Source organism: Melopsittacus undulatus, chromosome 6, assembly GCF_012275295.1.
Source record: "Melopsittacus undulatus isolate bMelUnd1 chromosome 6, bMelUnd1.mat.Z, whole genome shotgun sequence".
Taxonomy (NCBI): domain Eukaryota; kingdom Metazoa; phylum Chordata; class Aves; order Psittaciformes; family Psittaculidae; genus Melopsittacus; species Melopsittacus undulatus.
The window spans coordinates 48,854,365-48,969,819 of NC_047532.1; the positions used below are offsets into that span (position 1 = coordinate 48,854,365).

General features: G+C 43.7%; 1 protein-coding gene across 2 annotated transcripts; it reads left to right on the top strand.

Annotated features, from left to right (window-relative positions):
• The first annotated feature begins 34,760 nt into the window (after window positions 1–34,760).
• Window positions 34,761–86,967, top strand: IL1RAP (interleukin 1 receptor accessory protein). Of its 2 annotated transcripts, none has more exons than XM_031046737.2 (11): window positions 34,761–34,953; window positions 50,478–50,545; window positions 62,681–62,966; window positions 63,726–63,915; window positions 65,721–65,886; window positions 66,864–66,935; window positions 68,066–68,195; window positions 73,238–73,386; window positions 75,665–75,814; window positions 76,758–76,901; window positions 86,243–86,967. In XM_031046737.2, exons 2-11 carry the CDS (start codon window positions 50,479–50,481, stop codon window positions 86,965–86,967), a joined length of 2,079 nt encoding a protein of 692 aa, XP_030902597.1. In that variant the 5' UTR covers window positions 34,761–34,953; window position 50,478. The 2 variants fall into 2 exon arrangements, with proteins under 2 accessions (XP_030902597.1, XP_030902599.1); XM_031046739.2 differs by lacking the exon at window positions 86,243–86,967 and adding an exon at window positions 79,584–83,275.
• The last annotated feature ends 28,488 nt before the right edge of the window (window positions 86,968–115,455 follow it).

Sequence of the window (115,455 nt, forward strand, 5' to 3'; positions counted from 1 at the left end):
GTGCCAAATGTTACAGATGCTCTAGACTCACAGATATGGAAATTGCTAGCTTCCTTATGCTTAGTAAAAATTTTGCCTGGACAAAGTAAGTGAAGATCCAAGATCTGATGTTGTGCATGACAGTATGTCTATACCAGCTAGAAACTAGGATAAATTATACTGAAACCTACTGTTTCTATCAACAGATATTTAAATCTAGTTCAGGACTGCTGTCCCCTCCCACAGTCCGAGCTCCCATAGGCTGGATGAGGCTAGAGTGTCAGCCATGTCTCCACTAGCATGGGTGAAAAAACCACGTTCCATAAGGATGGATACAAAAATTCTTCTACACCTTTCATGGACACTGAGACACAATTTTCTTAGGGTTGGTAGGAACTGTCCAATTCCAGTCTTTCCTACCGTGAGCACCACGTTATATATTCATAGGGACCAGGGGTTGGGAAGGCTCTCAGCATAGAGATATAGCTGCCTGGGGTCAGTGGAGAAACAACAGCGGAGTCTCAGGAGGGTGTGCACAGCCACAGGTACTGAGGCACAGCCAGAGGTAGGCTTCCTCCACTAACTGCTTGGTGGGGAGACTGGATGGAGAAACTTCCATTCTTTCCCCCAGGCAAATTGAAGTGAAGCCTTATGTTATGAGTGCAGAAGGAGATGGGATGGCTGTGGATGGAGTGGGCTATGTCTCAGACAGCACCTCTGATAGCCCCTACAGTGGAAGATGAGGGGTTGAGTCCTCTCACAGGTTATCCTGGAAGCAACATCTTGTGCAGCAGCACAGAACTGACCAGCAACGTTAAAGCATAACCCAATTCTGACATGACTCCTAATCAAATAACATTCAGGCCCTGGGACAGACAGGACAACATCAGGTCCATATGGCTTTGCTATGGGCTCAAGCATCTCCACAAGGCTCAGACTATTATGAGCCCATCTCAGCAAGACCTCTCATGGCAGCAGTGCTGTCCAGGCAAGGGAGGCTTCACGCCTGTAGAGCTCATGCTGCTTCGGTTGGCAGACATTTATGTTAGCCAAACTGAAAGCAACTTTTTGCCAGCAGATGAGCCATATTGAACAGATGTAAACACAATAGGAGAAGTGGCAAATGCTTTTTTAAAATGTCTTGAGAGACAAAGAGTACAGGAGTTATGAATGGTGTAATGAATCCATGGATTATACCAAGAACTCTCAAAGAGTTCTGTAGGTGATAGAAATTTCTTCCTGTTATTGCAGGAAACTGCATCCAAAGCTTTTTTTCTCTTTTAACTTTTTCAGTGACATTAGATCCATGTATTTGCTGTCAGGCTTTTGAGGCAGAAGAGCTGGTGCTGGTATGGCTGTGCCAAGGCAGGGAAGCTCTATGGATGTTTTTGAGTCTGATTCCTGGGCTGTGGCCCTGCTTCCCTGCTCCTTCAGGGATACGCTAGGAAGGAGAGGGAGGGTGAACCCACTGCAGAGGCAGAGCTGTAGTTAGCATCTGCTCCAGTGCCCACTTGCAGTGTTCCTTCCCAGAGAAGCAAATGTTCTCTTAAGCTCCTCAAGGCAGGAGAGAAGCAGCAATGCCAGGAACTGCCCCAGCTCAACTCACCCAGTGCAGAGATGCTCTTCAGGAGGAGGTACTAAGCAAAGACATCATCACTTGGACCAAGATCCTGGATCAAATCCTTCCCAGACTATGCAGCCAGCACATTAATCCTCCCCGCTAATATTCAGGGACAGTCTCTTGGTTTCTGTTTTCTATAGCTTTTTTCAGGGGCAAGAAGATTATCTCTTGCTGGAAAGATTTATTTCTTGTTTAGCAAGTGAAAAGTAGTCTAGGATCACCTGCTAATCATAGAATCATAGAATGATAGAATGGTTTACATTGTAAGGGACCTTGAAGATCATCTAGTTATGTGAACGTAATGAAGATCTCAGATCACTGATTTATCCTGTTCTTTTCCTCCCTTATGCTGTAGTTGAGGAGTCTTTTGAAGGCCTTTGTCCTAAAGGTCTTCAGTTTGTTTTAAGGTGCTGGGGACTGTTTTGTGACTTGCAACACTTGGATCACACCAAACACTTGCTCAATGGGCACTTTGCGATTGGGGTGAATATAAAGGACTGGTTTCATTAATCCCTCCAGCTCTGTGCTCCTCCTGGGGCTACACAGATATGGCACATACATACCCCAAATACTAGCTTAACTCAGGGTCCATCATCCTCAAATACGCTTTGCGTATGAAGAATGTACATACAAATATTCTTTGCATACAAAGAACATTGAATAAACATTTGTGATTGTTTCTCTTCTACAGAATCTATGTAGAATAAGGGTTAATTCTTTAACCATACTCCTGCTTTAGCCACACTCTATGCTAGCTTTTGAGGATCTGTCTCCTGCACAAGAGGACTAGGAAAAGGTCACAGCAACCCTTAGGTTTTCCAGGTTAATGTTTCGTAACAGCCAGTCCAATGATGCATTGCTTCATTATTCACATCCTGCTGACAGTCTATCTGATGTTTTGATCAGTTGTTAATATTTAATTGTTAATCCACTGATTTAGTTCTGACTCTGATTTCATGACTGCAGTATTTACTCCTCATTAGCTCATTACCATGCCATAATGCAGATCTATTTTAGTTTGGTTGTTTATTCATTAACAAGAAACATCTCAGAAAGTACACAAGACTTACTTTTTCTTTCAAAATCACAAACTAAAGATGCTGCAGGTGAACTCAGATATTAAGGTATTTCCTTAGTACCTACTTAAGAAGAAGCAGTTCAGAAGCAGTTCACTTGGAATTAGAATAGACTGACTTTGCCTTCTGATAGCCACTGATGACTTACCAAAGCTCTTTCCATCTGAGGCCCAGCATTTAATTCTTCAGTGCCAGCACCTTTTAGGCTTCTCCAGATTTTCACTAACGTCCAAGGAGTATTTTTGTACATTTGGGCACCTCGTTGCTTCATTTCCCAGGGTATAGGCAGGGTCAGGTATAAGCACTCAGGGTCAGGTATAAGTACTCTCAGCTAAGGCTGAGAGCTGGGATTCTCAGGTTTCCTCCCTGCTGTATCTGCCTTGTGGTGACTCCTTGAACTTGGGGCTCCTCATTGCCCTCACCACTGACAGCACACAGATTGGTGCAGTCTGCCAGAGATCTGCCTGGTTGCACATTATGGAAAAGAGCAAGGTCTTGTAGGTAAGCTCTTTGTTAAGTTGATTTCATTTTGTACAGATAGGTATTGATTTCCCATTTTGATACATGCAAGTGAGAGAGACAATAAAACAGTATCTGAAACAGCTGCCCTTTTCTGCATGCAGTATTTTGTCCTCTCACTACCTTAATCAGCCTTACTCATAGGGGCTCTTAATAAGCCTGTAATTAGAACTCACTCTGACCTTGTGAACTAGGCTATCTCCTAGTGCAGCTGCATGAATACTTCCCAAAATACAGATTTCTCACCTTTTCACACATGTTGAAATATGAAATATGATTTAGTTCTGAATTCAGTAGATCTGAACAATTATTTTAGTAGATAAGAATGCTACTGAAGAATTCTGTTTTCCTTCCATATTGTAGCATTAGTGAGATGTAATAAATGTGGCTGCCTTTGAACGTCTTGTTTCTCTGACCTATATCCAGGTTTCCTCCAGAAAGTGGTTTGCCAGGTGACCTGCTCTGACTTCTGCGGGGGAAATCACTGCTCTCCTGCAAGGACACACAAAAAGCAATAGCACAAACAGGACCCGCCATTGGGACGGTGGGGTGGGATTTTGGAGGCTGCCCAAAACTTTGGTGGTAGCTACAGACCTCAAGCCCCACTGTACACCTGCAGCAATGGTCCTTTGACAGCTGTAGCCTTTATCCCCAGTTTAAACACATCTACTTATAGTCATTTTATCACCTTTCCAAGTGAGAAAAGTAAAATTCCAGCAATAAAGTGAGTTTTTCTCTCTCTGCTGGGGCTGGACCTCCCCCTGCCCTGCCCCATCCCCAGTTTGCTCTTCTGTATCTGTTAAATATTGTGGGCAAGCAAATAACGACTAAATTACTCTGTCCAAGCACTGTTACTGGCAGCAGAGAACAATTTTTTTCCAGTAGCTCTTGGGTCCCCACTGTAAGATGCCTTTAAGCAAGAAAAGCAAGAGCCAGAATTGTGCCATCCTATGAAGGAGAGGATCTGTCATTAGCCCTTCCCAGCACAAAAGGGTTTAGGCCATAATCCAGAGTCTTCAGATTGCAATAAAAAACAGATTAATGAGCATTTCTAGTATTTTCCCACCTTTCATGTGCAACCCTCTTGGCAGCTCTGACCGATTCCCTTTTATGATTCAGCTGCCTATGGTTTTGCTCTGTTTTGCCTGAGAGCCAGTTTATGACTTTATTTTTCAGTTCTTGATGTGCGGAGGTGAAAGTCCAACTGTGCACCTCAGCACGTTCCCTTTGTCTTTTGCTTTCAGATGGTTACTGAGCAATTAGCTCCTCTGCACTGCTCCTGTTTCCCCCTCTCAAGGCTTACTGACAAGTTCCCATCCCCAAATACATCAGCCTTCTAGTGTTTTCTGGGGTTTCCTAAAGCAGTTTGCCACTTCTTCTCAAAGTCAGCAGGAAGCATAAGTCAGAGGAGGAGTGGCAGCCAGAAGGTCACAGCAGAACAAGTGTTTTTCCAAAGTGCACCCTATTCCTAAGATAACGAATTATAAAGAAATGGTTCATCTTTACTTATAACTCAGGAAACATCAGCCAAACTGCATTAACTGCCTTCATTAAGGGCTGAGTGCTTAGAAAAACATACCAGGCAAAATCTCTGCTTTTGTAAGAATGGGAACTGAGGTTTGTGTATCCTGGTTCATTCTGCTGGAGCACCTGGGAGAAGGTGGCAGGGTTTTGTGGGCAACAGTAGACTGGCGAGGCTATCCCAAACACATTTGTAGAATGAAGGAAGAAATCCATCCTTTTGTCCATTTCAGTGATGAGGAAGCCAAGGTCCAGGGCAGTGCCCATTGGGCTCCCTCTCAGGGTACTCTCCTTCTCTACCCCAAGGCAGCAGCAAGGTCAGGTTATCCCCCCTAAGCAACCCTACACAAACTTTGGGTTTTTTTTTTTTTAGATGGCTTCAGGTCTTCAGCAGGGTTTGGTAGCACCCATGGCTCCCGTCCTGTTGCACAAATACCACAGTACACAGCTTCTCCCATGCTGGTGATTCTGTCTGGAGCCTAATTTTGTGACACCCACCAGCTTGCTTTACTGTAAGCCACTTGATTCAGTTTTGAAGGAATAACTGTATTCCTTTTGTGAATAATTAAAGCACCCAAGCCATGAAGCTGAATGCGCTTGAATGAACACTTGTAGCAGCGGAAACAAGAACCTGTTTCCACGAACGCCTGTGCAAGAGCCGAAGCCTCCTGGGTGCGTTGCTGAAAGCCTCGCTTGCCCTCTGCTGGGCAAGGATTTATTGCCTCGGCAATGAGTGCCACTTCCTGGAGCTTGTAAAAAGAGGGATGAAGAGCGATGGAGGCACTGAAACCAGAGCAGTCGTTGCTTGCTAGCCTTTCCAGCCATTTGATTAGAAGGTGACATTCAATGAAATTACAGGCAGCAATTTATTTAGAACCAAGCAATTAATAAGAGGGAGACGGTAATGTTTTATGCAGCATATAATGTAGACAACCTGTGGAGTTAACTTCCACCGAGGGGGTCACTGAAGCAAATGCTATAGGAGGGAAGGAAGCAATGGCTGATTTAATGCCCAGTAGGCAGGCTATGCAAGCTGAAGTGACAAACATAATCAAATCTCATGCTTCAGGACATAAATTGAAGGGGTTGAGTAGTGGAAGCACTTATGTATATAAAAGGTCTGATCCTGAGAGGTGCTGATTACCTGCAATTCCTAGTAAGCTCAGCCAGCAAAAGGACACTCAAGAGTTGTTTGGCTTCTCTGCTGGCTGAGTCTGTACTTGCTAATTTTCCTTATTAATATATCCTGTAATATTTTAGCCTCCTGGCACAAACATTCATTTTGCTACAGTAACGTTTATTTCTTTTCACACAACAGTCAAACAGTGAAGCTGTCTCTAAAATAAGATTTTATGGAGATAATTTGCGGTGGTGCTGGCAGAGGATTTCTCTCTCAAAATATGCCTTAATTCCTCATTTAGTGACGGTACTTATATAGCCTCATTATGAAAATATGTGAGCACTTCATAACCTTTAGCGGATTTATCTTCCCAGTTTCCTTCCTGAGCAGGGATACCGGTACTAACCACACTCCACAGGTGAGGAGCTGCTCCACAAGGCAGGCTGTGGGCTTCCATTAATTTTCTGTGGTACCCAGCTGCCCACTTTGTTGAGCATAGCTCTACAGGCATGCAGTGCACGGTACTGGGTGTGACATTTACCTTCTGTACCAAGAGGGATCTGATTGCAGCCTCCAGCCCTTGCCATTGAGAGATCAAATCAGAGGTGGAGAGGTCAGGCAGGCTGAATCCAGCCTTCAGTGACCTGTCCATGACAAAGGAAATCTTTGCTTTCATCTGGAATCCACCTCAGGGGGAAATTCAGCATCTTTCCCCAGTAATTTGAGAACTAAGCAGGCTAATACCTCATAGGAATGGCTTATGCAGTGCTGATCCTTCTTGAGTATAAGGCAGTCTGGATGGTTTCTTGAAATCATTTTCCATCCATCCTGCAGTGGTTATCTCAAAGAAAATTACATTCTTTATCCCAGTAAATTTCTGTAGCTAAGCACCAAATACCTAACTCCCTAATTCATGTCTGTGCGGAACTGCCATGTGGGTACTGGGCAATTTAAACCCTGCAGGTCTGCAGTGCTAGAGCAAGAGTAGCTGGAGACAGTCACTATGAAGTTAAGAACAGTTCAAATGAGCAAACTTACTTTTTTTCTGAGCTCTGTAATCACCTCTTGCTTCTGATGATCCCTCTGTAATCCCCATCTCTTTTTTTCCCTTCCCTGGCTATAAATTTGCTGCTTTTCACACTAGGCAAATCTGATATGTTGTGCTAAATATTTTAAATGTGGCAAATGATCCTTCATCACAGAGTGGCATGATTGCATTACAATGTATTAGAACAACATGACTTTGCCAGAGGGTGTTTGTTGGCACCCTGTCAAATGAAAGAGGCAGCCCAAGTTTGAGGAGGAACTATCAAGTCATTTATCAACATTCAGTCCTAAACTGCACAGGTTTGCACCAGCTCAAGCAACCTTACAGAGATAAATCAGGAGGCTGAGACAGAAACCCTGAGTGCAAACTTTTGAGGGAGCTTCTTGAAACTCAGAGCCCTATCAAAATGTCAGGTTGAGCTCCTTTGACAAATTCAATACATGCTTCTGACATTTATTCTGTTGCATTTAGCCTTCCCTTTTACGTTTAGATGAAGCATGTGCTGCCTTTCAGTCTCTTGGCCAGCCTGTGGAAAGGGCTGATTTGATCTCATGCTACTATAGCAAAACGGAAGATCTCTGATGAAAAAAGTGGAATCACAGAAAGCAAACATGTGGTGTCTAGAGCTTGTTTTCCTTCATAATATCCTCATAGGATGGAGGCAACTCAGTTTCTCCAAGGCTGAACTGTGGGGCAGGAGAAGAGGACATCTCCGTGGTCATGCAGGGGCTCAGAGATCCAGAGAATGGGCACTGAGGTGCTTCACTCACTGGGGAAAAAGCAAAGCAATAACCGTACAGCAGACAGGCATGAAGTGTGGGATGAGAGGGGTGAGCCTGGGAGGAGCTGCCCAACTGCTTGGAACAAGAAAGGCACAGACGTAATTTTTTAAGTATGGCATCACAAAGCTGCTCACCACAAACTCCAGATACAAGAAGTGAGGAATAGAGGAATTTGGGTGGGTTTGGGGTGGGTCCTCCCTGTGGAGACGTTATTCATGACCACCCAGAAAGTATGCAATACCTTCTCTGGGAAACAATCTAATGACTGGATTAGCTTTGTTCTTCTTGGAGGGACTGTCTGGCCCAGTCTGCTGATGTGCTGGCAATACTCCAGGTCAGTACTGGGTGCTACACATAGTCATTATAGCCCAGTTTTCAAAAGTCTGGATGCTCTGGGGCAATGCTGAAGGTGCCTACCACAATGAGCAGTGCTCACCAACACAACTCTTTGACAGACCCTGGTGGGTGGTGCTGCTGGTGGCTCAAGTAGGCTGGTGCAGTCTTGCCCGAATGAGAAATGGAGGTCATGTGTTGGAAAGGGCTGTCTGCCCCCAGGCAGTGCCTGTGGCTGTGTATGTTTTGGCTGTTAAACACTGAGGAGAAGATCCCACAGGCTTCAAGAGTTAGCATGGCCAAGCCCTGACTAGCACCTTTGAGACACACAGGGACAGCACTGAGTTCAGTAACATACAGTTTGGGCAAAGTGGATGTACCTGGCTTAAACCTGAGCTGGGCATCCCACTGCTCACAAGAAACTCAGCACCTAGCTGCAGCCCAGCTCCCACTCAAGCCTGGCTGCCTCTCACTGGGCTATGGATGGGCCAGGGGAGCCCCAGTGGGGCCAGTGGGGGACTCTGCAGCAGGTAGTGACAGGACTAACCGCAAAAGGCATCTGAGCTGCTGAGTGCGAAGACAGCCAGGGTGCGCTGGTGAGGGAGGCAGCTCCGCCGTTTCAGCCAGCACTGCAGGCAGCAGCAAATCCCGCAGGACAGGAGCAAGGCCAGGAAAAACAGCATCAGGAACCTGAGGCAGAGGCAGGAGGGAGGAACAGTACCATCACCATCTGCAGGCAGCACGGACAGATGGCTGCATGTCTTCAAATTAACATATTCATTAACTTCTTTTGCAAATAGCTGTTAAACGCTGCAGTTTCCCCACCAGCGTACTGGACAAGATCAAAGTCCCTGGAAACCAGTGTCTCAGTGCTGAGTGCACAGCACGGAGTGCTGGCCGGAAATTCAAACGTTTCTCCCTAAAATCTTTCATTGGTTTTGTGCAGCTCAGTTGTCAGCATACAGTGAGGAGGATATGGATAAATGATTTCCATTAGTCAGTAAAGACAGAACACAGGGACAGCCCAGGAGCGATGCTCTCTAGCTATCAGTCTCTCTTAATGCCTTTCTCTTTCTATATCCATCAAAGAATATTATTTGCCAGTTTTCCTTTCCAGAACAGATCTGAAACTTACCACACATACCAGCTGCTAAAGTTTTCATCACTTTGCCTGATGCACCTAACAAGGGAAAAAATAAAAGGAACTTTCAGTCCAGTGTGAAGGGACTGTAATGGCTCCAGTGCATGTCTACAGACACAAAGAAAAGCATCATTGGTAAGCAGAGGGTTGAGAAGTTTCCCTCCATCAAGGGAATGCTATTAAAAGTTTCTTCATGTAGATGGAAGCAGATGCACATGAAGTAGGAAGCAGCCTGAAACTGGTTTGCCTTTCAACATTACCACCCACCACCGACCTTTTTAATGAAGCCCAAAGGGTTGCCAGCCTCCTTTTCCTCTTTTGGAAGACAAGGTAAATGGCCCTTTCCTGGAAGCCCTCATTTCTCTACCATGCCAGTGTACCAGGCATAGCATCCCTGAATGAGCTCAGTTTGGGAGCAGCTGAGAGTGAGAAAACAGAGAGCCAGACTCACCTCTCGCCAAGCTCACAGTCCAATGCAGAGTCTGCTAACTGAAAACACACATGTAAATCAGAAAGAGCACGTATTTGTCGGGTTCTTTATATTTAAACAGTATAATTACTGATCTTAGAGTGGGAAGTTGGAGAGGAAAAGCCATAGAGGTGCCTCTGTGCATCTCTGGTCTGACAGCCTGCATCAAAAGCAGTGGATAACCTCATAGAGAGCTTGATAAATTCAATAGTTTGCAGATGAAAGCTAGGACAAGGGGAAAGCATTTCTTTTGACATGAAAGAGGGGAGGACAAGAACAGGGACACTCAAGCAGGTGTCAGAGACCTGTTTACAGAACTGGGCTTTGTTATTCAGAAATGTCTCTTCAAAAGGTCCTATCACCAAATTCTTGGCTTGTGGCTCATTTTTCAGTAGCTAATTGTACATGTAGCTGTAAACCGAAGCTGTTTTGACCAGACTTGTGCTCTACCCAGCATTTTCTTTTTTTCAGATAGTAGTGGTGCATCATTCCCAGAGTCAGGTTTCAGGTATTACAAATATGTGAACGTGAAGCTTGTTTTTCAGGTATATTTTCTACTCTGCACTCAAGCAAGCTTATTTTTGCAAGCTTTCTTGATCTTTGCCTCAGTTTCAGGTTATCTGGGGAAAAAGTAACCGGAGTGGTTCATCACTATGATTCAATCAAATCCAATGCAATTTTTGGCTGACTCACATTATTTGTGTTATAACACCTGCCCAACTTTGCTACAGAAAAACTTCTGATCAGATCTACAATTGCAATAACACTGGCAAGCAGAATGAGCAAGATGGAAATTTTTAGTTTTATTTATTGGAATAAACTCTAGAATGTAATTTGTAAATCATTACTTTACTTTGGATTTGCTTCTGCTTATATCCAAAGCACATAGAGATTTCTGACTTACTTTAAGCCAAACTGAAAAGCTATGTTCTATGTTAGAAATTTGTATCAAATACGTATAATTGAGAGATATCATGTTACATCTCTAATCAACAGGACTTCTTTGTAAGGATTTTGTTCTTCAAAGCTTGTGTCACTGTAAGCAGGAAGAAATCACCACACGAATCTCTATAACGTGTCAGATCCTGTGCAGACACTGCCTTTCTGTCCCTAGTTTCACCAGCGGTCTTTAGGTATAGTAAATCTTTCATATAAAACATTATCTATGAAATTTCATGAGCAATTGAAGCCCAAATGAGGAATAGAGAAAAGGACAGAAGCTTGAACTCTTCCAGACATGTCCTTTTAAAACTGAGCTAATTTGCCATGTCACACATACACCCTGGTGCAGAATACTTTAATTTTATTTTTGCACTTCATCTGATTATTGGAATAACAGGTCAAAAGCAGATAGCTGATTGCTGTGATTACATGTACCCTGAATATTCTTCATGGCTGAATGACAACCTCTGGACTTTCCTTTATCATCCTTCAAACTACCTCAGCAGAGCTACCTTAGCATAGTTAAACTGCAGCAAAGTGCTTCTGCTCTGAGGTAGTAATCTATCAATGCAGCCAACCAATAAGGCAGTTGCTTTTTCTCTGCATTAACTGGAACTGTTGTTAGCTTTAAATCCTCCCCAAATCTGTTAGGTCCTCAAGGAATTCTTTCCCAAAAAATAAAGAGCTGATGACTAAATTATATAAAAGTTGAAGTCTTTCCCCCACCCCAAAATCCCTAAAATCAGCCTGGTCCCAATGAAGGGTTTGGTTACCTGCAAGAAGCTTAAACACAGAACTCCAGTTCCTGTGATCCATGAATTGAGACACAAAGCTCCAAGTCTTTGCATCACTACCAGGAGAAACGTGGGAAGAGCTTTGTTTGCAGCAGTGTTTTACCCTCTGTAATTTGGAGCTTTTAAAACTTCTTTGCATGTTGTGCCTTCAGCGAAAAACCACACTACCCAATGGGTTCCCACCCTTCAGAAATTACCACTAGCCAGGGAATGGATTTGGGTTTGCATGGACACACTCAAACAGCTGCTAGAAGTTAAAGGAACACTAGTTTAAGGTCAGCACCTTATAGTTACTTTGGTGTTTTCATAGCTGTTCACAGATTCCTGTTGCTGAAGCTTAGTTCTGTATTAACCCACGGCTGTATTTAACAGGCCCTGCTACAAATAATCACTGGAGACTATATTGCAAGGCCATGCTTTCATTGCATGCTGCTTTCAGCTGCAATTCTGGCATTATAGAAAAAGCAGAGCTACCTCCAACCATCTCCTTTGCACTATGACTACCACCTCAAACATGTGCACAAGGATGAAGGAAACTCTTTTCTAAGGCAACCACTGCACAGTACCTCTACTGCTGCTACACAGCTGGCAGGGGATGCTTTGCTAGGAAAATGCATCCAAAACATCACACATCCTCAGTGGTTCTCATAAGTGGTACAAAATTTCATTGCACAGTATAAGAACCACTTTGATCCTCATGGATACATCCAGATGACATAGTAAAACAGGGGTGGAAGATGGCTTGCTCCATAGTTCTGATCAATGCAGGATGGACGATACCAGTTTGTTTAGCTGTCAGTAGTAGATTGTCACTGAAGTTTACAGCCTGTGGCTGAAATGCACCATTAACTATGGTTCTTCCAGATTTAACACAAAGGGTGTTGCTGTGAATACGTTTAGTTGTCACTCCAGAAGTTAAGCATTATGTTGTGATGCCATTACTTCAGTAATGATTGACAAAGCTAAGCTGCTCTCAAGATATTCCTCTGTGGCTGTGCTTCAACTAAAAGGTCAAGAAGTCTAACCAACTTTGATACACATATTCAGTCCAGGTTTGTTATTTATTGTTAAAGTTTTGCATAAACCCAGTCCAAACCCTTGTATTCTCAAATGTTTACTTTCAGCTTACCACTAATCAAAGGCAAGCCTCTGAAACGATTCCCTCTGAGAAAGCATCTCTCAAAATGGTGTTATGTACGTATGCTACACAATATAAATGCTCTGAACACATTGTTTGTCCTGGTTCAGACCAATTATTTTCAATTTTGTTCAACAGTAGATTGCCAAAACAATTTTTTAGCTGTTTTCTTAAAAGAAAAAGCTCCAGGAATATAGAAATGTGCACAGCCTTGCTGGGAACCTTGCGACTCTTACAATTTCAGGCTTCTAAGAGATCATCTATCATTGAACTCATTTCAGATTTCTTCTTTTCACAATTACTTCCCTCATGCCAGCACCCAGGGTACATGCAATTTAGAGCCACTGGATGAATCATCCCCAGCATTTCAGGGAGCAGGTACCACAATGAGCTCCTGGTACTGAAAAATACCACATAGTATCTATTCTTAACCTGTTTCTAAAAGAAAAGGGAAAAAATTGAATTCTGCCACTGCTGTTTGCCTGGCCTTTAAGCAAATTTTGAAGTTTTCTGCCAGTTGGTCCCATACAGAGGTTTCAAGGGGTGGTGGCAATTTGTGGAGCCAGTTCCTGTATTCTTTGTAATGCTGATGTTGAGAGGAGAGACAGTTGGCTAAGAGAGGTCCACAAAATGCCCTGTCTTTTGCTTCAGGCATGATCCTGATACTGAAAAGAGTAGCTGCTTCAGTAGGAAAACTCTCCCTGTCCATGATCTGCTGAGAAGCTTGAATACATGAATGTCATAAAGAGCCCCAGCACTTGCTTTAAGGCAGTCAGAACCTAACACTGAAAGCCCAGAGGAGCTCTGCATTGAAACCTGTGGAGGACTGTGACCCTTCCTGCCCACTCCCTGCCTACTGTAACACTGCTGCATTTGGGTTTCTGCAATATTGAGAGAAACATCTTCTGAGTAGTTCTGTGTCATTGTTACATGAAGGTAACCCCTGCTCCTATCTCTTCATCCATTTACTGATGTAAAGTTAGGTATCTCTTGCCTCCTCTATCAATTATACCCACCTCATCAGCAGACATGGGAGGCTGCTCTCTAACAGATGTTAACTTCTGGCTATGAGGATAAAAATCTGTTATTTCCTCATCACCTTATGTCGTTGCTAGGTGATAAATGCATCTCCCAGGCATCAACAGGGACTACTGCAACATACAGCAATTTACGACAGTCCATTATCTTTTTGTTTAGAGTGCCCACTCCTTTCGATGGGAGGAAGATGTGCAGTTCTAGGAGTATCAAAAGGGTGATTTTTAGAGTTGCCACAGTAACCATCTCTGCTGGGGGCTGGCTCTTGCTGTACTTCATGAGAAGGGATGCAAGACTGGGAGAGAGGAAGAATTTGAGAGAAGCTGATTTAACTGTTAAGTCTGATAGTGCTGAGACTGGATTAGGAATCTGAATTTCAGAAGCCGATCTTGTTCTTGTACATATGTGTGCTAGAAGTGATGGCTTTTGCTTGACATACAATAACTTTCAGTCATACTTTTGGTTTGAGCCACAGTTTCAGGGAATATTCTGAAGACCTCTGGATTTTGGTGGGAGTGGTGAAGAATTCACTAACAGGAGCCCACACAGAGCCCCTGACAGCTCATAAACACAGTTAGAAGTTTAAACCTGTTTAAGATTCTTTCTTAGATGCCTTCAGAGCATTTTTTGACTGCTGGCAATGACTTTTGGGAAAGCAATTACCTTGCTAAGCTCTGACCAGCTTCTCTGTACAGTTCTGAATGGGACTGTGAAAGTCTTTTCCAGAAAGCAAGAAAGGAGAGTGGCAGGAGGAGAGGTGGGACAGACACAGGGAAGGTCATGAGATGCAATGGAGAACGCACAGAGCTGTGATGTGGAAGGTAGATGCGCAAAGTCAGGGCAGCCCCGCTCTCTACATTAAGGTCAGCTGACAAGAGTTAATGATGCATGTGTTGCCTTTTTATGTTGCAGTGTTTTCACATCACCACCACAATCAGTTTTTCCTCCAGCCCAAGTCCACTGAGAGTTCGCCCCTCCCTACACAACTTCACCACCACGGCTGGCTCAGTCTTTGCTTTTGCAGCTGCATCCTCAGCACCTAGGCTCAGCCAGGCTGCAATTATCCCTTCTGGCCTGGCCTGGGAAGACCCAAGGCAGGTAAATTCAGTTTAGCCCAAGAGAAGAGCATGGTTACAGGAAGAACTGAGGATTGCCTTTCTGCAACACAACTAAAGCACCTTTGGTCTCATTCTCACAGAATGAAAACTGTAAGGGGCTGCTTGCTCCCTACAAACACAAGAATAAATCCAGCAAGAAGAGAGCTATTTAAGATAATGGCCAGTGCTGGCATGGGAACAAATGGAAGCAAACTGGCCATGAATAAATTGAAGCTGGAAATGCAAAGAAGGTTCACACCATCCAGAGCAGTGAGGTTGTGTAGCAGCTTGTCCGTGGGAGGAGTGTGGGCACAAAACCAAATGGCTCCCAGGATGGAAGGCACCAAGCTCCCACAGGGGATGTAACTCCTTCAACAGAGCTGGCTGACCCAGGGAGTCCCTTCTGACCCCATGGAAACCACCCTACTTGGCCATTAAACCCATCCGCATGCACAAGAGTCAGCCAGCACAGCCTCAGGCTTGTGTGAGTGAGGAAGGATGAACTCTTTAAAATAAGCCTTAGTAGAGCTGGCACAGTCTGTTGTCTTTCAAAAGGATTATAACTAGTTGCTGCTCACTGATGAATACGGCCCTTTGTGAGGCTGTGCGGGGGACGTGCTGCACAGGGGGAAGGAAAGACTCCAGGCACTGATTTAAATGAGTGCAAACAAGGATGACATTGTTCTGCTGCATCCTCCTTAGGAGCAAGGCTTTGCAGGTCACCCTCAGATCTGATGCAACTGCAACTATTTCCGTTGTTTCAGATGGTCCAGAGAGTTCTAGTGTTTGCCTTGGTCTATCTGTAGGCAAAATCCAGCAGAGAATGGGGTCAGTGAAGCCTTTTGCCTTGCAGAAAGCTAAAGGAAAAGGAATCTCCTTTTAGGCTAGTTAATTTGCAAAAGGGATTTCTCCTATATTTTCATGCATATCCCAGACTGAGTACTGCAAAAAACTGTCTTCAATACACACGTGTTCATGGAGCCTCAAATCCTTAAAACACACAATCATGGGAAGTCAAAACTTCAAAAATATCCAAAGTATAAGCCCCATTGAACTGTTGTGAGAAATTGTTGTGAATTATCCAAACACCCCTGTTCCAACCCTATAGTGAACACCTGAAATAGATACTGCAAAAACTGAAATACTGAGCAAACGTGAAAATCTTAAGGCAGGAGATTTCTTGCTCTGGAATTCACAGGGGGAAGAAACTTTGAGAAATGGACCTAACAAACATCTTGTTTATGCCAACAGCTCTGGTGCCGACTCCTCATTAAAACCGGAAAACAGTGTGCAGTGTTTTGCAGAGAGCTGTGTTATGATGGGGCAACGGGAAGCTGAAATACAGTGCTTTGTTGAGGTTTGTTTCGAAAAAGTGAATTGAACCCTAAAAAAATGTCTAAACAACTGGATTAGGGCTAAGCTTGGCAGTTGTCTGGCTTTATGGGAGAATTTAGAGCTCAGAATTGCATTTGAAGATCTGCTGCACCTGAGGAGTAAATTATCGTTTGGCTTCTCTTATTTCTGGCTTGGACATCAGGACTTGCAATAATTCCCATATGACTTCTCACATAGTCATAAACATTACAGCCCACCTGGAAAAAGTGTAAGAGACCTTTCATCTCCCAGGCTCCCCAGAAAGGCACTGTACCTCCCACAGAGCATGTCAGAAATCAGTTCAAAGAGCTGGATAACCCTCAAGGCTTGAGGAACAGAAAAGCAGAATTAAGGATAGAGTTGATAAAATTAAAAGCAGCTTGAATAAAGCAAAAGATGAAGTATACCAGAAATACCGGCAAAGTAATCACCAGCAGAAATTTTCCCCTTTATTTTTTTAATGTGAAATTGAAGCTGATTACAGCTACTTGAATCCTGAAGCCTGCTGCCATTTCTTTGTGCTCAAACAGGTCCTCTTACTTTTAATCAGTTAAATTCGTATTTTAGTCATTAGAAATTATATTTGGGTTTTAATTCTTTTTGATTTATCTTTTTTTTGTTACTCTGTTGCCAGAAGCTAAGAAATTACAGTTAAAAAATTAAATGTCTTTTGTATTTTAATCCCTGTAATTTACTTAGCTGCTGGATGTAAAATACAAAAGGAGAATAAATTGCTTGAAAGCAGATAGAAGCTTCATTTTTCCCTTGCATTTGAGTTACTGATATCACATTGGACACCACATGGGAGGTTTTGGCTGAGAAATTAGCATGAGAATATCTGGCACATCCTGAAACACATTTTCAAGTAAATTTTCCAGGCAGAACCACTTAGCAATGAATGCTGAAATACATCATGCTTCCACATGTGCTACTTTGCCAGAAAACCCATGGGTCTGCAAAAGGGGCCACATGGGCCACAGGAACACTTTTGGTGCCTGCTGCAAGACCCAGACCCCAGGCACCAGAGGTACAATGTGCTGTAACCATAAGACAGTTTCTATCATTTTAGCCTAAGGCTTCCTCAGATTTTCCAAATACCTATTGATTGTTGCCACAGTCGACTGGTTACAGCTTTACCTTGCATCTTGAATTCTTGCCAGCTGCCCTTTACAGGTTAATTTTGAATTGTTGGGAGCCTCAGGAGAAGCCTGTCCCTGCCAAGCACTGGGCTGCAGGCAGGAAAGAGCAGTGATTTCAGACCCTCATTTCTCACAGGCAGAGTCAGCTCAGGACAGGCTGCAGTCAAATGCCTGCATACCCATAATTAAGGAAGGCACTTACAGATTCAAAAACACAGCATCAGGAGTCTGCTCTCTAACTTTCACAACAGGTGAAAAGTAAAATGCTCTACCTGGGAAACTGGTGAGTTGATGCTTAGGATGAGATGCTGTGTACCCACCTGCCTTGTGCTCTCCAAGAATGCTGCAGCAGCATAGGTTGGATCAGGGTAAAGATGAGGCTATGAGGCTCCCCCAGGTTTGCTCCCTCTCCATATCACCTCCAGATCCCTGTAACACAACCAGACTGCCCACTAGCCAGCCAATTCAGCTCACCTCTTCTCGAGGCTGATACCAGGGTGAGAAATGCTGGCTGGTGGACCAGATGGAGAGTTGCATCTTTCTCTCTGCTCTACAGGAGCTTGCTGCATGTATAAATAGAGAGAGATGGGTATTTTTCCAGGGCAGACAGGGATTGCAAATAAAATCACTCAAAAGCCATGCCTAGCATTGCCCTTTCTCCCCCTCACCTTGCAAATCCTCCACCAGCTTTATTGTTCCACTTACTCTCCCAGTTTTTTATCTTCCCCAGTAATATGTCTGAAGAACATACTCATGTTTTTAAATTCATCACATTCAAACAGCCAGACTCTGCACATATCTGGCTTTAACCTGTCCCTTAAAACTCATCCTTTGATTTCCCCACTGACTCTTGCTCCTTCAATTTCTTGATGGCCAAGCAGCATTGTCCTAGCAACATGAACCTTCCCAAGCTCATCTCCCCTCCATAAAGACCTGGTGTTAATTTACCAGAAAGCCTTACCTTACCTTGAAGTAGGTTTTTATATTCCTTCTAACTCCCACAGGTTTTTTCAGCTCTGGAACATTTAGAGCTGCCCTGAAAACATGTGAGGGTAATTGTGTAGGATGTATTTAATAGGAGGAGAAAGTGATCTCTCCCCCACATTTACTCTGATGATAATCTTTTTCTTCTAGAGTAAACAACAGGCCATTTCTTAAACTCATTTCTGGTTTGGTTTTGTTTTGTTTACAGGGGTTTTGTTATGTTGTATTTTTGTGTGTGCTGTAATAGCACTTATATGTGCAAGGTGCTAAGGGCTATATAAATGTAAGGCTCCTGATACATATGATAGTCTTGGTGTCGAAAAAGTGACATTCTTGTCACTTCCACATCAATTAACCCCAATCCTATGAAACAAAAAGAAAATATTTATTTTACATTGCCTCTTGAGGTGCTTGGCTGGACTGTTTGAGTGAGAGAATAGTCTCCCAGGGTCTTGGTGGCAGTGCTGGGGCTGGGACCCAGGAGTACTGAGGTTCAACAGCATTGTCATAGCTTCCCCACCTAAAAGGTATCCCTAAGAAAGGAGTTCTAGAGGAGTATCCTTGGAGCAGCAGAGCAACCTGAGTATGAATATTGAAAATCACAGCTCTGGCACCCACCTCCTCCCTTGTGCACAGACCTCATTAATCTTCCTTGAGATTCTCATCCATGCTCCCATGCCTTCCTTACTCTCGCAAGCCCCGGTATCAGGGACAGAAAAAATGGGACTAGTCCAGCAAGACACAGTTTCCACTGCCTGCAGGCAGGATGGATGGTGCTGGGTCATCTTTGGGGTGAGACTCAGGCAATTGGCTCCTGCCAGGGAGGATGCTGCAGCAGTGGGGCCCAACACTGCATTGGCTAGAGCCAGGGCAAGCAGAGCAGGCCCTGAATGGTGCACAGCCATCTGTGAATTTACTATTCTTTCTCAAATGCTAATTAGTTATTTACATAAAAATTCGGAACATTTTAATTAGTTACATTAATTTAGAATTCACAGAAAGAGAGCTATAAAAGTCTATTATATAGGACGCTTATTCAAATGAAGCTTGAAATGGCACATGGTGATGTACTCGCAAATCTCCTGCCAACACAGTGAGAAAAAAGAGAGGGTGGCCAGGCTTTGAAGCAGCAGGGAGACTGGTGTTTCTGCTGCACTGGGTAAAGCTCAGAAGCTGGCTCTGGTTAGAGAGATGGTCTTTTCCCACATGAGGTTTCAGCTTGACAGCCACAGACTCAACGTCATGGTATTTGACATGTCCTTCTCCTCAGGGGAGCCTTAACACTTCTTTCTTTTCTACTGGTCACCTATTTTTCCTAAACTTGTAGGAAGTCGCCTATTATGTTTAAATTGATTTGAGATTATTCAAATCAGAGTAAAAATGGTCAACAGCTGTAAGATGGATAGACATCAGTCATACAATCATACTGCCCCATTTCTTTAGGAGATTAGGCGATGCAAACAAACGTACTTCCATTATGGACTTTCCAGGTGGGCTATACTCTCTCCTTGGACTGCCTCACAAGTCTTTGACATTCAGCTCAAGCCCTGGGATGGGCACCACAAGGCAGAAAACCTCCCTCATGCTCTGTACAACCTGTGGCAGCATGCCCAGACATCCCTCCTCTGCCATCCCACTTGTGGTTACTGCCTATACTGACAAAGGCAAGTGTGCTGGTCCTGCATCGGCTATACCTTTATTCTCAAAGCAGGTGGAGAAAGACTTTCATCAAGTTCTTCCTTTCATAGTCACTAAATTAAATTAAAGCAAAGCCACCTGAATGTGGGTAGACTGATAACTCTGTAAATCTGTCTGTCTCAGGTTGTTACATAATCTAAATTGCACCATCACCATTAATCCCAAGATAGAGAAATGCCCAAGCAGCTCTATAAAATAAGAGACACTCTGCCCTAAGATTTCATCTGGCAGGGAAAATTGTTTTCTATATAAAATGCAGCACACGTTGCCTCTTGAGGTTAAAGACTTGATTCAATAAATCTAAAATTACTCTGAGTGTATTTTTACTTGGAAACCATCTTCCTTGAAGAAATGGAAGTGCCACCATCACACCCAGTTGTGATAAAGACGCTGTCTGCCTGAAGAGTTTGAGGACAGCATAGAGTGAGGGAAATCCAATGCTATATCCAAAACTCTACAAACAGAATTAACGGGTGCTGACATTAAAAAAGAGAGGGAGCCACAAACTCCATGACAAAACACCTGTTCTCTTGGGGATCACAAAAAGTCTAGAACTTTTTTATGTCATTTTCTAAAAATCAATAGAACAGTCGGAGCAGTGCACTAAAACAGATCCACTCCACTAAATCAGTGGTCTGCTGGCCTTCCAGTACTTCTTTGATCACCCATAATCTGGTGTTTTGCAGGCTGTGGGCAAATAATGCAAGAAGGACTGTGTTTTCAAACCAGAAAGAAGGTTTTGGCTGCCTGGACTCTATAGACATCTATTACTGGGCACAGATACTGGAAATTGTAAGTCATTGTTCATAGCAGTGAAAGAGTAGAGAGGACTGGCCTGAGAGGCAAGACTTGATTATTAGGAGCAAATGACCTGTTCAGCAGTCTATGGGTTTTGCTTGAAGAATAAGAAGCCATGACAAATCCTGTTACAAAACCTGTTCAGAAGGGGAGTGGAGAACATACTGTAAGGTTCAGCTCTATCATGCCTGGGAAAGAAGGTGAACCAGTTAACCTAAGCATGTACTAGTTCACCTGGAGAAAAACTAACCTGGAGGTGGCTGCTTCCATCTCTAATGTCTGTGGCTTCAGGGAAAGGATTGGGGCATAGCCAAAGACTGTGCAATCCCTTGGGAGTAGATTTGATGGAGGCCAGCCTGAGATTGTTGTTGTTTCAGTCTTTATCAAAGATGAAGAGCCTGAAGATACTTTGAGAACATGAGCCAGCAGTGTGCACTCACAGCCCAGAAAGCCAACCGTATTCTGGGCTGCATCAAGAGGAGAGTGACCAGCAGGTCGAAGGAGGTGATCCTGCCCCTCTACTCTGCTCTCGTGAGACCTCACTTGGAGTATTGTGTGCAGTTCTGGTGTCCTCAACATAAAAAGGACATGGAACTGTTGGAACAAGTCCAGAGGAGGGCCACGAGGATGATCAGGGGACTGGAGCACCTCCCGTATGAAGACAGGCTGAGAAAGTTAGAGCTGTTCAGCCTGGAGAAGAGAAGGCTGCGTGGAGACCTCAGAGCAGCCTTCCAGTATCTGAAGGGGGCCTACAGGGATGTTGGTGAGGGACTATTCATTAGGGACTGTAGTGATAGGACAAGGGGTAACGGGTTGAAACTTAAACAGCAGGGGTTTAGACTGGATATAAGGAGGAAGTTCTTTACTGTGAGGGTGGTGAGGTACTGGAATGGGTTGCCCAGGGAGGTAGTGAATGCTCCATCCCTGGCAGTGTTCAAGACCAGGTTGGATGAAGCCTTGGGTGATATGGTTTAGTGTGAGGTGTCCCTGCCCATGGCAGGGGGGTTGGAACTAGATGATCTTGAGGTCCTTTCCAATCCTAACTATTCTATGATTCTATGATTATATGATTCAAACTGTGGCTTTAATTAAACTAAGGAGGAAAGGACAGGAGGAATGATAAAACAGGGCTCAGGAGGTTGTGATTTTGTTTTGTTCAGTATCTTGTGAATGAAATGGAGCAGCATGTCAGAAAATGGTACTGTTGAGTGCTACCACAGCATCAGGGCCAGTGAGACAACATCCCAGTGCCTGATGGCTGTCCTTGCCTCCAGTGACCGCTTTGCCATCTCCCAGCCTAGCCAGAACATCCCAGGGCTGCAGTCAGGGTGAGAGGATTGCTTTAACAAAGGGGCAGATCTTTCCTCACCAGCTGGGAAGGGTGAGCAGATCTAAGTTTACACTTCATCAGAAAACAGTTTTGCAAAGCTTGTGTACTCAGGTGATGAAGAATTGCACTTGGCAGATAGCAAATGCACATCACATCCCGTAAATCATTCCTAAAAGGGCATCACAAATTAATCTCTCTGCTGGAGTTCTTCATTTTTTTCAGAGCATCATTTATCAATTTAATTTAGCATTACTTCAGTTGCTAAGGAGCCATGATTGGAAACCTGCACCAAACAGGTTTGAACACTAATGTCTGGTCACCTAGTTGGAAAATACTAAAAAATCAAGCTGACGTTTACTGTCTCCAGAACACAGACACATGGAAATATTCCCTATTATATATAATAACACTATTAGTCAAGACTTGTAACTGTAGGATAGAACAGCAAAATCACAAAAGGTTCAATAAAAATAACTGGCAAATTAATCTCATTATGCTTGAAATTGAACTGCTTTCCATGCTCCTGGCAGAGATACCTCAAGGATGCTGAAATTGCCTGTTCCTCTTTGTTTCATTTCACATCATGATACTTCTCCTTGACACAATAATGCAGTAAGTCTCCATCAAGCCAGTGGTGGGAAGGGGGATATTTACTTCATGATGTGTGAAATGATTAACAGAACTTCAGGAAGTTTTGGGGGGGAGAGGGCAGTGAGGGGAGAGATTTATTACATTATTGGGTCATCATCTACTCCAGAAATTTTGCACATCTTTCAAATAATGAGCATCAAAAGGGGGGCAGGGGAGAAAGAAATGTTCAGTGCTGGTTCAAATTTCTGCACATCCAGAGATGTATCTATCTTCATTTCAATTAAATTTTGACCTATTTTTAATCAAAAGAGCCTGCTGTGTCTTGCTACTTCAGAAGACTGTCAATGCCAGCAAGATGTTGCAGTCTCAAATCCTGGCTCACTGGGGAGCAGTGGAGGCTTTCCTTGAGACAGCACAGTACCAGAGCAGCATGCAGGCAGGTCTGCTTTCGCAGGGGCCATGGGCTGCATCCCATGCTTGTTGAAGTGCATCTCCACATTGTCATTTCCACAGGGGAGGGCTGGAGCAGAAACAAGGAATAGAACAAGTTATCTGCTGTCTTACAACAAGTCTCAGGTGTACCAGCAATAGGAACCATAAGAATGAATCAGGCCCTCCAGCTGTGACAGCCCTATGCATGGCACAGGTTGGGGCATTGCATTGAAGCCCACTGTGGGGTCACAAAAACGGACCTGTGCTGTCACTGAAAGGGACAAGATGGAGATGCAGTTCAGTACTTTTTCTAGATGAGCATTTTTAAAGAAGAAGATAGAGCAATGTTTTGAATAAGTTCCCACAACAGAAATAATAAATAAATAAACAAGCAAACAAACACTATAATATCAATATGCAAACATACACATATACACACATTATGAAGAGCTCTTCTTTACTCATTAATTCCCTTGGGAATTAGAATACTACAGCTGAAAACAATTACTTGTATGCAGAGAAAGAATTTTCTGGTTTATATTAAGACAATACTTTTTGGAAAAACACTCAGATGAACATGGGCCATACTCAATAATGTCTAAAAGCTAGCGAAAGATTAAGTTAAAATCAGGAAGGAAATAACAAAGTTGATTGATTTTTATATTTACAGTTTCATAAGCTTTAAAATTTTTACATTATTCTCAAGACCTGACCAATTCCACCCATGAATAAAGCTTCTAAACATCTGAGTGTGTATTGCACTGGGAATGGTTCGGCATGAAATGGGGTTGGGAGGTATTCACCAGAAAAAAGTAAAACTCTCCAAATTTGAATTTCTGTGGGCTTAGGCCAATGCTTCCACTTTTTTGATTCATCTTCAAAGACAATAACCACCAGTTCTCCTAGGTATACTCGTGTCTGACAGCTGGGCAGGTGCATGAGCCTGCAGCTCTGCTTGCTCCTGCCATTCCTTGCTCTCACCACTGGAAATGGTGGACACAGGCAGTTCCACTTCGGTCCTGGCACTTCACTTTTGTGTTGCATTTTTAAACCACAAGGCACAAATCCTTGAGCAATAATATTTGATCTGATATTGCATAATCTGCTGAGCATATAAAAATCAGTAAGACCAGAATAATGTCTTCCAGCAGAACAAGTTTGATGATACTCACTTAAGAAAATTAAAGTTATTAAAAAACTAAATGCTTTCCCTAGGCATTGGGAGGATGAGATGCTCCCTAAGACATGAAGTGACTTTCAATCAATGTTTCCTGCAGTTTTGTTGGTCTTTTGTATCATCCCCTTGACTTTATTTCTAATCTAAAACACTGAAGATTTGATCAATCATTGTTCCCTTTGCTCTTGGAATCAAACCAGTTCAAAGTACTTGTATTTACTGGATGTCATTAGGTCACAATGATGAAGTAGCTGTGCTTGTATCTTTAATCCATTCCTATTACGAAGCAACATAAGATAGAGCTGTCTTTGCCCTGAAGCACTTTATCAAGTAAAGCCCCGGACACTGTACCAAAGCACCATGATGGGAAAAGGGCTATCTTCCACATTTCTCTAGGCTGATCTTATAAGTTAATGGAAGGAGGAGACCAGATGCCTTGCGAACTACTGCTTTACATATGAAATGTCTCTTGTATTGAATGCAAGGCTGGGGTGTTCCTTATTTTGTTACAGAACCTACCAAGAGTTTATTTTACCCACAGTACCGCCAAATTTTATCTATCTCATGCCTGGAGAGTCGTTTCAGGAAGAGATGACAGATGTTACCAGCAATAACAAAAGCACATGCCCTTTGGATATAAAACTGAAATGCAAACGACTTAGCTAGCTCATTCCAGAAGTACAAGCTTCTGGCTACAGCAGGAGAGAAAAATGGAGAGCTGCTTCCTTCGGATATGCAATAGCTCCTTTGCTCTGCAGACAGGCATATTGGAGGCCTGTGTGATTCACTAACTTTACTACTGGGTACACACACTGCCACTTTAGGCAAGTCTCTAGCAATCCACCTTGCTTGTTTTTTCACTGTTTAGAACAAGCCCCAGCAAGGACTTGAGCAATGGTTATTCCAGAAGCCCTGTTCCTCAGAGCCACAAAACTTAATGGTGCAAATACTCCCTTGTTAGGGCGCATTAGGAGTTAAAATAATGACAATATCTGTCACAAGTACTTTCAGGAATGGCAACACATCACCCTGCATTGCAGTTGCTGAGCTGTTGGCTGCACCTCCCTGTTTGTAAGTACATACATATTGAATATTTTGACCAAATGCTTCTTAAACTTCAAACTCTTCCCTTCAGGATATTCCCTAGTGATAATTTGTGCTTCACATTGAAAGAAACTGATTCTCCACTAACAGATTAAATATCTGCCAGAACAGCATTTTAAGAAACCAAACTCTCCACCCCTCTACCACCGAGCAGGTCCCAGCTTTACCGGCCTGCAGAAGGGACCTTGCTGCACCCATCATGCAGAAACTCCCCTGAGCCCCTCACTATGCGCTCCTCCCCTGCATCACCAACAGATATGTCCATGGTCAACATCTGAGATAGCCACAGCCTTGGGGGCTGGACTTGAGGTACATCAGCCTAGAGTCACTTAGAGTCCAAATCAGATGAATTCATTCACAGGCAGATGCAACATCTCTGGACTGTTTTGCCTTGAATATCTGGAATGTGTCTTTTGCTTGGGCAAGTAATCAAATATGTGTTCTCTCACTATATGTAAAAGAAGAGTTAAGCTTGTCCTTAATTTGTAGGATAGTATTTAAGGTTAAACTCATGTTTAAACAACAAGATTTTTTTTCCTCTTTTAATTAAGATTTATACAGGTTCCCATTTGTAGACTAAGCAATGAAGTCCTAATGAGCAGAGAGTCTAATTATGATGACTTTGTAATTGAAATAATGGTCTGCCTCAGAATAAGACTTTTATGTTGCCAGGTAATGGACTAATTAGCTCCACAGAAGGACTAACAAAGGTTTGTAAAAGACCCCTGCAGCTCTTAGGAGGGTACACTTGCAACCTGCATCTCCACGTAGAATTCAAACATGCATAATGTAACATATAGTGTGACATATTCAAAGATTTATATCAAGGTGTTGGTAATGGCTGAAGGCCAAGGACGTGCCAAAACCAGTGAAATTAATTATTAATGTGAGATAGAAGAAAATAAGCCAGAGAAGGCTGCATGAAGTGACATAGGAGACAGATTAAAAGTGTAAGAACGGAAGTCAGTGGGAGCCAACACTGGGAAAACAATCAACATTCGCCACAATATTGGTCCCATCAGTTGAAACCAGATCCCTCCATACTCTGATTGATGAAATACACTTGAATCCAATATTTTTTTTCTGCCTAAATGACCAGCTCTAATCACGGCTCCACACATTGCTGCTTTCTTCATCGTTCAGCTGGTCAGGAAAGAAAAGATAATTGCAGAATGTTTGTTTTGTAATTGTCTGGTCCTATTTTGGAGTTTGCTTCTGGTGCTAACAAATGTGACTCCATTATATCATTTATCATTGAGGAACATTTTAAATCGGGAACTATTTCAGTTTCATGAGAAATAACCCCACAGAACAACTGACAGCACGTGTGAGCAGAAAAATTCCATGCCTGAAAATGATAGGTTAGGTGATTTCACCAGATAAAAAGCTTGAGGAAATCTCTTTTCACCAGCAGAGCAGAGTGTTTGTGGGGAAGAGTTACATCCCCATATTTAGCCTCATGAGGAAGTCCAGATTGTGAGTTATTTAACTTTCTAGGAGACACTTGTTTTCTGTTACCTTTTCTGCTGTCACCCATTGCAATGGAGAACTTTCATGTAGATCTTAAATGTGCTAAAATTATATTCTAAGATGACATAGGTTGTAATTATATCTCAGGTGTGGCAAGAGCAAGAAGGGGAGATAAGGAGAGGCACCAGTTGGGCGTTACGCACAGGTACATCTGGAAAGTGATGGGGAGTCACAGCTCTTGTCCAAACAGATCCTTCCCTATGAATCTATGTTTGCATCAGAAACATTCAATTCCCCATGTTGTACTGTAGCACCAGGTACACATTTTCCTGACTTAATATGGCCCAACACAACACACTTGTCTATTAGGGTGGGATCTCACGCGTATCCCACATCCTATGAACAGGTGCCATTCTTCGTGAACCTGAATATGGTGATATGGGCTCAGCAAAGAAAAAGGTGGGTGGGAGCATGCAACCATGTGAGAACAAACCAGATATTTCCTCTAAGGGTATTTTCAACCTCAAAATAATTTGCTAACTGATTGCACAACTCTGGGTTGAGAAACCTGTCTGAAGGGACAAGTCAAAGAAAAAACATCCATTTAATAGGGTGCTCTCCCAGTGATAGTGGAACAGAAGTTGTTTTACAATACTTTGGATAATATCTTGAAGACTGTAGATGACTAATAATAGCAGTGCCTTTTTTCAAGAAATATAAAAATTATAAAAATGATGGTTTAGAGGGACCAAAACTATTTATAAACTGAAGGATTGAGTGAAGAGTTTTGACTAAAAAGAAGCAGAGCAGAGAATTTTAATGTGCTTGAAAGAGATGTCGAATCTAAAAGAAATAAAAAAGCAAATTTAAAGTATTTTAAATGGTTTTAAATTAAAGTTGAGTGGCTTAAACATGAAAGGATACCTTTCCTTTCAGATCGGATGAAGATTTTATGTTTCCCAGGATGAGCAAGCTTGCTTTGACACATCCTCTAACTTCAGCCTTCTGAGGATGAGCAGACAACTTCAGTTCACCCAGGATCTCTCATGCATGCTATACACAGATAAATAATAATAAAGAAATCTAACAGAAAAAAAGAAAAAAAAGCCCACCAAAAAAACCCCAAAACTAAATTTCTCAGGATCATCGACTTCCATCAGAGGGTTTATTGTTAGCTTCCCTTTGGCCAATTACTCTCTTCAGAAGTTTTTCTGGCATATTATGCAGACTAAGTGTTAAACCTGGGAGGTAGTTTAACTTGCAGCCTGTCGAGAACGTCTTTACATCGCTGGTTAACGACTTGTGAACTTCATTGTCAGATGATGCTTTTCAACTTTACATCGACAGTTGATGGCTCTCTGCCATGAGCCCAGCAACTGATGGGGTTTGAGGGTGCCTCTCGCCCTTGTGAAATTCAAGTTCATTCTTTTTCTGCTCCCCTCACTTACTCCCTGCAAATTTATGACTTGCTAACAAATGCATTGCTCCTGATTCCCTCCTCTTCAGTGATCTTTAAGATCTCTCATCTCATAAGGAAGAGGCAGGTGGGTGATCTGCTTAAAAAAAAAAGTTTCTACAAGTATGGCATGTGTCTTAAGGCTGCCTATACATCTATACAATTTCTGTTGACTTAATTCAGACTTTTCTCAAATTATATAGCAGTACTTACCTGCCCTAACCAAAATGTTTTCCTCAAGGTGCCAGCATTCCTGTGAGAGCTGTAGGCTGCTGTACACAAGCAGCATCCTTTCACCATTCTTCATACAAATTGAATACTTCCTCTGCTGATCTTTGCAGCTGTTCTTTGAATACCATCCACAATTTAATAAATATTCCTGCAGCTCACCCAGTCCTTCAAAAACCTTTGTCCAAGCTTGTTATGCCCTAAGAAGCTAACAACCTTTTTTGCACCTTTGCTGATTTTCTCACAATCCCTCTTCCTGCTACAGGAAGGAAAATAGTCTCAAAGGCTTTTGGTTTTTCCTTGAAGATAGATTTGAAAACCCGGGACTAGAAGTTATTGGAAACATCCCTGAGTCCTGCACTTTGCTTTCACAGAGCTCATGATGGCATTTATAATCATCTGATTTCCATTTAAAGATTGGTCAATCTGTTAGCCTGCTTTACCCTTCCTGCATCAGTCAGGAGGCTGCTCCAGAAACTTTCATCCTTGGTGCCTCAGGAGGTAAAGGTAAAGGGGTAGGGTGGGCCTTCAGCAAAGCCACCCATGTTCAAGCAGCACCTCTGCTGTGACACAGTGCCAGCAAAGCCAGCTTGGACCCCTGCTCCTGCCACCGGCGTTGGTCCACTGCAGTTGCACAGAGCTGCATTGCGCTGATCTGGCGCCCAGGAAATCAATAGCAGTCGAGGTGGAAGGAATTACAGCACGTTCCTAGTAATTGTACAAATACAAATTTATTACTCCAAAGTCTTCTCTAATGTAAATCTAGTGAGGTCAATGGAGTTAGAGCAAAACTGGCCATTTTGTTTCATCTGTTATGCTAATTTTTATAATGATGGATAGCAGCTATTAGAGAAAGGAACTTTCAAATGCCTGGAAATACACTAACCTGGGAAATGAGCTTCAAGGATGCCAGGAATTACTTTTTGTGCAGATGGGTATTCTGCCTAACGACAGTGCTAAATGTTGCCAAAAACCTGCACCAGTGTGAACTGCTACAGCTCCATCAGCGTAGTGTTGATTAACAGGAGCAGAGGGTCCTGCCCTTTGGTTAAAACATGCCAGCCTGTTACAGAGGAATTCCTGAGCTTGGCAAGTAACAGCATCTCCCTACACCAAAACCTTGCTAACCTGCAGGTGCCCTCTCCAGGGATTGTGTAAGGTTTTCTGCAGTTTCTTGAGTTTGCTCCTAAAATCCTCTGTTGCTTGTTTAACCTAAGACTCACACAAAAGGATTATTTTCTTTAAGAAATCCTTAACTTATGCACAGATAAACTAAGAGTCTAAACGTCAATGTTGCCTCATCACCACTGAAGTGAATTCAAATATTTAAAAGGCCATTCTGCAAAATAATATTTCATTTTTAGGAGGAAAAGTAAACTGTTATCAATTAGAATAATAAGCGTTTGGCATGTACTAATGGATTTCTTAATTCACCTGACATGTTGCTTTCTTTTTTCCATGACCATTGCAGGTCATCATTGCACAGTTACTCAGAAAAGCTGGGTTTAGTTCAGAAAAAAAGACTATTGAAAAACTATTAAGGCATCAAACCACCTGTATAAACTTATGTCAATACAGGAAGAGCTTTTACATTTAGGTAGGATAAAACCAGGATGTATTAAGGCTTTTTCTGTATTATTAAGATCTTTTAATTGGTTCCATTTACCCAGGAAAGACAGTGTGCTATCTTCAGTGCCTTTTCCCCTTTGCAGTGGTGTCAGCAAAAAAGCAGCCAGAGAAGCAAAAGAAGAGAGAAAAGCCAGAAAACAACCCCAGAGACCACTCTGTGTAGAAATACCCAGCAGTAGGGAATTGCCTAGACAACCAAGGCTGTATCCAAGGCTGTATTCAGACTATCTAGCTTTATTAATTTGCTGACAGCCTGCCACTTCTCACTGGCATCAGTGAGCAAGCGAGGTAAGCTGCGGCTAATTAATGCCCAGGCTAGATGCTTTCTTCAAAGACTGTTTTAGACAGATGCTGGTCTTGCCCAACTGAAATGCCAACCCAGTTTAAGTGTCCCTGCAAACTCCATGGTCAGGCAATTTATTACCAACTTGGTATATTTGAATGTGTTGTGCAGGAGGATGTCCAGGTATCCTAAATATGAACCGTGTCCATCATGTACTTGAAGGTCAGATAATTACCAAAAGTTGGAGCCTTTAGCAGGATGAGAAGATATTTGTCTCTATTGTTGATTTGAAACAGTTTTAGCTTGTATGAAAACAGACTCATAAGACTGGAAAATATCTCCAGCCTTAGGCTGTATCAAAACATTTGTGACAGATTTGAATGGACTTAGGTGCAAGTCATGTAAGGTCAAGTTTCCATCTGAGAAACCATTTGCATAGCAGTCCTACCACCACGGTAACACAGAGAAAGAGTCACTAATGATATTTAGCACATTAACATGGGGAGCAGCTATTTGCTACATCCTCAAGAATAAATGTAGATGAACTCATAGCGAAGCTGTGCTTCCAGTCCTTCCTTGTTGTGCAGGGTTTTTATAGAGGTTCACACAACATGCTTCACCATGGAGCGAGATGATTGGAGACCTAGTTTGGGCAAAGTATGTCAATATGGCAAAGAATACATGATCTGTGTTAGTCAGACTCACCTGACACAGATCCAATTGCAACTCCTCATGCATTATGGTGAATGAGCAGTACCTACCTGTCTGAAAGCCATGCGTGCCTGCTCAGACAGGCATAGGTTCCTCACTGTAAAATGATCTGGGCAGAAAATATTCAGCCCTTACACCCATGTGTGGGTAAGCTTCCTTGACAGAAGCAGATGGGAGGTTCATGTGCTTCTATGTTATAAATGTCTGTCATTCTCCCATTTCTTCAATGTCCTCTATCTTAGGTTATGAGGCACACTCTTCTCAATGCCAGTTAAAACGTAGGTGTAAAACACAGAAGGCACGTTCATTTATAACTACACAGACTATAATTATGTGTAGTCTAGGGCTTGTTTCCTGAACTAGAAAGGAGGAAAAAATGGGTTAGGTGGGTGTGAGTAAAGTAACAAGCAGGAACATATCTTTTAGAGGTTATAAAACCACCTTGATTTCCCAGTATCAGAAATGCTGGCTATGAACAAACAAATCAGAAAACTGCCCACAGGCTGAGAGCTGGGACAAATACAAGCGAATTGGGAACTGATAAGTGAATATTAACAAATTTCTGATCCAGCCTTGGAACTTAGCATTGTAAGCAAAAATGGAGGAGAAATATGAAGTCACCCCTACAGCTTATTTGCGGAAAGTTAAATGCAATCTTGGGATTACCAGGTGAGATATTTCAGTGAGAAATCAGGACTTTAATGTCATTGTATGAAGCATCAGTGAGACCTCTTCCTGTTTAATATTATAATTACTTTCAGTTATCCATATGCACTTTAAGATTAATTGAAACCAGAGGAGATGGAAGAGGTCTGAGGTGAACTGAGAGTCATTTATGAAAGAAGATTGAAAAGCCAGTCCTGTGTAGCTTGAGTGGAGGAAGGAAGGAGACAAGAACCAGCTCCATAAAAATACTTGAGTAAGGAGGAGTGAGCAAAACAGCTACTGAAATGAAAGCTGATTCTGGTGCCAGAATATGTGGGAATAAGATGGTGCTGGACATGACAGGAAGGTTCCTGACTGTCAGGGTCATGAACAGTCTGGAAGACTCTCCTAGAAGGAGTAACAGGCAGAAAACACAACCTTGTTTTAGGTTGGAGTATAGTCTTTTCATGAAAATAACCATAAACAACATTGTGTGACATGGCAGAGAACTGGGCTATGCACTCCAGGATCCTCCCGCGCTTCTATTTTAAATTGCCTAACTGGAATAGAACAGCAGCAAACCAAGGCCTTTGGCCACTCATTACTGGAGATCTGCAGAATATTTTTGCAGCAGTTGCAATGCCAGCAGCTCCAGTGTCCTGGCTAAACACCAGTATATTCCTCTGCTATTTAAGTCCCCCCTGTGGTTTCACTTAGTAGTGCTACTCTTTGCTCCCTGCCCAAAAACTGTGGCACAATGCTGCTTTTTTATGCTTAAAAAATGTTTCCTATTTACTGAATTGCTCTTCAAGCTGTAGTATAATTCACTCTGGAGTGTAACTGTGTTGCATTTTAACCTCCACAGAAATAGCATGTGCAAGTGTGGAGAGAGGACAGGAGAAAAAATAGCTATACGAAAATAATCCTTATGACAGCACTGAGCCCAAGTGAGCAATATTACCCTTATTTTACAGTAGGGAATTGCCAATTCTTTTCATCTATAAGCAAACAGAGTTTGAAACCTTTCCCATGAAAACACAATAAGCAGGTGTGGTTTGGGGCTTTGCTATCAGCTGTAGCCTTGAAACTATCTCTGGAAACTTGGTCTTCAACCTTAATTCATAAGCCTTTCAATGAAGTCTAAAGTTGAATTCTGGCTTTCCGTCAAAATGCGAGAAAATTAATGACAGTGGCCTAAAGCCCCCAATTTGCACTGGCAGGCTCGGATTTTGGAACAGTATGAATTTCCCAAGGTGTATGTGTCGATGACTGTTAACCTGCATTACCAGTATTGCAACAGTGCCTGAATCCTCCCAAACAAGAATAGTGACATGTCCTATCCCAGATCTGTATCTATGGATGGCAGATATTACATAGAACAAGGTATCATTATTATTATTATTATTAAATTCTTATAACCATCACTGGAGTGGCAGAGCTACTCCCACAGCTGCATTAAATATCATGACTAAACTATGCAAGCTTTTTATTATTTCTTCTATGAGAAAAGTGAACTGTCTTGTTCCAACAGAAGATTTGAAGTGCACACTTCTCCGTAAGTATGATGAAAAATGCAGCTCACAAAACGTGCCTTGCTATTCCAGTTTTGCCTATATTCAGTGATGCAGCCAAGTATACGGATACCTAATATAGCTCTAGACAATATGGCTTGGGTCTAGAGCTGTGCAGGTAGTAGGGACAAAACATAGACTCATCTGCCTCAAGAGTGGGATAAATTAGCCTACACAGAGCTCTGCCTCTACAAGTTTCTTTAATATTTGAATGGATTTGTGTTAGAGATGGCTTGAGCTTGAGTAGAGCTGACTATAAGCATACGCCAAGTAGGCAGATTTTCAAGGGCATTTACAACCAGGACATGAAAGCTGCTGAGTTAAGAAACTTTTTTGCCTAATTTTGCTGTGCCAGAGTCCCCGGGAAGGGAAGGTGCAGGAGGAAAAGCTGCTCCTGCTGGAGCCAGCAGAACAGTGCTGGCCTCCCACTGCAACTCTTGCACACCCTGTGGGACAGACAGGCCACCCTTCCTTGGGGTCTGGGAGAACTTCAGGTGTGACTGCTTTGATGCTCTGGGGTAGGCTGATGAGGACCAAGACCTTTTCTCAGCAGCAGTGTGTGTGTGGTGGTGCCACCTATAGCCTTGAAGAGAAGATGGGGAGATGTGTGGTAGCAGCAGCTCTGAGGGGTTGCGAAAGGTGCCTGGCCAGGCCCTGCTCTCCAGGACAGGTTTGTTGCAGAGGAGCTTCATTGGGTGGAGTGAAATTTGGTCTGTTAGATATCCTGGAACCACCCCCTGGGGATAACGACTGAAATACTGAACAGTCCAAGTGGTGTAGCCAGCAGTGCTAAGGAGTGCTGCAGCACTTTGAATCAACAGTTCCTCTGGTACTAGAGGCTTTGGGTCCAGACATATCACTTTGCTAATAGGTGACAAAAGCACAAATAGGGCTAGGTCACTCACTGCCAGGGTGAAGAGCCTCCTACCCAACCTCATAGAGCTTTCATTCCTGATAAGGGCAAGGGCACTTCTACACCAGAGACTGTGCAGATTATCCCTGGCCACACTCTCTAGGAGAAGGTGCCAGCCCACATTCATGCAGGTTCTTCTTCCACTCCTCGGCCTATCTCTTCCCTCACAGTCTGTTTCCAGGTGCTCTCTCCTCATCCATCAGCCTCATCCGGACTGCATTCGTGACAAGGACGCAGCAAAAAAATGCCACTTGTTCGTGACGAGGCAGCACCGCAGTGCTCACCAACGAGCCTTTCCCTCCCAACCCACCGCGGAGGGGAAACTTTGCTTTCCTGGGGGGCAAGTGACCTCGGAGAGCGCGGGGGCTGCAGCAGCGTTATAGTGGTACGTACTGACACACAATGGATGCCCCTCGGCCGCCCTGACCTGAGGCAGCAATCCGCCCGTCCGCTCGCAGCACCAGCGGCTTCGAGCCAGCAGGACAGCTGGGGCCAGGAGAGGGAGCCGTGGCCCGTGCTCGGAGCCCGCCTCCTCTGGCAGGACACCGTGGGCTGCGGGAGGGACTCCGTGGCAGCCCTTCCGCGTTACAAACCCGCCTCTGCCCGCCCGCGCTCGCCACCCGTCGTGTGGGGCTCCCCCTGCCACGGCTGCTGCCGGTTCCCCGGAGTAACTCTCCCCGCCTCGCCTCCCCACCCGTCCCTGCGCTGGGGATGAGGGGGGGCCGGTGAGAGTGGGGCGGAGTCGAGGGGACGAGGAAGAAGAAGGAGGAGGAAGAGAAGAGCTTTGAGCTCCCTGCACCCTCAGGTGAGGGGTACACGCGTATTCCCGTAGGCGGGGGTAGCGGGGGGCCCCGCTTCGAGCCGCGAACTTCACCTCACACAGAGGGAAAGTTTCTGGTGGCAGAGACGGCCGGTTCGATCCCGACGGGGCGCAGCCGGCAGCAGCCTCCGCTCGTCGGCCGGCCGGGAGGAAGGCTGGGAGAGCCCGGCGTCCTAGGGCAGAGAGAGAGGAGCCACTGCACGGTGAGAGCGCACTTGAGGGCCGGGGGTGTTGGGAGCGAGATCCGGGACGGGCGCCTGTGCTCCCGGAGCCGCGCGGTGAAGGACACGGCCGGTGTAAAGGCAGGTCTGAGCCGCAGCGCCGTGGATGCGTGTCTCGCCGCCTGTGCAGCATCCCCCCCAGCGCCGTGCCTCTGCACCCGAGATGCGGAGCGCTTTGCTTAAATTCCCTCCTTTGGGCTAGGGAGATTTGGATGCTCCCAGCTAGAGCGCTACATGCACTGATGAATGCAACTTTAACTGTCATCCGCATCGCAAACGCGTGAGCTTCTGATACGTGCTCTCTTCCGCTGTTAAACGTGTTTGTTTAAGTGGAAGAGGGGAGAGGAAAGGATCAGACTTAAGCCACAGCAAGAAAATAAAGTGGAAGAGATGCATCCAAGAAAACAGCTGAAAGTGATCAGGCGCTAGCAGCAAGATGCCTTTTGCAGTGTTTGTTGGGAACAGCTGCCCCCTCATGCAAAGCATTTTGGGGGGTATCTGGATGGAAACTGGGCGGTAGGAATGCTTTTCTGGGAAAAAAAGTAAAGGTGGGAGGAAGGGCAGAAAAGAGACCACGAGAGCTCCAGTGCTTCAGGTGGCCCTTTTCTGTGCCAGTGTCACTTCCCTTCGTTACAGTGGCAGTGCTTGTTCCTCAGCTCAGGCTGTTTCTCAGAGTGTGTCTGTGCAGTGCTTGGCACCACAACAGGATCCTCATCTCGGGGCCTTAGGATGTTTCTGTAAACTGGGTTATAAATACACTCTCACACACACTCTTTCCATCCCAGCCTCTGCTTTTTGAATAGCTGGTTATAATGTGTGGATAAAAATTTTGGTTTTCTGTACAGATCTTACTTTCTTGTAAAATTATGCTTTTGTTCCATGCATTTAGTTCTGTGTTCCTAGGAAAGGCTTTTTATTCCTGCTTTTGGGAGATTGTAGCAAGCTCCTTATCTTTTGTAAAAAAAAAAATTATTTGCTATGTAATTAAAAAGTGCTCTTTTCCTGACACTCCATTTTTAACTGTGGCCCCCCTTGGGTAAGCAGAAGTGTCACTAAACTTAAACTTCCTTACAGAAGGATTAGGGGTATTATTTATTAACTGTACTGTGGAAAGTCCATATCTCATAACTTAGAAGGCCATTTATAATAGGTTGCTTTTGGCAGCTCCGGAAGATTTACTTGCTGTCTTGTGTTCCTTGCAGGAAAAGCCTCTCCTATTTGCAAGGAAAGCATCACTCCAGCCCAGGGGCTTTCTGCTGGGAGGGCTTGGTGCTGGAAAGGGTCCTGCTTTCTGTCTCCACTGCGTGCCTGTGGTGAGCAGGGGAGGGCAAGCAGAGGGGATTAATCTCCAGCACCCACTCTCCTTCCTTGGAAGTAGGCACAAAGTTGTTGCTGCCACTGGGAACACCTCTATTGGAGCAGTTAAGGATAAGGGATAGCAAGGGATTCTGGGAAGGTGGGAGCTGCTGCATGGAGGTGAAGCAGGAGGCTGTGGGGTGAGAGGTTATGTTTCAAACACAATGCCCTTTGTAAGGTAGAGGGCCGGTCTACTTGCACACAGCTTTTCTTCCCATGTCTCTGGATGTAGCTTGAGCTAAAGTGATTATGAATTACATAGGAAGAACTGCGATTGCTCAAGTCTGCCTATGCCTGATCCCTCCAGAGTCCGTGAAGGAAAGCTGGGTCTGAACTTCTATGGGCTCTCTTCTTTCAGACCTTCAGCACTCTGCACAGGTATCCTGCATCTGAGTATTAGCTGGTGTGCATCAGGGAGGAGTACTGAGATGGTCCAGATTTGAGAAAGCTCATACTCTGGGTCAGGTAGTGCTACCCCAAAGTGCCTGGCAGGAGCACATAGATAAGAGACTTCAGAGGGTTGAGAGAGTGGTGTGGCAGCATGCTGGATGGTGCCTGGATACATGGAGATATGGGGAACACCTCCTTGCTGCCCCCAGTGCTGTGATTTTAAGCTCTGAGATGTGTGTATGAGAAGGACGAGTCAGGGAATGTTTGTCCCAGCTTTATTCTATCAGGCCTGCATATGCCAGCTGCTGGCATTAAGGAAGAAGCATTTCACTCCTTCAGAGTAAGAGGCCAGGACATGTTATTTATTCCTTCTTCTCACTTATGTTTGGATTTTTATATTGGTTATTTTAGCAGGTATATTATTCATATTTCTTTCCCCATCTGTCCTGGGTCCCCCACTGTTGTTAAATGTCCTCCCATTTCAGCAAGACTCTGACTTGTCAAAACTTATACGGAGATAACCCTTGCAGCTTGCTGTGTGGGAGAGGTGTTCTACCTTGGCTCTCGGAGCACAGGTTGTATTAGCAAGGTGGACAGTTAGGAAGATTATGACCACTTTTGTAATGTGAATGCGTTCATGTATCTGTGAGCATGCGTGCTGTCTGGTCTTTCTTTTCATCATATAGCAACACGGAATGCTTCAGGAATAAAAATAGATAAATGGAAAAGCCTATATAAGCTGAAATCTGTGAACAGCGCCATGTTATTTGGGAACTGAAATGCTTTCCACAGTGAAGCTCACAGTTTGGATGTTGCTGGCTCTCCTCCTTCCTCCCCTGCCTTTCTCTTGACACAGCTCATGGATTTCACTGCCCACATGAGCAAAGCCAAGAGCCGTCTCCTCTGTGGTGCCAGGCTGATACAGACCTGCTGGTAGCATCTCTACCTGCTGGTTGAGAGCTGGCACTCCTCCGGCTGCATGAGGTGGGCCAGACGTAGAGGCAAAAGGAAGGCCAAGCTGGCTGTCATGTTTGCCATGCCTGAATGACCCCCCCTCTTGCACGAGCTCTGCAGTATGAGTGTAGCTTGGGGTATGAGTGTAGCTTGGGGACCCATACACCGGCAGGTTTCTTTCCCTCCAGGGTTTGAAACTGCTTTGTTCTGTGCCACCATCAGCACAATGTATGGCTGAGATTTGGTAACTGCTAAGCTGCAAGGAAACAGCTTCTTCTGGGAGGTATTTTAGGATTTCTCCCCACACCCCAGTGTTTTCATAGAGCAGGCTCATCTCACGTTTCTCAGCCCCAGTGTTATGTGTAGGGCTTTTGCATGTGACAGATCCACGTGTATCCTCAGAGGGTGTAAAATGGAAACTGATTTGGGAAGATTAGTTCAAATTGTGCCTATGCTTTTGGGAATTTTTATCTTAGCCAGTGCACTTTCTACCTTCAACGTCAGAGGTCCCAATGAGACACATGCACAGATCTTTATGTTCATAAATTCAGAGTCTTATTTAACAGAAAATAAAATAGAGGAACCTGAATATACAAGTGTATGTATTTTGTTATAGGGTTCCTAAAAATAGTTGCTGGTAAAACAGAATTTCTACTGCAAGCCAAGAATTATCTTTAGTCAGTCCTTTGTTAATTTAGCGACTCTCAGTTTCATCAAATGGGGGCTTTATCCCCAAGGATTCCTCTTGACACCAGTTTCTCCCGAGTCTGAATGATTATCCAATTACAATTGTAAGATAATTACAGCAAAGAGAACTGGCTAAAGATAGAACTCTCTGAGAGTGTTGGGGAAAGCGAAGGAAGGAATGTGAGAGAGTGATAACTTCACTTTCTCATATAAGAGAGTAAAATGAGGAGAATTATACCAGTCCTTAACTTTTGCAGTGAGTGGAGTCAAGGTACACGGTGTTGCCTTTGCACTTTCTTATTTTCCTTCTTTCTTTCTTTCTACTTCTCTGCCTTTTGTTATATTCTGACTCCATATTTATATGAAAAAGTTTCATTGATTCTCATGGAGTCTTTTTAGATTTACATGTGTTAACAAAAAGGGATTGTTAACTTAAAAGCTCTGTGGGGCAAGGAATAAGAGATTGCTGTGAATTCTGAGCTAAGACAGGGGAGTGGAAGGTGGCTTCTTCTCCTGTGAACAGCCAGAGAACCATTACCTTGGAAATCCCACACAGAGTAGTGTCATTAAGAGCTACCAGCTATCTCTAGGTGGCCACAGAAGAAGATCATATTGTCATGCCAGGAAGGAGAGCAGGATGCACTCCCATCCCATGCCCTTCATAGGTATTAGCATCCCTGAGCTGGTGTGAGAGACTGTCTAGTTGATTCAGAAGCATTTGACACTGCCCTCAAGCTCATTTACTCTTCTTTATTGCTAACAGCTTGCTTAAAATGGGACTGGGCAAGCTTTAGTGTTTAACCTTTGCAGCTTTGGATCTCGCTTCAGCCAGCGTGGCCATGGGGCAATGAGTTGTCTGGGCACAAGCTGCATTGCAGCCTGGAAATACTGGTTGTTAGCTTCACATGAAGATCCTTGGGCAGTTTTATTGTGTGACTGAAAGGCAAAGATACAACAGGAATCATGCACTTGCACAAATACTTAAGGAGCCTCTTCAGCTTTAATGAGAGAAAGTGTTATCAGAATTAGAAGACTTTAAAAAAGGAAAAAGTAAGTGTTAATACCTCTCTGCCTCTTTACCTAGAAAAGCTGCTGTGTGAGGGTTTTGTTTGTTTGGTCTTTTCTTCTCTCCTGGTTTTGCTTAATCCCTTGCATGACATGAAATTAAAGTGTAATGGAACATCTTGACTCTCTTAGGCCTGATGCTGTCCGCTTCCAGCTATGTGATATTTTCAGATGTTCAGAATGTGACTCTTATATATTTGATCAACTTGTGTATAAAAGCTTGCGAAACTGTGACCTAAATGCTTATCCTTAGTGCTGACAGGATGCTGTGGAGCTGTTTAACTATGTATTTATAACAATTACGATGCTTGGTGAGAAAGACATGACGTTTTCCTCTCTGAAGGGTTATTTTTTGTTGTTTTTTTTTTTTTTTTAAATTTTTGCCTTTTCCTGCCTGTGATTTGTGGTTATAGTTGCCTTTCTTTATCATTTTACCTTTGTCCTAAATGTAAATAAAGAGCTAATTACAGTTAATCTCAGTGCAGAGGAGTGAAATCTTTTAGAGTGAAAAATAACTCCCATCTGTTACATTTGCAGTAGCATTTTGGGGTTTGCCTTCTACTCGGAAGGAAGCCAAAATTTATCTTGCTCAATTTAAAGTTTTCCTTGGTAATATTTAAACTGGATTTTCAGTAAATTAAAAAACAAACAGAAATGGAAATAGTTTTTCAAATTATGTTTGTCCACATTCTTAACGTGCTGGTTGCTAAAACCTGAACAGCTTTGTCATATTCCTGCTGAAATGAGTTGAAATCCCATTACCAGATTCTATAGGAACAGGTTTATGACCTTATTATGGAAAAGCATCTATTTTTCATAGTAGTTTATTGCATTTCTGTGTTTCCTGCCGCTGGGGCTCCATGTGCCCAGCCAACCAGCCCCAAAATTACTTGTTCCAAGGGAACTGCTGCTTAAGTAGTTACTATTTAAGACAGGCTCAAAGCCGAAGTTCTGCATGGTGGGTGTGTGGTACATTTAGCCCCATCAGCTCCAGTGACTGCTGAGCTCAGGGAATTAATCTATACTTCGCACTCATATGTTATCTTTCATCTTGGAATCTCCAAGCACTTTAGAGACATTAAGATGCACAGCTGTGGTGTGAGGTGGAGAGAGGCTGTTATAAATGTGGCTGGGGAAACAGATTTTAGGAACCTCTACTAATGCACTCAGTTCAAGGGACAGCCATTTATAAGCTCTCTGATGCCTGATTATCAGTGAGGCACTGCAGTTTCTCAGGCGCTACTGTTGGTGATTGATGCCTCTGTAGGTTTCATGTAGATTAACCAGAAACTCATGTTGCTATCCTAAACTACTAGACTGTTTTAAAATCTTCAACCTTAGAGACTTACAGGAACATAGTAAATGACAGTGGCAGGAGCCCAAATTTCTAGCTATTTTTTTTCAGAGGTTAGCCTTGTTGCAAAAAGCAAATCCCACAGGGAACCAAAAGTAAAACAATCTCAGATCTGTCCCAGCATAGTAACATCCAGGGCCCCACCTACATAGATTTACCAGCAATCTGTTGATCCAGAGCACTGGGATCTATAAAATACTTATTCTGACAGTAACAGCCGTACTAATCCACTCTAATACAAATAGTTGGATTTGTTCTGTTGAGAAATAGCTGCCTCCCTTCAAGAAATAGCTGCCTCTCTCGTCTTCCTGCAAGAACAGACACCTCCTAGCCCTTGTCTATAAGGAGGGATCCAGATAGCGGGAGGAGGATGTAGGTGTTGCTGCCCAGTGCAATAACATCGTGAGGTTGTGAAGGTCTTGGAGGGCATCCAACCTGTTTGAATGAGCACAGATGTGCTGTGGGATCCCAGAATATGTTGCTCTAGCAAATTGTGCTGGTTGCAGTTCAGCAGGACAGGGCTGATGTGTTGAGGTGATTGATGGATGTTGCTAAACTTGGACTCCACTGGACTAACACCCCCATAGACTGGGTTGTCTTTCACCCTCATCCATTCTCCTGCAAAAATAGCCATAGCCTCAGTGCATTTACCTTTCTCCACCTTCCGTTGTTCTCTTTCATGTTGCTAGGTGGAATTTAGGGAGGCTCTGTTGCACACACAGAACTAAACCCATGGAGAGGTGGAAAAGCTTTTCTTGAGGTTAACTGTATCCTCTTCCCATTGCAGAGGCAATGTGCATCTTGGCATTTCTTGCCTGCTGAATAGCCCTGGTTTGTGGCTACCCAGGAAGGCAGTGTTTTCTCTTTTCTAAGCTCCGCTTCATGGCCCTTGTCTGCAGATGTAATGACTCTAGTTGGTGACAAGAAGTTTCAAAGAGCAAGAAGGAAACTCAACCACGTTTCTAAAGACACTTGGTGATTGCTTCCTCTTAATGCAAAGAGGTGAGCCAGCCGAAGGCTAGGGTCAGTGCCTATTTGAGAATATGAAGGCTTTTGCTTCTTGGCCTTGAAAGTACTCAGAAATGAAAATTTTGGAGACTTTTCAGATTTTTATCCCTTTGTAGCAGGTTTTTATCACAGCGCAGTTTCCTCCTGTTGCTGTTCCTTGTAGCCCTTGGAAATGTCAGCAGTGCATATATTGCCTTTTGTTTGTCATTCAGCTGCAGAAAGGAATTCATTGCCCTCCTGAGATCAATCTTATTCTCCCCAAATAATTAATATTGATGACAGTCACAGCATACTGCTGCCTGCAGCTCTCTCTCAAACTTACCACTGTGTAGGTGCTGTGGGTCACAGAGCAGACCTTCTTGTAGGAGGCTCCTGGGCTTGAAAATTTGGGGTGCCATTTTTTGAAGGTTGGATTTAAAGCTGCAGTGATGGGGTCAGTGCAGGCAGAGCCTGAACAAGTTCTCTGTCATGGTGCAACCTAATATTTGCAGAAGGAATGTTAGAGATGTGGGGAGCAAATATGATACACATGACATGGGAAGGATTGTCTTGTTCTGTTCCTCTTTCCTTCCTTTTCTCTGTTTGTACCCAGCTTTTTCTAGTTCCCTTTTCAGACCGTAGCTGTACTGTACTGACCAGGAAGGGGCAGGCATGCAGAAGAAAATTGCTCTAATAGTGACCAGTAAGACCAAGGATAGGAACGTGGGGGTCTGAAAGGACCTCTGGAGACCTGCTTGTAGGTGGTGTGTTGTCCTGGGCTTTCAGTGCCTTTGCTGTGCCTTCTTCGATTGCTTTAAATTTTGCTGTGGTTTGATGTGTAAAGCACACTTACAGAGCAGCCTCAGCTGGAGGAGGGGGGATGAAGCATCCTCACATCTTCTTTACTTTTTCTTATGAGGCTAAATGTGATTAAATTAACATGATTAATAAAAATGCCATGTTTGGAAACACTTTGTGGCCCTAACTTGAAAAAGGAAAAACGTGACTGACTTGCTTTTACCTCTGAATGCGTTGCTTATTCCAGGATACCTGGAGTCACTTGAGGAAATCCTGCTCTTATGCCACAAGGAGAGTTGGGGATCAGGCTTTCACTACTTAGCAGCAGCATGGGTAAACCTGTCAGCGGTGCTGGAGACATTGCAGTCTGCCTGGCCATTCTGTGGCAATGGCACAGTAAAAGAGATGCTTGGACAGGGAAATGAAAGACAGTGGTGTTGTGCTTTGAAGCACAATTGTGCTTGGAGGCTTTTGCCTGCTGTGGCCCTCTCTGAGGGAAGAAGAAGCGGAAAGTGTTGGTTGAATACAGAGCAGTCACCCTGGGAACCCTGCAAGCACTGAGAGCTGTAAGGAGAGGAGATGAAGTGAAAGAGCAGGTATGTAGCTGGCCACAAGGGCTTGAACGTAAGAAAAGATACTCTTGGAACATATTTTGGGACTGAGAGCCTATAGCAGCTGGTGCTCAGCAGTGCCAGCTGCAGCCTTTGTGGCAATGGGGATGTGCAATGGGGCTGCAGGGCTCCGGCTGTGCCAGGCTCAGCTTATGAGGAGATGCCTCTCCCGAGAAAGCTGCTCTTGGGGTTAAGAGTCCCAGGCCAGTCCTGTGAAAGGCAGTAAGCCCACCCTGCTCGAGTCGGCATTGTATTCTCTGGATTTAGTGACTTAGGCTGATCTAGCCTGGGGTTGCTGCTGTGCAATCTGTTGCACAGTGTGGATGTGCTGCTATGTCCACAGGGACAGTGGAATAACCTCGTAGGGAGGGCATTAGAGTTGCTTACATCTAAAAGCTATTAAGGTTGGGAGGCAGAGTATATGAATTAAATGCCTGTACTCAGATTTCTCCAGGGATCCCATGAAAGCTAATCAGAACTCTTCCAGCAAGGGAGGAATCTCACTCTGGATTCCTTAAATCTCCTCAGGTCTTTGAGCCATGTTGGTTGCAGATTTCTTTTTTTTTCTAATCAAAGATTAGTTTGCCAGTTTATTTCCCGGTAGCACAATATGTGGGTATTTCTCAGAGCTCTCCTTTCACTGTAACATTGCCGTCCAAAATAGAAATATTGTGTTTGGCTTTGTGGAAGGTCTCAACTCTCTTTGAAGCTCTGTTGGAAGCTTTTCATTCCCTGGCTTATTCAGACTTAAAAAATAGACTATCTTGGTTGGATACCATTTCCTTGAGCACAGAAGAGCTCTTGTAGACTGGTGTTTGAACTGCTTGGTGGCCAGCATGTATGCATTTGTAATTTGTGCTGTTTGATTTCTTAGCTCTGGCTCTACCTGCCTCTCTTCAGCCCACTTCACACATCTCTTGGTGGCAGTTCCAGCGGTTTATTTCTCTTGTCCAGGTGTGCATATATTTTGGGGAGATGACAGATTATTGAGGTAGTTTATTTTAAATGCATGAAATGCAGCATGCTCTGCCTGCTAAACACCTGCCAGAGTATAATCAGCAGTACCCTGGGCTCCAGCAGAGCAGTCTGCAAGATCTGTAGCATTTCTACTTTACCAAGCCCTGAGAAGAATGCAGGAGAACTGCAAAGGGAAGGAGGGGGGATACTGACTTTCTTCAGATATATTTTCAAGCTCCCCCTGTCCTCTTCTTTCCACATGTCTATATGGTGCTTTTTTCTTTTCTCTTGAGAGGGGCAAAAAATAGCTGCTTCTTCTAAATTCTGATTGTTAGTGTTAAATCTGTTGAGCGAAAAGGATGCCAGTGCTGTAGCTCCCCAGTGCTAGGAGCCAGTGCTTTCAGGTCCTGTGTGATGGTGGCCTGGCAAAGGAAGCTCTGGCGAATTAAGACAGAAGATGCTTTGTGTGAAATGATGACTCCATCTGACTCCCACTAGTTTAGTTCCACCCCCCACAAAAGAAAGTCTTTAATATATGCTGTGATTCTAGATGGTGAAAAAATTTCAGTCTGCTCAAATGTAAATGTTTCATTTGAATCCGATTATATAAATTACTTTTATAATAGAGACGTTTCAGATCAAAAGCCTTTCAGCCTCCTGTCACTGGGCATGAGATAGCCTGGTGAGTGCAGCCACCCTGGCAAAAGTAGGACTTGACCATCCATCTCGCAGGTTTGTGCCTCGGTTGTGTTGCCATTAGATATACTGATTGGGTCACATTCACAACTCCTGTGATATCCCTGATTATAGGCCAGGCTTCAGCCCTGGCTGATTCCTGATGAAATGTGCCTGGCTGTTACGGAGCTGCTGCCAAGACAAATTGGGCTCCCTGCTCTTAGGAGAGATGCAAGTGTTTTAACAAGGACAATGCTGGGGACCCTTGGGTGGTCAGTGTGTCTGTGGCTGAAGTGGTGATCATGGCATAGTGTGCATTACAGCAGTGAGAGTGCTCTGAGCTGCTTATGGCATTCATCATCAAACTGTCATTGGTTTCCACCCCATTCTGTTCCTGGAAGCTGTCTGGGAAGGAAATCTTTAATGAATGTGCTAATTCCTCCTAGAGAGAAAAAGCTGGAATTCTGAAACTTCTCGCCTTTCTACCCCGTCTCGAGGGATTTTGGTGTAACGTTGGGTTACTCAGGAGGGCTGTCTGCAGGACTGGCCAGCTTGCTGCAGGAGTGGTCCTACTCCAGGCAGGGGCGCAAGTGGAAATGCTGAGGCTGCATTGAAAAGTAGTGCCATGTGGTACCCGCACAGCCTTCGGCGGAGAGGCAGATCAGAGAGATGCTGCACAAATCCTGGTTAAGTGCCACCAAGATGGTTTATGCTACAGTAATTCCTTCTTTTGTCTGAATTACTCCTTCACATACTGAAAAGCAAAAGTGTTTCCTGGAGGGCTGAAGGGTCTTTTCCCACTTTCCATTAGTGTTTTTGCTATTACTTTTCTGCAGCTACTTTTGCGGGCTGCTCTTTGTCTGCCTTTCAGATTCTTTGAATTTACTTGGACTGTACATGTATTTTCTCCTTAATAAAACCCAGCAAACTCACAGAGCAGCTTTCTCCGATGCTGCTGTGTGATGATGCAGGAACTCAGGGCTCATGGGCATGCAGCAATATGGGAGTAGCAGAGCTGTGCTCCTCTCCTGAGCACCAGCCTTGTTCTACAGCCCTTCAGCTCTGTTCAGTGCCCTTCAGTGCAGCATTGAAGCAAAGCATTTCTTAAGCTAGCCCAACCTGGTTTCTGCTAACCTTCCTGTGTCTGCATCTTTTTCCTGAGGCCAGTCCTGTGCTCTTGAATGCTTCTGACTCAGAGGGCTTGGTACAGAATTACATAAAGAAATTGATATGTAAACCCAGCTCTGGCTGATGTTATCTTTTTTTTTTCCTCTTTCTGAAATTGCTTTATTTTAAATGTCCTTTCAGCCAGAGTACTTACTGGCAAGGTTTTGAAGGCAGCTTTTGTTCTACATGCTGTAGCATGATTTCTCACTGAAAAGCAAAAAACCTGTCAGCTCTCCCTAGGTGTTGGTGGTTAGGAGGGACAAAGGCGCCTGTGTTCTCTAGAATTGGTACCGTGACTTTGAGAATAGGTGTACAGTAGTTACTTTGAGTGCAACTCTCCTCGTTATTTATTTGACATCTGTCTTGGGTTTTATAATTGCTTGGAAAATGCGTAGGTTTTGTGGGGTCCATGCTGCTAAAGGCAGGAGTGAACAATTCCTTGCCTAGGTCTGCTTGGGAAGGGTGTCTTATTAAAAGATGTTTTTTATGAAAATGCTCATGGCCTTTTCTGACATAAAGGCCACTTCTGGCCAATATCAAATGAAAGCCCAAACCTTTCCACAGCCTCTGCTTTCAAGAGCATGAGACCATTCCATGGCTGAGTTTCCCTCCACCCTGCTTTTCTTTGCTGACTAATAGACAGAAGGTGAAAGTTTGAAGCAGAAAATGATCAGAAATGCAAAGGAAAGAATTTCTGACCTGAGGAAAAAAATAACAAAAAAGCAACACCCTCCCCCCCCCCCAAAAAAACAAACAAACCCCAACCAACCAACAAAAAAAAAAACCCCACCAAAAAACCCCACCACCAAACTAAACAAAACATTTCAAATGAGTTCCTTAAAAAATTTCTAGCAACAGCACAGTGGCAGTGATGGATTGTTTTCCCCAACTGCTCTATGAATTAGTATTAGAATGTTAATTTATGGAGACATTAAGAACACTTCAGAGCATACCGGTCTTGTGAGAAGATTCTGGAGTGCTGAGGATGTCCTCACAACCTTCTTTTGGCTACTCTGATTGCCTGCTTTTTAGCTGTGGTGGGATTTCTGAGCTGTTATGCACCTCTGCTCATTGATTTTATTCCTGGTTCCCTTTAGTGTTTGCTTTTCATTTTATTTGCTTGTGTACTAGAGGTGAGGTCTGTGATCTTTTTGGGTGGATGCAGCTGTGTGAACCCCTCCAGTGCAGACTGGGGTTTGCACTCTCTTTGGTTGCAGCCAGGGATACTGGTGTTTCAGTGCAGTGATACTCATTTGTGCAGGAAGTTAATCAGACACCACTGGAATTGCATCATATACAGGCAAAATGCTTTCTGATGTCACAAACAAAGAAGCAGGTTGCTGGAAAAGGTTGAGAAAACTCTTCTGTTCCTGGCAAGACTGGGGTGGGCTGTAGTCTTGTGGCATCAGGTTCTTACATGCATTGCAAAACCCACCCCATCTCTCTGTGGCTGAATGGATACAATGCTCTTTAGCTAGTGTCACTGGCAGAATCACATAATCTTCCTTGGGAGAAATTATGACATTAGGTGACCACAGGGCTTCTGTGGAAAGACCTTTCTTTTGGGGGACATATCACAGATTTTTTGGCCATTTAAAGCAAAGATTCCTAGTGGCAGCAGCACTAGTGCATAAGAATTTGTCCCCCTGCTGTGTTAGTAGTACAAACCATCAGATCTTGTGGCATTAGTTAATTTGTTTTTTGAATAACCATGTGCTACAGGAACAAAGCTGGACTGCGGAAGTCATCCTGCAGGAGCCATCCTGCCTTACAGTCCCCTTTATCTCCTTTGTTGTGTGTACAACCTCTCAGTTTCTTTACCCAAGGGGAAAATCCTCTTCCTTCACCTTGTCTGGCAAATTTTGGCATGGTCAGGGCATCCAGGAGGTTGTGGTGACTCCCATTGACCAGCCCTTGATTCTGTGCAACATGTCTTCCATGGCTGCTTGTATTTTGTGTAGCTGTGGTCAGCTGAGTCCCATTATAATAGCAGAGAAATTGTTGTAACCTGACAGGCTCCATGCCTGTCTAGCTCCACTGGCAACAACTCTGGAGAGCCTGGAATGAACCAGAAGTGAATCACACTGTTTAGGGCTTTTGATTTAATAGCTGGATAGAGCAAGAAACAAGAATATTCCCACTAGTGGGCAAAGCATGGAACTCTTGGATACCTTACTCATGGGAAGAGAAGCCTGGTGGCTTTTTGAGACAGTTGAGAGAAGCATATTCCTATAAGCATAGTTAATGGCTGTAAATATTAGCTGAATGCAGAGTTCATGTATCACAGGGTAAAGCATATAGTTTATTTTGGCCTGGGGCCATGTAAATGGCCTTGCTCTAATCGAGAGAAACTCATCCAAAGTCAGTAGTTGTTCCTGCTTGCTTCAGGGCTGAATTCACTCTGATTTGTGCAAAATGCAGGAGAGAATCACTGGAAAATAGGGGTGAGTTAGGACATACTGTTCATTTGTCTAACAACAAATGGAGAGGGAACCATGACAGATTTTTATGTTTACACTCCCTCTCTTCAAGCATCTGAATTTCCAAAAGTTTCTAGATTCTTACCCAAAGTGCAGTGTGTTGGTTCTCTCTACCCAATCAGATGACATAAAGAACTATCTTCAGCATTTTCAGAGTGTAGGAGTACTAAAACAAACAAATTTTATTACCTCCCTATGAAGTCTTCTTCAGTGATATTGAGAGCTGGTTGTAGATAGCAATAGAGAAAGGTTTGATTAGCAGCTGGCAGTTTGGTTTGGATGAAGGAGGTAGGAGACAAGCAGCCCTTTCAGCTGGAGCCCAAAAAGAAAACTCGTGTTCTTCATAGCTTCTTGCCCATTTCTGAAGGCTGATGGCTTCTGAGGCAGTCTGCATCCCTTTGCGTGGCCTGTGCAACAGGCTTGCTCCGGATTTCCTTTGTCTCTTTTAGATGAGCCCAGCAGAGGGAAAGCATCATACAAAGGCTTTTCAGAAGCAAGCCATGAAAAGGAAGGATTCAATATCCGCTGCTGGATTTTGAGTAGTGCAGTTCACATTTCCCATTCTTGTTAATCTCTGCAATCTTAGGTGCTCTCTGCTTATGCTCAAAGCCCTTCTATGTAATGCATATGTTATGGGCAGGTTTATAAGGGACATGGTTAAGAGAGCTCTGTTACTTCTTTTCCGACTGTTTTAGCTCATCCTGATGGAGCGAATTCCCTCATGAGTCTGTATAGCAGCATCATGAGTGTGCTTCTGACAGTACCACCATGCTCATTACTGCATCTGCCTGGCAGAGCTAAGGTGCTTTAATGAAGTTCAGCCTTTTAACCATGTCTTCTCCCTTTGTGATCTGACAGCATCGAGGAATATGAAATGCAACCTTCACCCAATTAATGACACTATCTAGTAAATGTCAGCTTTCATGACTACTGGCTTATAAGTTGCATCCTGGAAAACATAGAAACAGGAAAATTTAGTTCCAGTGTGTGAATGGCTGTGAGAGCTGAATGCCAGGTACCAGAGTGGGTGGTGAGTGAAACTCCAGCAGTGTTCATTTATCCCGAATTTCAGAAAGCTGTGCTCTGTAGTGGGAATAAGGAAGTCTGGGATTGTTGTTTGTCTGTCAGTGCCACTTTGAAAGTACAAACCTTTATTTAGATAATTTCCAAAAAGCGTACAAACCTTGCGATTGTTTACTCCAGTAAGGTGGCTGCTTGAAGGAGGGTTTGCCTGGAAAGAGCCTTGTCCTGCCTGCAGTATGGGGTGAAGCAGTCAAGACTCTGGCAGCAGGTCACTATCAGCAGATGTTGTAAATTCAGACTGTACCAGCATGGCTGTCATGCTGAACTGTCAGATATGTGTTCAGTGCAAATGTTCTTCAGCTGCCCTGCGATTCGCCATTGCGCATACTTTCTGCACTCCTCAGAAACAAGCAGAATGAGGTCTTGGCAAAGGACCCTGGTGTTTTGCAAGTAAAAGCTTAGGATTTCTAGCCCACAAGTATCTACCTTACTCCTTGTGCTCAAGGATACAGACTATTCCAGTGACTTAAGTCAATTAACTGTCTCTTTTTGGAGCCACCACCTGCCAATACTGTAGAGCTCACGCAGCTGCCTGCAGGCAGAGCGACACTGCCATACAGATGCTGTTCTTAAGGAATATTAATGAAATACAAAAAGAACATCCCAGAATTAAAGGATTACAGGGTGGAGGAATAAACAGATACACTCAAACTTCAAAAACTGTCTGCAGTGATGAAATAATAGAGGCTCTGGTTATTTGACACTGTGTGCTTTGTCTCAGCAGGATGAAGATGGTCAGTGTCATTCTGGTTGCACTCTGGCTGTGGATGGTCACCCTTGGCAGTGGTTCTGGTAAGGACCTGGCATGCTTACTTATCATGGGAAGAGCTGATCTGAGGCCAGAGAAAGAAAACTGGCTACAGTGATATTTTAGCGTTTAGAGTATTCCTGGATTAAACGTTCATGTATAAAACACTTCAGCAAAACGCATGAACATGATGTTAATTCTGTGTGGGTATTGGATAATGCTCACCTGTAGAAGCGTGGTGTAAATGGGTACGTTACCAAGTAGCAGTATGTACCGCCTCAACTTAAAAGTACTTCACAAATTCAAGCTGCCCACTTGCTCAGTGTTGTTATTCCCCTTCTGTGAGTGGTGAAACCAGGGATTGGCACATGGTGCTGCTTTGTCACTGAGTTGCAAACAGGACCTGGGCTTGAACCTGAACTCTGCTGTTCCTGCTTGGATCTGGAGGGGATTTAGATTCCGGCTCTTGATTCTGACTCATGCCTCAGCCATGCAAGGGGAGAGAGGAACTTCTCATAAGAGTAAGAGGAGCTCTTATACGCATCTCACTGAGTCACTTTCCTGACAGGAAATATGTTGTCATGCTTGCAGCTCCTCTGGCACACGTTCAGCCCAGCTCTTGTAAAGAGGCAGATTGTTCATGTCTCTGCTCTGGACTTCCTATCTGGGGGAGGAAAGAGACAGCATGATTTGCAGGAGGCGAGTGGAAAGGGGGAGGGAGGAAAGAACAGACACAGGCTTTATAGGGGGAAATGTCCAGAAATAAGGGCTGTGCAGGGGATTGACAAGTTCCTTCATGAGCTTTTGCCCCTCTGCAGTGCTGGCAAACAAGCAGTTTTAATACCTTGAGCAGATGAGCAGCTCTTGTATCATTATCTCTTGGACCACGCTGAATATTTGGGCCAGATTCACAACATGTATTTCAGCAAGGTTCATCTCAGTTCAGGACTTATTGCAGAGGCTCAAGCCTGGGAGTCTTTTCTCCTTGGGTTGCCCAAGGGCTGTGGAATGCCCAAGGCTGTAGCATTCATTAGGGGATGTCCCATCCTGTCTGAAAGGGGCCTGGTGGAAGTGATGAGCAATGGGGAAGCAGCAAAGACCAGGTCTCCTTCACTAAGCTCTAGGTAGTAGGAGTTCTTGCCATTAATCACTGGGAAAATCCCTGCTTTGTGTGTATCTCTGGATGTGCTGTTCTGCTCTCCACCAACGCAATATCCTCCTCCTGCTGAGGCAGTCTTACAACACCCCACTTTCAGTCATCTTGGACTTCTTCAGAAATGGGAGGTAGGTGCAATTGAATCAGGATTGCCTGGGAAATGTTAGAGCAACTCTAAAAGCTGAGTGTGTCAACTGGGAGCTGTGAAAAGGGAACTGGTGTTTGCGTCACACTGGCTTGTGCCAACTGATCAGGGAGAACCCTCCATGCATTTCTGTGAGGTATTTAATGCTTTTAACATATCCTTTAGCAGAGTTCTTCTCTATAGTTAGAGCCCTTGTAGAGTGCCCCAAAAATGTAAGTGTCAAAGTGTGGCACATGGGACATGTGATGAGTTAAAGTACATTTTTTCTGCAAATCCACTCTAGTGTATGTATTTAATTTCTGCAGGTCTATGGGCAACAGGCCCACTTTTCAGTTCAGAGCTCCTTTTTTGTTCCATGGACATCGTAAACCACTTTGGACTGTCAAAACATCTTTTGTTATTCATGACAGACTTGGATGGCTGGTTTGTACTTGGATGAAGAGGAGACCGTCTGTGCAGCCCTCTGTTACACTGCAGGGTTTCCTGAGACTGGCACCAAAATGCAACTGCAGCTTGTTTCACCCTTGCAAAGTCGTAAATACAGAGCTGTGTGGGAGACTGGACATGCTCTGATAATGTTACAGCACCTTGTAACATAACTTGCTTTTTCTTCTTGGAGCAGGGAGTGAAGGTGGAGGAAGAGCAACAGAGGTTATTTGGAGTGAATGTACACAGTCTGTAGCTGCCCCAGTGATCTCCTGACAATGCATGAGGCAATGGATATGTGGAGCCCTCACTAGGGAGCCTGGCTCCTGGGATAGTTAAGATGTGTAACTTGGTAGGGATTTGTCATTTCAGCTGTGACTTTTTTCTGTGATTTGCTATTATAGACATCTAATGCTGTATTGTCAGGATCAATTCTCTCTTCAGCCCAGGATGGCAGGAGACTGGGGAAGGCTGGAGCCAGGGGCAGGAGACCTGTCATGGTTTGCTGTCCCTTTTCCTGCCTGCCCCTGCAGCCCTTCCCAGGGGAGCAGCATGATCAGCAACACTGACCAGGGACCACCCAAGCCAGGGGTACTGGCTTGGCTGAGTCCCAAGCTCTCAAAGCTTACAGAGGGGACAAGGAGCCAACATCCGATAAATTCCAGCTATAAAACACCAGCACTGCTCTGGCTATAATGCAGATGGCCTTTCCATCCAGTTCAGCCAGTATGACAATTTCCCTGGCGGTGTGTCAGAAAGCTTCAGCATTGCACTTCACCCTATTTCTTCTTACTGGAGAGACAAATCTGCAAACTTTATTTGCCCCCCGCAGATTTTGCCAGCAGCACTGTGGCTGTAACCGTCTGTCTTTGGGCTCTGCTGTCTATGGAGGCTGGTGTTGAAACAAAATCATTTGCTGAAAGGGAGTCACAAGCTGGAAGAGGAAAGAAATGTGATCTGAGTAGTGTAGAGTAAGAGACTTGAGACTGAATTTGTGCTGGAGTTTGCTACTAATTCAGGTTATATGCAAGGCCAAATCTTTTCTGGTCTTGAGAATATACAGGATCTGCAGGGACTGGGTTTGAATTCCTTTCTTGTGACCTTTGGGACTTTGTTTGCGATAGTACTTGGGGTCTTCTGCTTTCCTTCCTTCAGCTAAGCCATCCTAAAGATGGAAAATAAAGCCTAGGTCTCTGCACTTGTGTTGTAGGATGCCTAATCAACCCAGCTGTTCTGATATCCATTGAAAGATAGCAAGGCCTGATGAATCCACTTTTGGTCTTAAAATGATTTCATTGCCACTGCTGAGGTCATATAAATATACAGTGGCTTAAAAGAGATTAAGAACAGTCAGATAAAAAACCCCAAACAAACATAATGTTATAATGTTATCTTCTTGTTTCCAAATAAAGCTGGCCTATGTTAGATACTGACTTGTGTATAAGGTGTATATGTAGTTTGTGTACCTTGTTCCATTTTTCTCTTTCTGCTAACCAGGCTGCTCTCTGTGTAAGAGCTTCCAGCTGTTGAAGGGTGAGTGCTGGGGAGAGTATTGTCTTGGGGAATTAGAAAAGCAGAAAGATACTGCTGCCAGGAGAGGAGGAGCAGCCTCATGCTAATTATCTGAAGGACTCACCTAGTGTGAGCAGGTAACTGCTGTGCGTAAATAGCACTTTGGTGGGAGGAAGCATCATGTTTGTATAGGAAATTCCTCTGACAGCTCCCTTGAGGGCTATCAGACAGTCTGTGTGTTATGATGAGCCTGGGAGTGGGGCCAGCTTCTGCCCAGAGTGACACCCCAGCATGGCAGGCAGTGTCTGTAAGGCAGCCAGGAGCCTCTGTCCTGGGAATTTTATTTCAGGCTTTGCTGTTGTTTGCTGGATTGTGAGCATGTCTCTTACACTTCCCTGTACCAGAGGCTTTCAGACACTGCTTTGTCCCTATTGAAGTCAGCTGCAAAGTGCTGGATGTCACCAGTGCTTCTGGATTCAGGTGGTGGCTGGAGCTACAAAGCTGTGACTGCAGTGAGTCAGAAACTGAAGTCTGGCTCTGGAGGTCAGAGCTACTGCCAGCACCATCTCTCCCAAATGACGATCTGAGCTGTGTGTCTTGTGCTTAGCAGAGAGGCAGAGCAGTTGCTTATGGCCAGGGGAAATTTGCAGATTAAAATAATACTGTCTGTAAAACACTTTGAAGATGGAAAGCACTGCACACCTCCTCAGGATTATTACAATATAGCTCTTATTCTACTGATGGTGTTCCAGTGGTCTTATTTTCCTTATGATTTGTGACAGCCCCAGAAGCTGAAAAGCTTATTTTAGTGTGTAAAGTAGGAAGAAAAATAGATTAAACTGCATTATTGTTTTCTGAAGAGACTAAATCTCTCCCCCATCATCATCTCCTGGGATTTCCTGACTTCCTCCTACTCTTCCAGGCTTAGGTCCTTGCTGTCCTAATTTAGGACATGATTTTGTAGCCATCCTTACCCATCTGTGAATTGCTGTGGTTGCAGAAGTTTATGGTGCTTGGGGGCATTAAGTTACTCAACACTGAGGGTGCTGAAAGGCTTGTAGCCCTGAAGCAGATGACAATAAAACCAGCAGAGCATAGTTGGCCTAGGTGCAGATGTGTAACCACAGCCACCAGCCTCCCTCTGCGCCAGCCAGAATTGTGCCCACTAAGGTGATAAGACCTCATGTCTGCGTCTTGGCAGCTGAGGAAATAGGTTGTGAGAGGTGAGTTTTGAGCAGGTGTCAATATGATGTGACCCAACTGCACTGAAGTGCAGAAACATGTGGAGGAAAGCAGCTCATTTTGAGTATGTTGTTGATGTGCTATTGGATGGTCACTTTTTCTCCTCTGTGTGTATCAAACAGGGGGGCAGAGGACACTGTGAGTGTATCTCATACCTTTCTTATCCGTCACGTCTCACTGCTGCACCTGCTGCTGCACAGTCATGTGCTCAAGTATCGTATGTTTTATTGCATACAAGTGATTGCTGCCAGGCTTGCAGGCTTGTAGACCCTTCTGGGGCATTTTACTGCTTGTTTTGTTTTTTCAGTTCCTGCCCTCATCCATCAATGCTGCAGTGCTTGGGGTATTTTTTTGTTTGTCTGTTTGTTTTTTTGTGCTTTTTTTTTTGTTTTGTTTTTTGTATCAGACATCCCTGTGGATGCTTGTGGTGGGCAGTGCAGAATTGTTGACTGTATTTTAAAATGGGCAACAGAGACCCTGGCTAAGTACAGTTACTGGTCTGCATGGGTTTAACTAAGCAAGCCTGTGGCAGAGCCAAGAGTTGAGTCTGGACCTTTTCAAGTCCCAGTGTGATGTCTTAGACACACAGAAAAGATCCTGCCAGCTTGAGAACAGGTCTGCGCTGGTGCTAATCAGGTAAACCTCCTTTTCATGCTGCCTCTCCTACAGATGATTTTGCAATGGGCTGTTCTGTTTTCTGTCCCTCTCTCTCCTCCTCCTGTGCTGCTCTGCTTTGCTTCATGCAGCAGTTTCCTTGGTGAAGTGGGATAGAAAGCAGCTATTTGCTCCTTTTCTCCTTCAGGCTTCGAAGCAGTTTTTACCCCTACCTTTATTGTTTTGATCTCAATTTAACAAAAAAACCCCACAACCTAAAAAACCCGAACAACCTCCAGGCAAACATGTCAAGCTTGCTAGAGAAAAACAGATAATTTTTTTTTTTTAGCCCAGTTGCTGGAGGGCACCAGAACACTCTGTGCCACATACAGTAAACAGTTTTACACACAGATAAAGAGTGAAGGCATGGAGCTCACTGTGGAGTTTTAAAAAACACAAACAACGCCTTCCCATGTTACAGGCTGTGCTTGATTAGATAATGAAACTTAGAGTCAGGAGACATGGGTTCCGCTACAGTCATCATTTTTGGATGTTGTGCCTTGGCTCCTGCTTCTGAAGTCAACAGAAGTTTACACAGTCAGCTTGTTTTTTTGTGAGTTTGGCAGAGAGGCAGACCATCTCACCTCTTTAAACTGGACTTTTTATTATCTCAAGTTAAACAACCACAGTGTGTAAATTGTTTTGGAAATGATGAGCCATTCTGCAACAGAAAGTCGTTTTCCTTCTTCCTTTCTTGGCCGTTCTAACTATTTAAATGACAAAAGTAGTTGAAGAGAGTGAGACAGACATTTCATTCTCAGGTACAGCAGCTAGTGGGTCTCTTTCCTGGGAGCATCACAGCTCAGTGTCAACACAGCATGAATATGGTGAGACTTGGGAGAAGCGTGAAACCGCGTTGCCAGTGCCATTGCAGTGGGGCCGTGTGAATAGGTCTAGGCTGTGTGCTGTACGTCAGAGCTGGTCACAAGGAGGTTTGTCCCAGGACCATTTCAATATACTTGCTGTATTGGGAGGAAGTCAATGAGGGTATGACTGGATTTTTTTGATGTATTTCCACTTGGAATTAAGATTATAAATTCCTGAAGAATTCATACAGCTTCCAGACTGAGCCTCCAAGGCAGCAATGTGCTACAGCCAGTTTTTAGGCATTCTCTGACCACTGTTGCTGCTGTGAAGATAACAAATAGTGAGAGGTAGCTGATCTTGGCTAGGGCTAACCCAAGTTCTCTGTCATTCACACCAGTTTCAGTGCATTTGCATCTGTGCCTCTTCTCTCATTTCAGGAAAGATATTCTCATTTGTTTCATTCCGTGCTACGCTCCCTTTACTGTGTTGTACAGTCAGATGGGATACAGACTGCATGGGGACCACTGCCCTGCTCTGCTGAGTAAAGTACATAGCCTCAGAGCACAGGGTGATCTTCTGCAAGATGCATATGTGAAAGCAAAAACACAGAGTGGAAAAGTGGGTGCTCCTGGAACTGGCATTAATGGGAATCTGTGTGTGGCTGCTGGCCACAGAATTTGAGGCTGTTCAGCCTGGAGAAGAGAAGGCTGCATGGAGACCTCATAGCAGCTTTCCAGTATCTGAAGGGGGCCTACAGGGATGCTGGGGAGGGACTATTCATTAGGGACTGTAGTGATAGGACAAGGGGTAACGGGATGAAACTTAAACAGCAGAGGTTTAGATTGGATATAAGGAAGACATTCTTTACTGTGAGGGTGGTGAGGTACTGGAATGGGTTGCCCAGGGAGGTAGTGAATGCTCCATCCCTGACAGTGTTCAAGGCCAGGTTGGATGAAGCCTTGGGTGATATGGTTAATGTGAGGTGTCCCTGCCCATGGCAGGGGGGTTGGAACTAGATGATCTTAAGGACCTTTTGAACCCTAACTATTCTATGATTCTGTGGTACCTCCCATGCTCAGTGTAATTCCTCTATTCAGCCTGGCTTCCTCTGCTTCCTTCTCCCTGACTGCTGTGAGCTAGAAAGACAGTGGAGGGATTTTTTTTAATTTTTTTTTTGCTTGTTGAGTTTCAGCGTTGGTGGCTTTGTGTCCTCCTGTGGCTGCATGGGCTCAGCCTGTGTGCAAGGCAGGCCCCCTCCCAAACTCAGAGGCAATAGAGAAGGGCACATCAATTTGCAAGTGGTGGGATAATTTGTGCCAGCATGACAGATGGCTTCTCATAAGGATGGCTTTTCATTATTTCTTCACAGAAATTTCAACTAGGGGAAGCCTTTGTTTGTAGCCCCAGGGAAGGGAAGGGCTGGAGGCAGTGTGGAGCTGGTAGAGTTCTGGTGCTTGAGATATTATTATTATTTTTCTTTTAAATAGTGGTATTTAAAATAACTACATAGAAATGCCAAACTGTTGACAAAATGGAATGGCATTTCTTGGTGTGGCCTTACTCTGGTTTTCTTTTTTGATCCATGGGTTAAGCAGTTTGTCTCTTCTTGAAAAATGCAAATAATCACACCAATCTAATCTCTGTTTTGGCTGTGTGGGTGCTTGTAATGAGTGTTACAGATGCATCTCAGGAGCATTACAGATGTGTGTATTCAGAGCTCTTTTAAAAAGGGCGTAAATCAGTGCAAGAAGTGAAAGGTTTGGAAAGGTTCCTAGAAATGTCTGATTTCACCTTTATGCAGCTGAACCACATAGCTATTTTTTTCTTTCCTCTCATTTAATTTTCTACTTTACATCTAGAGAAGCCACTTTCTTCACCTTGCTTTGGCTTCTGAGGATTCTGTTTTGGGATACCTGGCATTTAAGAGCATTGAAGCACCGGATTCAGAAATGAGATAGACCTATTTCTATAACAGAAGATGTTTCTGTCCTTTGTATCAGTAGAAAATATCCCTGTGACCAGATTGCAACATACAGTCCAAGCACTGAAGACATTCGGAGTTAACTTTGCCACTCCGCTTAGTTCCCAGTGTTCATTAAGGAAGAGCAATTGGGCAGCAGCCCTCTTGTATCTTTATCTCAAGGCACACGAAATCAAGATAGGCATCATTACCTTTCTGTCTGTGCTTTCTCTTCCAGTTCTGGAGATGGGTGCTTTCTTCTACCATGCAGCCTTTCTCCAGCATGTATAAACCCTTTTCCTAATCAGGGCTCTAGAAACAAGACTGTTTCTTGCCTTTTTCCCTGTATTGTCAGTCATGGGTAGGTATTATCAGTCATAGATTGCCTTGCTGTGTGATTACAGAGTAGCAGTAAGAGGGGTCAGTTGAGGTATTTACAGTGCACCTCCGTTGTTATGAGAAAAAATGGATTATTTCAAAGTGTTTTGCAGAAGCATTTCTAGGAAGATGCATTTGTGGGATGGTGGATTTTTAGGGATTTTTTGTATACTTCAGTTGTGTGTGGTGTTCTGTTTGCTGCAGCATGGAAGGGACAATGGAGTTGCATATAGCTTCTCATCTCTTGGTGGTTTCCATTTATTGCTGAACCTCTGAAGTCAGAGCATGAATACTGATTCCAATGAATTCATTCAGAAGCTGCTCTAAACTCCAGCCGCTGTTTTGTGCAGGAAACATTTCAAGAGATGAAACTTACTTCCTAGGCTTAGCCAGTGAAAACAAGTGTGACTTGCTGCAAATGGACACAGCAAAAGTTACTGCTGTTTCTCACAATTAGAACTAAGTCCTTAAATCTTCTTTCTACAGTTCTTCCTCGAATACTGTTGCTGGAGTCACAATATATCAAGATACGTGTGTACTTTTTTTTTTTATAGTGGGAATTGCTTTATGCCAGTGAGGTTCACTGTGAAGTCATGCCAGTTTTTCAGGTTATCTCCAGTTTAGACTAATGTCCAAGTAGCTACATGCTGCTGTTAGCAGCAAATAGGCTCTGAATAGCCAGTAAAGGTTAAAATACTGGAAATAGCACAAAAATGTTGCAGAGAGCTGTTGGATGCAAATAAAGTTATAGCAATAATAATGTGAGCATCCCTTCTGTTTTACATACATGTGGGGAGTGTGGCTGGCTGTCTGGGCTTGATCTAGCTGCTGTGGTCTGCATTGAAAGGGCACAGGAATAAGAGCCACATCACAGCCAAGGGGGAAGAGGCTCACAAATGTGTGTGTGAGCGATGTCCTGAAGTCCCCTCACATGCTGTGTCAAGCAGAGCCCACCTATCTCATGCATAAGACACCCCCAGGGCATGGGGAGGAGGGAAATTGTGTGAAGCACCACAACTTCTGTCCTCAGTATTTTATGCATAAAGGAGGTCTCACTCAGGCCTGTGGCATTTCTGTCGTCTCTGCTGTGAGCGGTGGGTTGTGGCTTTGATCCCTGAGCCCTTGGAGCCATGCTGGGCTGGCTGTGCCCTGGAAGCCTGGAGGAGTCTTTGCCAGCAGGGTGGCAAGCACAGCCTGTGATCTCAAGCTGCATGGCTTCTCCTGCAGTGTAGCTGCTCATTACACAGCATGGTTATGTGCTGTGTTTGGGGTTCAGCTCAGAGCACACAGCACCCCAAGACAGGTTGTACATAGGGAGCCTTAGGACTAGCTGTTCAGTGTGACAGTGTTCCTGAAGGCAGGTGAATTAGCCAGCTCTGAGACAAAATCTCCAGATACAGCTCTTACAGTGAAAAAACAGTAGCAGTCATCTCTTCCCTGGTCAAGAAGACAAAATCCATACATTGCTTTTGTTTAATCTAGGAAGAAAAAAAAATTAAATAGTTTTATTCATTTTCCATAACTCATTCAGGTAGACTGGGTAAGTAGTTTTAGTGTTGATTTATGAGCTGTTGCAAAATGCAAGAGCTGTTTATGATGGCAAATTTAATTGATCTTGACTCCAAGAATTTCAGTACTGCAGTGTTTTATTACAGGAGAATTTTCTTCCTCTTCAGTCCTGCCATTTGAAGTAATAAAGACAGTTCACCTTTATGCAGCCCAAGAGGAGACTGCAAAGTCAGGTGGTGGGAAGAGAGCTCAGATGTCCCCATTTATAGTCCCAGCTCTGCCCTTCCAAGGAAAAGCCTTTCTTTATTAAAAAAAAAAAAAAATGCCCCCACCCATCATGAGTAATAATCCGTGTTTTATCATGCAAATAGCAAGTAGTGTCTGGTAGGCTCATTTGTCTCATTTACCCCTCCATGGGAATTTCACCATGCCAGTAACTTGACCCCACCACCCTAAAGCAGCATACTTGTTCCAGTGGGCCTTGACCATGGTGCTGACTGGTATCTATGCACCTTCCCATGGTGTAAGGCTTCCAATAGTGGTTTAGTCTTTCAAAACAAGCCTTCGTGCTGGCTGTGCTAGCAACTGTATTGGATGATGCAGTCTTGAAAGAAGGTTCTGTATGTTTCTTAGATGACAAGTGATGACACTCTTCGGTCATTTGGATTTGGAGTTCCTGCTAGTAAATACTTGTACTCTGTGTAGCTTCACTGTCTCTTCCTAGCCCAGTTCATTCTCTTCCTCCAGAATTTGCACTCTCATATGGGTTTTGGCATAGCACAGGAGGAACAGTGCAGTCTGTGTTTGCATTTATGTGTAAATCTGCCAGAAAAACTTTTTATTCTTAACGGCTCAGATTCCTCCTCAGTGTGACTGAGTATTGCCGAAACACAGGAATTAGCATTACTGCCTTTAAGTGCTGTAGGCCCATTTTCTCAAAGGTTTTCTTCTTTGCTTTTTCTAATTAAGTATGAGTTCAGGGCCAAGCTACATCCCACTGTCTATTTAAGAAAGATAAAATGCCAGAAATCCTGCTTTGGGCCTGTGGAGTCAGGTCAGAAGAATTGGGCTCAAAGAATATATTGTATGCTGGTTTTCCTCTCTGTGTGTTTTAATATCTGCAGAGGCTTTGCAGTGTTGTCTCTGGTGTGCTGTGGTATGCTGAGACACTGCTCCTGGGGACTGCTGCAGGCAGTATACCCTTCTCCTGTTCAACTCATTTTGGGCTCTTGGACATCATGCTGCCCTAGCTAATGCCTCACAGCAGCTACAAGAGATGTGCTAGGAAGTGTGCTGTGCCACCTTGTCAGCGTGGGGAGACAGGAGATGCAGTAACAGTGTCTTCTCTGTGTGTCTCAGCTGGCACTGGAAATGCAGGTTGCTCTTACATTTGCTGACACACTGGTACCGTGCTTTGCTTGCACCAAGTCCCTTCGTGACTGGGCATTTTGATGGCAGGAGGAATGGAGTGGAAAGGAGCACTCGGAAGGGAAATGGGTTTTGACTGTGCTCTTTGTACTGAAACTATTCACTAATGACAAGAAAAAATAATAATAAAAAAATAAAGCACAAGGCACTGCATAGCTTTTTCACACAGCCCAGTTTCTGTGTCAGCCTGAGTGTGCTGTGAGTCACACTGCGCCTGTTGACTGTACTTGGGGATTGCGCCTGGAAGCTGCCCAGGGATCCCCAAGAGAACCTGCTGCTGCTGCCACCTCTTCCATACTGTCTCTTCTGCCCCTCAGCCTCCTTTCCCCAACTTCACTGTAAACAGTCACTCTGTGTCAGTTACTACTGCTTGTACTCTTTGTGTTATTATGCCTATGCACAGGCGACGCATGAATCCATCATAGCAAAGACAGTCCTCACTTCCCAGAACCCACAGTCCAGCTGCTTCTTGCAGTGTCAATAGTCTGTAGCTCTAAGGGAGGGTTGATGTTTGCTTTGGGTTTTTTTTTTTTTTATCTCTTATTTAAACACCTCTATCTCTATCTTCCTTGTCACTGTGTGTGGATGCACATGCACCTTTAGGAGTGTTTTCATCTAAATTTTATCTTCACACACAAGATTTGAGGGTTGAATTTTCTTGGAGCTCCCTAGGAAGCCTGGTGTTATGCAGGAATATCCTATCCTATTGTCCTAATGGGAGATAAATAGCTTGGAAGAAATGTAAAAGGTGTACAAATGAAAGCAGAAGTTTGCAGGTTCTCAGAAATGAATATAGAATTCTTCCCCTCCTTTATAGAACTATAGTTTGCTTCCACTGAAAACACTAAGTTTTTGCCTCTGATTTTAATGGGGACAGGACCAAGGGCTCTGGGGAACATGAGCAGAACTTATTTTCTCCTGCAGACTTGCAGGCTAAGTTACCTTCTTCTTTCTGGCTGCAGAACGCTGTGATGACTGGGGTGTGGACACCATGAAGCAGATCCAGATTTATGAAGGGGAACCTGCCAAGATCAAATGCCCACTTTTTGAGACTTTCTTAAAGTACAACTACAGCACAGCCCACTCTGCAGGCTTAACTCTGATCTGGTACAGGATTGCACAGGACCGTGATCTGGAGGAGCCCATTAATTTTCGTCTCCCAGACAATCACATCAGTAAGGAGAAAGATACCCTCTGGTTCTGGCCTGCTCTTCTCAATGACACTGGGAATTATACATGCATGCTCAGGTAGGTTGTACAGTGCAGCTTCTATAAGTCTCCACTGTAATTGAAGGACTTTAATGGAAGCAGGAAAACTATGCTGTTAGCACCAGATCTTTCTGTAGGAAGAAGACCATTTACAAAAGCACTAATGGGGAAAGAATGTTACAATTATGAGACCGCTCAGTGTTGAGCCAATTTACTTTGTAATAATGCTTGGAGCTTTGCAAACACTAATGAGCATGCCTCTCCTTGCTAGCTGCAAGTGTCCATGAAAATATTATTGCTGAGCTCATGGCAAATTCCACAGGCACTCACCATTAAGAAGTGATCTGTATGTCTAGAGTAAAAATAGCTTCAGATGCAGGGGTAATGTTTTGGCTGCATGCTAATTTGGCTAAGATTTATGAGATTCAGACTTCTAGGAAATTAAGTGTCTCTAAGTGTGGTACAAAATGAACATAGCATCTACTATGCAACTGAGCACAAGAGCTCTTTTTCATCTTCCTCACATTGTCTCTTGTTCATTGTGTCTTTGACCTTATTATCTGCTTTCCCAGCAGAGGAGTGGATGTTGCTTCTTAGTCATCTTTATAGGCTTTTCTGAGCTGTGTGGCCATCTCCGATGGAGTTTTTTTCCTATGTATAAATGAGTCAACTGAAGTTGTATATACCTTATTAGCGCTATGATACTCATTACTGCAGATGTGTTTTTTATTTCATTGAACTGCTATAGGAGTAAACAAGTTTTAGCTAATCATCAGCCCTATCCTCCTCTGTCCTTAGAAATACAACCTACTGCAGCAAAGTTGCATTTCCCTTGGAGGTTGTTCCAAAAGACCAACATTCTTGTGTGAGCCATTCAATAAAACCCATTGAAGAGATGTTCTACCTGGAGCATACCAATGAGATCATATGTCCAGACATCGATGGGTTTTACCCTGCTAGTGTAACACCAACTGTCAAGTGGTACTTGGTAAGAAAGACTTATTTGGTCAGTTGGGGAATGCAGTGTTGTATCTGAAAAAGCAATGGCTGTAATGAGAATTATAGAGCTAAATTTTAGAGACTCCACAATGACAAAGCTGTTAATGAAGCTTTTGTAATTTTAAGAACCTTTTTATTTTTTTTCTATTGAGTTCAAGAGTAAAACTGCTCTTGGATGGGAGTTAAGAGCTAGCACTGAAACCTTTTTGACCAGCATGCAGGAGTGGAGAAGAGCAGGAATTTAGAAACCTCAGTTCAGCTGTGGGCAGTATATTTAACCTGTTGTATGAGCCAATTGCTGTCCCTGTAAAGGACACTGTGATTCATATTCCCTCTTCTATAAAAAAAAAAAACCAAAAACTAGTGAAAACAGCATCATTTCCAAAATTCCCTGAGGTCAGAAAATGAAGTTTGTACATCAGGCTGCTACAAGGACCATAGCTGCCTATTTGACCCAATTCAGCAAACCTCTTTTCTGAAGATGGAGACGTTCCTGGCCCACCCTCCATACTGCTCTGGTAATTAGGCTGTCTCCGATCATCCTCAGACTCTTGCCTAAAGAATCACTGCTCAATGTTATTAAATTTTGACTTCAGCATTTTTCTCTAGGTGGATACCTTTGGTCAAGAGAGAATAAGAATTCTCAGGGGATGTGCAGCCAGAGGGTTATGGGTCTGAATTCTCTATGCACTCTGAAAGAGCTTCTGGGATTCTAGATAGAAGGTTCTTTATGAGTGGATTTAATTATAAAGGATGTTGACAACAAGTATATCTGCTGATTAAAAAAAATCAAACAACAAAATGCACACACACACAAAAAGAAACCAGATAAAATGCTGAACAAACAAAAACAACAACAAAACACAACAAACCAACCAAACAAAAACCCCCAACCACCCCAAAAGCATAAAAGCCACCCTAAAACCTTTTGGAAAAAAGTAACTTTTGTATCCAAGTGGAGCAGTTTCACTCCAGTAGTTGAAACCTTTACTTGTCCCATTTATTGAAATTCACATCTCAGCAATCAATTAGCAGGATGAAACAAAAAGCCCCAAGGAAGTAATTTTTCAGGCAGCAAGTCATCTCATGCCTAATAAAAATCGTTAAAAATGGTATATGACCCCTGTCTTAAACTACCCTATTAGGATGTATCTGATATAGAAATGTACCATTCAGAAATAATCTCTTATAAAATATGCACATCTTTGGGTTTTATGACAATCAAGATGTCATCTACATAATCCCTTCTGAAAAGGGATCTCTAGGTTGGTATTTGGCAGAGGTTTCCTGCCTCACCTGACCGAAAGAGGAGAGTTATTAAAGTTTCGGTACTACAGATTCTCATTTGCCAGTTGCCAATTCTGGGGCCTCATCCTCAGCTAAGGTCAGTCAGGGTAGCTTGATTAGTCCCAAAAGGCTGATATCAACAGGGGACATGTCCTTTAGTCTTAGTATCCATTGGTGAATACATCGTCATTTTCTTCCTCTCTTCTTACTTTCATTCTGCTGAGGTGCTCACCTTGACTGCAAATGTACTTCTGGATCAGAGAGCTCTCTTTTATAAAATTGTATGTATTTGAGGTGGGATAAAACTATTAGGGTCATCTGTTTCTTCACCTCATTTTCAAGGTGAATACCAGTTTGTATTCCAGCATGCCTAAGTATTTAGGTCTGACCTACAACACAATCCCAAGTATCATATTCATAGTTTTTAAAAGATCTTTGTAGTAGTGTTTAAGCCAATATATTTACTTTTGGGTCCCAAAACTTAAGTGTTTTTCTATCTGACTTCAGAACTGCAACTTGGTGGATGGCTTCTATGAGCGATACCCTCAAGGGCCCAGGCTTGTCATCGGCATTGTCCGCAGTGTGTATAGAGGAAATTACACTTGTATTGTGACATTCAAGGACCATGGAAGAACCTATAATCTTACCAGAACCATAAACATGAAGGTGGTGGGTAAGAATGATTTTATGATGTGTAAAATGCAGGTGGATAACTGCAGAAGTGGTGAAAGCAGCTAGAAGAATCTGTCACAGGATCCATTTGTAGTTGTGCTCAATCTGCATTACCCAACTGACCTGGTACATTTTTGCTTGCTGGGGTCAGCCTTGGGTTACTGCCCATAACATGTTGCACTGGAGGTCCTACTTACCACCATGTCTAAAGCCCCAAGCAACACATGTGATCAGACTTAGGCTGGTGAGACATAGCCCATGAGATGGCCAGGGATACCCTCTGCTGGCATATGAATGCGTAACCCAGACATTCTTGCTCAGATTTTGTCTCCAGTGCCCTTTTCTCATAGCTATTTGTGAGATTATCCCATAATAGCCAACTTGCCTTGGTTTTCTTGGAATCCCAAAGCTTTGTGTGCTGAGGCTGAGACTGTAAATTGGCCAGGCAGGGCTCCAGTTACCCAGCCCAGTGTTTGGACAGATCCATCCCAGGCACAAGGGCTCAGCCAATCTGCCAGGGAATTGTAGACAACTTAAAAACCTAGGGAACAGTAAAGCACCTGCTGAGTCCCCATGGCAACTGCTCCTTTAACAGCTGAATTAAATACTTGGAACAGGAAGTGGTGCTTTTATTCTGTTTTTCAGAAGCACCAGTAAAAAGAAACCGATACAGGTTGTGCTTTATGGGAGATGTTGAGTGGGAGATGATATGGCTATGGAGCTCTTCTGATGTCAAAGGCACAAAAACTTGTATATAGACTTACCTAAAATTTGGTGGAGCCTCAAAATCTCGATCTGGCCAAGTCTGGGGACTAGGATTAGATTTCTCTTTGCACAGAACTCTGCAGCAGGATGATATCACAAGCTGAATTGGAGCATGTGGAGTGGGGTGCAAGAGCATCATGAGTGAGGCTGCAAGGACACCAGGTTCTTATGAAGTCCAGTTCCCCATGGAAGGCTCTATGTTCTCTCCTGCAGGATCTCCAAACAAGGCTTTGCCACCACAATTCGTCTCTCCAAATGAGAAAGTTGTCTACGAACTGGAAGCAGGTAAATTATAATGCTTGCTGCCTTCTGTTGCTGCTCTGGCAGCCTGCCTGCTGGGACAGGATAGGAAGACCCAGGCAGGCACAGAAGCTCTCTTCTTCCCCTGCATCCCCAATGCTTTTGCTTTGCAGAGCACGTGAACTGCCACAAAGATGCCTGACAGACAGTGTGGGGTGCCATTTCTCAGTGCCAGAATAGGAAAGCTTTAAAAGTTTCTTTTTGCAAGAATAAATAAACAGCTGTGGAGATGCAGGACTGCAGCTTTGGAGTTGGATGAAATGGGGACCCTCAGCTGCTTAAAGAAATTCCTGTAGGAGCATGTCTCAGTCCTATCCCTGGCTGTGCTTTGCTCCTATCCTCCCTTATTCAGGCCCACAGTGGCTCCAGCATCCTAGCCACATCTTGCTCATCTCCTCTCCCTTTTCAGCCAATTACTTCCTAATTAATGACAGCTCTCCTTTTGCTGGCCTCACAGCATTGTGTAATGGGGTACCACACCACTTCCCCCACCCCATCAGCTCTTTGGAACAATTCCCTATATTGAATGGATTGTGTCCCGTTACACTCCTGAAATAAATGTGGTGCCAATGATGGTTAACAGCAGTCTTTACTTTAAAGCACAGCTTTTTTTGGCTTAGAAGGTCAGACTTCTTCTGTAGTCATTCTGTAAGATAAAATCATTTATGGGCTGATCACAAAGATATTCATGCTCCCAAGCCTGATCTTGAAGGAAAGTTAAATGGCTGAACAGGTGTTCCCATACCAAAATGCTTTTGTGGAACTGGATCCTTTGCTTTATGGCATCTGTCTCATGTGCAGTGGGGATGATTAACACTTCCTGGCTTTCGAAGGAAGTGGTTGGCATGGAGCACCTCCCTTCAGATGTGTCACTTGGTGCAGTCAAGGAATTTGTAACACATTTGAGAAGGCAGGATATTTTCTCCTATTTATTTGTCTGTTGTAACAGTTTAACACCCTGTATATGTTGATTTATCAGAAGTCTGAAGGTGGATGATGCCTATTCCCTCATAAAGGGAGGCAAAGCTCAGGATGGTAGGACCATTGGAAACCACAAAAGTCAGCTTGATGCTGTTCCAGCTTTGCAATATCACACCATTTTCCTTTCTTCCCAGGAGATGACCTTGTTCTGTCCTGTGAGGTCTTCTTCACCTTCCTGAAGGAATCCCGGACTGAGGTGTGGTGGACCATAGATGGGAAAAACACAGGTGACATCACAGACCCGAAGATAAAAGTCACACAAAGGTAACACAGTAATGCAAGCCTTCATCTGGTCTGAGAGCTCTGCCCTGGCCGCCCCGGTGGTGGCCAGCGTAGGCACCCAGACAGAGCCAGTAAGTGGGGAGGCTGCCATGCAGAGCTTGGAGTGTAGAGAGTGCCTGCACTGGTCTGGTGAGGGAAAGGTGCAGAATGGGCAGGGCTGTGCTCACTGCTCCTTGATGGAGGTCCTCCTCCAGCAGGTGGCTGAGCTACGGGATGCTGTCAGCAAGCTGCAAGATGTCAGGGAAGCTGAGAGGAAGCAGGACTGCTTGCTCCAGGACCAAACAGCCCTGGGGCCTCAAGCTTCCCCTCTAACTCATGGAGGAAAGAAGGAAGCTGTTGATCAGGGAAGCTGGGAATTAGTAACAAAGAAAAAGAACCAAAGGAGGAAGAGAGCAATTAAAAGCAAGGGGCTTCCTCCTAAATCTGCTGTACCCACCTAGAACTGCTTTGCTGTCCTGCAGGGGGCTGATGAGGAAATGCACTTGCATCAGAAACAGTCGGCTGGTGCACTGGTACAGAAGATCTCTACTGGTGCTGCCAGGAAAAAGCGGCAGGTTGTAGTAGTAGGGGACTCTGCCTTGAAAGGGACGGAAGCGCTCATCTGTCAGCCTGACCCGGTCGCAAGGGAGGTGTGTTGCCTACCTGGGGCACGGATCAGGGATGGTGCGGAGAGGCTGCCTGCTCTAGTAAGTCCCACGGACTATTACCCGCTTCTAGTGATACATGTGGGTGCTAGGGATATAGATAGTAGTAGCCTGAGGAGTATAAAGAAGGACTACAGAGCTCTGGGAGAGGTGGTCAGGGGTTCTGGAGCTCAGATAGTCTTTTCGACAATTCTCCAAGACACAAGGGAAGACCTTCCAAAGGCAAGGAGGATTGGACAGGTTAATAAATGGTTAAAAGGGTGGTGTCATAGTCAAGGGTTTGGGTGTCTTGGACATGGGGCCCACATTTGTAGGCCAGGCCTACTGGGGGCTGGTGGAACTGCTCTGATAAAGAAAGGGAAGAGTGGCTTTGCTGGGAGGCTTGCCAGACTTGTCAAGGATGCTTTAAACTAGTTGTGTTGGGGGAGGGGAGCATCATTCCATCCCAACACACCCAGTCAGTTGCCAGCACCTATAATAAATACTCTGAGCAATGTAGTAATATTCTAGCCGCTCCAGCCACTGAGATGGCTTCATTTGGAGCTCGGATCAGATGCCTCTATACAAATGCCCGTAGCATGGGGAATAAACAAGAGGAATTAGGGATGTGGGCACATCTACGGGGCTATGATATAATAGGCATCACCGAAACATGGTGGGATGGCTCCTTTGACTGGAGTGTTGGAATGGAAGGTTATAGGCTTTTTAGAAAAGACAGGCACAGTAGGAGGGGAGGGGGAGTTGCCCTTTATGTTAGGGATAGGCTGGAGAGTATGGAACTCTGTCTGGGGACAGGTGATCAGTTAACAGAAAGTCTGTGGGTCAGGGTTAAGGGGAAATCGGTGATGGGACACATTACTGTGGGGATATGTTACAGACCGCCTGATCAAGAGGAACCTGTGGATTAAGAACTCTACAGACAAATAGGAAAAGCCTCACACTTGCAGGCCCTTGTTCTCATGGGGGACTTCAACCACCCTGACATCTGTTGGAGAGACGGTACGGCCCAGCACAAGCAATCCAGGAGGTTTCTCAATTGTGTGGAAGACAACTTCCTTCTGCAAGCAATAAAGGAGCCGACGAGGAGAGGTGCCCTGCTTGACCTCGTGCTCACCAACAGGGAAGGGATCGTTGGAAATGTGACTCTCCAGGGAAGTCTTGGATGCAGTGATCACGAGATGGTCGAATTCGAGGTCCTCAAGACAGTGAGAAGAGCGTGCAGTAAGCTCACTGCCCTGGACTTCAAGAGAGCAGACTTTGGCCTCTTCAGGAAAAGCTTAGCAAGGTTCCATGGGATATAGCCCTAGAGGGCAGGGGGGCCCAAGACTCTTGGTTAACATTCAAAGGTCACCTGCTACAAGCTCAGGAGTGTTGCATCCCAACTAGAAGGAAGTGCAGTGGGAAGGCCAGGAGACCTCCTTGGATGGATAAGGAGCTACTGAGAAAAATTCACAAGAAAAAAGAGGCTTATAAAAGGTGGATACAAGGACAGGTGGCCTGGGATGAATACATGGATGTTGTCAGAGTAGTTAGGGACCAAGTTAGGAAAGCTAAGGCCCAGTTGGAGCTAAACTTGGCAAGGGATGTTAAAGATAATAGGAAGGGATTTTATAGGTATGTAGCAGCTAAAAAACAGACTAAGGACAATGTAGGCCCCCTCCGGAAGCTTTTGGGAGAACTGGCTACACAGGACTTGGAGAAGGCTGAGGTTCTGAATGGCTTCTTTGCCTCAGTCTTCACTGGCAAAGGCTCTGACCGCAGCACCCAAGTCTTGGAAGGCGGATGCAGGGACTGTGAAAACTTAGACCTTGGGCCCACTGTAGGGGAGGATCTGGTTCGAGACCATCTTAAGAACCTGAATGTACACAAGTCCATGGGACCTGGTGAAATCCATCCGCGGGTCCTGAAGGAGCTGGCAAATGAAGTTGCAAAGCCACTGGCCATCATATTTGAAAAATCATGGCAGACAGGTGAAGTTCCTGATGACTGGAAAAAGGGAAATATAACCCCCATTTTCAAGAAGGGGAAAATGGATGACCTGGGGAATTACAGATCAGTCAGTCTTGCCTCTGTGCCTGGCAAAATCTGGGAGCAGATTCTCTTGGAAGGCATGCTAGGGCACATGAAAAAGAGAAATGTGCTTGGTGACAGCCAGCACGGCTTTACTAGGGGAAAATCCTGCCTGACCAATTAGGTGGCCTTCTATGACGGGGCTACAAAAGTGATGGACAGAGGTGGAGCAGTTGACGTCATCTACCTGGACTTGTGCAAAGCGTTCGACACTGTCCCACATGACATCCTTGTCTCTAAATTGGAGTGTCATCAATTTGATAGGTGGACCACTTGGTGGATAAAGAATTGGCTGGATGGTCGCACTCAAAGAGTTGTGGTCAACAGTTCAATGTCCGGCTGGAGACCAGTAACGAGTGGTGTCCCTCAGGGATCGATGTTGGGACCGGTCTTGTTTAATATTTTTGTCGCTGACATGGACAGTGGAATTGAGTGTGCCCTCAGCAGGTTTGCCGATGACACCAAGCTGTGTGGTTCTGTTGATACGCTAGAGGGAAGGAATGCCATTCAGAGGGACCTTGACACACTTGTGAGGTGGGCTGATGCCAACCTCATGAAGTTTAACCATGCCAAGTGCAAGGTCCTACACCTGGGTCAGAGCAATCCCAGGCACAGCTACAGGTTGGGCAAAAAGGAAATTCCTTGTAGTCCTGCGGAGAAGGACTTGGGGGTGTTAGTCAATGAGAAAATGAACACGAGCCAGCAGTGTGCACTCACAGCCCAGAAAGCCAACCATATTCTGGGCTGCATCAAGAGGAGAGTGACCAGCAGGTCGAAGGAGGTGATCCTGCCCCTCTACTCTGCTCTCGTGAGACCTCACTTGGAGTATTGTGTGCAGTTCTGGTGTCCTCAATATAAAAAGGACATGGAACTGATAGAACAAGTCCAGAGGAGGGCCACGAGGATGATCAGGGGACTGGAGCACCTCTTGTATGAAGACAGGCTGAGAAAGTTGGGGCTGTTCAGCCTGGAGAAGAGAAGGCTGTGTGGAGACCTCATAGCAGCCTTCCAGTATCTGAAGGGGGCCTACAGGGATGCTGGTGAGGGACTCTTCATTAGGGACTGTAGTGATAGGACAAAGGGTAACGGGTTGAAACTTAAACAGCAGGGGTTTAGACTGGATATAAGGAATAAATTCTTTACTGTGAGGGTGGTGAGGCGCTGGAATGGGTTGCCCGGGGAGGTAGTGAATGCTCCATCCCTGGCAGTGTTCAAGACCAGGTTGGATGAAGCCTTGGGTGATATGGTTAATGTGAGGTGCCCCTGCCCATGGCAGGGGGGTTGGAACTAGATGATCTTCAGGTCCTTTCCAATCCTAACTATTCTATGATTCTATGATTTGTATCTAAACCTCTCTTGGATCCTGTAGAGGATGATGGGCACAGACATGTGACAGTCCCATTTTCCCTTCCAAGGGAGTGTGTGGTCCCCCAATTCCCTGTTAATCAGAAACCCCTGGGCTTGCACTGTGCCGTGACGAACCAGGAGCTCCAGGGAGGACACCTGCAGACTGGATGGTGTCTTGTCTTACAGAAGGGTTTAAGGGAATTTCCATTACCAGTTCACATAATTCCTTGTTCAGGTCTTGGTAGTGGTGCCAACAGCTGGTGCTATTGTGGAACTGCTAAAACAGGAGCAGGCACTATTTTATTTAGAGAAATGTTCCCAAATAGCTTTAATGATAAAAAGGTTTCAAAAAACAGAGGCTGAAAACATAAATATAGTATTATAGATAGTATTGATTAGAAGGAATAGGGATTCATTTATATGAAGAACTCAAATGAGGTTCAGAATCCCATTTTCTGTGTGCTGAATTACATGTGGATTCCAGTTTTTGCACCAATAGGTTTGTAAACCTATGTAGAAAAAAGAAAGAACAAAGTAAATACTATTATCCCTACCTTGCAGATGTGCAATTCGGGCAGAGAGACGCAAACTGACTCATCCAGGATTGCACAGGGAATGTGATGTGGACTCTGAATCCTGAGTTCACAAGATCTTGTTGCTTTGCAAGAAAGAAATTCCTTTCTCTAAATAGCAACATGACACAGCTGCAATGAGAAAATTGAGTGGCAAAATAAATATTAAGGCAAGTCAGATAAAGAAACAGCTCCAGCTCTGTTAAACTCTGAAGTGTGTATCGATTCATAAGTATTAGTTTAGGTGGTTTGTTTGATATTTTGGTTTTGGGTTTTTTTTTGTTTGTTTGTTTTTGAAAGAAAGAATTGTGTTACCTGAGGGAAAGGAGTGTTTGTCACTAAGAACATGCTGCACTTTCACATACGTAATGCTCTAGTTTTTCTCTTACAGTGAAATTACTAGAGATTTTGAAGATAAAACTATCATAAGGACTCTAACAGTTGCAAAAGCCACACCAGATGACTTGAAACGGAATTATACTTGTTATGCCAGAAACGCCAAAGGCGAGGACCGTAGCCAAGCCATAGTGCGCATGAAAGGTAAAATACGTGCAGAGCATGGGTATGAAATGAGGCGTGCTCAAAAGCTGTTGGTCCTGCCTTGAGCCTTACCTTGCAAAACAGCAGAGGAACAAATAATTCCATGAGGCCTTTTTCCCCAACATGCTGTTCTGTATGCACTGCTGTCTTATTGCTGTCATACTGCACCACTTCTTGGAGGCAGGGAGCCAAGGATGCATATCACATATACCCTGCCACATTCAAGTGCCTGGGAAGAGAGAGGGGTGGATAGACCTGTTTCACCCCATCCATGTACCACAATTGAAGCAGATCTGAGGGGACAGGCTACTTGAATTTTTTTGGGGTTACTTGATTGTGTGAGGGTTTGGCATGACACAACAGTTGGCATCCTCCAGAAGGCAGACTGCACTCATTGATTTTGCTCAGGGAGTGAGATGGTCTAACCATGATGCTCTGATTTTACTCTTTGCCATGATGATGCTCCAGTCTAGATACTGTCATCTCAGCATGGATGGTGTGGACTGATACAAGTCTATTCAGTGTGGGGTTTTCCCTACATCTTTGTTTCATCAAAGATTTTGTTCCTATTTCCCAGATCACTTCTCAGTAATAAAAATTGAATCTTCACTATAGATATGTGAGGTTTCCTGATTAAGGTGGATACTTCTACCTCCTTACCAACCTCATCAGAGCTTCAATACTCGCTTGCTGTAGGTTGGACCTCCCCTCTCCCATAAGGGATGCTGCCCTGCCTTGTGTACCTTCTTCCCCTGACTCTGCCTTATTAACATGGGAAGGCTTACAAAGGTCTTTACTTGAAGAGATCTTTCTCTTCCTTCTTGGTACTTGTCCTTCTTTTTTAGTCCCATTCCACTGAGACAAAACTTTTGTGGATCATTAGCAGGGAACAATAGAGCAAACACAACTGAGTCTGAAACCATCTGCGAGTGTGTTCATCCTACAAATGTAATTCATCTGGGATGATGTTTATACATGTAGCAGAAGTGAATCTAAAAACTTCAAATTCTTTCTCTATACACCAGTGCCTAAATGCTGTTTTCTAGTGGGCTGATATGTACTCTCTTCCACTGTTTGGTCCCAAGCAGTCGAGTGGGTTTGCTCTGAGCAGACCTGGTTACTCATAATGCCTCCTTTCTGCTCTGTTCTATAGCAAATCTAAGAACAATCCCTAACCACTGTTGGCAGGGCAACCTTAAACTGAGTTCACTGTAGACCATCCCACAGCACACAAGAACATCAAGCATGCCAGAACCTAACCCCTCAGCACTTGTCTTCCAGGTTTTAATGCGTAACTATACATATTAGCTCAAACTCTTTAATTAATTGGATTATATAAGTTTCCTGCTTTTTCTGGATTACTTTCCTCTCTTTCTCATGTACTTCTGCTGCCCATGACCTGTTGAAAGTTTCTTCCTTTCTTCCTAAATTTTTCCCCTTTTCTTTCTTGTAATCCCATTTCTAGCAAAACTTACTATATCTTGGAATTTGGTGGTTTCTAGTCACTGCTGTTCCTTTATCATGTAGTTTGCCAGTATGCATGTCAGCTGCCACCTGAATTGCCATAAAAACAGAGTTGCCCAGGGATACAGTTAGAAGAGTTATTTTCTGTCCTTAATACAAAGGAGCAGCAGTGGTGTGACAGACACTGTATGAGCTGAAGGGGGGCCTATGATGTTCTGTCTTGATGTCCACAGGTTTTCCTATTTGTTTTTAAGTATTTCAGCTTTTCTGTAATGAACTCTGATTCATCTTTCCTGGTAGAAAACAATCAGACTGTGGCTAGTTACATCCTTGCTGTCAGTCTGAGGCAAACCACAAGAGCTTTATGGCTTTGATGGGCTGGGAAAATGGTGGCCATTGCCTTTGTTTTACAGCAGATCAGTTCTGGCTGGCTGTCCTATAAATAAGTGCTGTAGTGTTGTCCCAGGTGTTTGCATGTACTGCTGAGAAGGTTATGTTCACAAGCTGGCTTAGGACCATGCAAGTGGTTTCCATCAACAGATCATTCTACCATCTGGGCGCTCCCAGGGTCTTGCTCAGAGACGTAAGTCCAGCCTGTGCTTTGACTTGCTCTCCCAGGCCAACCAGACCTAGTAACCCCAAATGGGGACTCCAACCTGACCATCCATTATGTCCTGCCAGAAAAGTCTTGGCTTGGCCAGCTTGGCCAAGTTCCTCTGTGGTGTTTGGCTACATGTGACACAAGCATGCTCCTGCTTAGCTGAAGGCCCAACCCGCTCTGTAAACCATACCTTCTACTTCTTTTTGAACCCAGCTGTATCACCGAAGTACACCGTGGAGCTGGCCTGTGGACTGGGAGCAACCATCCTGCTCATTGTGATACTTATCATCATCTATCATGTTTATTGGCTTGAAATGGTCCTCTTCTATCGGGCTCATTTTGGAACAGATGAAACCATTCTAGGTAAGGAGCTCAAAGGCTTGCATTTATTTTACCCTGCTACAGGCCAGACCCTTCATTTTCATATAGGAGTGTTCATATAAGCTATTTTCAACCCTTTTCACAGCATAATGACATTTTGACCTTCTATTTCTATACCTGTATTCATTTGTGTGGGTCATTTTAGAGCAAGAGAAGTCAGGTTTGGATCAGGGGAAAAGAAAGAGAAGTCCCCTGTATTGCCTGCAGCGATAAAGCATGGATGTATCAGGCTCCTTGGGGCACTGCCCTGCTGATGGCTAGCTGTTTCATCTGATCTAGAAGGTCAAAATAAGTTAACAAATTTCAGTAAGTCCCTGGTTTCTTTGATGAAAGGATTAATTGAAATCCAGGATTTGCTTTAAAATGTGGGAAGGCATCCAAAGGGATGGATCTGGAATAACCTATCTGTCCTCAGTTCTTCCACAGCTTCCCTGTGTTGCTGGGAGTTCATATCTTAGGACTCAGAGCTGAGATTTCTGCCTTTGTAGGATAAGGAGGGTGTTCAAGTCCTTGCAGCTTGGGGTGTGAACCTGCCAAGGGGATGCTTGGAAGGTGTAGGCAGGATGCAAGCCTGTCTGGTGAAACTGCTCATGTAGATAGACAGCAGTGAGAGGAAGCAATGTCAGAGATGTCAAAAGACAAAAGGACCCTGAACAGAATGTGTTAGTCATTTTGCTGCGGTCTCATGCTTTCAGTGACCCATCAGAGTCTGAGTGCCTGCATGTTCATAGGGGATAGTTAAATAGGCGGTGCTGCTGCCTTGTAACTATGTGTTTTAATGTATGGTGTCCAGGCTTAAAGTGAGCCTTCATATATTTAGTGAGCTTTCACTGCTTTTCCTATGAAGCACGTCAAAGGCTCAGCATGGGCAGTATTACAGGTGTCTCTTCTGCTATTTGTGTTTCTCTGTACTTCCAATGCTCAGACGGGAAGGAGTATGATGTGTACGTGTCCTACGCCCGCAATGCAGAGGAGGAGGAATTTGTGCTGCTGACACTGCGGGGAGTCTTAGAGAATGAGTTTGGGTACAAGCTGTGTATCTTCGACAGAGACAGCCCCCCTGGGGGAAGTGAGTATTTCACAGGGGCTGTGCTCCATGCACACCCTCTCTTTATTGTTCTTTGAGGTACTGAAAACTGATAGGAACTGGCCTATCCAGATTAATTTTATCCTTTATTTTTTTTCCCCATCTCTATTAATGATCTCTTTTTGATATCTTCTAATGTGTTTGCTTCACACGACAATGTTGCAGATGCTCCAGATCACCAAAAAGGCTGTGGTGGGCAAGTGGTTGTGTTTGGTTGTTTTAGTTGCTCTCCCCAGGAGTGATGTGCAGGAGTGATTGATCTATCAGCATGAGGGAACCATACTACTGATCTTCATGGAAACCACTGATCTGCCTTAAAAAAAGGGGGAATAATGTCAAAACTAGAAAGGAGGCAGGGGATGTGTGATACTGACCAGACTGGTAGCTCACAGAGTGCCTGCAAAAACCAGGAATGTCTGCTTCAGGAAGGTGTGGAAAGCACCCTGCCAACATTAGTGGGAAGATAAAGTGCCCTCCCAGAAGGCCTCCCACTCAATTTCATTAGAGAGTCTATATCTTAACATGGCATACAATTGAGTTGCTATGATTAAGAATATTTTGCAGGTAGTGAGATTCATCTTTTCAATAAGATGTAGGGTTTTTTTTTTTTTTTTCACTGTTTCAAGCTAAATTGTACAAGTTTCTGGACGCAGCATCTCCTCAAGGGGTGCGGGGAATCACCAAGAATGGAAGTTTGTGAAACTCTCCAGATATGCATACAGTTACACAGGTGCCACAGAAAGGGCACAAATCTAGCCAAGACTCTCAGTTTCCAGTGTCCTGACTGTATTATCCCTGATGCCTACCAAAAGTTCAAAACCTGAGCTTTTTTCAGTGAAGACTGCCCTACTTTGAATTCATGGGCTTTGGGTCAGGTCCCCACAGATGACAACCTGTGCTAATAAGGTCCATCGGGGTCCCTTTTGAGTAGGACAGGGGGACTTCTGGGGGTCCCAACCCAGCTGCATGACAGAGGGAGCAGAATCAGTCTGGGATCTGTTATCTTTATCTCCTAGACTGTTGCCAGGACACAGAATCTCTAAGTTTGACAGCAAATAAATATATGTGCCTCAGGAGACAGGCACACAGCTGCAGTCCTGGTAGTGTTCCTTCCAGTGAGAGCCTGGATGACACGGCAGGGCACCCTCCAGGCTCTGTTTGCTTGATGCCAATGTCAGGCTCAGAGCCGGTGAGCTGTTCTCACGAATTCCTCCTCAAGACATACATCTCCCTCCTGTTTCCTTTGCCACTTCTTTCCATCCTTCCCTTCTCTCTTTGTGGGGTCTCCTTTTCCTCCCAGTGCATCATTCCTAGGCTCTCTGCCTTTCAGCCTCACCCCTGGAGCACTCCCACCCCTGATCAGTGGCAGTGACTACCAGTCTCAATCCAGCACCAGCCCTCCAGGGCACTGCGGGGGTGCCTTGTCATTGCACTGCCATTTGCAACACTGCTGGGGCTTTCCCATTGCTTCTTAGCTAGGATTTGACTCATTTTCTTGGGAAAGCATGGTGACCAGGAAATAAATAGCTTTTGGCAGCTGGTGTCATGCCTCCAGAGTGTGCATCTGTGTCACAGGAAGAGCTGTGTTGTCATTGATGAAGAAACAGTGGGAAATGGATTATCCTGCAAGTTTCCTAATGGGAACTAATCAAACTTGCTTGACAGCTAAATGAAGTTGCCTGTCAGCATTATTCTATTCTTCATTGTATTTTCTAACCAGTCAAGAACGTTCCCTTGTCAATGAAGTGTGGGAGATCCTGCAGCAAAGAACGCAAAGAGGATTCGCACTTGCAAGGAATTTTCACATTAATTATGGAAAGGTGCCTAAGGACAGTCTACCTGCTGATGTTAGAAAATCCAAGAGGATCCACAGTTACCATGACATGTATCCAGTTTGAAGGGTGTCACTTTTGGGGCACTTTATTAACAGTCCTCAGAGCTTCTAGCGACTTCTCACTTCTAGCAACACTCAAATCTGTGTTCATCAATGGGATGGCAACAGGAACAGCTGGATGAGTAACAGGAGTTAGGATGGCAGTATTTCCAAAGCAGATTAACCCATGAGGGCACTCAGGGAGGGTGTGAATACTTAGTGTTTGGTGTGGGTAAACCGAGGCAAGATGAGTGAAGGGAGAACCCAGAGTCATTCTGGACATCTGCCAGAGGAGGATGTAAGTAGACATTTGGGCTTCCTGCTGCCTCTTCAGGCAGAGTCTTTTCCAGCTGCAATTTTTCTGTTTTGCTTCAGAGCCTCTTCTTCTACTCTCACTACAAGAAAGCTAAATCTGAGCCTACTAGAGAAGCCCTCTTGGCCCCATAGCATTCTTGTAGCATTGGGTAGTGTCGTTGACACATGGAACAGTGCCTTTTAGATGTAGCTATCTCAGGCATCTGTGTGGCATGGGGAGGAAGAAACACATATGCAGGCAGCCCAGGGCTGGGAGTAGATGTTGAAGAGGTTACTGTATGGGGCAGTGGGTACCAGTGATGCTGTAGGAGGCCCTACCTGGAATAACTTGCAGGGTTGGGAAACACCAGTATAGTCTCTAGAGAGTGCCTTCGCAGGACTTGATTGCCCCCTTCAAGAGACAACTGGGGTCACACTAGCAGCTCAGCAGCATGTTCTCAGCCATCACTAACCACCTCAATGTTTCTTTCTCCCAGTTGTCACAGATGAAACTCTGAGCTTCATCCAGAAAAGTCGACGTCTGCTTGTTGTCCTGAGCCCCAACTACGTCTTGCAGGGAACACAGGCCCTGCTGGAGCTTAAAGCTGGTCTAGAGAATATGGCCTCCAAGGGCAACATCAAAGTCATTCTAGTGCAGTACAAAGCCATCGAGCAAAGCAAAGTGAAGGAGCTGAAGAAGGCCATGGGGGCCTTGACTGTCATTAAATGGAAAGGAGAGAAATCCAAATTCCCAAAGGGCAGGTTCTGGAATCAGTTGCGGGTGGAAATGCCAGTGACAAAAGTTAGCAGGAGTCTGAGCCTTGATGGGTTCATATGTGTCCCTGAAAAACGGTTGACACCATCAGAAATCAAAACAAAACAAACCCCAGAAATCCACAAGTTAGGCCAGGGAGTGTGAAGGAACTCAGCCATTTTCCCATAGAGGACCACACCAAAGCATTTCAGAGGATAGTTGTGCCTCCCTGCAGTGATTCTACTGCCCTGGCAGTAGAGACACCAAAGATGCATACACCTCCTCTCTGCAAATATATGTCCTTGTCATTAACCACAAAATCTCTCAGCTCAGGGTTGAAATTTGGGCTGTCCAGGTGAGATGCAGACAACACCTTGTGATAGCATGGTATTTGTATAGGCCAGTGCTCCTAGATCCAAATTCCATGAGACCTTCATTAGCTTCCAGGACAGAACTCCTTTTCCCTCTGAAGTGGCTTCACTCTGTCCTGGTCTTTGGTCCCTGTTGCAGAGGCTGGGGAGAACAGTTTGAAAGGTGGCTCCAGTATAGAGCCTTTCATACATGTCCTAGCTATATAGTCCTGATCACTGTGAGATCACAGTTCCACTTCAGTGGCAGGATTGCAGACTCTTGAGGCTCCTTATTGTTGTTCCCCACATTTCTGAAGAAGCAAGTGCATTCTGATAGTTTGCAATCTGAAATGGCTGTTACAAAAGCATTTTTTAAAAAAGCCAAAACCCCCAAAAAGCTCAGTACTGTAGCATTTCTACTAATAAGTGGTCAGTCTCTGTGACTCTGCAGTCTCCCGAGTATCCCAGATCCTTCAGAACTGTAATGCTTATAATCCAGGGGAAATTTCTTGTTAGTACAGGCCATGGAACATGTCTGAGAGGTGCATCTTTGTAGAGTAAACTCAGGGATTCCACAAGCACTGTAAGGAACCCCCATTTACTACTGAACTTGCCCACTGCCTCTGTGCTGCTGGCTGGGGGAAAGCGTCATGCAAGGTGCTGCCAAGGCCTCTGGGATGACACTGGATATGTGTCCAGCTCCCCAGGGGACCCTAAAAACTTATTTGAACTTACTAAAAACTACACTAGCTCTATCCAGCTGGGTAAGACTATGAGGAAAATCTGAGAGAGCTGGGGTTGTTCAGCCTGGAGAGGGCCAGAGACCTTACTGTGATCTTTCGGTACTTAAATGGGGCTTATAAGAAAGATGGGCACAGACTTTTTATTAGGGCCTATTGCAATAGGACAAGTGGTAGAGTTTTAAACTGAAAGAGATGAGATTCAGACTAGATTTAAGGAAGAAAATTTTACAGTGAGGGTGGTGAAACACTGGCACAGGTTTGTCCAGAGGGGTGGTAGTTGCCCATCCCTGGAAACATTCAAGGTTAGGTTGGATGAGACTCTGAGCAATCCAACGATCTAGTTGTCCTTGCTCATTATAGGGTGGTTGGACTAGACAACGTTTGAAAGTCCCTTCCAACCCAAACTATTTTGTGATTCTGTGACTATTTGGTGTTCTCTGCCTGCGTATGAAAAACATCACCATTCATAATGCAGGGCTCAGGTTTAACCTATACTTAGCTTTACAAAGTAAGTCTCCACCTATCCTATTTCAAGGCCAGAGTAGCAGAATAGAGGATGTATCTCAGGTTCATTAGCCTTTGCACAAAATGTAAATAGAAAAGTCACTGAGTACCAGTCCTTGCTTCAATGGGAGGCAGCAGGCACAGGAGGTGATCTGGTGAGTTAACCCTGCAAGACCAAGGAGGGAAGTGTCCCTTCCCTTGTGGGACAGACCAAAGCACAGCGGGACCCTGACATTGACTGGTACTGTTGGTGACACTGTTTTCACATAAAACTACAAGCTCTGGGGGTTTCTCCATGCTCCTACAGCTCCCAGTGCAAGGTTCTGCCAACTTAACTGTGGAATTCAGTATTACGTACACTAAGTGCATGCTTATTTTTTATTGATAATAGTTGCTCCTGAGTCATCTCTGACTCATGCTTTCACTCTGTTGGTGTCGACCAGGTGAAGCATATCCATTCATAATGGCATTAAAAAAGCACTATGATTTGCAGTCTACACATTATTCATCCAGTTGAGCAGGAAGGTTTGAGGGCATCCCAGTAAACAGCCCAGTCTTAAAGGTATGGGCTGGATCCTGACATCAGTGAAGCCTCTTCCTCTTACCATCTTATGATTATAATGTTATTCCAGGGCACCAGAGAGCTGCCACTATGCATTTACTGTACAAATATGGAACAAATAGAGCTTCTTTCTCACCTTCTTCAACCTCCCCACCGCAAGTAAGCTTTGCTTTAAGCAGGTAAAATTGCAGTTAGCTTCACTGAAGGCAGTGGAGCTCCTCATTTGTTCAGAGGTGCCTAAAAGCTTTGCTGTTACAAGCTTTTCTACTGTGTGGAGGGACAGAGATGCCTCCCACACTCCAGAAAGCTTCATTTGTATTAAATAACACCCAAAACCATGCTCACTTTTATGAATCCCTTGCAACATGTCATTTTGCCCAGCTTCACCTTTTTTGTGTTTCCAGCATCTCTGTGATCAGCTTCCCAATCTGCAGGCAGAGGGAAGGCCCTGAGGCTAAAGCAGAACTGTGTTAGATTCCAATTTGATTTTTAAAAAATTGTCACAAAAATACGCATAAATTCAATTAACATCCCAGACCTCACCACATCACATCTCATTTTTGGCTGAGCTACCAAGAGAACTGCTGATGTTTTAGTAAGTCTGATTATTTTAGGAAATTAAATCCACCTCATTTTTTTTGGCTGATTTTATTCAAGAGGTTTTCCAAATAAGTAATAGACCAGGATTTTCTCCAGCATACGTTGTTTTGGTCCTTGGTGCCATTGCAACCCCAGAACACAATTACTGAGAGACATCAGCAGAGCACCCACAAGGCAAAAGGTGTGATGGTCTTGAGCCTGAGAGGTCCAGAGGGAGCAGCATGGAAGGAATACCACTGGAGCAGGCTCCACTCCCATGGAAGCTTTACCTCTGGCTTTTCTGGGAGCTGTCAAGCCATGGGTACAGCCCAGTCCCAGCTGTAATGCAGATCTGCAAAATGCCTCATATATGCTTGCCATTCCATTGTATGCCATGTATAGTTTCCATTGTGGGATTCTGTCACAGCATGTTTACTTCAGTTGATTCATTCGAATTTCTGTGCTCTAATCTAACATTTATCAATATGCTGCTCATGCAAATTTTCTCATTGTTATTTCATGGGGAAGCAGTGTGGCATAAATTGCAAAAATACCTTCCCCGTGCCATTTGATGTTGTACAGCTGTTCCAGAGTTTTCTCTTCTGTTTTCTGTATGTTTTTGCCTTTTTATTATTTGGTCTATAAAGTGTCAGTATTATTTTATTTTGCTTTTCAATAAAACATTTCCACTTTTGCATTTCAGTCCTTGTGCATTTCTCATAAGTATAATTTTCCTCCCCATTATGTCTGCAAAAGGCCATTAAAGAAAGATGACTCTGTGTAGTCCAAGCACCAGGATCATTTGGGGACACCTCCTTAGTGATGGGGCATTTTCTTGTCTGTTTCATGGTGTGCCTGCAGATATCCTCAGGCACCGCCGCTGCTACCAAGGCCATACAAGCAGAAACACAATGACACACAGCATTCAAGTGTCACCCAGCAGTGGACATGCACACACAGAAAGCCACTGACCCAAAGAGTGCTCACTCAGCAATCACAAGATAGAAAGGTGGGAAGGAAACACCATCCCTTTGCTTGAGAGACCAAGCCAGAATGTTGAACAGAAATCCTGGAAAACTGCCCTAACCACAGAAATCAAACTCATTCTTCGTCTGCTTTGCGCACCACCTTCCAGGTGGTTGGGTAGAAAAGATTCATTCAGCTGTGTATTTTCTCATCCAAGCCACTTTCTGAGATTTTTCCTTGTTTCTATGCTAGCAGGTTCGTTGGGAGAGAGACTAGCAGTTCCAGACCACTAGCAAAATGAATACTTGAGACAATCTATGGATCTGTGGTCTACAGGGTATAAATATGGGGCCTACGAGCCCCTAGCTTTTATTGGGCTGGGACACAAGTATAGATCTTGTGTTAGATCTCTGGGGTGCACTAGATGAGACACAAGTAAACAGATAAAAATATGCACTGTAACCATGGGAGTTTTTCAGTATAAAGCAGATATCCAAGAGTATCAGATTCCAAACTCTGTTGGTACCCAAATCCCTTCTGTGTTACTGCTGCCTGTTCAATCTTTTGCTGCTGGTGTCACTGGGAGGGACCATCCTCTCTGCACACTGTGAAGCAGCCACTCAGGATTTTTCATGAGCTAGAATTACGTTGTAAACTGAACATCTCAAGCTATCCTGGTCAGCCAAGTCTAAATGCATCCCATTCTCAGACATAAAATCTATCTTTGGGAACTTGAGCATTTTCCCTGCCAAAAAAATGTCAAGTCTCAGAAAGTGTTGCAAATTCAAAATTGATGAAAGAAAACTGTCGCTGTCAGCTCAATCAAAACATTTCATTTCAGCAGTGTTGGGATCATTTGCATTAATTGAACTTGTGCTTTTTGTGCAGGCAGGTACAATAGGTGACTTCCCAGGGGCTGCTCCTGCCGACATTGCACTGTGATTTCTGTGATTCCAGTTTCAAAAAGAAACCTTTCAAACCAGGAGAAAGCTTTTTCTTTCACAAAATGTTGAAGCTTGGCTGATTTCAAAATAGATCTCAACCAGTTATAGAAAGGTTTGAATGAGGTCTGGACTCAGTAAATTAGGAGATTGCTGCCAATTCTTTGTGCCTTTGAAACAGAGTGGTAAGAATGATTCATGGCACTAAGTGACAATTCTGGCAGAACTGACTTTATCTTCTACTTTTGGCTTCAATGAATCAGTGTCTTCATGTGTGTGGTGAGGGAAGTCCGCTCAAACCTTGTGTACAAGATAAAATGCCCCAAATAGCTTGATTTAATTTCCAGTATTATGTTAAAGAACCAGACAGTGCCTTACTTTCTCTATTCCACTGCAACTTACCATCCATCTCCCAGGATATTACTGTACAGTCATTTTTCTTATCCCAAGTTCTTGGTCCCCAAGTAATTTTGTGACAGTGAGTTTTACAGCTAGTCATATGCTTAAAATATATATATATATTGCTCTTTATAATATTAAAATAAGATGCATCCAGCCTTAACACAGTGCACATTCTGCTGTGAGATGAGGAAAGAGACAGTCAAGTGCTGGAATAATAAGAGGCATTGCCATTGTAGGGAAGGAGCAGTATTTTTCATTGATACAAAAGAGCAGTGTTCCACTGACAGGGAAGCAAATGAGTCTCCAAATTGAGGAATCAAGGCTTTAACTTTCAGTGTGAAAGGCAATGGAAGCAGGAGGTAGCCCTTCTCCCCAGGACAGCTTTTTGCAAGACATTCTACAGGGAGGTTTTTCTCTGAGTGTGCAAGAGCTCTTGCTCTGATGATTGATCCCTGTCTTGCTTGAACCACCTTGTCCTCAGGTCCCCTCCATCTTAGGCACCAGCACTCAGTAAGTGGGTGTGTTTTTAAAGTTTTTATGGTTCTGTTAATCAGCTTGGGTTAATTTGCTGAGGCCCACAACCTTATTAATTCACATCCTTTCCACTGTTCATCCATTAACCATAACATCTTCAATATGCTTACTGCAGCTCAAGCCATAGAAAGAAGTCCAAGGTCATCCTTCAGGTTTGCTGCTTTTCAACATTGATAATAAAAGAGATGCTGCCCTTGCCTGGCACCATTCCAACTAAGCATCTTGCTGAGCTTTACAAACTGCAATTAATCCCAAGACATGCTTTTGAAGGATGATATTTTCACCCCTATGATGGCTAGGGGAACTGGTGGAGAGATTTACAGCTGACTTTTGCTTTCTAAGCTTGGAGGCTTTCCTTTCTAGGTGAGAGAGCATGAAAGGGAGAGTGGTGGGACTCAGCAGTGCAAACGAGCATGATGACCAGATTGTTTCACTTTGTTCCCCCCATGCAAAGGGCTGCTAGAGCTGTGGGAGGTGGTTCCCAAACAAGACCTGCCCTTTATCAAACACCTGCACTTCCCTGGTCAGGAGTGATGCTGTGCAGGGCAGAAGTCAAGAGTATGTCTTGGCATACCCTGCTACCCTTGCTTCTTATTTACCACTTCAGCCTTCTCAAAAACACATTGCAAAGCAAAAATGCTGCTTATTGCTCCTGACAGCAGGATCATGGACGAGTTGAAAGTCACTGGACTTGTGCCAGGTTTCCCTCTGTGGGAAGGGGGGAATCTGCACAAGTATGCCATGAAAAACCTTCCTTCAGCTTTTCTCTCCCTGCTCCTTCCCCCTTGTGCACCCCAATTCCTCTGCCCTTGCACTTTTAGATACCACTGAAGCTGTGTTTGACTTCATCCAGAGGAGCCGCAGGATGATCGTAGTCCTGAGTCCTGATTACTTGACAGAGAAGAGCATCAGCCTTTTGGAGTTCAAGCTGGGCATCATGTGCCAGAATGCCATCGCCACCAAGCTTATCGTGGTGGAGTACAGGCCACTGCAGTGCACCCACCCCAGTATCCTCCAGCTGAAGGAGTCTGTCTCATTTGTCACCTGGAAGGGAGAAAAGTCCAAGCGTTCCGGTTCCCAGTTCTGGAAGGCATTACGGCTTGCCCTGCCTCTGCGCAGCCTGAATGCAGGCACCGGATGGAATGAGAGCTGCTCCTCCCAGTCAGACATCAGCCTGGACCCCATCCAGAGGAAAAGGAGCCGGTTGAAAGGACAGCCTAACCCACGGGGTGCCACAGCAGTGACTCTTGCTCCCGGAGGGACAGCAGCAGCCCCCAAGTCAAAAGCCAGGCATCGAGCCAAACGCTTCTTGACATGCCGGTGTTGTGGGACCTATTGCAATGGTGGCAGCAGACTCAAGCGCAAGCATCGGGCTGTGGCTGAGCACAGGTGGGACACTCAACTCTGCAAGTCGGGCTCAGGCAGACCCACAGCACAGGGGGTTCAGGGCAGAAGTCGACCTGACCCCCCATCGGCACAGGCTCCTGGTCTTGCCCTATGCCATTACAGTGACCTGTCAAACAACAATGACTTCTATGTACTTTAGCCAAGCGGCTGATGGCACCGCAGGTGCTGGGCAGCAAAAGGAACTCACTGAAGCCTCAGCTAAGATAATTTTATGACATGGTGTTGTTCACCATCAGTTCCATGTCAGCAGGAGGACTGCAGCTATATCACCAGTGCTGGTGATCTGAGCCAGGGACCTGCAGCCACACAGAGCAGTGGCTGGGGACTGCCTGCCCAGGTCCCTCTTTTATTTAAATTGTAAAGTGGGGCTGAAAATGTGTTTCTCTGGCATTGCTTTTCCCAGCTGTGGTTGTGTTTGTCTCAGGACTGCTGCTGGGGTCAGGTGTGGGAGGGCAGGTCCCCAGATCAGGGGTCAGGAGGGGAGGAGGTGGAAGAAGCTGTGCTCCTGGAAGCAACCTCTGGAAAAGGGAGTGCAAGTCCGCATTTTGCAAAGGATAAAACTGTGCTAATGAAGGCTGGAGTGCACTGTGCAGTATGGTGTGTTATCCACGGTTGTTTAAAACAACTTGGTCAAAAGTTTAAAGACAAGTCCCTTCTCTCTAAATAAAACTGATTTCTTTAACTTGTTGTTGTTACAAGTACCATCAGAACCAGTAAATGTTGGAACCACATTCATCAGGCAGTGCCTGGGGAGGTGGTTTGCCCAAGCTGGCCAAGGTCCCCTCCTGTTCCCAGTGCTTGCAGCAGGCTTCTGGGCTCAGTCTCTCTCCCAGCCTCACCATATGATGAATTTGTTCTGTCAGTTGCATGACCTTTCAAGCAGCAAGAAAGAAAACCATTACAAACCTAGGGAAATATGATTTAAAAATTTTTCTTAGTAGTCAATGAGCTCAGGGATAGGAACAAGATCTCAAATGCTCACAGAAAACCTGAGGGGCTGAAGCTGAGGGGGTCAAAACTCAACCGCACTTCATTAAAAAACTGAAAGAGCCTTTGAAGAGTCTCCCTGGGGCTGCTGTTTCATCAGCCCATTGAGATGGCTGTCAGCAGTGTTTGCCACCCTTCACCCTCAGTGAAAACTTCATTTGCTTCATTCTGCCTTGTACAATGACTTCTCTCCCCACCAAGGAAGGGAGCTAATGTGGGAGTCAGCCACTCACCTTTGTTGATGCTCAGGCATGCCAAACAGGGCAGTACACTGCATTTGTTTTCCTGAGACAAAAAAAAGGGTCTCCTTCACCACTCTGTTCAGTCTAGTTGTTGCCTCTCAGGCCGGCAAGTAATTCTTTTACTTCTGCCTTGGAAATATGAACTGAGCCCTGGGGAACAGGGTCTGTGGCCTCCAGGACACACCCTTATCTGATGTCCTTAGGTGCAGCCCAAGTGAATCTGCTGGACATCTTGCCCATTTTAATATTGCTGAAGCACAGTTATAAATCACACATTGCTTTCCTTTCCCCAATAGCCCCTCTTCCCTAGGATTGCCCAGACTTTCTTGAACCTTCTCAGATCAAGTACAGCTGATGGCTCTCCTGTGCTGCAACAGACCAAGAAAACAGGAACCAAAAAACCTGGTGTTGAGTTGATCTAGATAAAACAAGGGCAACCCCTCCAACCATGTCACTGGAATTAGAAATTTAGACTCCAGAGAACTCTCCAGGAGTGAATTGCTCTGTCATTTCAAGCAGACACATTGTAAATTGCTCAGGAAAGTTTTGCCCATATGTGGCCATTCTCAGTGATCAAAGAGAAGCAGAAATGAGATATCTGGGAAGTAAATTGATGAATTGTAGAACACTGTGAGAAGTAACATAATACCATTAAATGGTTACATGGTTCCAGTTGCTTACAACTAGACATGGCATGATACTCATTCTGGTAGAGCTGAAAACACAAGCTACAAAATACAAATGCTTTACAATCAGACAGCCTCCAGAGTCAGCATATGTGTTGTTTGTTGGCAGCATTTAAACAGCTTTTATTTACAAACTTTGCCCTTATTTGATTGTGTTGTTGTCTCAGTCAACTACAGCAAACCAAAGATGCAGGAAGCAACAGCTGGAGCTTCTAACAGATATACAGAATGCACAAATCCAGCCTTTTGGCACAAACTGTCATCTCTCTGTGAAAGAACAAATGTAAACTGGTAAGGACCATTGCTTCTCCTGTTGCTTCAATAGAGCTAATACCATTTTACTACCCCTTTCCTAGACATCAGATGGACCCAGGGCTTTGGTTGCTCTCATAATGAATACTGAGACATGGTGGATTTCAGTGTGTGCAGAGGCTTTGCCCCCTGAGGCCAATGTCCCAGAGCCCAAAGGCACAACATACTGGGTGGGATGTCTCAGCAAGAACACACGGACCAGACATGAGAAACCTTCCATTTTATTTGTCTCTCATCCTAAGCATGTTACTTAGAAATATCTATGAACGCCAGCATGAGCTCCTGCTTTAAGACCAGAAACAAACTCTCCACAGAGTTGAATTCTGTTCTCTGAAAATCAGTTAGAACTTGTTCATGCCCCATCTGACACTAACTGGTGCAGATGGAATGCAGTTACTGCTTTCTTCTCTGGTACACATGTATTTGCCAGTTGTATAAATAAAAATGCAATCATGTCCAAAGTTAACAGTGAGAACGATACTATAATCCCCTTCACCCTACCAATACCTCTCTAGAGAACTGTTCAAAGGGGAGCACAGTTAGTATATATGGAGAAATTCTACTCTACCCTAATAGAAAAACATTCATACAACTTTGTATATTCTACATAAGGCATGTAAAAGACAAGCAGGTCATAATGTGCACAGCAATTTGTGCAATATTTCCACTTCTGCCTAGATGATTTTAATCTGTGGAAGGCTGGTGGTGTCATGAAGACACTGAACAAAGTTAGCTAGGCAGTTAGGGAACACAGGCAAGCTAGTCCATCTCAACATCAACCTGTCTCTACCTCAGTGGCTGCAAAGATTGGTACCCAGGAGGTCATTATTATGCGAATAATGGGCTGTTCCTCACATCTTAAATGTTGGACAAATCACTAACCTGCAAGAACTTACAAAAATTTTATTCCTAACATCAACAAGATCTTTATTCTCCTCTATTACACTAGTTGCTGATCTTAGAGCAGCTGATCTAAGAGTATTTATAATATACATTTTCCCAAATAATGACAAGATTGTGACGAAAACAACAGATTCCAGAAACAGGGAAAAATGTTTCAGACCTTTAATCCTAGCTCCACATTTATTCATTTATTTTTTTTCCTCCCATAGTCAATTCATCATAATACCTGTGGAGAGTGGCAACACCTCTAGGATAGTGTCTGCCCAGTTAGGATAATATCTGCCCAGTGTGATATACTCAGTGTATTACTCAGAGCCACGTCAGGCAGGCAAGGGTATGCAAGAGGGTACACCCACAGCACAGAGCTGCAGCCTGGGGGACATAAGCCTGCTCACCACCACTTGGCTTCAGCTGGCATCCAAGAAAATGTGTGGCTGTTCTGGAAATGCATTAGTAAAATCACTGTGGCAGGAGTAAGGAGAAACATCAATGAATGACCCCATAGCTATCTACTCAAATCCATGTGAAAGAGGCAAGGTTTGACTCTTGTTCATACTATATACCATTACTGATCAGGCCAGGGAGATGATGTGGCTTTAAAACGACTTAATAACTGCACCACTTAGACCCCTTTTGTAAAGATGTTAATGAGATACATAAATGTTGCGGAATGTTTTCTAGAGTAATATGACTTGAATTCTTCATAATAGCAGGCACGGTAATAGCCAGACATCAGGCGACACAACAATTACACTGATATGCCTGTAATTAGGCTAATGATTTGTACCTTACTAAAACATATCAGCCACAAAGTTATTTGGCTTGGAAACATCAAAGAGGTTTCCCACTCATCACTATTTGTGCAAGTGAATAATCAGCCTCACCCTTAATATCATGCCTGATAGTTGTTTTGCCTGGCTTTTGCTTCCAGAGTTCTCGTTCTACCTTTCTCTGCGACAGCAAAGAGACTTCTCACGTATTTTAATGTGGCAATCCATTGCCTGTGATAGGTTTGTTCTCAAGTTTTCCAAAAGGTTCTTTTCCTTTGCTGTCATTTTCAGACCACGGATGGCAGAGATGTCTCTCCTGTTGCTTGGGCTGCACAAGGAGGAGAAGTCCCTGACACATGGTTATTGACTGCTTCCCAATGACTCTTTCCTTTATGCCACAACATCTCAGTGGGAAACCAGACCTCATTGCTCATCCATTCCAACACCTTTCCAAGGAGGTGCTATGGCTGAGGTGCCCCCCAGCACTGTGCTGGCATAATCTTAGAAATGAATTTATTTTTACACTGCGTGTATCTGCTTGGGGCCAGTTCATCAGGCAATCCAGATCACGTTGCATGCTTGGTGAAGCGGGAAATAGCGATGACAGACAGTCTTTGTGCCATCTGCCATGGTTGTTAGCTAATGATGTTTTATTTATCTCCAGATCAGCCACGAAGACACTGACTCCCACTAGAAACATGTTCAATGACACGTTCTCATCTTTTGAGATCTATAGGTTAATGGATGAAGAACCATAACTTTGCTGCTGATGTGCACAATGGAGTGCTTACAAAACTCTACTACATCTAAATACCCACAGTTATTATTGATGGAAAAATATCATTTGGGAATATCTGCTCCCATCAAGCTATGTTGACTGGCTACCGAGTAGTTACACTGGCACTTTGAAGTTTTACATGTGGGCAATTCCATATTGACCCATCTGAAAACGAGCCTATAGTAACACATACAGATTCGTAAAGAACCCGAGTTTCCCGTTCAAAAGAAATCACACTATTTTGTTTTGGGTTTTTTTTATTTTGCTTTTTTCTCCTGTCTTCTAGTCAAACAGAACAGAAAGAGCAGAAGATGACATCAGAATTTTCCATGAAATTTTCTTGGCAATCTATGTCCACAGCAAATGAAAAATATTTGATTCTCATTTTAGCTTCTATTTTCTTTAAGTTATTCAAACATGTTTTGAAAAGTCTTTTAAACAAAGCTCAAAATGTGCTATGCCAAGAGTGTCAAAAACATGTTGGTATTTCACTTCTGTTTTGCTTTCAGCATGCTTTGTTAAGACTAATCCCTTCTAAAACATTTAAACTTAAGTGAAAACAGCATTTTCCTTTGAAAAGCAGTTTTTGTTTTAAACACACCATCAGATCTGCATTCGCTATCAAGCTTGCCTGTTTCTGCATATTAGCCCAGCACTCCCAGTTTTTAGTATTTACAGTTTCCCAGTCCTCTAAGATTTATTAAAGAATTAGGTCAGTGATACCATGAGTTTCTCAACCTACCCTCTAGCAATTGAAAAGCCTCCAACTGTATTCTTACAGCTAGCTGGAAAAAATCAACATGTTTGCATATCAGATCATATCAACAACTCATATGTCACTCATGTTTGTGTATCAGGACCCAGAACTTGGCTGTGGATAATGCCTTACTACCTCTTTCCTCCTATATGTTGCCAACACAAATGGGTATGTCTCTGAAGACAGTAATCCATGCATTCTGCTTTTCTCATGCTCTTTAGATGCACACTGTTGACAGTTAAAGAAATTTCTGCTCCATTCATGATTACATTTTAATTGCATGCCCCTTTCTGGAGGCAGGCAAGAGTAACATCTATCATTTTGTTTCACATTTTTGCCTTGGAAGCATCTGCTCCACCTGTGATGTGCAAGAGAGCAGTTGCTTGCTCCCATTCAGTGTCACCCTCACCGGCACATGTTTATTCACCTGCATTTAACATCCTGGTGGAGTCAGACAGTATTTCAGACTCAGTCATTATACCCTTCAGATTGGCACACATAAAACAAAAACCAAAAATCCCAAATCCCACAAAAACAAATATCTGCCTATTGTCCCCTCATATCCACATCTATTTTGAATGGCTTTATCCACTCTACCAGCACAATCCTGCCAGAGTTAGTTCACCCAAACAAGTGTAAATGCTCAGTTGGTCTACTTTTGCCTATCATTTGGGCACAAAACTGGACCTGAATATGGAAAAATGAAGGCATCTGTGTTATATCAACATCTAGTTACCACCCAGCTCCTCAAATAATCATCAGAGCTCATACAGGGCTGCTCTATTAATACTGGGTGCTAGCTTTCTGCTTGCTTGGCTTCATGCTTCCTTTCTCCCTGAGGTCCTTAAGGATATAGTTTAATAAATGCCAATGATGTCAGTAGAATCCATTCTTATAACTGTAATTTTAAGTATTTATTATTGCTTTTTTGGGGATGTATAGAAATAGACCCAAGTAACTGGGCTAAATTACTTTTTCCCTGGGGACACCTTGCACTTCTGTTCTGCTTTGCTGTTATCAGTAAGCCAGATCTCTCCCACATGCCCCCTCTCACTCTTATACACAGATGTCATTGGGAAGATGCTCAGAATTTACTTCAAACTTAATGCTTTGCCCAGTGTGACTCAACTGCTTGCAATCCCTCTTACATGAATGACCCAAGGTAAACTAGAGCAAGATGATTTAGCTTCCTATCCTAATTTCTAATTTAAATACACTTCTTTCTTGCCGACCTGTATTTGTGTATTGTTATGCACACAAATAGCAGCCAGATATTTCCAGCTGCACTGCACACCTATCTATTACAGGGAGACAGACTTAGAAGGTGATTGGAGCTCACCATCTGGCTGTACTCCAGCCTGTCTGCTTTCTTTCTCCCACTGAAATACAGCAGCTTAGCTCTTGCCCTTATACCCCTCTTGCCATATCAGTATCTGGGCAACTCTATTTCCAGCATATTCTTCCTTTCCATCCTTCATGGGTAAGGAAGCACGTGCCAGGTGCTACACAGATATCAGGAGACACCTTTTGCTCTAATGAGGCTCTATGCTTATTTTGTATAATCCAGGCTGCCATACATAGCATGGCAGCAAACTTCCTGAAGGTGTACTAAGTCTCCTCGGTTTGGCCCTGCACACAGTGAAGGAGTCAACACAAGAGATGCTTTTGAGTAGTGGCTTCATCAGTGAGCATGGTCCAAATCTGCATACGTATGCCCACCTGCCAGTTACCAGAGTAATGCTGGAGCATCTAGATCTGAGCAGCCTGCAGGGTGTCACATCTTGTCACCAACTGTTTCAGTTTGGTGGGTAGCTTATATTTAGTCTCTAGTAGGTGATGTTATGAAAGGAGATAGAATCATAGAATAGTTAGTATTGGAAAGGACCTCAAGATCATCTAGTTCCAACCCCCCTGCCATGGGCAGGGACACCTCACACTAAACCATATCACCCAAGGCTTCATCCAACCTGGTCTTGAACACTGCCAGGGATGGAGCATTCACTACCTCCCTGGGCAACCCATTCCAGCGCCTCACCACCCTCACAGTAAAGAATTTATTCCTTATATCCAGTCTAAACCCCTGCTGTTTAAGTTTCATCCCGTTACCCCTTGTCCTATCACTACAGTCCCTAATGAAGAGTCCCTCCCCAGCATCCTGTAGGCCCCCTTCAGATACTGGAAGGCTGCTATGAGGTCTCCACACAGCCTTCTCTTCTCCAGGCTGAACAGCCCCAACTTTCTCAGCCTGTCTTCATACAAGAGGTGCTCCAGTCCCCTGATCATCCTCGTGGCCCTCCTCTGGACTTGTTCTATCAGTTCCATGTCCTTTTTATATTGAGGACACCAGAACTGCACACAATACTCCAAGTGAGGTCTCACGAGAGCAGAGTAGAGGGGCAGGATCACCTCCTTTGACCTGCTGGTCACTCTCCTCTTGATGCAGCCCAGAATACAGTTGGCTTTCTGGGCTGTGAGTGCACACTGAAGCCGGCTCATGTTCATTTTCTCATTGACCAACACCCCCAAGTCCTTCTCCGCAGGACTACAAGGAATTTCCTTTTTGCCCAACCTGTAGCTGTGCCTGGGATTGCTCTGACCCAGGTGTAGGACCTTGCACTTGTCATGGTTAAACTTCATGAGGTTGGCATCAGCCCACCTCACAAGTGTGTCAAGGTCCCTCTGAATGGCATTCCTTCCCTCTAGAGTATCAACAGAACCACACAGCTTGGTGTCATCGGCAAACTTGCTGAGGGCACACTCAATTCCACTGTCCATGTCAGCGACAAAAATATTAAACAAGACCGGTCCCAACATCGATCCCTGAGGGACACCACTCATTACTGGTCTCCAGCCGGACATTGAACTGTTGACCACAACTCTTTGAGTGTGACCATCCAGCCAGTTCTTTATCCACCAAGTGGTCCACCTATCAAATTGATGACACTCCAATTTAGAGACAAGGATGTCATGTGGGACAGTGTTGAACGCTTTGCACAAGTCCAGGTAGATGACGTCAACTGCTCCACCTCTGTCCATCAATTTTGTAGCCCCGTCATAGAAGGCCACCTAATTGGTCAGGCAGGATTTTCCCCTAGTAAAGCCATGCTGGCTGTCACCAAGCACATTTCTCTTTTTCATGTGCCCTAGCATGCCTTCCAAGAGAATCTGCTCCCAGATTTTGCCAGGCACAGAGGTGAGACTGACTGGTCTGTAATTCCCCAGGTCATCCATTTTCCCCTTCTTGAAAATGGGGGTTATATTTCCCTTTTTTCAGTCGTCGGGAACTTCACCTGTCTGCCATGATTTTTCAGATATGATGGCCAGTGGCTTTGCAACTTCATTCGCCAGCTCCTTCAGGACCCGCGGATGGATGTCATCAGGTCCCATGGACTTATGTACATTCAGGTTCTTAAGATGGTCTCGAACCAGATCCTCCCCTACAGTGGGCCCAAGGTCTAGGTTTTCACAGTCCCTGCGTCCACCTTCCAAGACATGGGTGCTGCGGTCAGAGCCTTTACCAGTGAAGACCGAGGCAAAGAAGCCATTCAGAACCTCAGCCTTCTCCAAGTCCTGTGTAGCCAGTTCTCCCAAAAGCTTCCGGAGGGGGCCTACATTGTCCTTAGTCTGTTTTTTAGCTGCTACATACCTATAAAATCCCTTCCTATTATCTTTAACATCCCTTGCCAAGTTTAGCTCCAACTGGGCCTTAGCTTTCCTAACTTGGTCCCTAACTACTCTGACAACATCCATGTATTCATCCCAGGCCACCTGTCCTTGTTTCCACCTTTTATAAGCTTCTTTTTTCCTGTGAATTTTTCTCAGCAGCTCCTTATCCATCCAAGGAGGTCTCCTGGCCCTCCTGCTGCACTTCCTTCTAGTTGGGATGCAACACTCCTGAGCTTGTAGCAGGTGACCCTTGAATATTAACCAAGAGTCTTGGGCCCCCTTGCCCTCTAGGGCTATATCCCATGGAACCTTGCTAAGCTTTTCCTGAAGAGGCCAAAGTCTGCTCTCTTGAAGTCCAGGGCAGTGAGCTTACTGCACGCTCTTCTCACTGTCTTAAGGACCTCAAATTCGATGGAACAAGGAAAGATGTGGCAGAAAAAATAGATGACATGATTACAATAAAAAAGGTATTCATCCTGATGTTTTCAATTGAATTTTATGACAGAGTTAACTTTTCTTGAGGGGGTGATGAATACAGTACTTGGCAGGCAAATAGCAGCTCTCCATTATAGTATTACAAAGTGAAACCGTGACCACTCATTTTACAGACTAAAGACCTTTTTTTTTTCTCCTTTTAGCCAACGCTTTTACAGAAACACTAAAATAAGAGAGCAACTTGTCCAAAAGCAAGGACTATTGTTGAGAATTCACAGCTCCCTGGCTGACACCTTAGAAGCATTCACTATTAGCTGCCAACACCTTTGTCACTCAATTGGAGCGACTACTGCATTATTTGATTTTCATTTCTTTCCTCTCAGGTTGGTGTTCGGTCTTTCTTTTTAAATACCAGATGCTGTAACCTCCCTCCTCTTAACTAGGGGTAGTCAGAAACTCTTCCTACCTCTCATCCCTGGTTGCAAAAGCAGAACAGACAAGATTAATACTAGAATAGTTACTTTTAAATTTTCCTTCACTTCTGAAAGATAGAAAGCACCAAATAATTGAGTAACATCGTAAACAGGAGGCAGGTAGAAACCTTGCAGTTAAGTCCCTCCTGAAACAGCTCCTTTGTTGCCTCAAGCAACTGCTTTAAGGGTCACTAATCAGGCAATGCTTATAATTACATCAGCTGTGGCTGAGGTATATAGCTAGACAAGCAAGCCTTCAAAGAAATTATTGAGAAGCAGGGCTGTTTGAAGGGTATCACCATATGCTTGCTTTGGAAGTAGAAGGCCACCAGAAATCAGTTTTCCTGTGGATTGCTATGGTAAAGTATAACTTCCTTCAAAAAATACAATGAGAGATGGACATCTGAGTGCTTCCAGATACCTTACTCTGGATAATTGCCTCTGGTTACTAGAGACTTCATTATAGAGCAGAGAGCCAAATTTTGCCACTATTAGGCTTAGTCTGCTTAGCTGAAATATAGATTTTGCATTGTCTCTTATGGAAAAACTGAAAGGAAATGTGCTGCTGCTTCTCTGCTCTTTTCAAAATTAGTTCCTTTAGGTTTTGGGATCCACATTCCCAGTACTTGCAAAGCTGGCTAGACAAGACTGCTCTCTCCTGTGTATCTTCATGTCCTGTTACATGCCAAATGGACGTTTTGACTAGTGAGCTCAGTAGTCTTTAATGTTTGCTCTCCCTTTCCATGTTTTTGTGAAGTTAGCTCTTTATATGAAGCTCCCCTAGACTAGCTGTTGCAATGCACAGGCTATTCTGAACAATCTCAGTCTTTTTCAAACCACACTATATTTTTTTTTGTCTTTTTCCCTGAGTGCTCACTGCTTCTCTGCTGGCCCGTTTAGTTTTGAAGAGATGCACACAGAATCTTGCAAATGCCTGAAACTGTGTGATAACTTGCTCTGCAGAAGGAATTGGATAATCAGGAATGATAAATATGTGACATCCATAACCAGTTTGTACCTTTCCCACTGTGCCATCAGCTGTAGCTGTCTGATTTACAAACTGGGATTGGATCACACCTTTCTGGAGTGCCTGTAAGAGAGTGCATGTGTAGGAGGGCAGGGTGAAGGTAAGGAATGTGAGAAGGCTATTTTGTCCTGATCTGTATTTTCAGAGATGCTTGGGCTTCTAATACATAACTTCATATACGAGGATAAAGGGTCCAGTTTGTTTTTTCTTTTTCCCTTTTAGCTGGAAGCTTCTAGCAACTGTGCGTCCCTGTTAATTCTTGCTTTGTTTCCAAGGCTGGACAATCATCTACAGAGACTAGTGGCATTTTCTGTAGAGGAAGTCAGACAGTGCCCTTCAGGTGCAGCCTAAAAGGCAGGTTGTCCTCACAGGAAATACAACCAGCAGTTTGCACTTCCCTCTGCATCAAGCACATGCCAGGAAGATCAGTAGATGGCTGGCAGGGGCCTTTCAGGTAGGATGGCAGCATTGGGCGTGGCTGTAGATTGTCTTGATTGGAGCACAGAGAGCTGGCATCCACCTTTCATGGGCACTGGGTTAATTCACATCTCTACCACAGGATAACACACCCTGCCACCCCAATAAGGCAGCTCTTTTGAGATGTCTTGCTTGCCCTGGACGCTCCTGCATAGAGGCGTCGGATCCTATTGTGTTAATGTGCATCTCAGAAGCGCTGTGCTATTTGCTCTGTGCTCGGGATGGGAGCTCTTCTAGCTTCCCCCACCTACTTCACATGCAGATGTATACACTTCAAGCTGTCCAGTGTATCTCAAGAGTGGAAAGTATTTGCTAAAAATATTTGTGCAGCAGTTATTTATGGCCTGGCCCACATCAACCCTGTGGCAGCCATTACACAATGTCACACAAAAAAGCCCTTATCTGGAGGAGCACACATCCAGCTTTACAGCCCACAAGTTACCAAGAGGCAATCCTACTGACTTGTCAATCAAAACCAAGGAATCTGGGGCCTGGACGTTCAATTTAGGGGTCAAAACTTGCCAAGCAGACTCTGCCAAGCTGCTTTCTCATGCCTCCCAATACAGAGCAGAATCCAGAAGAGAGGATCAGAAAATGTTGCACTACTCCAAGACATGGTACTTTTCTCCCAGAAAGCTGGGGATAGGCAAAACACGTATTCCTAGCTGGAATTTAGCTCAAGGTTAGAATTATTTTCCTCTATCTCTATGCTGTAGAAAGCATTGCAATAATCTGTAGAAGAGGAAGGAGTCTTGCTCCTCAGATGATGCTGGGTACAGAAATCAGATTTGGGTCACAAACGCACTTCCCTGCTAGATTACACATCTAACCTAGGTGGTGTTTGGCTCAAGCTGGTAAGGTATGGAGAGCCTATAAAAATTAAAAGCTATAAGAAAAAATTATCCAAAATTCAATGCAAGGGAGGTCCAGCCTTTTGTTCTGGACCATCTTCACCTTCATATAGCTCTTCTGATTACATTTATGGTCTTCAGTGGCTTCATGGGTGCTGATCTTTAAAGATCTGTACTAAGGTTTCCAGCCTTGCCTATTATGGCAAGGACATAAGAAGTGAGTTTATGCAGAAGATGCTCTCAATGTAATGACACAGGTGGGATGTAAATGTGCTACAGGAATGACAGGAATATTAGCATTTCCCTGCCCAGTTGCTCACTACCAGTGCTCATGAATCAGTGGTGATTAGAACATAATTCCTCAGTTTGCTTATGAGATGGCAGAAGGGGAAAAAGGGTTGAAAGCCTTACTGATCTCAAGCTAGGATTGCACACATGGGTCTCTCCTCCTTCATCAGGCCACTTGCCTTCTCCAAGAATTCAGATTGATTTGACATCCTTGCTTTCATCAAATCCCTAGTGGCAGGTTCTTATAATTTCATTATATTTGGTACTAATGATTGGATACCCAGTAATACCTTACATGTCCTGGCTTCTGGAAAGACTAGTCCCCAGAGCATCTCTCTGCCCTCTTAAGATACTGTGTCCTTTTCCACTCCCTTAAGACTCTGCTGTCACCTTCTCTTCCTTGAAGCAATCACTAATGATTCAGAGATTTAGTTCAGCTAATTCTTTGAACACTCTAAGGGGAACTGCTGTAGCCCTTGACAAATAGAATACATGTTTTTTTTTAAGTCCGGATGGTTCTATAAATCATTCTTCCACTATGATCTTTCAGAGTAACCTATTCCCTTAATACAGATAGCCATCTTAATTGCTTATTGGAATTTACCTGCTTGTGAAAAATAGAACAAAATTCATTTTGAGTACTTTAGCTTTGTCATGGTAGGTATGTTTGGTTTGGGGGAGTTTTCTTGTGGGTATTTTTTTTGTCTGTTTGGGGTTTTTTTGTGGGTTTTTTTTCTGTTTTTTGTTTTATTTTTTTTTTTTTTGTTTGTTTGTATGTTTGTTTTTTTTTGAAGGGTTTTTTTTTCCCCTTTTTTGCTTCTTTTCCCCATTAAGATGTTGGTAACACCTTTTGTCACAGCTGGTTCCTCTTTGTCTTGCACTTCCACCTCCCTTCTTGTGGATGGCCAGGCCAAAGCACTTCCTCCTCAGGATTCCTTATAGAAAAAAAGGACAAAGAAATCTTCAGGAATGGAGAATCAGGTGGGATATACATGCTGGTAACCCCTGTCTGCTCTTGGAAAGATCTTTATGGGATTGTGGGAGTTAGCAGCACTTTGGTGCAGGTGGACAGCTCTGAAAGAAGCTTGTGCCCTGTTATGCATTTGCTAATTTTTGTACTGTTAGATCTGCCTTGGGCAGATTACAGCAGTGTTCAGCCAAACCTGTCTCTGTGTTATCTGGGTCCCTCAGGCTGAGGACAGCAGCATTCGTGGAGCTCCCACCAAAGAGCCAAAGTAGCCTCATGCTGCCTCAGCTGTGTCTAACCCTACATTGCAACCCTGCATAGCTGGATCTGCCCAGCACTAGCACTTGGTTATTATCAGAAGCAAGATATTGAACACTTGGTTATGGAACAGCCCTTCTATGTCTCTAAAGGGTAAAAAAAGCAAGAAAACGTTTTAAAAGCCTCAAAATCATAGTTTTAGCTCATCTGATTTTGGAAGGATTGTCTGCATTAGTTTATAGTCCTTGGGATGGTAAAGTGTGGATAGAAATCCATATGCACTGTAATTGACAGTGAATGCAGGTAAATGGAGTTCGTCCATATAAGAGCAACCCATGCCTTGAAGATACCTTATGGTTGTATCTACCTGTCTTTAAAACTAACTTAGCAAGAGCAGGGCCATACTCAAGCCAAACTGCCTCTGTCTCACATTGCTGGATGCTATCTCTAGTGGCTGCTGGAGCCAGGAGCTCTTAGACAAGAGCACAAAATTTATACAACAACCAGTCTTTTGTGATGCACACACTGCAAGTAATGGTTATTCCTGGGGTCATAAAGTTAGAAATCAGGTAAGACCACTCCTAATCATCTGCTGCTCTTAATCAACCCACTGAATCCATGGAAGAGCCCCATACAAACATCACCCAGCAGAGTTTGGCCAGCTGTAGCCTAGAAAAGCCCAGCAGGAAATAATTTCTGAAAGTGAATTTTGTGTAGAAAAACACAGAAAAGGAGCATCCTTAAAAAAAAAAACAGGTGCTAATAAGCTCTCGATATGCAGCATGGATATGGAGCTGGCAACCAGAGAGCAGTTTCAGATGTGTCTTCCCCAGCTTCTTCCAAATCCTTCTGCAGAAAGTACAGGTGATTTAACAATCGGAGCCAAACTTGTCTCTCCCTACCAACAGTATCCCAGCTAATGACACTGATTTGAAGAAAATCCTAATTAAGACTGAGTTCTTAGATGAAGTTGTAGGTATTGGAATATCCGAATAAAACAGGCTTTGAAATCAGTAACTGAGCAAGCCCTTTAATGCAGTCTCAACTCTTTCACAAATCAGTTGGGATGGATTTTTGTTTGGTGTGTCGCTGTGTTTGGTGTGTCGCTGTGTTTGGTGTGTCGCTGTGTTTGGTGTGTCGCTGTGTTTGGTGTGTCGCTGTGTTTGGTGTGTGGTGGTTTTTAACCATTCTACTCAGTGGTGTGAAAGAGTGGCTTCAAGCCTGCCTGGAACATTCTTTGTCAATCTTTGCACAGATGCTCAAGACTATTTATAGGCTTCAGTTTTCCTTTAAAATTCATTTATGGTTCCAAATTATTTTTTTTTAGTTAACATTACTATTCAAAGTGTCTTTCTTGATGTTCTTTTCTGAGTACTTGAGAAAATGCTAATACTTACTCATCAAAACATCTAGATGGTTTTTGAGTTTCTGTAAGATATTTTATATATAAAACCACAAAAAGCATTTTTCTATCACTTGATCATAACTCTATTTTCTGACCACAACAGTTGAATGTATAAGAGTTTCCAACTGGAAATTTGATTTCATTTCTGTGATACTAAGGAATCAAACTCCATTTGTTTTCTTGGATTATCTTGGATTTTAGCAAAAATTTCTCAAATTTAGCAAAGATGGACTAGCATTTTAAAACTATAAAATACTAGTATTTTTTCTTAAGCTTAAAGTACAAAAAGAATTCTATATAGTGTTTTCAAAGGTTTTGCTTTCCATGCAACTCAGCAATTGCAAATATCTAGATATCTCTGTTCCCTTGCTACTGTTCAAACAAAGATCTGTGTTATCAGTTTTCCAACTAAGAGCTCTTTTAATAGTCACTTACACAGGCCATAGATCACAAAGTCTATACCCCTATAGATCACAAAGTATGAGCTCATATGCTGATGAATCGTTGATTGTTTCCAAAGAGTTTGTAGGCAACACAGCTTTGGAAAGGAATGTGGAGCAACTATTTTTGCTTCCATTATTCATCCATTCCTTTTTCCCCCAAATAGCCTCTTTTCAGCTCCAAGGCATGTGCAGACTAGAAATAGCATTAGCCCTGGGGAGGATTTTCCTTTACAATTCACTCATACATTGATTCCCCAGTTTAGGGTGTCTGTTCTCAACTTTTCAGAATAGCATCTCCTTCTCTTGCTGCATCCTACATGCCTCTGAGACAGTGGTGACCAGGAGAGGGCTATTCTCAATTAGGCCAAACAAAGTCAGAACAACCCCACTGCTTGTCTACTAGCCAGCAGTTATAGCAGGACTGTACTTTTATTGATTGGGATAGTGCAATATTCCCTGTTTTATGCTTAACAGTCACTAGGGGGCAAAGCAAGTCTCTGTAAGACAATCCTCAACAATAGGGTTGACAGTCCCAGCCTGACTGCTGATTTACCAGGTTTGGGACACAGTCAAGTTTGCCCAGAGAGAGCAATTCTCTTGTAGTTCTCCTTTTGGAATAATTTTAAAAATCTTTGATATTATTTTGTTTATAGAAAAGCATCTTATAAGGTCAGGGTTCTTGTAGTCCAGAATCCATCCAGTCATGCATCTTGCTGCTGGGGGATGCCAAGAGAAAAATACATTAGGCTGTTATTCCTGTCAACTGTGGATCATATAGTTTAGGATGCAGAGCTCAGACCTTTGTAGATGTAATTTTCTTGAATTTCTGATTGCTTTTTGCATCCCAGTAGCTCTTATGGATCTGCAGTGCTCTTGCACAGAAGGCCCATTTTATTTGGCCATTGCAAGGAAAAAAACCCTCCTTTTATCTCTCTCAAACACACTGCCGGGTTGCTTCATACCATGTCCCTCCAAGCTGATTCCAGAAGCAGCAAGCTGAAGCCACCTTTACATCCTTGACAAGCTCACTGTGAGTTCAAGTAGCTCTGCCATGTTCCCATTTTTATTTTCACCCACCCCTTCTCCTGGGGTGAAAATCCATAATGTATGCAGTGGTTCTGGCACTTATTAAGTCATGCATGCTGCATGGTAGATCAGGAACCACTCCTTGAATCCACTGTGAAGCTGACCAGGGAAAAATTGGCTGAGAAGGCAAAAGAAGGCATTGAGAGAATGAAACTTGGAGATGACAACTGCAGGGCAACAGAACATTTTTCTTCACATGGCTGTGTCCTCAACATATTGAGAAAGTGCACCTAAGCCAGGATAATAAACAGTGCCAACGAACCCTTAAGTATCTCGTGTGTAGGGGTAAAAACTGTTTATATTGTCCCCAAAGTAAGTTGTTTTCATGTTAGTGGGTACTAAAATGCCTTTGGAGAGTACCTAGGTAGTAAGTAGCATTGACTCTGTATACCTTAGATTTATGTTGCTGGACTTCCTGATTCTTGGCATCTTGAAGAATATTATGTCTCCTGAAATTTGGAACAGAAATGTTCAAGTGTTTCTAAAATGGTAGACTTCAAGGTCTGCAGAACAAAAGAAACTTCAATCCAAAGTGTTCTATTTATTACTGAAATGTTTTAAAAAACCTTTTTTGTTCTTCACAGACCTGAACACCCTCGCCCCCCCCCACACCCCTGGTTTTTTTTTAATTTTCTTTTTTTTCCCCTAATCAATTTGGTTAGAAGTTTTTGAGTACCAAGATTCACATCAATGTCTGCAGTGAGTCTCCACTGCTCCATACTCTGCACCTAGTAAGTCCTGCTCACATGGAAGTGGAGTCACTGGGCCAGCTTATGTATCAGAAACACTTCAGCTGTTAGCAGGTGTGCCTGGTGCTATGGAGGTAGATTGAGCTCCAGGTGGGAAGAGCCTGCTCTGACGAGGGATTTCATGAGCAATAAGATTTCCCTTTCTAGAGTGCCAGTATATTTTTCCCTGCATGGAAAAGGCTTTTCAGTCCACAGGGCTTTAGCCTGAGATGGTGAATCAGCTTGTAAGTGGTACCTCAGGCAAACTGGTATATCCAACCCTAGGCTAAAATCAACAAAGCCTGTGCTCAGGCTTTGCTGCTGTGAAGTGATAATTGTTTTTTTTGAGTTGTGCAAATATTCTACATAGAACCATTTAGCTGAGATTTTCTTTTACTATCATGAAATCAACATGGTGCATGTAATGGTCACAATAGAAAGGAGGTTGTAAATGTCAGGACTTTCCAAGTAATGGGATTGCAGATTTACACCATCATCCATGGGCATCTAGCTGCACTTGGCACTCTCAGCAGAGACTGGTGAACTATCTGTGGGCAATCATACATGGCCCATGTGATGCAGAGTGGTGCCAGAGAATGCAGCACTTGCTGAGTCCCTGGCTAGGGCTACTCTGCTTTTAGGAAAGACCAACTCTTCCAGCCCACACTAGGAGTCCCATGAAAGTCAATGGGAGGATGCATTTTATTTTGATGTATCCACACTTGACCTTACTGCAGGAAGGACAGGGATCTGAAACACTTTTAATATTTTTATTATTTTTTTTTACATTTAAAATTAGACATCTGAATGCCTGGTCTGGACTTTTTGATTACTAAGCAGCCACAGCTCACACTGAGCATGGGGGTAAATAATTTCTCATCACTTCTGGAAAATGGGCCATTAAATAGGTCATTAAGTATAGCATTAGCTGCTTCATTTCAACCATCCAGGCTGAAGGAATTTGGCTGTTGAAAGGCAAACAGAGGCTCAGATTAGCTCTGGGCACAGGCTGACTGATCATACTGCTGTTTCCTGCTGCACCACAGCAGCACAGGCAACCTGGGAGCCTTCAAAAACATACTGTGAATTCCTTACTGGCATTTAATAATACACCTTCTCAGGGGGTAACAGAACTTTCCTTAAACCATGTCTCTAGAACACAGAGGAGATCCACTGTCCCATAGGATTTTTGAAAGTGGAAATCAGTTTTATATTTTCAGATCATAGAATCATAGAATGGTTTGGGTGGGAATGGTTTGGGTTAGACAGGGTTGCCCTGTCTAACCTGGCCTTGAACACTTCTGGAGAATGGGGCATTGGTCACTGACTTGTGCCTGGTTCAGGTTGGGAAGGTCATTCAGACAGTGGCTCTTGGTGTCCTGCTGTGAAATGAGTTGACTGCTATGCATTTAGGAGCCTGCCTGTCCACAAGAAAAGGACCTTGATTCCCCACAGAAGCAGTCTCCTGTGAATGTTAGAACAGCCATACTGCCTCAGTCCAAAGGTCTGTCTAAACCCGTAGGCTGTGTCTAGCAGTGATAAAAGTAATGTACATTAAAACATGTGAGAAGTTGGCAAGGATGTATGACTTTTCTTAATGCAACTATTTTCTGCTCAGGAACTGCCAGAGCCAGAAAGAGTTTCTTTGTCTTCAGTAACTCAATGCCTTTTTCTTTCATGAATTTTCTTTGTCTTCCTGGGTCTCATATAGATTTGTAACTATCCACAGCATCCTCAGACAGGGATAGGCTGGGTGAGTCTTAGAAGTGAATTGGAGAGAATGGATATGAGAAACAGTTGGAAGCAGCAGCAGAAGGAAAGACAGCTCTGTTCTGGCTCGACTTCTCCCTGATGCAGCTGTAAGGAGGCCTTTTCCAAACATGCTGAGTCTTTGCCACAGCTTTGGATTTGCTGAACCAGTTTTTGAAGAATCAGGAACATACAGAAAAAAAACATTAGTAAGTTATTTTGAATGCATGGGACTATGGGATGACCCCACCCAAACCCACATATGTTCTGTAGGTCCTGGGAAAAAACCTGAGGGCTCAAACAGCATCGTTGTACTGCAGCGAGCTCTCTTTTTTGAAACATTTAATGATAAATGTTTAAACAGCTGACCTCATAGGATTTGGGGAAGGAGAGCAGTAAGGCATTGTCTTGTATTAAAACCACAACTGGACCCTGGCCAGAGCTGAAGAATTTGTAGGTGACATGAGTACGTTTTTCATGTGTTTTGCTGAATCCCCTGCATGGCATAACTTTCTCTGTGGGAGATTTAGCCAAACAGTCTGAAGAAAAGAAAGAAATGTGGACAAACCAGCTTCTGTGATTTATTACCTCAAAGCCATTCAGTAGAGAGTGTCGCAGCTGGTCATAAACTACATATTTCCTACTTCAGTGGAGGGGAAGAAGGGTACTGGATGCACATTTTGTCCAGATAGAAATCTCTATTCTTTAATTTTATCTCACACACTTAGGACAAATGAATAGTAGTGTTGATCTTATCCCATGCATAATTTCTTGCTTATTTTTTTTTCTTTTCTCAGTCTTCCACCCCTTTTTTTTCCACTCCCTCCCAGGTCTGGTGAGGTTTACAGAAAGAGAAATAGGCCCATCCCATACTCAGCAAGATGGGAAGTTTCTCGTATTGGCTTTATGTGTGGCTGGAGGGTTGATAAAACTGATAAATCAACAACCTTGGAGATCGAGGCAGAGCAAACCTTATTCATCTCATATCCTCAGTAATGCCTTAGCTGGTGTGATCCCAGAGAATACAAATACTCGAGGAGTACTGGGTCCTTATCTTTTACTCTTAGCACTGCTGTGATTATCCTCCTAAATATGGATTGAGATTACAGATCCATTAATTAAAACAGTTGTGAAGAACTGAGTGTCTGTATTAGCATTTCAGTTAGATCATGAGCTTGCTTTAGAAGGTTGGTTTGCACTGTGGTGCCATCTTAAGGATGCTTGAATTAGTGTCCCTTTGGAAGAAATTTATCTGGAATATTCCTCCCCTAATCCGTTCCAGTTGCTACTGGGAAATCAGCCCCCTAGGACCAGACTGTGGATCACATGAATTGAAAAGAATAAAAAACGTACCCAATCAAAACTAAAACCACAACAAAACCCCAAAACAATCCAACAGTGAAATGCATTTACTGTGAATGTCAAGTCCTCAGCAAAAGTTTTCTTGGTCTGTGGCCCTGCTCCTCTTAGTCGATCCTACTTGCTAATGCAGACATAGTCATAGAAAATCCACAGATGATCCTCAGTGAATTTGAAGGCTTCATGGCTAAGCAATTCCATCATAAACCATAAAGTAACAGTATGAAATTAAATGAATCAGAGGCCAGGTGTGCTGTCTGTCACCTGTCTGCCCTCGAGCCACATGAAATGCAGCTTTTTCTGTTATGACAGGTAGGCACTGCTTAAAATACAAAGAGTCTTTTTGTATTTCCATGTAAATAAATGCTTATTTGTACAATATGCTGATTGCTGGGGCTGGGTAACTCTCCTTGAAAAGGAAGCAAACTTGGATTTCCTCTCGTGGACCTGTATGTGCCACAGGACTTGAAAAGCAGCTTTGCATTGCACAAAATTTTGTGCCAAAACATTTTCCACATTTCCATAAAACCATCTATCACGGATACATTCATCCTTCGGGGTGTGGTCCTGCCCACCTGCAGCATCAGCATCTTGGCACTTCTGATGGCTTGTCCTTCAGCCTCGAGGACAACAACCCACCAAGAACCACACAAGTGTAAATCCCCACATCTCCTCACCTCCCACATCCTTCACCTCCTCTGCCCATTCAGATGACTGTAATTACATCCTTCATTCGTCAGAGCTGCCTATGGTACAGTAATTGTAGCATTACGGGGGCAGAGGGGTGCAGCATGAGGGAGGCTGCACTGTTGGGAGTATGATTAAGCGTTCTTCACCATTGCAGCTGGAAGTCTCTGCACTAAATTCACACTCAGACCTGAGTGCACACACTTTGCTGTTTTCTGGTGACAAAGAAATCAAGCCAAATCAGCTGAGACTGATTCTTTTGAGAAGGAGAGAGGAGAAAGCAAAAGAGATGGGCTCACACATGTCTGATCCTCTGATGGCTGCTCTGTAGGCTGATGGACAGGTAGCAATGCCAAGCAGCATGTCCTGCTTGGAGTTAAGTCAGAGGATGTGGAGCTAAAAAAGTAGACACTACCTCTGTCACTTTGCTACCTCCAAGGATTAAATGTTCTCCAGAAGTGAGCTGGGGGATCGTTTTGTTCAAGTGTTGGCACATCTCTGAGTTTACAGTACCAGATTGCGAAAGGGTTTTCTATTTATTCCTTGGGACTTTCCATAAAACTACTGAATGCAAACTTCTCTCTCTTCAGAAACACACGCACAGGTGCTAACATCCCGCCTTATGTCAACCACCATTTCAGTAATGAGAGAATCATCTTATCCTCTGCTTTTTCACCCATAAGCACCCCAGTCACCATGAATACTTAGAAGGTGGTTTGTGATGGTGCTGAAAATCAGAACAAAGTTTGATTTCTAGCTTTGCTATACTTTCTTTAAAAATGAAATATTTTATAATAAAAAAAGGAAAAAGTTCTAGAAAAGGTCAATAGTTCTGATTTTTTGTCAAAACCTCTTGGCTGAAAGTTTACTTTCAATTAACATACGTTACTTCTTCAATAACCCACAGTTTTAAATGTTCTTTTTTGCAGGACTTTTTAAGGAAATTATGGGCAATTAAAATGTAAAGGATTGTTTACAACTCTGACAAAATAATAACCTACCAGATATATCTTGTTCTATTTAATTTTTAAATCTGTGAGGCCTGGTACACTGAAGTGCTGTGCTATCAGCACGCAAGAAACCTATGCTCTACCCTCTCTGGTGCAATCTGCAGAGGCTGATGTGTGTAACTGTAGTTGCTTTTTGGCAGACATCTGACTTTAGAGAGCTATCCTTTTCCAGACAGTCTTGGTAAAAGCCTTGCCCTCTTCTTGTCCATTGGTTTCCCAGGACTTTCATGGAAGAAAAACTGATACAGACAGAATTAATTAGCCATGTTTCCCTACAGACATGAGATCTGCATGTGGAAATTCCATACAAACACAGCCCTTGAAACTCACCACACAGCCTTGGGATTTAAGGGCACATTTGCACTTAGCAAAAATAGCAACTCAGTGAATATGAGTAGTCATGGACTACTGATTTGCAACTTACATACCACTTCAGCAAACACAGTGGTTCATAACTGAAAGGAGAAATATGTCTTGCAACACCTGCCAGATTCTACAGCCTAGGTGGTTTCCCACCTGAGTGCCTCACTGAGCTGTTTTTATGCTGTGAAGAGGTTACAGCACCATGCTGGCCATTATTTCCTTTACCTAACAGGTGCTGGCGATACTTTATTTTGCAAATGAGGCATTTCATGAACTATCATGAGAATAAAGAACTACTACAGCTGAGGGAAGGGTGAAGTGGAAAGAATGGAGGGAGGGAAGGAGGGAGAGAGGGCAGAGAATTACTTTGCAGACAAATCCTCCATGCTATTGAATCTTTGCTGGCATAAAAAAGAAATAAACATCAGAAAAGTCACGCTTCAATTCTCCACCATTGCATTATCTTTTTCCTTTTCTTTTGCTTGTTCAAAATGCCTACAAGTATGCTGCCCTCCTTGAAGCAGCTTCCTTGAAAATTCAGTGTACATTTCAAAGACTGTGCACAGTATAAATCTTCATGTTTGGCTTGGAGAAATATTTGTTGGGTGGAAAGGAAAAAGGAATTTATGCAGCTGATAGTAAACAAAGGTTTCATCACTGCCTGGTTAAAACACATGGAAAGTAAGGACAGGTCTTGATCTTGCTGGACAGGAGTTGCATCTTGTGACCTTAGAAGAGAATGTGAGCTGTTGACAGAGCATTGCAAAAAAATCAGACACCCCAAAACCTGTCAGACGTATCCACAGATGGGTAAGTTCATACTTGTGAGTGTGACAATGCATGGAGATGGTGGTGAGGACAGATTGCTTCAGCATCTGTCCCTAGTCCAGGGCAGGGGTCCTGAGCTCCCTGTGCACAGTTGTGCTGCTGTTCCTAGCTGGTTTGCTAGCAGCAACATATGCAGCATAACAACCATATGCTACAACAGCAAAAATATCTTATGCTGTTTGATAACATCCCCTTCCCGCTCCCTTTCTTTGACCTCCTTATCCTCTCCAAACCTCTGAGAGTTAGGAAAATGCTAGTATCCCATGTGTACATATGGGGTTCCAAGGCCAAGATAGAACTAGAAACTGCTCAGATATTGCTGCCAGTTTGTGTTACAAGTTTGCTTCACTACACCCAGTGAAGTTACCACTGATGAAAGAGCAAGAGGGTTTTTTTTTCATTCCAAACTTGGTGACTTGATATTAAGTCACTTTTTTTCCCCTTGGTTCCACACTCAAGCCAAACGTTTCTAGAATAGGGTTTCTGGTGAGCTGGCAGAAGAAATTATGATGAACTCACCACCCAGGTGACATGCTCTACCTGCTCTACATTCCTGAGGCAAATCAGATCAGGGAGGACAGGTGACGTGAATTGCCTTTTGTTTGCTGAGCAATGTACAGATGGGATGATTAGCTTGAATGAGTGGGTAGGACTGAACTTTCTTAACATACATTTGTTCTGTCCTCATTTCTTTTTATATGGTCTCAGGTGCTAAACACATTACCATAATGCTGAATATACAAAGGTCTTAGAAAATTAGGATTAAATATGTGTATTTTTTGTAAGTTGAGACATCATATAAAAGAGGACTCTAAGTTTAGTGTAAATAGCTGTTAACATACTTCTGTTTGTTTTTCTGTTTGTCTAAGGGTGCTATGCCTCGTGTTTTAAAATAATACTCAAGCTGATCTGATGCCAGGTGGCATCTCTGTTCTCAAGGTACCCAAGCAGCACATACTCATCTGAGGAGAACAAGACAAGTGCTTAAGTCTGGTGTTTCCTGAAGCTTCCATGTGCTACTTACTCAACATTCTGCCACTTTATGACTAGGCCAGGGATGAAACACATCTGGATTTAGTTTCTTGCTTGGGCACTACCCAGACCAACTGGAAAGCTTTGCCATGCTTTTGTGGTTGATGTTTTTTTTTTGGTGGTTTGTTTTGTTTTGTTTCTTTTTTTTGGGGGGGGGGGGGGATGTTGTTTATTGTTTTGGGGTTTTTTTTGTGGTTTGGGTTCTTTTTTGTTCTTGTTGTTTGTTTGTGTTTGGTTTTGGTTTTCAATTTCCAAACTGCCATAATTCTCTGAGTTAGCAATTTCCTGGGCATAATAGCTTAATAAATTTGGGTTTCCTTGAGCCAGGACTTGAATTCTTCCATCTACATTCAGAGAAGATGGAAGACTTTCCCTAATTAAGTTTATTTGAAACCTCAGTTTCATGCAACACCCTAAAAGATACTCAGATTTATACATGTAGAAGAGGTACCTCAATTAGTGCTTGAAATAATTTCTAGGGAGTGCTGATTTCTCACAATTTGTGTGGCAAACTGAAACTTCTCAATTTTTTTAATGATTCAGGCCTGAAGCTGTCCCACAGTAATAATTTCCTCATATTTTGAATTCCAGACTAAAACCAGATGTGACTTCCCTTGAAACAAGTAAAAAAACCCAATCATTAGTTCATTTTGAAAGATCATGTGGAAATAAAAAAATCAAAACATTGTTTTAATGATTTAGAAAAACATCATTCTATTTTTGGCTTTACTGAACTGCTTTTCCATTTAGATGAAAACAATGTTTTGGTTCACAAGTAGTTCAGTTAAAATCTTCCTTTTAGTTGTCTTTGTGCTTCTCTCTGTACAAGACAAGCTCAGCAGAGGTTACAGAAACAAGATGAAAATCAACCACCATCTTCATCTGGGCAGGTAAAGCCTGTATCCTCAATTCATACTCTAAAAGATGTGCAGCTCCCGGCATCAAACTGCTCCTTTCTTTGGTACCCATTATCAAGAGCTGATACAAGAATAGCAGTTTTCCTGCCCAGGAACCTCTGAGGTAAGGTATTCATTACTAACTTCCATGGGGAATAAATAGAGGAAGAGATGGCTGATTAAATAAAAATTGACAAGTTCAAGACCAATTAAAATTATGCTTTCCATTCCAGGTAGCATCAGGGAATTCAGTGTTATTTTACGTCATTCTGATCAAGAACATTACAATAGGCATAAAAAGTCTTGGACCCAAGATGAATGTGTTTGTATCTCCACATGTACATACACACATATTTCCAAAGTTATAATAAGTAATTCTAATATATGTGCATATGATATTAAACCTTCTGTGTTTGTGCCACGAAGATATTTGGACCCTAATCTGTGCTTAAGACCTAAGTTCCCATTGAAATCTAGGAGCCTAGATAGGCTGCTTTCCAAATCCTTCTCTTGTCCTGTGATGGTGTGTGCATTATTCCAGCTCAATTAGTTTGACCCTAGTGCTGCAGCTCCAAGCAGTGGACTGCTGAGCCAGGCTCTGTGCTCTTTGAGATGAAAATGTGCAAGCAAAAAACCTGCACACCTTAGGATGGGCTTATTTTCAGGTGGAGGAGGGCCAGGCTGCCTACACTGGCATCATGCCCATAAGGCAGCAGCTTCCAGTGGAGTTCAGGTACCTGGGACCTGCCAGGCATTGTATGAGCATGTCCAAATTGCAAGTTTCAAAGCCATTGGAAAGCAGCGAGTCAGTGGAGGAAGAAGGAAAGGATCTGATAAATTCTTTATTAAAGGCTTGTTCCAGTTCTAATTAATCACATTCAATAACAACTCAATTAGTGCCATGAGTTAAAAATTACCAAGTTAACTGCATATACTGAGATGGACACATTCAAGGTTGAGACAAAAATAGGCTGGCAGAAATGAGAGACATTGAACAAGGTAATGATCTCCTGGGATATTTCTGGAAATCGTTCATAACTATTTTCCATGTCCTCATTCTCCAAATGCTTCTAGTATCACTTTCCTTCTCTGACCTAAGCTTTCCATGGCATTTCTCTCATTTTCTAAGGAGCAGAGTGAAGAATACTGGTATGAGCATCCTGGTGTGGTTAGGAAAGCTGACTGGAGCCTCTCTGAGCTTTCTCTACACAAAACAAAAAAACTCACATACTGGAGAAGCCCTGGGAAGTGAAATACAGACAAAACAAGCAAAAGGCATATGATTAAATAGGATCAGTCTCTCTGAAAGTCAATGGATCCAGCAGTTCAGGTGTCAGGCCTCAGGCTGCTGGATATCACAGTCATGTTTACCAATAGGAAATATACTGTACAGCATCTTCCCTTTGACTTCTATAAGCCATTTCTTTATGTGGTTCACCTCTTTAGGCTTTTACAGCTCTTCGAGTGTAGTCACTGTATTGCATTAAATACAACAGGGGTATGACTTGGCTTGCTGGCTAGTAAAGTAGGAGATCAAGTGAAAGTCATCAACCCAAGCTTTAGAGCATTAAAAAATTGGTGGCATAAGTATACTTAAGGAGCAGAGAAACTCTTTTATGAAGGGGAAACAGACTAAAAATTCTCAGTGGTTCAACAAGAAAATAAAAATTAAACAATGGAAATAATCTTCTGCAAGCCAGGACCATATTCTGCCCTGCACCTTTGAGATTAAACGGGTTTTGGTTGTTTTGCGAGGCATTTGTTCCTCTTTTTTTCCACTTTTTAAGTTTTTTTGGGAAGTGTCAGAGTTGTTTCACCAGAGGAAAAGGGAGCACAGTCAGAATATTGTGGAAATATGACTTGTGTACACACATACACAAGCATTAAGATATCTATGCCCACATACCAGCAATGTGTCATTAATGTCTCTAAATGTATCAGGCTGGTGGAGGTACAGATCCTGTCCCACTTTAAAGGTGACCTGTGGAGTAGATTCACTTCTTCTTGGCTTGCTGAGTCAGTTTTTCTTTACTCTGGTAGTGCCATCATGAAGATTCTTCATTCAGGTTCCAACATTTCTTTTAATTTCCAGAATCAAAACCACTGTTTTGTTTCAAAACAAGCTTGTCTTTCCTTTACCTGAACTCAGATGTCACTGCTCAAACAATATCTTACAGGAATGTAGTCACCCTTGTATTCAGTGCATCTCCATGTGGCACTTCATCAGGAAGTCACAATATTGACCTCTAATCTCATTTTCATTGAAAAGTATGAACAAATTGCAGTTGAAATCAACCAGGACAATATATATACTATTTTGTTTAAATTAAACAGAGCTGTTTTCCCATATGTCACCAGCCGGGAGACAACTGGAGCAGTGTTAGTGATGGGGCTAATGTGCAACATGGATGCACCTACTGAAACAGGGTCTTTGGAGAGGAAAAGTGGAAAAATAAACCTTTAACCCAGAAGACATATGAATTGTGGGGATAATTTCTTCAGCAGTGTCTCTGTGGCCCCCAGCACAATAGGTGCTGATGTGTTATTATGTGATGATTCAATGTCCATTCACCACAGGAAAGGAGCTTCCTATTAAATTTTGGAGCTTTCTACTTGTCTTACAGAGGCAACTGCTAACTTGTTCAAGCCACGGCTGCATAAGCCTCTCTCTAGGATGAACTATTATTTTTAGGGGGTGGGCACCAAGCAAGAAGGAGGCTGCAGAGATTCTCAAGGATCCCAGAGTAATTAAATCACTTTTTTCTAATGGCTAATAGCACTGCTGACACATGTGCAATCATAGCTTTAAAGATGGTACTTCTGCACATGGGTTGGAGCCCTGGCAGCACTAATAGCTCTTAATTGCCCAGATCAACCTCACCTGGGACCTCCACTTTCAGCCCTTGCTCTCTGGCACAGGGATCCTATTTAAACTCAGCCTGGGCTCTTCAGTTTTAGATTGAGCTATGCTGCAGAAGAATGGTGAATTATATTTTGGCTATGGTCTTTCCTGGAAATGAGCCCTATTGATTCAGATCCCAATACATAAACTGGCTTCATAGCCTGATAGTGGTTATGTCTTGCTGCTCTAGACTTCCTTGGCTATCATTGTATCTGACCTGTGGATTGGCTTCCTTGTTTGACTTCAAATCTACCCCGTCACC

What these genes read in the sequence shown, in the direction of transcription:
- IL1RAP (XM_031046737.2), top strand. Translation starts at nt 50,479, where the DNA reads ATGAAGATGGTCAGTGTCATTCTGGTTGCACTCTGGCTGTGGATGGTC. An exon ending in TGTCTACGAACTGGAAGCAG is followed by an intron (nt 66,936 to 68,065) that starts GTAAATTATAAT and finishes CTTTCTTCCCAG; the next exon opens with GAGATGACCTTGTTCTGTCC. An exon ending in AAGATAAAAGTCACACAAAG is followed by an intron (nt 68,196 to 73,237) that starts GTAACACAGTAA and finishes TTTCTCTTACAG; the next exon opens with TGAAATTACTAGAGATTTTG.